General features: G+C 46.3%; 2 protein-coding genes, 3 long non-coding RNA genes and 1 pseudogene across 18 annotated transcripts; 3 read left to right on the plus strand and 3 right to left on the minus strand.

Moving 5' to 3' along the window:
* Positions 1-2,436: 2,436 nt before the first annotated feature.
* Mxi1 (MAX interactor 1, dimerization protein) lies at positions 2,437-62,200 on the plus strand. Of its 3 annotated transcripts, none has more exons than XM_006231604.1 (6): positions 2,437-3,115; positions 23,661-23,793; positions 39,193-39,222; positions 58,442-58,556; positions 59,233-59,404; positions 60,493-62,200. In XM_006231604.1, exons 1-6 carry the CDS (start codon positions 2,842-2,844, stop codon positions 60,654-60,656), a joined length of 888 nt encoding a protein of 295 aa, XP_006231666.1. In that variant the 5' UTR covers positions 2,437-2,841; the 3' UTR covers positions 60,657-62,200. The 3 variants fall into 3 exon arrangements, with proteins under 3 accessions (XP_006231666.1, NP_037292.2, XP_006231668.1); NM_013160.2 differs by lacking the exon at positions 2,437-3,115 and adding an exon at positions 21,805-21,924; XM_006231606.2 differs by lacking the exon at positions 2,437-3,115 and adding an exon at positions 22,584-22,727.
* Positions 6,175-21,555, minus strand: LOC108349710 (uncharacterized). Of its 2 annotated transcripts, XR_010061489.1 has the most exons (3): positions 18,021-21,555; positions 16,660-16,921; positions 6,175-14,063 (listed from the first exon to the last, which is right to left on the minus strand). It is a non-coding gene; the product is annotated as an uncharacterized LOC108349710 (long non-coding RNA). The 2 variants fall into 2 exon arrangements; XR_001836170.3 differs by having other exon boundaries at positions 16,660-21,555.
* A 5,996-nt stretch (positions 62,201-68,196) lies between the features above and the next one.
* Positions 68,197-79,267, minus strand: Smndc1 (survival motor neuron domain containing 1). Of its 7 annotated transcripts, XM_063282693.1 has the most exons (7): positions 77,997-78,057; positions 75,496-75,548; positions 74,817-75,006; positions 72,944-73,086; positions 72,249-72,410; positions 70,132-70,285; positions 68,542-69,431 (listed from the first exon to the last, which is right to left on the minus strand). In XM_063282693.1, exons 3-7 carry the CDS (start codon positions 74,817-74,819, stop codon positions 69,294-69,296), a joined length of 600 nt encoding a protein of 199 aa, XP_063138763.1. In that variant the 5' UTR covers positions 74,820-75,006; positions 75,496-75,548; positions 77,997-78,057; the 3' UTR covers positions 68,542-69,293. The 7 variants fall into 7 exon arrangements, 6 of the variants coding, with proteins under 6 accessions (NP_001030311.1, NP_001020571.1, XP_063138763.1 ...); NR_051995.1 differs by lacking the exons at positions 74,817-75,006; positions 75,496-75,548 and adding an exon at positions 79,077-79,267 and having other exon boundaries at positions 68,197-69,431; positions 72,249-72,427; positions 77,997-78,116; NM_001035234.2 differs by lacking the exons at positions 74,817-75,006; positions 75,496-75,548 and adding an exon at positions 79,077-79,267 and having other exon boundaries at positions 68,197-69,431; positions 77,997-78,116.
* Positions 79,268-103,623: 24,356 nt separating this feature from the next.
* Positions 103,624-107,665, minus strand: LOC103691375 (uncharacterized). 3 transcript variants are annotated; one of them, XR_005499738.2, is made up of 4 exons: positions 107,233-107,665; positions 106,157-106,361; positions 105,664-105,782; positions 103,624-103,753 (listed from the first exon to the last, which is right to left on the minus strand). It is a non-coding gene; the product is annotated as an uncharacterized LOC103691375 (long non-coding RNA). The 3 variants fall into 3 exon arrangements; XR_010061488.1 differs by having other exon boundaries at positions 106,157-106,243; positions 107,233-107,504; XR_590723.4 differs by lacking the exon at positions 106,157-106,361 and having other exon boundaries at positions 107,233-107,424.
* On the plus strand, positions 104,559-104,712 carry LOC120100378 (U2 spliceosomal RNA; annotated as a pseudogene).
* Positions 107,666-139,163: 31,498 nt separating the features above from the next.
* LOC102551352 (uncharacterized) lies at positions 139,164-141,410 on the plus strand. 3 transcript variants are annotated; one of them, XR_010063298.1, is made up of 3 exons: positions 139,788-139,975; positions 140,313-140,758; positions 140,979-141,410. It is a non-coding gene; the product is annotated as an uncharacterized LOC102551352 (long non-coding RNA). The 3 variants fall into 3 exon arrangements; XR_005499739.2 differs by having other exon boundaries at positions 139,834-140,408; positions 140,494-140,758; XR_351151.5 differs by having other exon boundaries at positions 139,164-140,758.
* Positions 141,411-142,511: the final 1,101 nt, after the last annotated feature.

Below are 142,511 nucleotides of genomic sequence, written 5' to 3' on the forward strand. Positions count from 1 at the left end.
GTACACACACATTTGTAATATAGACACATGCATGCTTGTGTGTGTGTGTGTGTGTGTGTGTGTGTGTGTGTGTGTGTGTGTGTGTGGTGATGGTGGTGGTGGTTTGTTTGTTTTTGGCTTTTTTTTTTTTGTTTTTTTTTTTGGTTCTTTTTTTCGGAGCTGGGGACCGAACCCAGAGCCTTGCGCTTCCTAGGTAAGCGCTCTACCACTGAGCTAAATCCCCAGCCCCTGTTTTTGGCTTTTAAAGACAGGGTTTGTCTGTGTAGCCCTAATTGCCCTGGAACTCGCTCTGTAGACCAGGCTGGCCTTAAACTCAGAGATCTGTTGCCTCTGCCACCAAGTGCTGGGACTAAAGTCATGTGCTGCCACTGCCACCTGGCAACACATGCATACTTGTGCCATGACACGCTTGTGGAGATGGGCTGTCGTGAGAGGTTTCTCTCTTCCAGGATGTGGATTCCAAGGGTTGAAGTTAGGTCATCAGGCCTTACCTGCTTGAACTATCTCACTGACCATAAATCTTTGTAAAAGATTTACTTCATTTTATGTATGTGTAGACTCGTACTTGGATGCATGTATGTATTTGCACCATACATGTGCGGGTGCCTGCAGAGACAGTGCTGCTCCCTTGGAACTGGAGCTTCGTGCAGTCCTGAGCTGTCTGATGTGGATGCCAGCCTGAACCCTAGTCCTCTGCAAGAACAGCAAGCGCTCTCAGCTGCTGGGCTATCTCTCCAGCTCCTGGCCTATATTTTTAATTCATTTATGAACTTTAAAAATGTATTTGGGTATTCTTCCTGCATGCATGTCTGTGCACCACATGTGCCTAGGGTCTGCAGAGGTCAGAAGGGGGTCTGATCCCCTGGAACTAATGTTATATAAGGTTGTGAACTACTATGTGGGTGCTGGGAATTGATGCTGGGTCTTGGGGAAGGGCAGCCAGTGTCCTTAACCTCTGAGCTACCTCTTCCCTATTTATTTATTTTTAAACGTGCACATGTGTTCCTGGGATGAACCTGGGGCTTTGTGCATGCTGGGCAAGCAGGTTGCTCTACCGCTGTGTTATATCCACAGCCTGGTTTATAACATTTTTCAGAGTACACAAATGCCTTCCTGAAGGCTCCATGTGGAGTTTGTATACACAGGCCCTGTAAATGTTAAGGAGCATTTTTGCAAAGAAAATATTCTTTGTTTAAAAAGTTTCCATTTTCAGTCTTTGTGTCACAAATGTATCTTTGTGACAAAAGGGTCTCTGGGCTGGTGAAGACATGACACAACTTTCAGGGGGCAGCACTCCTTATGTAAGTGACTCACCTAGAGAACAAGCCCAGGTCCCCTTACAAGGTGAAATTCTGGATGGATTCACTTTAGAGCTGTTTTCCAGCGAAGTGCAGAAAAGTGGTTCATTCTGACTTAGATTCAAGTTACATCAGCAAAGGGGACCTGGGTTCCAACTGAAAAAGATCTCAAGAAGGGGCTGCTGATGTACTCAGCAGGTACAAAGCTTTGATCTTCAGAAACAACAAAACAAAACAAAACAAAAATTCTTAATATGTCCCAAGATGGTCTAGGTGCAGTTTTGACTTAGTTCACCCAAGCATCTTATCAGAGGTTTTGGGGATGTGGAAATTTTGGCCAGGAAGTGTTAGAGGATTTGGATTTGTTCAGTCTACATGTAGTAGGCAGAGAACTCTAAGCCTTCTTTACCTGGCTTCAGAACACTTCTCAGCTACCCAGGTGTCTCCCACACTCTGGTCAGGCAGGCCTGGTGGCTCCCATGGGCAGCAGTGAAACTGTGTTTGAAGGAGTAGGGATAAAGGTCTGAGGTGTGGGGAGTATCCGGCTGGAAGGAGGGAAGAGGTTCCTAGGCTGCCACTTCTGTCTCAGGGCCACTCTGTCACTAAAAGGGGAGGCAGCTGTAGAGACACCCTGCTGTGAGCTTTGCACAGCTGGACTGTGTGAGTGTAGAGAGATGCTCACATCTCCTCCCTCTTCCTGGAAAATAACTTTGCATTTGAAGGGTTGCAAAGGAGTGGGTAAATCTGTAACGCAGACCGGGTAGCCTGGAGACTTCCTCTGCTTGTGTGAAGGTACACACAGGTGTGTGTGTGTGTGTGTGTGTGTGTGTGTGTGTGTGTGTGTTGGCGAGCGTGCGTGTTCGTGTGTTAAATGTTTGTGTTGGGAGGAGTTTCTAGTTACATGTGATGTTTCGATTCTTCCTGTCAGAATTGGGCTTTTATTGTTTGAGTTTGAAATAAGGTCTTAATATTTGGCTCTGGCTAGCCTTGAACTCGAGAGAATTTGGCTTTTATTTAAAAAAAAAAAAAAAAGCCTAGCAGCTATCATTCATTAGGGACCTACTGTGTGCCAGGCATTGTGCTGACTTATTGTAAAGAAAAATTGTTTTTATTCTGGCCCACCTAGAGACATCCGAGTATTTTTTTTTTCCATTCGTATTAAAGCACAGTGCTGTCTACGCAGTTAGGATTTGCGGAGAGGCGGGGAAGGGTGCTGGGATAGGCAGAGGGCGGGCCCTGCCTCCCTAGCCGCCACCATTTATTTTGACCGGTCAGATGGCGACAGGCTCGCACTAGGACCCAGGCGCCACAGCGCCTCCGTCTGTCCTGTAGGTTCATTCAATCTCCCATACACACAGATCCACACAGCGAGAGCGACACACACTCACACTCACAACCGCACGCAGCGAGGCTCGGCAAGTCAGGCCGGCTCCTTGCCCCGGCGCCTCCTCGGCTTCAGCAGGCCGGATCTCCCAGGGGACCCGCAGCTCGGCCGGCTGCACAGCCCAGGACCAGGAGCAGCTCGGCGGACCACCGTGCCTCCATGGGCAAACGCGGGCGGCCGCGCAAGGAGGCGCGCTGCGAGGGCGCGGGGCTGGTCCCCGTCGCGCCCCCGGCCATGCCCCCGGCCGCGGCCGCGCCCCAGCCCCCGGCGCAGCCCGAGGAGCCGGCGGGGGCCAAGCCCCGGTGCCCCTTCTCGGACATTTTCAACACCAGCGAGAACTCGATGGAGAAGCACATCAACACTTTTCTGCAGAACGTGCAGATTCTGCTCGAGGCAGCCAGCTACCTGGAGCAGATCGAGAAAGAAAACAAAAGTAAGTTTGGGGGCCCCGGCTGCTCGCCTGCGCCCAGCTCTTTCTTTCTCGCCCCCTTGTGCGACCCCTGTCGCCTGCTGGGCTCGCCGCCCCCACCCCCGCAACAAACACGCACACACACACACACACACACACACACACGCACCCTCAGCAGTAAAGCCGATGACACCGGAGAAAGGACACGCACACACGCACAAAGCTGCTAAAGATGTAACAAAGACAGCGAAGGGGAGAGGGAGCCTGTCGGTGCCTTGGTCTGTCGGTCTCCAACAGGCCCGGAGGACGGCCTGGCCGAGGAGTGGGGGAGTGTTGTTGTTTGCTGACAACTGGGCTGAGAGGCTGCGAGCTCGTCTCTCGCCTTTCTTCCCTTTTTACCCCCTTTTCTTTCCGGAGCCTTCTTCGTCAGACAAGTGTTTTGGTTTGGATTTTTTGTTTTTTTGTTTTTTGTTTTTTTTTTTGTTTTTTGTCGCTCGTTCCAGGGTTGGGTGGGGATTAGAAGCTGAAAGTTGGAAACCGTAAGCAGAGCTCAGGGTTTCCAGAAAGAAAACACAGACACACATTACAACAATAACAACCACCACCACCACCACCACGGAACAGCTCTCCATGCCGTGGACTCCGGCTCTTCCTGCCTACTTCATTTTTCCTCCCTTCTCACAGCGGGACTGGGCTCAGGCCATCGTGTCCACAGACACACTTCCCCTGTGCCTCCTTGGCTCTGGGATGCCACGGCCTCTGGTCTCCTCAAAGAAACAGGCCAGAGGAACCCGGCAGCGACAGCAGCACTCCCTGGACCTGCGGTCCTGCGCGCGCTGGGGTGGGGGCGACTTGGCGAGGGGGACGTGGCTAAAAGCAAACTTTAGGATTCCGCAGAAACAATAGTTGGGGAAGAAGGTGTGGGCTGTTGTGTGCGTTTTCTTTATTTTCTGAGACGCACAGGGCGAGCAAGGCAAACGCCTTACTGGGTTCCGTCCCCCCCCCCCAAACACCGCCTCCCCCCCCAGGTGGAGACCGATGCTAGGAACCCCACCCGGGCCTGGGCTTCCTCTCTGTATTTGTTTCATTTTTGTCCCTGCCCGTTGGAGCCCCCAGCTCTCGCCAGGCATTCGACTCAGTACCCTAACGGGGGCAAGCGTGTGCTGCGTCTCTAGCACCATCAGAATAATAGCTGTGAGAAGGAAGACCGGGCCCAGGGGGAGAAAGACTCACAGGGTAGAGGAAAACGAGATGTGTAATCTATCTGTCAGAACAAGTAGGAGATCAATGAGATTGCAACGTGTCAGATCTTGCAAGACCCCCCCCTACACACACACACACACACACACACACACACACACACACACACACACACACACACCAGCCCTCAAAACACAAAAACACCTTCAGCAAATACACCAATACACCCGGGCCTTTAGGGTTAAAGTAATAACCGAGTGTCGCCAGCGCAATTGTGGGGACAGGGTAAGACCAAAACAAGGATTTCTGTCGGGAGGTCTGTGGTGCGATCTTTTCTTTCTCTTGTCGCTCGCCTCTTTGCTCCGAGTGCCTGCCTGGCTTGCCAGAGGCACATCGCAGTCAGGCTGTGTAGCCGAGTCGCTGAGCGATTATTCACCCGGGTGTGTGTAGGGGGGGGGGGGTTGGGGGTGCATTCGTCTGGAGAATAGTTTCTGAAAAGCCCAGGCTAGTAGGGAGCTGGGTGAAGAGGTGGTTTTGTTTGGTGTGTTTGCTTTTGTTGCAGGGGGAGGGGCGCGATTTCTTTAGTCGTCCCCCTCCCGGATCCCCTGTCTCTGGAGTCTGTCCAGTGGCGCCGACTCCGACTCGGGGGTGGGGGGTGCACCCAAAGAGGGCACCTTGGCAATGTTCAGCGAACCTCATCCCCCACCCCCCGCAAAGAGGAATATTAAGGAGGTAGCCAGAGATTCCCCAGCCTCTCCTGTCCCCCCCCCCCCATTTCATACCCGCAGACAATCGGAGACCTACCCACCCCACCCCACCCCCGCGCCCTGGCCGCCTCCACCTCCTTGTTTACCCCGTGTCGGGGCTCCGGCGTGGCCACTAGTCACGTAAGCAGAGAGCCGGGCGCGCCCCGCTGGGCTGCCCCGCGCGGGGCGGGCCCGTAGTGGCCGAGCCAAGGCTCCAAAGGCCGGTGCAGTTGAGGGGTTTCCACTCGGACCCTCTCCCTGAGTGTTCGCTCTGCAAGGCGGCCGGCCGTGGAGAGGGGCTCGAGAGCCTCTGCACCCCAGTCAAAGTCAACTTCATGTGCGTAATCAGTCCCTCGGCCCGCAGCCCCCCTCCTCCGACCGGCTCCCCGCGGGAGTATTTTTAGCACTCTCGCGTCTTTTCGCCGCTGCTGTTTGGCTCGAAATGACGTGATGCCAACAGCCCCCAGATTTCCCCGAGAGCGTGGGGCGCTGCGCCGTGCCTGGCTCGGCTGCAGCGACTCGGCTCCAGGCCCTCGCTCCCTCCGCGACAGCTCACGCAGGCGAGGGTGACCCTCCCGCAAACTCGAGGAGACCACCCGTCGGACCCCCAGATTATCCACCTTTGCTAACAGAAGGGGCTCACTCTGGCCCCACTTTATTCGCCCCACGCTCCTCCTCCCCTGCGCGGACTGGGTCCCCCCCCCCCCGGTACGGCAAACGCAGGGCCCTACATCTGTCTCGCTTTATTGGGGGCGCTTCTCCGCGCAGCCGGCGCTCGCCGTTGTTTTCTGCTCGCTGCACACAATGCCCGCGCGTCACGGCGGTCCGCGTGTGCACAGCAATAACGCGAGTCGGGGGGCGGGTCGTGCGTGCGCCGGGCTCGGGCACTGCGGGTCGCTCCGCGCGCGCGGGGCTTGTTTTGCTCCAGAGCTCTGCTTTCCGAAACGCTTACATCATTCAGTTGTTGGGGGGGCGGGTAATGGTGGTGGTGTACATTTGGGCGTTCCGATAGCATTCCAGCATTTCGCTGCTCCTGGCTTTTTGGAAGAAGTAAAAACCCTCCTCAACTACGCTTTGTGGTTATTATGCTGGGGGTGGGTGTGCAAGGGTTTTTTTTTTTTGTTGTTGCTGTTGTTGTTTTTGTTGTGTGAGTCTTTTTTATTTTTATTTTTTTTTTTAGGTCACTACTGCAAAGGGTATGGCTGGCTGATTCAGGTGCACAACCTCCCCGCCTTCATTTCAGCGAGTTCCCCTGTAATCACTTGATCTCAGTTTCTCCGCCTCCTCCTCCTCCCCCTCCCAGTACTAGACACATGGTTTCCACATGGAGACAAACTTCTTTCCTCCGACTGGACTTGACCTAGCTGTATCGTCCAGCCAATCGGCAGCATCCGCCTCTCCTGACGTCACGCGTTGCTGAGGCCGGAGGCTGGGGGGCGGAGCCAGGAAATCTCTAGGCGCTGTAGTGCAGCCAGCTGGTCCAGTCTTTTCTTAAAGGGGCTCTCTTCTCTCAGACAAATGCCTGCCCTTTCGACTCCATTTCGGGTTCGCTGAGCTGTTCTCGAGATGCGCCGGTAGCGTCTGATCACGCGTTCAACGTTTGGTTTTCACTGTTTGCAAAGTACTCAACTTGGCGGGAGCTTGGCTTATTTTCCACTGTAGCCAGAACTTCTTTTTATTGCCTCTTTGAGGTTTCCGTACTGGGAGTGTTCACCAAGTTTTGGCCGCAGTGATGAATTCTTTCCATGAGATGGGGTGATGTTTCTTGAGAGAGGAGTTCAAATAGTTACTCAGTGTTGACCCTGCAACTGCATGCAAGGGAAGGAATATAGGTACAGACTCTTAAAATGTCACCTGGTATGAATCTATGAATCTCAAAAGCTTCCGGAAATATTTAACATGTAGGCAGTGGCCCTGTTATCACAGACTCAGAGATGACCTGTGGCATCAAGTGTCTCTGTAGTTAAGAGGGCACACTGCCCTTGGAGATCTCGATGCCCATGTTGGGCATCTCACAGCCACCTGTAACTCATCCTAACACTTCTGGTCTCCATGGGCCTTTCCACAGATGTACGGGAAACATGCACATATAAGTCCCAAAAACAAGTAAGCCCACCCCACCCCACCACCGCCCCCATAAGTGGTGGTAGCCTAGACCTGGAGGGGCAAGATGGCTTCCAGTGTTTGGGGCAGGTCTTTGGAGGTAGCATCAGACAGGGAAAGTAATTAGGTGGGAATAGAAGCCACAGTTTACTTTCTGGAGTAGACTGCCTGGGTTTGAGGTAGGGTGTGTTCCTAGGGGAACAGGTAGGCCCCAAAGAAGCAGCTTCTTCCTGTTGTAGGAAGCTGGTGGTGGAAGTTACTTCGGTGTGGTTGTTCTTTGGCCCCACCCTGCCTTCCTGACTTAATCTCCTCTGCCTGGCCATGAAACCTCAACTCCAGTCCAGCAGGTCCACCAGCTAGCAGGCTTCACAGTCATGACCCTGTGCTTGACTCAGTGGAGGACGCCCTCATTCTCCTACTCCCCAGGGTTTCTGTCTCCTACCCTTCCTTCACGAAGGAGGCTGATCCCTGCCTCCTCCTTGAAGCCGATTGGCTGTTTCAGCTCACTGGGTGCTAATTTCGAGTCAGATGAGTTGAGAGGGCGCGATGCGTGGCGGTCAGAAGGATCAGAGGTCCAGATTCCTACTGTTGTTTGGACACAAGTTACTCAGCCTCTCTGAGGCTGCATTGTGTGGACATAATGATAATGACCTCCCTTACATCATCACAGAGCGACTGAATCACCGGTTTTAAACATTTCAAGCCCCTGAAGCACAGCGCGTGCTCAGGGAATGGTGACTTATGGGGCTGGAGAGATGGCTTGGCAGTTACAGGTTGTGGTGCTTTTACAGAGCAGCCGAGTCCTGTCTCTGGCACACACAATGGTCAGGTCACAACTGCCTTGCCTCTGGCCCCTGGAGATGCAATACCTTCTTTGGCACCTCTATGCACTTGGTACATGCACACACACACACACACACACACACACACACACACACAAAACGCAGAGAGAGAGAGAGAGAGAGAGAGAGAGAGAGAGTCACATGTATACATAATTGTTTAAAAAGCTATTCCCTGAGCTCTCACAAGCTTCTACTTGTTTCCCAGGTGTTAGCTTTGTCTTTGCAGGGAAAATAACAACATCTTGTGTGTGTCTGTGTGTGTGTGTGTGTGTGTGTGTGTGTGTGTGTGTGTGGTATATACAGACATTCAGTGGTGTGTTAGGTGTGTGTGTGCACGCTTCTCTCATGTGTGCCCCGTGGAGGCCAGAGGTATCTTTTGAGATCGTCTCTTAATGAACCTGGAGCTTAGTCATTGGCTAGAATCATTGGCCAGTGAACTCCTGGGATTTACCTGTCTCTGCCCTGTCTCCCCCACCACCACCAGCTGAGTCTACTGCCAACAGCTGTGATCTGAAGAATGAAAAGTCCTTGCTTAGGAAGTAGGCACTGGAATGACCTGTGCTGAAACAGAAGGCATTGATGTTCTAACAGGTTACAGCTCTACACGGGAGGCATCTTCGGATGAACCCTCTGATCCATAATCAGCACCGGGGTCCGGTCGTCTATTCTGTGATCGCCGTTTCACCCCTGCAAACTCTGTGGGGTGAATCCCAGTGGGGTGGAGAGGTAGGGGGGTCATTTTTAAAAGAGATGTGTAAAGATCATTGCTAAGTCAGGCCCCCATTTTGTCCACGTTTTAAACTGAGTTTTTGGATTCGGTGCAGGTTTAAGACGTGGTAGATGCCGGGAGTAGGGGAGAATATGGCTTTCGGGACTCCAGAGTTTCCAGGTACAGGGTACCCTGTGAAGGGCGCCCAGGGGCTGAAGGCGGGAATTCAGGAAATTAAAGAGGTTGAATTGAGTTGTCACTATGGAGGTTCAGGGAAGGAGGCTCCATCAAGAAGCAGCAGGTACTCACACGCTATCCCATATCCAGCTATCCGCTATCCGCTAACGGCAACACTCCCACTGCTCCCCACCCAGGAATGGGTCTTCATTTGGAGATGGGTAAGCAAACGTCTAGAGGGGAAGCCGGGAAATAGAAGGTGCCAGCATATCAGGGCTGCGACTTCCAACCATATTTACATAATACCATCGCTGGCCACCACTTACTGAATCCTGACAGGGTTTAGCGTGAGGACCAGCCAGGAGTTATCTTCCCCCAGTCCAGAGCCACCCCGTAGCACGTGCAGTTTTATGACCTCTGTTTGGCAGTAGGGGTTGAGGAACTGAGGCGCAGGGATGCTGGGTAACTTCCCCAATGATCATGTGGCTAGTAGGTGGGAGAGCTGTTTGCCACCTGGGCCTCCAGCTCCAGAGCCCATATGGCTTCACCTTATACACGTGTACTCGTTTTATAGCCAAGGAATGAAGTCCAGGCGGGTTTGAAATGACTTGCTCGAGGTCACCCAGCAACGTGAAACAGAGCTGGTATTTGGAACACCTTGTTGAATTTCCAGTCTTCCTGTACAACCGTGTGTGGCAAAGTGGGACTTAAGTCAGAGTAGCCAACCAGAGAGGGTTGGTTCTCCCCACCCCCACCCCCCATTCCTAGTTATTCAACCATCCTGGCCTTAACTCAAGTTCAGGGCTCCCAGGAAACACTAACTACCCGCCCCCCTCCTGTTGCCTTATCCCTAGTCTGTCCTGTGGGCATATTAGAGGACTTAGGGCTGTTGCTATGGTACTGAGGCCAACAGCAGGTTCATCAAATGCTGAGTCTTTTGCCAAAAAAAAAAAAAAAAAAAAAAAAAAAAGAGCTGGGTCCTGCAGAAGGGAATTGGCCACCAAGATTAAGATTTACATCAGTCATTGTGGCTTGTACAGTTTTAGATCCCCCTGCCTACCCGCCCCACCCCCTATTCCTACCACCACTTTCTATAAATACAGTTGGATAAATATTGATTTAAACCGGGTTTCTGGAGGAGAAACACATGCTCGCCCTGGCTTGGTCTTCGCTTAGATACCACCAGCATGTCAGGCCTGGCACACCTAACCCCACACAGCCCTGGTTTCCAAGTGACCCGTTTTGGGGAGGTGAGTTGTGGTTTTGTGGCTTTTTTGGTTTCTTTTTCTTCAAGGAAGGGAAGGGAGGAAAGAAGCAAAGACAGACAACTGAGTAAGAAATGAGCCATTCCGCAGAACGAAGCAAGAGGTTTCCAGCCCACGGGAGGAACCCCATTCCTTCTTGCCCTCCACTTTCGGGTTTGGGTTTAAAGGAGGCAGGTGGTAAAGCAGCTCTGTGACCACAGGCTGCCCCCAGCAGCCACAGGGAGAGCATCTTCACCACAGAGCACTGAGGTAGAGGCCCAGAGAGCGACAGTGACTCGTCCACAGTGACAGAGCGGAGGCAGAACTTTCTGTGTTCTCATCTATGTGACAGGAGACTGGGTCACAGATAGAGCCCCAAACAGCTCTTGTGCAGGTCAGGTGCTCATAAACTCAGCAGTTCTCAGGCCTGGTTTACTGAGCCCAGGGCGTGTCCGGTTTTTGCCGAGGCCATTGCAACATTCTCAGTACTCTTTCAAAATGAAGCTAATTTGACTTTGCTGTACTAAGAAAAATATTTTCTCTCACACATGAGGGGTGGCGGGGAGGGAGACAGGAGCAGTCGACGCCGTCGGCCATTGGCAACCTAAGCAAGGACATTGAGTGGGGTTCTAGACTCAGTCTGGGGAAGGGAGAGAAGAGAAGAGAGGGAGGGAGACAGAGAGAGGAAGGAAAGACTAGGATGGGGAGCAGAAGGGGGCCTACTCTCTGGGTGTTTTCTAAACTTACAGCAGCCACTGTCTCTGACCCCATCGTCTCTGGGCGGCATGGTCAGAGGTCTTAAAGCCTTCAAAGGCTGACTTTGTTTCTCTGGGTCAGACCGATGGGCACCTGCCATTGTGATCCTGGGCTGGAGGCTCCATTTCTGCTTCCTCATCTGGGCAGGATGCCGGGCTGGGCCCCTCACTTGTGAAACATTTTGAAAGTACAGGTGACTCTTGCTTTAAGCAAGAAGCCTCCAGGAAACACATAAACAGGATCCTTTCAAAATACTTTAGACCAGAGAAATGCCTCTCGAAGGCTTTTGTGGCAACAAAAGTTTAGTAAGTCAGAGTTACATCGTGGATGAGGAGTTTCTCCCTAAATCAGTACTGACGTTAGCCATTTGTTTGTTAAACTGTTATTTTTGGAGTTTACCTTTACCGTAAGGTAGGCCCAGTGCTAGGTTCTAGCAGTTGTTACCTTCATGGAGTGTGTACTCACTTTCACTGTCAGGGTTAAAGATTTTAGTTACCCTTTAGGAAAAGGGTCTTATGTAGTCCAGGCTAGCCATGAAACTCTGTGGCTGAAGATGACATTGGACTTGTGATTCACCTTGTGCTGGGATTATAGGCATGTACCCCGTATCCGGTTATGGGGTGCTGGGGAATCAAACACAGCAGTCATGCATGGTAGACAAGTGCCCACCAACTGAGCTGAGCCACATCTCTCCTGAGGAATTCAGTTGTCCCGAACTGAGTCCTGACCAACAGTGGGGTGCAGGGTCTGACTTGAGATTTGTGTCTTTGGCTCTATTCCCCCTTTATGGAGAGAATAAAAACTCATCCTGAAGCTCCAAGAGGAGTCCCGGCCAGACACTGTGGTGCACACCTTTAATTCCAGCACTGGGGAGGCAGAGGCAGGCTGAGCTCTGAATTCTAGGCTAGCCTGATCTACAGAGTATGTTCCAGGACTATACAGAGAAACCCCTTTGTGTGAGTATGTGTGTGTGTGTTTGTGTGTGAATGTGTGAGTGTGTGTAGGTGCATGTGTGTATGTGTGTGCGTGTGTGTGTATGTGTATGTGTGTTTGTGTGTATGTGTATGTGTGTGAATGTGTGTGTGTGTGGGTGCATGTGTGTATGTGTGTGTGTTTGTGTGTATGTGTGTGTATGTGTCAGTGTGTGTGGGTGCATGTGTGCATGTGTGTGTATGTGTGTATGTGTGTGTGTGGGTGCATGTGTGTATGTGTGTTTGTGTGTATGTGTATGTGTGTGAATGTGTGTGTGTGTGTGGGTGCATGTGTGTATGTGTGTGTTTGTGTGTATGTGTGTGTGTATGTGTGAGTGTGTGTGGGGGCATGTGTGCATGTGTGTGTATGTGTGTATGTGTGTGTGGGTGCATGTGTGTATGTGTGTGTTTGTGTGTATTTGTGTGTTTGTGTGTGTGTGTGTGGGTGCATGTGTGTATGTGTGTGTGTTTGTGTGTATGTGTGTATGTGTGAGTGTGTGTGTTTGTGTGTATGTGTGTGTGTGGGTGCATGTGTGTATGTGTGTGTGTGTGGGTGCATGTGTGTATGTTTGTGAGTGGGTGAGTGTGTGTGTATGTGTGTGTATGTGTGCATGCGTGCCTGGGTTTCCTATGTACTCTCCCCTACCCTAGCCCACAACCGAACATTTAAAATGCTTTGTGTTTTTTGTTCAACCCCGGCTAACTTCAACAGATCTGGCGGGCCTTCTGCACTTGAGCGTCCTTTTTACAAGTCACACTACCCACCCACTGCCCACATAGCATGCCCTTGGCCACCCTGCTCCGATGTCCCCTGAGGAACTGAAGCACAGAAAATTAGAACGATAACCATGCTGTCCTGAGGGAGGACGTGATTAGGAGAATTCAAGCTTAAATCAGAAAGGAGAGATTTGGCCTATCTAGTTAGCTGAAATGTTTTACTTTGTATATTTATTGTTGCTACAAGGACACAAAAGTGAAGAAGGTTTGGAGCTCCAATAGGCAATCTATTGTATTAGAGTAGAGGGCAGGCCCGGGCTGTGTAACTTCTAGCCCGGGAACTGATGGACTCCTTGTTTTTATCTCTGAGGGACCAGAGCTACAGAATGGCCCCCCAGTTACCTCCTACAGCAGCCTGTCGGTCCCAGCCATGTCTCTTAGTCTCTTAAACTCTGACTGCCTCGCACGAAACTCTCCCTCATACTTTTTTTTTTTAACCAATCATGGAATTTAGCTTCATGCAACAAGAAATATCTAAAACGGCCAGGAGCCAAACTCTGCTTGGTACCCTGAGAGCGAAGCTCTCCAGTTCAGGTGCATGTTCTGGTTCAAGTGTTAGCCAAATAGAAACCAGTGGACAGTTCTCCCAGGCTGTCTCCTGGGAGTCTGATACCCAGCTCCCTCCCAAGAGACAAGTTCGGGCTCCTTCCTGTTCTCCTGGGGGGGTGCTAATACCCCCCCCCCTTTTACTGAGCATTTACTATGTGCTGCACAATGCTAAGCGCTCTGCATTAAGTCCTCACAAACATCCCATGGGCAGGTGCTGTAATTACCTCCATTTTTATAGCTACCCAGAGCTTCAGCTTAGCAAGGCTGGCTCACTTTCCCAAGGCCACATGCTAACAGCAATAGGGCCCCGTGGAACTTAAACCCACTGTTCTTCCTTAGGGGGTTGGGAGAGAAGCCTCAGGGAGCTCCAAGTTAACAAGAGGCAAGAAATGGAGTCTGGAGTGTTTGAGTTACAGGCTGAGGGCTCCAGGAAGATATCTCCCTAGAGGGACTTCCTTTTCTCCCCATTCATCCTAGGGTGGAGAGAAGCCACCAGAAGCTTCCAGGGTTTCCCCAGCATTGACACAAAAGCCATTCCCTGGAGGCTGATGGTCTGGGGTAGTTTTGCTTACTTGCTCGAGCCACCTTGCCAGCACCCTCTGAGAAACTCGCCCGACCAGTAGGGCACCTGTGGCACTACAGGCCGGCTGCGGAGGCTGTGGATCCACACCCTGTGAGGCTCCAGGACTTTCTGGGACGCCCCAGCTTGTAGGGCAACTGGGCTGGCTGGTACTCGGCGCCAAGGGCTTCCGAAGAGAAGGCAAAAGACAAAGGCAGTGTGGGTTTCCGAGATGGGCTTGCGGTCCCTCCCAGTTGTTGCAGTGATGGTGTGTGGCTCAGATGGTTCCTGTCAGACAGCACAGGGGCTGGCTGACCTCCTCTTGTCCTGAGTAGAGCTCTGGAAACATGGGCGATGTTAAATGTAACTGGGTTCATGTCAGTCACTTGTCTGAAGTCTCGTTTCCTGCCTCGTCTAGGACCAAACCCAAACTCCCTGCCATAACTTTCATCCATGCTTTCCAGAGTATAATGGTGTTCCGGGATGGGTACCCTTGGCTTCCCCTGTGTCTCAGCTGCTTGTGCTCCACCCCACATCTGCCAAGTGGGATCCGCTCCTTTGTCACTTAAGCCTTGATTTACAGCTTTTTACTTGTTTGTCGTTGGTCTGTGTGTCAGGAGATGAGGGCCCTGGGGACAGGGAGCGAACCTTTCTCATCAGCGTAAAGCGCTTGGCAAGAGGTCCAGGGCACATTTGCTGAGTGATGGGCTTTGGAACCAGCGTTTAACAAGAACGCAATTGTATACGCTGTGGTGGCTCGCAGCTATAGTCCCAGCACTGGGGAGGCTGAGGCAGGAGGATTTCTGATTTAAGGATAGAGTGAGATACACAGCAGCTTTTAGGATAGCCTTGGCTACGTGAGACCTTGTCTTGAGAAAAAGCCCCCCAAAATAAAACAAAACGAAAGCTGAGAGCTATTGGTTAGATGGTGGTGGAGGATGGTCTGGAATATTGCAGGATGGGAAAACCATTCCAACACATCCCAAAGCCGCCTAGAGGAACAGGCGAGACTATTGACCTAACCAATTTTTCCTGGTCAAACATGCTCTGTGTGTGTGTGTGTGTTGGGCCGTGGGGACGGGGGGGGGGGGGTGGCGGTTGTGAGGAATGGGGTGGTGATTTTGAATCTAGTTGCTGCTCCTGTGACCTCTTGAGCAAAGTTGTTACTCTTTCTGGGCTTCATCTGTGAAACAAGAATCTCAGAGACCGAGGGTTAGAGAGCTGGATGCAGAAGCAGTGCATCTGAATGAAAATGGTCCCCTAGGCTCCTAGGGAGTGGCACAATGTCATAGGATTAGGAGGCGTGGCCTTGTTGGAATGGGTGTGGTCTTGTCCGAGGAAGTGTATCACTGGGGCGGAACCATTGAGGCTTCAAATGTTCAAGCCAGGCCCAGTGTCTGTCTCTCTCTCTCTCTCTCTCTCTCTCTCTGTCTATCTTCCTGCTGCCTGCAGATCCAGATGTAGAACTCTAGGCTGTCCTCCCAGCACCATGTCGGCCTGTATGCCGCCATGCTTCCTGAAGTGACAATAAGGACCAACCCTTGGAACTGTAAGCCAGCCCCTAGCAAATGTTTTCCTTTACAAAGAGAGTTGCCATAATTACAGTGTCTCTTCACAGCAATGGAACACTGACTAAGGCACAGTTACTTGGTAGGTAAATGGGTTCGCTTCGTTCTAGCCCCCCCCCCCCAGGAGACTCCGAATGTTCTAGGGTCAAGGTTGGAGCTGAAAGTGAGGGGGAGGGGACAACATGCATATCTTCAGTCGAGTAAGAGCCTGTATTTTTATTGTAACTGCTGCACCCGAAGCAGAAGGGGCTAGGCATGGGGTCTGTGTCACCAGGAAAGAGTGGTGAGGTCAACAGAGGACAGGGTCAGGGCCACTCCGGGCCACTTGCTCAAAGGGGAAAGGAGGGTGGTGGGATCTGGGGCTATGGCAAGACTGTATGTCCCAGTCTTAGCAGTGGGGTTGGCCTCTGGTAGTTAAGTTAATTTGTTCTTGTTTAAGATGGGACCTTACTACATAGCCCTTTTTGACCCAGAACTGCTATATAGACCAGGCTGACTTCAAATTCACAGAGCTCTGCCTTCTGGAATTAATTCTGGAATTAAAGGTGTGTCCCAAGACGCTCAGCCCCTTATCTTTTTTTTAAATGTTATTTATTATTTTTAATGGCTTTAAAATCAAGTCACTCCTAATTGGGGTGGGGGTGGGGGTAGTCAGTAGGTAACTGCCAGGCTGTCGCCAGCAATCACAGCAAAGTCTGTAACTCTGGCACTGCATGAGTGGCTTGCAGGTAGAGGCAGGAGGATTACTGTCTTTGTTGGCCATTTAGCTTGGCTGGAAACCAGGAAGCTCCAGGTTCAGTGGGAGACCTTGTCTCAGGAAGATGCTTCAGAGAGTGGCAGGCAGGATACCCAAGGTCCTCCTCTGACCTCTGAATGGGCATGCATTCAGACACCAGTGTGCAGGGATACACACATGCACACCACATAAATAAGTTCATTTTTTTAAAAAAGGTTCTTTGCACTAGCAAAACGTGATAAACACAACCACCAAATAGCCAAATAAAAGCAAGAAGGAAGAAAATTAGCCGGGATGGTGGCGCATGCCCGCTGCCCCAGCCCTTGGGGAGGTGGAGGTGTAAGGAAGAGGACAGGCAAGGTCATCCTTGGCTGCATAGTGAGTTTGAGGCCAGCCTGGGCTACATTGGGCTCTGTCTTAAAACAAAACAAAAATTATAATTTATTTATCTATTTTTGTGGTGTCAGGGATGGAATCCAGGATCTTGAGGAAGGCAAGGAAAGTTTTATCACTGAGCCACACCCCAGCCTTTTCTAGTTGATTCCGGATCTTGAATATGGGTGGAAAACTCTAAACAAAAAAATATAAACGTGTAGGTTTGAGCAAGGCTTCTGAAAAAATAACGACTCACCGTTGAGCAGGTCTTATGCACAAGCGTGGTTGACATCATGAGATCTTCCAGCATCAATGACTGCAAAAACAAACTACGGGGGAGGGAGGGTTCTGTGGCACCAGCGTTGACTACGGAGGTTGAGAAAAGGCCTCAGGAGACATTCCAAGGAAGGCGGCTGTGTGGGGGCTGCATGAGACCTGGGGATTGGAGCTATTTTATTAGCGAGGGTCTGAGGCTTATGGTCATCAGCGCCAGAGAAGCGGCTGGTGGAGTAACCTTTCTGTGGGGAAAAAAATGAACCTTGAACAGCAAAAGCAGATTTGGGATGCCTTGGGACCCTTTAAGAATTTAACTTAATCGTAACATTTAAAGCATTGAGGTTGGGGCCCCACTGGTCTAAAAGATCAGAAAACTTAACTCGGCTTTAGAGTGAGTGTGCATGTGTAAGTGTGTGTGTGTGTGTGTGTGTGTGTGTGTGTGTCCATCCATTTTCCTTTCTTTTAAACATAAGTCATTCAGAAAAAGAAATTCTAGAGACAAGAAGGTAGCATACATCTCTAGGCCTAGGTTTCAATCCTTTCCCCACCAGTGTGCCAGCTGTGTGTGTGGCTTTTGGTACGTGGACATATTCCTCCGAGCCTGGATGTTCTGAACTGAAGAAGATGGGCACTTGGGCTGAGAAACGTCCACAACACAAACTATGAAACATTTTGGGGAAACATTCACTGGATGAAGCCACTCTAGCAAAACCCTTTCGAGTTCTTAGCACCCCACCAGCCCCATGGTGCCCCCCACCAAGTCTGGGTTCGAGGGGTGTTCTCCAGGGTGAGCAAGCCACTTAGGCGCACATTAACTGAATCCTGCAATGCAGACTTCCTGGATCCAAGTATATGCAAAACACACACAAACACACACACACACACACACACACACACACACACACACACACACACACACACAAAACCAAAAAACCAGCCAAACAAAAAAACAAAACAAAACCCCCAAAACAAAAAACAGAAGGAGGAAGGAGAGTTTAGTTCACCAGTATTATCACCGAAATAATCAGTAATAAGGGCCATTTAATATAATGTAGAAAGCCCTCAGAGGCAAGGGGAAGGAGGAATGGGAGGAGGAGCTGAGGGGTGGGCAGGAGGGGGGACTGGAATGTAAATTAAAAAAATATTTTTTTTTAAAAGCTCCTTTCTAAGCAAGAGATGGGTCAGGATGGAAGTCAAGTGCAGCTGTTTGAGCCTTTGCCAGTGGTCTGATCTCACTAGAAAAACTGGAGTTAAACACAAGAAACTTCCAGATTCAGCGATCTGGAATTACCCACCGCCTCCTCTGCCGCTACCCCCTCCCTGTCTCCCCAGCCTGGGCACCTGGGTCGCTTGGTGCGTTTCCATGTGGTTGGGAAGTCAGCCGGCAGCCCTGGCGACTGGAGCCCTGGGAGACGGCAGCCACCTCTCGGGTTTAGCATTACGTCATCCCTTTAGACCCAAATTTATCTCGACTGCACACAGCCCCGCTGCTCCCGAGCTGCCGCTGACTTGAGAGCTTACGCACAAAGTTAGACAAGGCTGACTCACTGGGCAGAGCCAAGATTTTCTGTGGCTCTTCACGTTTCTGAGCCCTGGAGGAAGAGGAAGGGAAGAGGCTGCTGTCTGCATGTGGGAGCCGGGTGAGGGTGGAAAAATGGGTAACTGTTAATACAGTTGATTGCTAAGACCTCGGAACTCACGCTCCCTTGTCCAAACCTTGATTATCTGAAAGCCTTAAAGATTAATGCTGAAAGCTGTGCCTGCACGGTAAGCACTTTGGAGATTTAGAACACCAACAACCCCCGGTGTCCCTAACAATGACGATGGACTTGTAACTGAACTCGACCTTGCCTCCTTTCTCCGTGTCACCTGTCTGCATGCAGAATGATATGCTAATCAGCCTCCATGTATGCGTACATCACTTGGAAATTTCCATCTGCTGAACTGAACTAGCGATTGGAGGGGCAGGAAGGACCCTATGAGTAGAGAGCTTGGCTTTCCTCTTCAGAGACAGACTGTCCTCATCCTCCCTCGATTGTGGTAGAGCTGCCGGACTTTCGCAGTTTTCGAATGGAGAGGGAGAGGGGGAGGGTTAGAGGAAGGGAAACAGAGAGACTGACTTTCCTTACTGAGAGGGTGGAACTGGAGACTTGGGAACCTCTCAGCTCTGTAGACATGAAACTCTTGCTTTCCTGTTTTCCCAACCACGTTTGTAGTGCAAATTGGCTTCATCTGAACTATTGCAAAGCCATGGCTGCCTCTGGGCTCCCCCTGGCTAATACAGAGCTTGGGGCGTGTGTGTGTGTGTGTGTGTGTGTGTGTGTGTTGCTCGTGGATTGCAGCCTGCTCAATTGCAAACGGAAAAGCCTGGAGATTTCTGTACATGTATCAGCTGTCACTTTCCTCATGTGCAGGTGGCCTTTTGGGGACTCTTGTGGGGTCAGCTGGGACACCTGTCCAGCCTTTTTTTCACTGACCTTCTATTTGGTTCTGTACTGTGATCAACAAAACCAAAGGCATTTTTTTTTTTTTTTTTGGTTCTTTTTTTTCGGAGCTGGGGACCGAACCCAGGGCCTTGCGCTTGCTAGGCAAGCGCTCTACCGCTGAGCTAAATCCCCAACCCCCCAAAGGCAGTTTCAATTCATGGGTATGCTCAGGTTCCTCATCATCTCCCCACTGTGGGCCACACGGGTTTTACCTGTCAGTGGATCCTTTAGACTATCAGGCGCTGTGAAAGTGACTTACATTCCCAGGGCCCTTGGAATTTGCAGCTGGATACTTTAAAGAATTCTGCCAGTGGTGGTGGAAGTGAACTTTTAGACTCATAATCTGCTTTTTCTTCCTTCCCAACCGGACAAGGTCTCACAATACAGCCCTGGTTGACCTGGAACTCACTAATTCAGTGTGTAGACCAGGCTGGTCTTGAACTCCCAAAGATCTGTCTGTCTGTCTGTCTCCTGTCTTCCAGTGTGCTGGAATTAAAGGCTTGCACCAACACACCTGACCTTATATAGGTTTGACGTTCAACTAACAGTTGTTCTGAGTGGACGATGTTAGTTTTTTTGTTTCTGTTTTCTGGGACAGGGCCTTTCTGTGTAATTCTGGCTGTCCTGGAGCTCACCATAGAGACCAAAACTCATAGGAAACTGCCTGTATGTGCCTCCTGAGTGCTGGGATTAAGGGTGTGGAGCCACCACACCTGGCAGAGTGACCAATAAAAGAGGGTGGGGGTGGGGAGCAGAATTTCCTCCCACCTCTATCCAGTAATGTCCTTGGCTGGGATGGGGGTGGTTGTTACCAATACACAATGGGAAAACCCGTATAGCCTAGCCAACTCCTGAAAAAAGCAGTCCCTCTTTCAAAGTCTAGAGAAGTCCTCCCCACCCCCACTGTGGCCTGTGAATACTTACTTCTCCTTTTGGGTCTCCCTGAATTTGATGAACATCCATTTCTTAAATGTTGTGCCGAGTGTGATATTTAAAAGGGCTGACAGAATTTTGCAGCCTGTGATCTCACTGGAGATACTGCTCACTTTGAATGTGGAAAAAAGAGAGACCAAGGAGAGGAGAGAGGCCCTTAACATGTAGAACAAACCCCAGGATGTTCGTGACAGGGTAAGCGATCCATCCAGAGATAGATTTTTTTTTCTTCTTCAGTAGCCAATAACATGACCACAGGAAGGGAACACTGTCTCCTCACCGAGAGGTCTGTCATTTTGATCGTCCACCAGCAGGTCAACATAACCAGAGTGAGACAGGTTATGGCTCTTTTCCACAGCTGGGGCTCCTAGAGCGGGCAGCCCTTCCCCCAGATAGTTCTCAGTCAGTGGTGGTTTTGAGTCCGAGGGGACCTGTGACAATATCTGGAGGTATTCTGGTTGTCGTGCCCCAGGCTGGTGGTGAGCTACTGGCTTCTAGTGGGTGGATAGGGCTGCTTCTGAGGAGTCAACAGTGCGCAGAACAGAACCCAGCTCCAAGAAGGAACTATCAGGTCCCAAGTATCAGTAATGCCAAAGTTAAGACATCCGTTAGAAGAGGGACGTGGAAAGAGGGTGGTGGTTGGGAGCAGCAAGTGGCTGCTTTTGAGTGTGCTCTCTGCTTGTTATTGTCTCTGATGTCAGTTACACTTCAAGAGAGGAGAGCACAGGAGGAGCAACCATCGCCAGTAGAAAGCACTGAGTGATGGGATTATTTCATTTAGACTTCACGATGAAGCTTACTAAATAGGTGTTTCCTGGGAACAAGGAAGGCCCATGCCTGTTTCTCTCAGTACCGTCTACATAGAGTCTGGTCCAGTGCCTGGCATGTGTCTCAACATCGTGAATACATGGAAGAAATAAATTCATCTTATATGAGAGGGAAAAAAAAGCTTGGGGTCCACTATGAATACAATACCAAATCTTTACGTCCTTTCCTTATATCATCAGAACAGGTTTTCTGTCTAAAAACACCAATGAGGCACGGAGGAAGAATACAGAGTGTCGAAACAGGGAAAGAAGGACCGAATGGACGTCCTCTCTGACTCTCATTAAATGATCTCATGTTTCTGAACTGCGACTTTTGTTCGTCAGAGTATCTGTGGTTCTGTCCTTATAAATAATGTTACTTTCCTCTTTTAGAGGGTGAGAGTACCCAGACACTGACGTTTCACAGGAAAGCAATAGATAGAGAACTCTAGGCCCAGAGCACCATCTAAGGAATGAGTCTCCTTGGGAGAAGACCCAAGTCTTTTCCTCAGAAGCAAAGTCATGTAAATTTTTAGTCTTGCCATTCTTGGAATCTGGAAAGGAAAGCCAAGGAAAGACTACATCTCCCAGAGGCCATCGCGGAGTGCTCCACGCGCAAGCGCATGGAGGCGGCCCCGTCCCTCGACACCCGACGTGTACTGGCTTGGGGGCGGGACTACATTTCCCATGGGGCAGCGGAAGGGGCGGGCAGGGGCGGGACCTTGTCGCTGCTCCGGTCCCTCCCCCGTGCTCGCGCGGAGAAGTAAACAAACCGCGCGCGGGCTGCAGGCGGCGCGGCGGGCGCGGCGGGCACGGCTAGGGCGGCGGAGAGCGCGCCGAGCCGGAGCCGAGCTGGCCCGCCCGCCCGCCGCACATGTCCAGGGTCGTCGTGGGACTGTAGCCGTCTGTGGCGCCTCCTGTCGGCCGGGGGCGGGAGCGCGGAGCCCATGGAGCGGGTGCGGATGATCAACGTGCAGCGCCTGCTGGAGGCCGCGGAGTTTTTGGAGCGCAGGGAGCGAGGTAACGGCTGGACGCCGTCGCTTCGACCACAGCCTCGGGCTCCGCGCGGGGAGTGCGGCGCGGCTGGCAAGGGGAGGTGCGCGCGTGTGTGTGGAAGTGCGTGCACCGGTGAGGGGGAGGCGCGCGCCCGCGCGCGGCAAGAGGAGCACGCGCGTGTGGGAAGAAATGTGCGTGCGTGTGAGGTGCACGAGCGTGGAAGTCCGCGCGCTGTTGGAGAGGTGGGTGCGCCGGGAGGGAGGTTTGCTCTGGAGTGCAGGTGAGTTCCGGAGTGGAGGCGTGCAAGAAGCTCGCGAGCGAGAGCAGGCGTGTGTGCACTTGTGCATGAGGTGTGAGTGGGAGCTTAGGCAAGGGAGAGGGGGCTTTAGGGGAGGACCGGTGGCTCTGGGCTGCAAGGGAAGGACTCTCCAGTCGCGCAGGGGCAGCTGCTGAACGGACCCGAGGAGAGGGCGGAAGACGCTGGACCAAGAGCTCTTGCAACTTGAGACCGCACTGGAGAGTGAAGGGGGTGGGAGCTGGGGAGGTGTGGGTGCAGGAGGCGGGGTCTGTACGAGCCCGGGGGCGGAGTGGAGTGGGGGTAATGCCGGCTGAAGAGCTGCGGGAGGGGCTCCCTGCTATTGTGAGCATGGGGTACAGTGAGATGGTGTTGCCTTGGAGGTGAAGATAGGTGGAGGAATAGGAAGACAGAGGAAGGAGTGTGAAGAGCCTAAATGCTGCTGTCAGGAGAGAGGAGGTCCTTACCGAGACGTTGTGGTCAAAAGAGCTGGGGCACGCAAAAACGTTGAGGCTACAAAGGCACTGAAGAGGTGACTGTAGTTAAACCAAGGGTTTCGGATTGTTTTGTTTTGTTGGTTGGCTGGTTTTTCGGGACAAGGTTTCACTGTGTAGCCTTGACTGTCCTGAAATTTTATCTGTAGACCAGGCTGGCTTCAAACTCAGAGATCGACTGCTTTTGCCTCTGGAGCGCTGGGATCAAAAGCAACAACCACTACCACCTGGCTGGGGGGATTTTTTTTTCTAAGGCGAGTGAATGGGTGGGTAGCTGGTATTAGAAATTAGGATTTTAAAAGAGAATTCTTGGTACTGGAGCGATGGCTCTGCTGATAAGAGCCCTTGATACTGATTTGGAGACCCAGGGTTGTTCCCAGTACCCATATTGAGCTTTTCTTTGCAGCCTGTAACTCCAGTTCCAGGGAGATCCATGTTTTTTTTTCTGGCTTCCCAGAAAACATGCATAAATATACATGCTTCTGAACAGCTATGCACATGTAAAAAAAAAATAAACCTAAAGAATTCTCGGAGGAGAGGGTTTTGGAGAGGAGTGAGAAATTTGGTTTGGAAGAGTTAACGATACATTCTCTTGGCAGTGGGCTGGGTATGTAATTTTTTTTTCCTTTGGGTAGGGGCTTGCCGCATAACCCAGGCTGGCCTTGGACTCGGCCTCCTGGGTGCTGGGGTTAAAGGGACGTACCAACCTTAGCTAAACAGTGGGATTTTATCTTCTAACCAGAGAGTAGGAACATTTTATCTTTTCTACTTAAAAAAAAAAAGTGTTACTACGAGGCCTTTGGATCTGTGGGTCTTTTTTTTTTTTTTTTTTTTTTTTTTCTTTTCTTTTTTTCGGAGCTGGGGACCAAACCAGGGCCTTGCGCTTGCTAGGCAAGCGCTCTACCACTGAGCTAAATCCCCAACCCAGTCTGTATTCTTCGTAAACTTTCTTTTCCCTTACTGTTTTTTAGAGTGTGAACATGGCTACGCTTCATCATTCCCCTCCATGCCGAGCCCCCGGCTACAGCACTCAAAGCCCCCACGGAGGTTGAGCCGGGCACAGAAACACAGCAGTGGGAGCAGCAACACCAGCACTGCCAACAGGTAGCAAGATGGCGGAGGGGGCGTGAGGGGACAGGCGTGGAGGGGCTCAGACTCCAGGCCTAATCCCATGGATCTGTTTTCTCTCTAACACCACCCTGGCTCTGTGTGCAAAAAGGGAATCTAATCCCACAGAGGCAACTGAAATTGTTCTTGCTGGTTAGTAGGGGGTCCCCATCACTAGAGGATGGTAAGTTGAGACTTGGTAGCTAGCCTGTGCCCATGCTAGCCACATGCTGAGAGTAATCTTGGATCAGCTTTCATTTTTCTCTCCAAGTTCAGGATAGTCCAAGAAGAATCTTTTAAAATTAGAAATAGCCCCGGCAAGATATAAAAGAGAATCAAGGGCTTTGTTAAAAAAATAAAAATATCGGGGCTGGGGATTTAGCTCAGTGGTAGAGCGCTTACCTAGGAAGCGCAGGGCCCTGGGTTCGGTCCCCAGCTCCGAAAAAAAAAAAGAACCAAAAAAAATAAATAAATAAATAAAAATATCTAGCTATGTTAATGGGACTGGCCCATTTGTTAAGGAGGAGGGGAAGGACCCTGTTGTATAACATTTGAATCTTACTCAATGGAAAGTGGTCGGTATGGAGGTTTTAGCAGAAATAAAGAAGACTCCTTCCGGGATGGACTTCTTTTCCAGAACGTGCTTGTTCAGAGGAGCTGAGACGTAACTGACTTCCGCTTTTGGTAGAGTCTGGCTGATTTTTCAGTATTTTGATTCAAGGATTTGTGTCAATATGCAGTTTTCAAGAAACCTTAAGAGAAGGGTATTTTCCATTGATAGGAGGAAGTTAAAGGAGACCGTTCTTTCTCATCCAGGGACCACTGTTTACAGACTAAAAAGAAGGACTCATTTGGCTGGGATTGGGCAGGCTGTGGGGAGCTCCAGCCGGGTGCCTTAGGTTTAGGCAGTTGAGAGCAGAGTGTGTCATCCAAGCTCTCCCTGCAAAAAAACTTAGGCTCCTGTAGATAACAATTGCAAGTCACATGTTCAGATCTTTCCACGGCTCATTTTCACGTCCCTGGGACAAACTGAATTCATTCTCCCGTCTTTATTCGTGCCTTTAGAGCTGCCTGCCTTCTCAAGATAGCTTGGTATTTTTTAAACTTAAATTCTTAAATTGTAAAAATAGCCTTTAGTCTAATATGCTATATTTATTTGTGGGTCTAGATGATGTGTATGTATTTAAATACATACATAAATATATACATATATACACAGACACACACACAGACACATACACATTGCACACATACATACACAGACACATACACACACAGAAACACATACACACACAGACATGCACACACGCACACACAGACGCATACACACACAAACATATACACACATACATGCACACAGACACGTGCACACACATGCATATACACACACAGACACACACAGACACACACATATAATGACATACATTTAAAAGCATGTTTGATGATTCTGGTTATTTTGTTAGGAATTAAGTGTGTTCAAGAACTTATCTTTTAACCCATATGTAGATTTGTGGTAGTTAATTTTCTATTCCTTTGACAAACACCAAGGCTGCTTAGGGAAGACAGAATATATTAAGAGCTTCCTTACCGTTTCAGAGGGTGAGTCTATGACTATCCTGGTGTCTGGTGGCTCCAGCATGGCACTGGAGCCGTAGCTAAGAGCTCACATCTAATCCACAAGCACAAGACAGAGAGAGAGAGATCTTAACTGAGATGGGGTGGGCTTTTGAAACCTTCAAGCCCAACCCCAGTGACACAACAAGGCCATGCCCCCTAATCCTTCCCAAACAGTGCTACCAGCGTGTGTGTGTGTGTGTGTGTGTGTGTGTGTGTGTGTGTGTGCGCGCGCGCGCGCGCACACACACAGACTTTTCTCATTCAAGCCACAATAAAATTTAAACAGTAAAAAAAAGTGTTTTGGTTGTTTTGTTTTGTTTTTATATGCGTGGACAGAGTGCCATTTAGGAAATGGTCTCAAGTGTTTGAATCCCAGTCTCCTAGAAGTCAGGTACATGACCTCAGTCCACTTCTCTCTGCCCCTTACTGTCATGTGTGAAATCAGGAGTTGTATTAGATACTCCCAAGATTCCTTCTTGCCCTGAGTGCCGAGTTGACAGCGTAAGGGCCTGGTGACCATAGGTGACTTCCTGTATAGCCTGTCAGTACACATGGCGTCTTACTAACGGCTTACAGTTAGCAGACATTGTAACTCCCTCGTGAGAAGGTTTTCCTCCCTTACCTTCTCTTTTCTTCCCCTTTTTTTCTTTTCTGGCTTGTTTTGTTTTGTTGTTTTTTTCCCCAGTGTTTGTTATTTATACTGGTTACGTAAGACAGATGGTGTACAGAAACTTCACTTACCTTATCATCTCAAAGGAGAGGTTACCAGCCATTCTGCCTGTGCTAGCTGAGTACCCCGCCACTGAGCCGTACCCAGCCTGACACTGACGTCCTAGGTTACCAATGCTGTGACACCACAGGTGAAGCAGTAGTTATCTTCCGATACTCTGGCATCTTGAAGATACAGTGGCTAACTTTCACAGTGATGGTCTCAGGTCTACTGTGATATCCCTGAAGCAGATGTTATTCTGTAAACTTACGTTGGGAGCTATTTGACTCATGACATATAAATCCCCTATTCTTTCCCCCCCCTAAATCTCAAAATAATATTTTTACAGAAGTACAAAGGGGAAAGAAATGAAAGATGCAATGTGGTATCATAAACACGCACCTTGAAAATGCTAGTGAGCTTGTCTGACAGTCGGGAGGTGGGTCCTGTAATGTATAATTATTCTTTAAATACAGGCTTGGTCTTACTGGAATCTTGGTCACAGCTCTTTGGCACACTTCTGAAAACTGAACTTGATGTTACTGCTCTTAGAGAAACTTGTTGCAGAAGACATCTGTCTCCTTGGGAGCCAGGAAGCTCAGAAGCTCAACATCGCTGTTTGGTTTCAACTGAAAAAAACTTCCAGGGCTAGATAGATGGCTCAGCGGTTAAGAGCACTGGCTGCTCTTCCAGAGGTCCTGAGTTCAATTCCCAGCATCCACATGACAGCTTACAACTGTCTGAAACTCCAGTTCCAGAGAATCCAACACTCTCACACAGGCATACATCCAGGCAAAACACCAGTGCGCATTAAGAAGAGAAGTCAAGAGCGATCATCTTTAAAACTAATAATGAGCCACTGATTGTGCCACACTAATTTATTCCTAGGTGTTTCTCAAATATGTCTTCTTATCTCTTGGCTCTCCTGAGTCGCCCAGGCTCAGCCTTCATCTGAACTGAACAAGTGTAGTGTGGTACCTTTCTCCCTCATGTACTTGCAGCTACGATCCTCATGAATTGCATGGGCTGGCTTTCTTTCCACGCCTCTAACATATCGTATTTCCTTCTACTCCAAGGCCTGTATGTACTCAGTTCTCCACTGGCAGTCACCTTCCTCCCTCCTTGCCAAATTATCCGTGTCTTCTAGCACTCCCCCTTCAGTGCTAACACCCTCGGAGAAGCCGTTCTTAATCTCCGACAGTACGTCAGGTCTCCGTGAGACAGGGTTACATTTTGTGTAAGCTGCCATCAGACTTGCTCTGAGGCCAGGCTGTCCTTGAACTCCTGACCTTCCTGCCATCTACCAAGTGTTGAGAATCCAGGCATGGGCCAATGTGATGGGCAGTAGATCTTTATATATCCCATGAATACATGTTCATCACGGTATAATATTCATTATACGTGCAGGAGTAGCAACATCCAATTGTTTCTAATATTTGTGGCACATTTGTTAGGCTAAAAATTCCATAAGGAAAAGGTTCAAGTGTCTTTTGCTTCCTTCTTTCTTCTCCCTTCTGTGTAAAGCAGAGTAGGTGATGCTCAAGAGTGGAGGATGGTCAGGCTCCGTGTTGACAGCCTTATAAGGAAACTGTATTTTGGTGTGTGTGTTGTGTGTGTTGTACCATAACACAGACAGGAGGAAAAACCAAGGCTAAAAGTACACCCTCTGCTTTGGCGAGTTCTTGTATGACGTTGTGTGGTCAGGCATGTTGAGAGTAATACATTGAGAAAGGTAAGCAGTGTGTAGCTTACGAAGATGACTCTTCCCACTTGAAACAGTGTGTTCTTCTAAACAAGTGTATGTAGTATGTATGTAGTGTATAGTATGTAGATTATAGAGTGTTAATATTAAACACTCACTGTCACCCCGTGTCACAGGAAAATGCTATCAAAAGAACTGTCAGTTTTGGCAAAAATCCTTGGTGTGAACCTGTGACAAATGGGCCGTTTGTTGCATTGTTAGGCTGAGCTGGAAAGAGGTCACTGACCAGGGCCCACTTGGACTTGTGTTGTTGTCGTGTGGATATTCAGGAATGCCGGAAAACCAGTGGAATCCCAGCTCCAACTGCTAACATTAAGAAATTAAAAAACAGCCCCAGATTCTCTCGTTTATAGGGCTTGCTTTGGTAATCTTTAAACACAAAGATTTTTTTTTTCATCCTACTATAGCTTTCTCTCCCTTCTGACTGTACTCAGAAGTTGGTAGTTTTTGAGAGAGAAGGAGCCTGACTTGTTATTCTCCCTTGGAGATAGGGTCTCATTAAATAGCCCTGGCTAACCTGGAACTCTGTAGATCACAGTGGCCTCCAGACCTTAGAGATGGCCTGCCTCTGCCTCCTGAGTGCTGGGGTTAAAGATGTGTGGCGTTATGCCCAGCGTGTTTAAAAGAAGATTTTTTTTCTTTTTTTTTTTTTTTTTTTTCGGAGCTGGGGACCGAACCCAGAGCCTTGCACTCGCTAGGCAAGCACTCTACTGCTGAGCTAAATCCCCAACCCCTAAAAGAAGATTTTTAAAAATGTGATATTTTTTAAAAGGCAGATGTTTTGCCCATATGTACACATGTGTACCATGTGTGTGCAGTGTCTACAGAGGCCAGATGAGGGTGTTGGGTACCCTGGAAGAACTGGAGCCAGCATGGGGCCAGCACTTATTAAAGGATCGTTACGGAGGATTTTTCTCAGTGGTAGTAACTTGTGTGTTTTGTTTCTAAGAATGTTCCTGATGTCTGGAGAATTGTGCGGAGACTTGCTTTTGTGAAATTCCTAGTTTTCAGATTTTAAAAATAGTTTCTGGGTCTGTGTGCCATAGAAACTCATCCAGTTTTAGGACACAAATGGCAGATTATTCGCAGGTAAATTCTTAGTGATGTCAACGCTCTTTTTCAGTATTTCGGTAGCAAATGGATCCTTTGAAATTTGTTTTGTGTGTCTCACAGTAGACAAGCTAGGGTTTCCATTCAGTGCTTCATTGAAGCCCAAGTTTGCTCTTAGGTTTCAAAGACTTAAAAGATTATTTCTTGTAGATCAGTAGACTATAACATCTCCCTATTTAAAGAGATAACTTTTTTTTTTTGGTCCAAATAGTAATCATACGACACAGAAGAGTACATATTAACAAGGTAATTCAAGGACTCATCTGAAGGAGTTCTCTGCTTTAAGTCGTATGTGGCCAAGAGACACTGTGAGTGATTTGCTTAAGACTGAGCTGTACCACAGGCAGTGATTAACTTTAATAATGTGGGGACAGGGCCTCTCCTAGACACTGAGTGCTGATCAGTAAAAGGCCGGTTCATAGATTCCCCAGTGTTATAGGCTGTTGCCTTTGCTCTTGCTGACCCTCCAAAACTTGATGGTTGGACCCTATTGCTGAAGATACCATAGACTTGAGACATAAGACCTGGAGAAATCAAGGCAATATTAACCTAAAAGCATCATGTCTACTGGTTAGCTCTCATAGAGATCTACAGGGTTAAATAAGCTCTACCAAGAGAGAAAAGTTAACAGTAGTCTTACTGAGCTGAGAGCCTTTCAAGCTACAAAAACGACTGGCCTAATACGATAGGTGCACATGTACAGTAGTGGCACGTGTGTTATGGATGTAACCAACCACTTATGCATTGGGTTCACAGCCCACTCCACAAAATTGAGCCCATGCCTGTTAACTGTGGCTGGGTAAGGCATAGACCCTGGGAGAGAACTTAGTACTAAGTCTGCTAACTGGACATCGTATTAAACAGCCTTCTTTCTCCAGTAGATGGCGATTAACACAGAGACCCACAACTGGTTTATATAGGAAGAATAAGAGACTGGAGTATTCAGTTCTAAATGGGACATCTGTATCAGATCCCTGAGTTTCAGTAACCATCTCAGAAAGGATGGGCAGAAAAAATGTAAAAGCCAGAGGTAGTAGACATCTGCGGTGGACATGTGAAACTTGTGTTGGGCTGCAACTACATGCGTAAGACCTGCACAGGATCAAGCTGGCCAGAATCTAAGAACAGTTGGGATCGAGGAAGGGATCAGAAGTTCCATTCCTCTCTGAGGAGCTATCAGCCCTGCTAGGGAAAGAAGTCCATTTTTCTCAGGGATTCTGGCTCTGAGAGGCCACACATTCTCTAGTAGATAGTCCCATACCCATGCCCAAACAGGTAGCTGTAAGTGGATTTGGAAGACACTAAATTTAAAAAAGAAGGAAGGTACATGAAGTTGTGAGGGGAAGTGAAGCAGTGAGGCTGGAGGACTGGGGATGGAGGTAGATTTGATCAGAGCACATTATAGGCAGGTATAAATATTAGAGCTTTTAAGGCCACATGTGTCCATCATGGGAACCTGGAAGAAGGGACTGTGATCTCAAGAAAACTTTCTTGCCTTGATTTCTTCTTAGAAATGAGGCAGCATTGTCTCCTTCCTTTTTGATACACTTCTTTATTTCTTCTGGTAGGGATAGTTTTCCAAATATTAATCTAATGAAAGAGATTCATTTGATAGCACATGGTTGACAAACTATATTTCCAGTTTCTGTTTAGGTTGTTACAGAACTAATGTAATTTAAGCATGTATTATAGAACCTCTCTCTCTTCTGCCTATCTTTTTTTGGTCCTGTGTTTTATGTTTCGATTTGCTGTTGTCCTGATTTGTTCTTGGTTGCTGTGATAAAGCACCATGACTGAAAGCATTGTGGAGAAGAAAGAGTTTAACAAGTTGTAGTCCGTGATGGGGGAAGTCAAGACAGGAGACGGGGGCAGGACTGAGGCAGAGACCATGGAGGAGCGCTGCTTACTGGCTTGCTCAGCTCACTTTCTCTACAACCCAGGATGACCTGCTCAATGTTGACACTACTTCCATATCAGTCATTGATCAAGAAAATCCCCATTGACTTGCCTACAGGCCAGTCCGATGGAGGCATTATCTCAGTGGAGGTTGCCTCTTTCCAGATGAACCCAGTCTGTCAAGTTGGCAAAAACAAAGTAACCAGTCAGCTAACCAGCCAACCAGCCAACCAACCAGCACATCTCTATTTAAAAATATTGACACATTTGCCCTCTTTGAATATGTAGATATATTTGTTTTTTTACATAGATACACAGTATTTCTGTTCTCATGAAACTTACTATCTAATGACAGAAATAAGCATGAGAATTTATTTCAAAATATGATGAACTTTGTAACAGGAAAAACAGAATCCAGTGAGGTATACATCAGGGCCTGATGATAAATCCCGAGGGAGGGCTTCATGGTTTGGAACCTATCATAACCTTACTCTCCCCCCCTGACCTCCCCAACCACCAAGCTGAGGACTGAACCCAGGGCCTTGCCTAGCAAGCGCTCTACCACTGAGCTAAATCCCCAACCTTGGCAGCCTTACTCTTAAATAAAAGTTTTCACACAAGGATATGTTGTGTGCTGCATTCCCTCCCCATCCCTGCCTACTTTCCTTCCCCATCAAGTTAGTACCCTCTGTTTGCCTAGACAGGTTCACGTCTACTCATACCATATATAATTTAATGCGTGTGTGTGTGTGTGTGTGTGTGTGTGTGTATTGACAGTGTATAACAGCTATACAAGGGAAGCCATAAGCCATACTGGTGTTTCTGAAACTGGCTTAGTTCCGTTAGTGTGATATCTGCAGTTATATCTGTTTTCCTATAAAATTTCCATCTTCCTTCATGGCCCAAGAAATTCTGTTGCTTGAACATTTTCTCACGTTTGCCTGTGACACCTTAAGCTACTGTAGGAGGCTCTGCTTTGCGCGTACTGTAGTTTATTAAGCCAGTTGTCTCGATGACATTCAGACAGTCAGAGGTGTGTTTTGTCATTCCAGGCAGAGCCGAATTCCGCTGTACCTTTGATATTTCATGTTTGTTATAAACATGAGAATTTAAAATTACGTGCCAGCGGAGGGTGCGTTCAAGTGGTCACAGAGGTGCGCGTCTGTATTACCAGCACTGGGAAGGCTGGGGCAGGGTGATTGTGAATTTTAGGCCAGCTTTGGCTACACAGTTAGACCCATAGCTCAGAAAGAAAAAGGAAAAAGAGGTAGGCTCTGCCTTATAAAAATAGCAATTATTACCATTTGCTTGTAATATGATAGCTGTGCATTTACAAAGTCTGTCACACATGTATCTCTCATTGTTTTGATTTCAGAGAATTGTATGAGGTGGATTCTTTTTCTTTTCTTTTTTTCTTTTTTTTTTTTTTTTTAAGTAATTGGACTTGTAGTTCGGGCATTCCTAGGTATAACTAGAGGATGAATTCAAGGCCTAAGATTTGTTTCTCTAGGATTAACAAAGACATTTTTAGTAATAATTTACCTGACAATTAAGACTTGGTGGCTCAAACTTGAGTCAGGTCAGCATTCTGCTTTTCTGTCCGAAGCCTGGATCATGTGGTCTGGGGCTGATGTCATGGTGCCGCCCACCAGTGCTGTTCTAAGCCTTTATAGTTTATTTTCTTGTTAACTAGTGAAACTAAGGTCTTGTCTTTGTTGAGTCAAAATTTGATAAAGCTGTGGATTATCTTGCATTGTGAGTTTAATTAAAGAACCAATCTAGTAAATCTTTGAAGGCCCTCTGATAAAAGAAATTTCAAGGTCATATGCAGTAAGTTTGCCGTGATATTAAGAAGAAAAGTGAGATTTTTGGGTGTTTGATTTCGACCCCCCACCATTGTCCTGCCAACACATAGAATTAAGAGATTTTCAGCCTTTCCAAAAACTGACCTATGTGTTCTCATCCACTGGATGTGGTAAGATTATAATGTTTGATCTTACTCTGGCCCAGGCTGTTCTAGAACTTGAAGTTGTCCTCCTGCCTCAGCCTCCCACATGCTGGGATGACAGGCATATGTCACCACACTGGCAGCAGTATTCTCTCTTTAACATGTTTCCCAACTAGTTGTCCTCTGAGCACAGTGTCTGTTTTGTGTTCGTTGCCGGGATGAAATACTTCGACAGAGTCAGCTTAGGAGAAGTGTTGGTTAGCCTGACTCACCGTCCAGTCAGTGCAGAGAGGCAGCCCAGCAGGGCCACAGGCAGGAAGCCAGGGATCACGTGGATGTGCACGGATGTTTACGTCTCCACTCTCCAGCAGTGCAAGAATCACCTTTTTAGGCAATGATGCCTTCCCTCATTCAGGGTGACTCTCCTGCCTCAGTTAGCACAATTTATAAAAGCCTTCCTATAGGCCAGCCTAATCCAGAGAGTTCCTCATTGAGACTCCTCCCTTCCCAGGTGACTCTGCTTTAAGTGAAGTTGACATTCGGAACCAACTTTTGCAGGGAGACTATATTCCTGAAGGTAAAGAAAAATGGTCGGCTCTCGTTTTCCTACAGAGTCATTGTCGATTGGGGATATTAACGTGAAAGCTCCAATCAAGTGTTCTTATCAATTCATTATCATAGTAATCCTGGGATTCTTTACAGAAACCAAGATTGACCTATGTAAAATAGAAATGTTTTATAATCTGTGGTACTTATCTAAAAATGTAAGTGAGTATGTGGCTAGTTTCCTTCTTACTGTATTACTGTTTTTTAATAGAAGGTCTCACTGTGTAGCCCTTGACTGACCTGGAACTCTCTATAAGGACCAAGCTGATCTGTAACTCAGACGTGCTTGCCTCTGCTTCCGGAGTGCTGCATTAAAGGTGTGCACCACCACAGCTGGCTATTCTTGTTTGTATGAGCATTTTCCCCACATGCATACGTGCGTATGTTTATATGCCCTTGGGTGACACAGAGGTATCTGATCCCCCTGGATAGCTCACAGAGGGCTGTGAGCTTTTATGTGGGTGCCGAGACCTGAACTCAGGTCCTCTGTAAGAGCTGCAAGTGCTCTTAACCACTGACCCGTCTCTCCAGACCCTGCAGTTCCTTTTCCTTCCCTTTTCTTTTTCTGTGATAGGTCTGGAAATGAGTCCTACCCTATTTCCTTCTATCCTAGGTCAGTGTGAGATGAGCTCAGTGATGGGAGAACTCTGTAATTTTAGAGTATTTATATTCCTAGTGTATATAGATACTCAGTAAATACTGAATGTTGTTGTGTACATGACGGAAAAATGTTGAGACTTTATTAAGAAGACTGCTGGAGAAACTTGGGCCTACTTGATCGCTTTATGTGAAAGAAATTTAGAAATGTTTTAAAAATCTTCATTTTAATTTTCACTTTATTTTTAGTTTCTAAAACTCATTGGGATAGTTTTCTTCTCTTTTTAAACATTTGAAATCTGAGGCAGAGACAGGAAGATTCTAGGGCTTTGCTGGCAAGCCAGTCTGGACAAATTCTAGTCACTGATAGACCTTGTCTATCAAGTATCTATCAGAAGTTGAAAAGCGATTGAGGAAGGTACCCTGTGTTGACCTCTGGCCTTCATGTGCACATATGCACAGACACACGCACACAGACAGACAGGCAGACAGACCACTCACAGTCTGAAACTCATGTTGCCAGGAATAGCTGGGTGTGTTACTTAACTCATTTCTGTGACCCAAGAAGAAGCCAATGTGAAGGAAGAGGAAATGATTTTGGTTCACAGTTTGGGGTACAGTTCTTCAAGGTGGAGAAACGGGGTATCAGGGGCCTGAGCAGTGAGGCATGTGTCTGCAGGTACAAAGCAGAGAGAGATGAGTAGCAGTGCTCTGCCGGTGAAGACCCCACCCTACGTACTGGGACCACATACACTTAGGATGGGCCACCCTGACTCAGTAGTGTCCTCCAGGTGATCCCTCATGGACAGGCCTGGGAATTTACCTCCAAGCAGTTCTACATTCTGCCATTTGACCATTACTAGAAACCACCACATGGAGTGACATGTTTGCTTTAACCTTTCAACAAAACATTTACCTACTGAATACCAGTGTGCCCCTCCCTTCCTGGCCACGTCCATATGCGTCAGACCTAGCTGGTGTGCAGTCCTTGCTCACTCACTTACAGACGAACAGTCCCGGCCTGTGATTCAAAGTCACTGAGAAGCTGGAAGCAGTCGGCATGTCCAGCAGCCAGCCCATCGGCGGTTAAGACAAGGATAATCACAGGGGGTGGCTGTAATTACTGTCTTGGTTGTAGGCTTGGATATTGTGGAGAAACATGAGGCCCTTCCCCTGCAAAAGTTTACACAATTCAAAATTTATCATCTTTAACGTCTTTTACTCCCTTCCATAAAATACTATATTAGATGTATATTCAGTGAAAACATAGACAAAAAAGTAAAACATTTAAAAAAGTAAAAGCTGGGAGTTGGGGATTTAGCTCAGTGGTAGAGCGCTTGCCTAGCAAGCACAAGGCCCTGGGTTCGGTCCCCACCTCCGAAGGAAAAAAAAAAAAGAAAAGAAAGTAAAAGCTGGGTGTGGTCCATAAAAATCAATAAAGGGTGATATAAATAAGTATACTTTGAAGTTTTGCTCCAGTGATTCCTAGCTTTCCTTGTCATCCCTTTTTGAATATAGACTTCAGAGACCCTCCCCTCTACCATTTTATATATATATATATATGTGTGTGTGTGTGTTCGATAACAATGTTTTATATATTATATTTCACATATGGATTACACTTTAAGTTTCGAGAGAGAAGACACTTCTGGCTTCATAGGTTATCCCTACTTCATTGCGTGAGCGCAGCATTCATCAGGTCCTTGAAGGTTTAGGACGCCAGTGAAGTAGGTGAAGATTGGCTGATTAGTTAACCATGATATGTCTTCCCCAGTCTGGTGACGGAGGCTTCTGTTTTCCTTTTTTGCCAGTGATCCTTCTGAATCAAATGTGGCCATTTTGTGCGGGTTTGATCCTCTCGTCAGTCCCTTAAGAGTCCCCCATGTGTTAGAGTTACATTATAATCAGAAAACACGGGGGTCTAGAACATCTGAGTGGAAACGTTGTAACTAATGTTTTGTGACACATGGGAAGGGCTTGGCTGTGCACACAGCTGTCAAAGGGTTGTTGGGGATCTCGTGTGAGTGCAGTCGGTTCATCCCTCGTTTACCGTTTGAACCACTGTATCTCTGTGTACACATCCAGGCATCTCTCTGTCTCATACTGCTGAACCTTGTCCCGTCTGCACAGTTGGCCAAATGACTAGGTGGCTTCGGTCGCTTGTCTTTCAGTTTCTCTTTTCCTTGTTAGGGTTATTTACCTCATCTCCAGGTGAATTTCACGGGTTACTGAATGCCTGTCAAATCGTCTTGTGCAGTATATTTAACAGTGTTTAGAGTAGGTTTTTTGGTTTGTTTTTTTTTTTTTTTTTACATTTTTTTCTTTTTGTATAATGAAGTTACTGGGGCTAGAGATGTGACTCGGTGGTTCAGTGTTGGCTGTTCTTCCAGAGCTCCAGGGTTCCAAGTTCTAGCAGCCAGGTGGCAGCGGGCGATGGCTCACAACTCTATAATTTCAGTTCCTGAGGATCCAATGCCCGTTCCCAGCCTCTGAGGGCACTAGGCACACAGGTGGTATCCAGACATACATGCAGGCAAAACACCAATACACATAAAATTAAAAAATAAATAAAAGCCTAGACAGGGTAGTGCAGCCTGTAACTAGCATTCCGGAGGCTGAGGCGGGTGCTCGGGGGTTTCAGGCCAGGCTGGGCTGCATAACGAGACCACGCCTCAAAACAGTTAGGACCTAATATCTCCTGACTGCCATGTGCCAGGTGCTTTTGCATTTTTCTCCCTCAAGTTCTCACTGTAACCTAGCAAGGCATGATGATATTTGACTTTTATAAATTGGAAAGCTGCGAACCAGGTTGAGTAATCTGTCCCAAAGCTTGACAGCAGCCGGTGTGAGTGTCAGAGTCAGTATAGAGCACAAGGCTTTGCTGTCTGACACTGGGTCTGCGTGACTTCTGTGCCTCACCAGTCCTTGGTGTTGCTCGGGGCCTCACAGCTCTCCTTGCTTCCCTGACCCTTCCAGTCGGCTCCAGACCTTACTGAAACCAAGCCTATTATGTAAGCCCCAAATCAAAGCCGCCTCTTCCCCAGACATTCTCAGTAGCCCCACTCAGAAGTAAAGCCCGTGATCTTTTCACTCCCGAGACAGTTTGCCTTTTCTATACAAACTTATTTTACCTTTCACTATAACGACTCCTGTACATGTGAACTTGCCAGCCAGACGCTCTTTCGCTCCTTGTAGTCTGAGTCTGTGTTGAACACAGAGAGCATTCAGTATTTGCTGACTTTAGTATACGTAAAAGCTAAACAAAGTAGGAGTAAACACCAGAAGAACAAGTTAGTGTGCTCGAGATCGTTGTGTTTCTTGTCATTTGGGAATCTTGTAAAACCCGTGATGGTGCAGCTAGACGTGTGTTGTGTGTTTCCTGTGTCAGTGAACAGGGTGGGAGTCTTAGCTTTTTTTTTTTTTTTTTTTTAATAAGACAAATAATAAGTGTGTTCAGGAGAGGCAGAAGGGACCTGCTGTTTTAATTTTGCTCACAGTGGTGGGTCCGATTATGCTCTTTTGGTCCTAGCTTTTTATAATAGGTTCGGTATAATGTTGGAATTCCGCTGCTGGTTATCGTTGAACATATTATCCTTTTGCATTTAATGGCGATCAGTGGTATTTCCAGATCGTTTAGAATAGGTTTATGGTAAACTAGCATCCACTTTTCTATAAACATCTTGCTGCCGATCATGCACCGTGGAATTTTACAGAGATCGTCTCTTACTCGCGATTTACCCGCTGTCAGCTTTGGTTTTAGAGAAAGGCGACGAAACCCAAACTCGCTTGTCAGGAGTGCACAGGCAATCTCACCGTTAATTTTGAAGGATTTTATTTTTTTTTAAGTTAAATTTCCAAAATGCTCCTTTTGGGGGTGCTACTGAGATTGCCTTTGCTGTGTAAACCCGTGACGTGAGTTCAGTTCCCGGAACGCACATAAAGATGGAGTGAGTCTCTGGTCTCCACGTGCACCGTAGCACGTGTGCTCACACATGGACACACGTGTAAATACTAACAGTGAATAAGTAATTAAATATGCTGTTGTCCTTTTGAACTTTTCTGCTTGAGCATTTCACGCAAACAAAAACAATCTGAACTTTTAATAAACAGACTGGCGGAGGTTTCATTGTAATTTATTCCACTTTAAGCTCTGGTGGCCGAGCTACAGGTTGCGTGGTTTATAGTTTGTTCTGCCTGGATTGTGCATACGTTTGCTGCTCATTTGGCTGAATTCTTAAGACTTCGTAAGACTCTTCTCCTTTTTTTTTCTTTTGAGGGAGAAGTGCTTTTATTAGGATAACTTTTTAAGATGAGTTTCTGTGGAACTTTGTGAGATTGCCAATAAAGCAAAGGCAGGCAGACAGACAGACAGACAGACAGACAGACAGACAGACAGACACTCAGCCCTCTGGCTGTTGAACTCAAGACAATAGGTAAATTCTCACAAGTTGTGGGGCTCATAAAAATCCTTCCTTGTTAAGGTTTGTGAATCTCACCTTAAACATTGATGGATTGGGGGATACAATTCCAGCAGTCTGTAATACAGCATTCTGAAATCACTCGGCATTGACAAAGATATGTAAAATGATATGGGTGGGGGGGTTGCGGCTCAGCTTCGAGTGCTTACCCAGCATGCACCAGTGGGTTCAGTCCCAGCAGCACATAAAATCAGACGTAGTGGTCACATCTGTCATCCCAGTCCTTGGGAGGTAGAGGCAGGAGAACCAGAAGTTTAAGGTCATTCTCAGCTACACAGTGAGTGTGAGGGCTCCTGGACTCTGTAGTAAACACATGGGTGCACACACGCTGTAGAATGATCAAAGTTTTAGTTCTAACACTAGGAACACACTGTCCTTACCATAGTCATGTTTTTAAATTCTGGATTATTGCAACAGTAGCACATTTGCTTCAGGGAACTAGTGTAACAATTCTGGTCTCGACAGTGAGCTCATTGTATTTTGCTGTTCGGTGTAAGTTTGTTAGCCCTTACAACAGTGATTAAAGTATAACTTTACTCAGATGAATGAATGTAGACATGTGTATGTTGTATTGTTAAATTCACTGTTGTGAATACTACTAAGGCTGGTATGCCTTTCTGTAACCTCATCAACAAACTTGGCTAATGCTTTTTCCTTCTTCTTCCTCTTTTAGATCTACACACAATGAGTTGGAAAAGAATCGGTGAGTCCATAATGACGTGTAGCTGTAATTTGTTTGAAAGCAAACTTACCATTCTGTGTGGGAAATTAAAGTGATTTGTAGTGAATATGCAGTTATTTTATTTCTAAGATACATAGCTTATCAGGATTGTGACACATTGTATTTTCTGGGGAAAAAAGGTTTAAGGAGTAAAACATCTACTGAGCTCATTTGAATTTGAGTTTATGGGGTGGCTTCCTTTCTGTCTTTAAGAATGGATTATCTATGATAATGGCTTAAAAACATGGATTTACTAAAAGGTTAGGTTTCTGGATTAGGTAATAAATGTCACAGACTTGAGTCATTGGATCTTTGCAGTTTGCCTACTCATTCATTCATTCATTCATTCATTCAGCGAATGCTTATCAATTATGAACTATAACATCTCATTACCAGATATACCAAGTAGTTTGCATAGAAAATAGGAGAATGTTTAAGGTCATGCGTGTCCCTAAGGAGCTCGAGTTTTGTGGGTGAGAACGTGTTGGCTATGGTAATGGAGAAGCAGCGGGCACTAAGATTGTTTTGGAAGCCCACAATTGTCCTTTGAAGAGAGTCTTGGAAGACTGCAGGACCGTGAGTGGGCACTGTATCCTTAGACAACAGCAGGAGGTCCAATATGCTATCACAGATCAGAGCATCCTCAAGGCCCAGCAATGCAATGGAATAAAACAGAATAAAATCCTAGAGCACAGAGTACCAGGCATGGCGTCCCACACGGAAAATTCCCACCTTTGGGGACCCGAGACATAAGAGGAGTTTGAGTTCAAGGTTAACCTGGACTACGTAATACGGTCAAGACCAACCTGGCCTATTGCGAAGCAGGGTCCTGTCTCAAGAGCAAGCGAGGTGAGAGCCATGACTCAGCAGCCAGCAGTGCCTGCTCTTCCCGATAGTCCAGGTCCAGCCCCCGGCATCCACATGGCAGTGCCCGTCACCAGTAACCCCAAGTTCAGGGGACCTGAAGCCTTCTGCCGACCTCCCAGGGAACCAGGTACACCCATGGTTGCGTATACACACATGCAGGCACAACGCTCCAACACGAAAATAAAATAAAACCAAAAGAAAATTAGAATATATCTTAGGAGGGCCACATGGGTTAAACACTGATAAAGGTGAATTTTATAATCACTTCATCTAGATGAATGTGGCTCTTGGTAGGTCTCCATTAGAAACCTGGCAAAAAAAGCTTTCGACACGGGTAAAGAGGCTGTTTAGTACTGTGGGTAAGAACTTTTAAAGTCTCCAAGGAAATTTCCTTTATTAATGCATCTTACCTCTGACTTAATCACACCATAAAGTGTGAAGGTGGCGACTAGCCCTCCTGTATTACTTCACTACACCCTGTGAGTTGTTTGATCCAGTGTCCCACTGTGACAGAGGTATAGCACTGCACAGGTCGCTCCTAGGACCCTCCTTAGGGCGTGTGCAGTCGTCTGCTGACAGTAACAGTGGTCAGGTCTTTCTTCTCAGATTACTTCCCCTGCTTTTCCATGCTGTCTGTCCGACTGTTTTATTCTTTCCCTCTGTTCTCCGAGTATCACTGAAAGGCGATACAGTAACCTTTCCAAGACACATTCTTCAAAAGGATTTCTGTCATTAGCAATAAAATCCTGCCTCAGCAGCCTGAGTAAGAGAGCCAGTGGGTAAAGAAAAGTCAGATTCGCTGGCCTGTACCCTCTCTGGAAAGGTTTCAGCTTGAGGTCTAGCAAGACTCAAGGAGATTTGTTTATTTCAAAGGGCGATGCCCAGCAGTAAGGCAGCCCAGTAGTGTCTGAAAGTTTATCCTCAGTGGTTACTCAGTGGCAAGTAACTTCCAAGTAGCAAGCTATTTCCAAGGCAAGTTCTTGTCAGCATTGTGGTCCACCTGGAGCTTGGGACTTTTAAGGTAAGTAGAATTTTGGCTTTGGTTCCCTTCATCTTTAGAACTTGACCTTAAATGAGGAAAGCTATTCAGTATCAAAGCAGCGGTTCAGTTTGTCTTGTCCTGAAAAGACATCCTTGGAGTAATTTGTAGTCTTGAAGTTTTGCCACCATATATATATACATATATATGTATATGTATATATATAAAACTATAAATATTACAGTTTTAAATTCATGTCAGAAGGAATGTTTTCTTTTAGTTTAGTCTAAAATCCTTACATAAAGCTCCTTGAGTTAGTGGGGTTTTCACTGAGGCAAATGCAGTTAAGTCACAGCAGGTGGTATACAATGCTGGTGAATAGTAGAGAAATTCCAGATGGTTCTCCTAAAGCCCTGAGATGGCTGAAGGCCTGGGTTCTGGCCTTGAAGAGACAATAGCTAACAAGTGAGGTTTGTTCTCCTAGATCTCAAAGCCTAACAGCGGAGACTCGGGGCCAGGGACACCCATAGCCCTTTGTCCAAATCTCCACTACCCAGACGCCTGCAGCTCACTGGCTAAGGACCTTTCAGTAGTTTCCGACACGTGTTTGGAGGTCTCTGGAGCTGGGTTCCTCCTAGCTGTGTTGACCACCAAAGTGATCGCCCAACCCAGAGGATTTGAGTTTTTGTAGGGAAGATCGGTAGAGGAGGGGCCCTACTAGCTGGTGATGGGTGCTTAAAACCCCTGTGCTTAGAAGGTGGGGGCAGAAGGATGAGGACCTGAAGGCCAGCCTGTACTAACAGCCATTCTGAGGCCAGCATTTGGTACACAAGACCAATCTGGATGAATGATGAAACATGACTGTAGAAGGCAGGAGACCAGTGTGGGTGCTTTAGAGGTGGCCCATGAAGAACGAGCCAGCGTTCAGGCGCTCTGGGGAGAGATGAGGAAAGTGTGCTTTAAAGAGGAATATTCCATCTGTTAGCTGCTCCTCTTCAGCCTTTGCATTTACAGAGCAGCAAGTACGATCTTCCCAGAGTGCACTTTAGATCATGGCATTTCCCTCCACACAGTCCTTCCCCTGCTTCCCAAGTAAGTTCACAGAACCCGCAAGGCCCCTCCGCTCTGTCCCCACCTCCTGTGGCCCAGCTCATAGGAGCCACCTCACCTCACAAGACGCCATGCTTGACCCCAGCCGAGGACTTTCACACTTGCTATCCCTTCTGTTACGAAGCCTTTTCTATAGTTCTTCATCCTTCTGTGGTTCTCAGTCCTCAGGCCATCTCCTCTATGTCATTGTGAGGCCCTGGGTTCAAACGTGTGCACACTGTCTGTCTACCTGGTCAGTTCATCAAATCCTATCTATTAATGAAAACTGAGGAATACATAGAAGACTCTCGAGATCTAAATAGGAGTAATAATTTCATAGAGAAAGATAGAAGATTTAACGAATTATCGAAACATAAACAAATTACGTGAGGAAAGTTTATAAGCGGTAACGTTTTAACGAGTCACCGTTTCTGGATGTCAGAGCTCTGTGTGTAGGGAACACACAAACAAGGTCCACCACAGCTGAGGCGCCAGTGTCCTGGGTGCAGATATGCTCTGTGTGATCTCGCTCGGTTTTCATTCTGTTGTTTGTGATTCTTTTAATGAAGAAAACCTGCATTAGAGTTAAAATCCCAGAAATAATTTTAACTTTTGTTTTAAATGCTTGTTTTTCATTTTTATCATCTTTAAGACAGGGTCTCACCACAGACCCCTAGCTGTCCTGGAACTCCCAGAGATTCAGTCACTTGTCTCTGCTGCCTCCTCCCTGCCGAGACGAAAGGCACCTTAGACTTTTGGATGTTTATCACAGATGCTTGGTCATGAAAATATGGTTTCTGTTTTTTTGTTTTTTCTGGCACTTATCATGTCCCCGTGGACACTGAAGTAAACGTGACTTTCCTCTCGGCACTGGCCTTCTTTATACGTGCTGCTAAATTAGAGTTTTATTCCCAGAGGCCGTGGATGCCGCCATTTCAACGAAGTGATTGTTTGGGTCCACTGCCTTCATCATCCGACTGTTTAGAATTCCTTGGTGGGAGAAGCGTTTCTTGCTTGTTTTTAGCTGCAGGTTCTGTGTACTTGTTATGCGCAACAAACATTCTGGGGGGAGAAAAGAACATTTGTTTTATTAGGAGGAAAAACAAAAGCTAGCAGAACTTTCGGTAATGCCTGGGCTAATAGTGTCTACCGCACAGTCCAAGTGGGTTTCTGTAGACTGTGTCATGTTTGCCTCACAAAGCACACTTTTATTTGTTGTGTATGTGTGAGGAAGGCACAAGACAGAAAAGGACACTTGTCATGTTGGCACTCCAGGTAATAAGGGAGTGAGAGGGAGGGGAAGATACCATGTTGCCTTTATTTTTGTTCAGAGTCCTTGTGGCAAGGAACTTAGCTGTGAACCTAAAGTCTCTCTCTCTGACTGTTTGCCCCTCCAAGCTGGTTAAGGACTGAACTACAGTAGAAGCCTAGGTTAGGTCTCCTAATCGCCAGCTAGAGTGCACCCAGGCACGTAGAAAATACGCGTTTCTCACAGAGCCTCCTCATTAGACACAGTGGCCTCTAAACTCTTGAAAGTGCCCTCTGTGTCAGCTGTGTGACTGTAGTCAGCACTACTTTGTATCTTTAGAGACTTTGTATCTTCTGGTCTGCACACACTGCACAAGAGCATGGGCTGCTGTCTCTGGCGCTCCTGGACTAACAAGTTCCCAGGGAATTAATAACTTTCTGTGGCAGGTTACATCTTTTGTTAGATCAAGAGAAAAAAGCTAGATGCTAAGTCAAATTTAGCTGTGCCTCCTCCTGCTCTTCTGTTCTTGCCCCTCCTCTTTGTGAATCCTGCCACTTTAAGATAGAAAATATTTTAGGAAGACACAAAGCGAGACATTTGCAACCCTGAAAACATCTTCCCCTTCCAAGGAAAATAGTTTTGTTCTCTACCCCTGCTTCAGAGAGAACAGCCTGTCCCCATAGTATATTCTAGGTAATGTGACCCACTTAGGAAGTATGTGGTTGACTGTGTTTCATAATGGGGACCTCCACTAACTCAGTGGATCGTGGGACAGATCCTCTAGAGTGGGATGGTTTTACAGATGCTACGGTTCATTTCTTTCAAATTTCAGTTGGTAGAGCTAACCATGTACTCAGTTATAATTCTACTTCTACTATAAATGCCGTAAAAACCAAGACCCCAAGGCTGGAGAGATGGCTCGGCAGATAAGAGCACTGACTACTCTTCCAGAGTTCAAATCCCAACAACCACATGGTGGCTCACAACCATCTGTAATGGGATCTGATGCCCTCTTCTGGTGTGTCTGAAGACAGTTACAGTGAACTTATGTATAATAAATAAATCTTTAAAAAAAACTCCAAAAACCCAAGACCCCTCTTTTTCGGCATGAAAAGGAAATGCACATACACACTTATTCACATTATTTTATTCTTTTATGTAGCACAGACTGTGCTTAAAGTCATTATTTAGCCTAACAACAGTTTGGCTCATTTAAAAATTAATAGATTAAATTGAAAAGATAGCTCAGGGGTTAAGATTCTGCACTGCTCGTCCAGAGGTCCTGAGTTCTGTTCCTCGCATGAAAATCAGGTGACTCATAATTGCCCATAACTCCAGTCTAGCGGGATCGATTGCTTCTGGTCTCTCTGGGCACCAGCACTCGTGTGCATGTATTGTTACGCAAGTACACACGCTTACAGGATTTTCTTTTTAAAAATGAATTGGCATTTACCTATCATTAATTTTTTTAAGTTGACCAGTATTTTTATAATTTATTTAATATTTTTTGTGCACTGGTATGAGGGTGTCAGATCCCCTAGAACTGGAGTTACAGACAGTTAGGCGCTGCCGTGTGGGTACTGGAAACCGAACCTGGACGGTGTGGAAGCATAGCCAGCGCTAAGCCATCTCCCCAACCCCTGATTTTTACATTTTTAATTGGATGTTGGAGAGGTGGCTCTGCAGGCGCCAAGCCTGACAATCCGAGTTTAGTCCCCAGGAGCCACATGGCGGAGAGAGAACTAGCTTCCCCCACATGACCGCCACATACATGGCACATGCTTGCCCCCCACACACATAGATGAGTGTAATATACATCCATTTTAATCTGGTCTTAGAATTTACCATAATAAAACAATAAGATTCCCTGTGTTTAAAAGCTGTCAGGAAGTGGGCGGCGAGCAGCTCAGCAGCTAAAGGTGCTTGCTGGACCGAAACTCAGGTCTTCATGGGTGCACAGCAAGAGCTGCTAACCCGAGCCATCTGTGCATGTGCGCACGCGTGCCAGTGAGCTTCAGGTAGCCGCCTGTCTGTGTCTGCCCACCTCTTTCTGCAAGGTTGGAGTCACGGGCATCTGCCACTGTGCCCAGCTCTTACTTGGGTTCTGGGGTCCGAATTCAGTGTCTTGTGTTTAAGCAGTAGGCATTAAAGCCATCTCCCAGCCACCCTGGTGGTTACAATGTTGTTGTTGCAACATGTGGGTGTGTGTGTCTGTGTGTGTCAGTGTGTGTGCACGCAATATAGAGAACAACTTTCAGGAGTGGGTTTCCTCCTTCCACCATGAATTCTAGAGTCAAATTAAGGTCATCAAGGGAATAAGGCAGAAAAAGAGAGGGGCACCTGTTACCTTCCCTGGCCTTCACATGTGTGCACACATGCACACACACACAGAGCAGCAGCCACACTTCATTTCACAACATCCGAGTGCAACAGAAGTGTGTTTAAACACTAGCTTTGAGAACAGAGGCACTCACCACTTCAGTTCTAAAAAGCTGTTTTACAGAGGACAGTCCTTCACTGGAGAGACTTTTGGAAATGGTATAAAGAAATGTGTTCTACTTCTGTCTAGATTTTTTAGTTTGGATTGGGAAATCCGAATTGTAAACATGCCCGGCCTTCATTTTGCAAAAGTGAAGCCTGCTATTCAGGGGTTTCTCAGTGCCCTTGACAGAGCTTGGAGTCTTTGAGCACAGAGAGGGTTGGATGTCACTACGGGTCCACAGTGGGTAGCAGTTAAACAGCAACTTCACTATTCCCAGTAAAATACAATCTGATCTCTGCTCCCCACTTCTGCCTTCACATTCAGAGGTAATATAAGTAGGAAATAGTAAAAATGTAGGTTTAACATTTTCCTCAGACTTCTTGGGTTTCTTTTGAAGTCCCTTTGAACACAATCTAGGATGTGTATGATAGGCAGTGGTCAGGTATCTTTGCTAGTGTGTCCTATATACCATTAACCCCAAGATGATGTTTCCTGATCTGAAGCCTTTGGTAGAAACAGGAGTCTATTTGAAGTGCCTTAGTCCCTGGCACTGACAGACGGCTCAAGGCAATTACAAACCGACCCCAACAAGCACTTACCAGGCACTGGTCTCTTCTAGTCATCAGAGAGAGACCAGAAGTCCTGGGTCCAGCTCTCAATGATAACCTAACTAGGTAGAAGACAAAGATATTATTACAAAGCCCCTCTAAAGAATATAATTACGTGCTGGGCTGTGTGTGTAGCAGACAGGAGTTACGGTAAATTGATCCGGGGTGGGTGGGGGACTATTGTGGATGAAAGCTGGTATAAACAGCCCAGTCACACATGTTTACTTCTGTGGTCTGCATGGCACTCCAGGGGTTTTCCAAAACCAGTCTTTTGTTTCAGCATTCTGGTTTGAGTTCAAGTCCAGTTTGCTACTTATTTTGTAAATTGTAAAAGAATACAGATTTTTTTCTTCACTAAAACTGTGACTAAAATTCATGGAAACTTTAAAGCCTAAAGGAGAAATTTCAGTTTTTGTTTTTTAAAGGACAGTCCTACCTAATTCAGTGTCTGTTAACTATAAAAGGCCTTATTGCCACAAGTAAAAGCAAATTTAAATCCATTTTTAAAAGGTTTATTTATTTTATGTATATGAATACACTATTGCTGTCTTCAGACTCACCAGAAGAGGGCATCAGATCCCCATTACAGATGGTTGTGAGCCACCATGTGGTTGCTGAGAATTGAACTCAGGACCTCTGGAAGAGCAGTAAATGCTCTTAACCTCTGAGCCATCTCTCCAGCCCTTAAATTCATTTTCAGACAATGTTTTGGGGCTTTAGAGAAGATAGACAGTGTGTATAATGTGTGGGTCATGGCCAGGTCAGCACCTCTCTGAGCTGTCCCACTACAGTCTTGGCTGTTTGGACTGTTGCTGAGAGGAGGATCTTAATGTCCACGTCTTTAAACTTTTGGTTCGTTTTAGTCTGGCACAGTTCACAATTATTCCTTTATAGAATGGCTTGTATTTTGCAAAGCTATAAAAAATGAGTCTCTTCCGATTTAGGTTTTTGGGGTTTTTTTTTTTTTTCAATTAGAAATGCCACCTTTGCAGGTCAAACATAGCCAGGTTTGGCTGGGCTGAGTGAATTGTGAAGGTAAGGACTCCTCTAAAGCAGCCGGAAGGAAGCTAACGCGCTCTGGAAAGCACTTGAAATGCATTGCTGTGTGTCACTGAGTCACATGGGTAGGGAACATGGCTTTCTTGGCTTACAGTGTTAAATTCTGATGTTTTAAAAGGAAAGCCAGATAAATAAATATTGAGTATTATCTCTCACCGTTTCAAAGGATCCTGCCTATATCTTTGAAGACAAGAGATGTTGGTGACCCCGAATACTGTTTCAGGAGTTTTGCTCCTACAGTATTTGAAAGGAAATATAAGCATTAGGCAAACATAATCACTAAGCCCTACTGGCTTCTTTAGTTGGAAGAGTCGTTTTATTCCTTGTTGTTTTGGTGTATGTGGGCCAGCCCTATTGTGTCCCATGGTAAACGGTGAGGATTTTGATTGGCTACCCTAACAAACGGAGCAACTGTTCGCCAACTTGCCTTTTCCTTTTTCTCAAATCCATAGAATTACATCAATTTTTCTATGTCATTCTCCAGAGCTCTTGATGTAATCAAAGTACACAATTATTATTTGTCAATTAAAAAGAAAATCTTCCTCATAAAGCAAACATCGTACAGAAAATTAACAGCATTGAGCTGAGAACGGAGTGCAAGCAGGAGCTGTCAGCATTCCCTCATTTCACCTTCCCTGAGGAGTCCTACTAAGATTCAGACAGATGCAAACAGAAGCAAACACAGCGTTGTGGCGGTGTGCTTTGAATCCCATACTGACTCAAATCTTTAGGTCATTGAACACCTTCCTCCTTTCAGAAAAAGTTTAAGTTCTTTGTTGTGTGTGTGTGTGTCTGTGTGTGTTTTCGACACAAGGTTTCTCTGTGCATTCTTGTCAAGCTGGTTTACCAAAGGAGTGTTCCAGACTGTTGCCAGGTGTTCTGCAATGCTAGGCTGCCCTCAAAAGAAACTCAGAAAGAACTTTTCATTTGGGCTCTTTGTGCACAGGGGACACGCACTGCAGGGACACAGGACAATGAAAGATAAAACTCACACAGTTAAGTAATTTAGAAACGAGACAGTATATCAAAACATCAGTTCCATGTCATTACCAAGACTGGCATATCTTACATTCTGTGAATTTGATTTTCCCAGAGGCTCTAAATGGAAGGTTAATGCTTTAAGTGTATGAAGCCAAACACATGGGCCAACAACATTCTGTGTTGTCCTTTGCCTGCCCCAAATTTCATCAGCCCGCTCTCCCCAGACAAAACCACAACATTTTGATTTGGGGAAAAATACAATAAAACGGATCTTTAAAAATGATCCCTAGTTAGCATGACTGAACTGGCCGGGGTCCAGCAGTGTGGAAGCACTTGCCATCTGCTGAGGGGCAGGTGTGGCTCCCACTGTTGGTCTGAGCTCTCCCTTCAGCTCGCTCTTTCTCAGTGCAGACGGAAGGTTCACATTTCCAGGATGCATTGATTCCTCCGCCTGCTTTTTTGATCATTTAATAAAACATGGGCCTCCTCCTACATTTATACACCCCTCAAAATGAGTGGTTACACCAACATATCTGGGAAGAGGGGCCGTTTTAAGTATACACGTTTCTGTTTTCATTTCCAGCTTCTAAGCAGTTAAATTATAAAGCAGTCTTCAAGGTTGTTTGTGCTGTGTAGGATCTCGGCTTTATTGGCATCAGTAACAGTTTCATTTCTCTGTCATCCCAATAGTAATCCGAAACAATGAAACACCTCCACCTGGCTCTAGATTGGAGCGGTGGGGGTGGGGGTGCGGGAGAGGTGGACACAAACTTGTGTGGAAGAGATTTGGTTCTTGTGTACATGTTGTGTATAAAAAGAAGACAGTGTATAATAAGCAGCAGCTTATCACTGTGTCTCCCATCTGACTTGCCAGCACGTAGGAAGTCTGTTTTGGTTTCAAAATGTACTTTACCCCATGGTTGCTGGCAGGGTACAATACTATTGACATCACTGTGTTTCAAATAGAAAATTAACAAGTAGCTACTGTTGTGATTGCAGATTGCTTTCCCAGTCCTTGTGAGAGAATGCTTTTTCCTTTGGACAGTAATACTTCTCAACCCCTTGGTACCATTAAATCAGCCAATGCGGGCTTGCCAGAAAAGGGATGAACACCAACAAAAAAAGGCTAAAGAATAGAAAACTGTTAATAAGGCAGAAATCTTTAATCTTTTTCCAAACTGATGTGAAAGATAATTAAAAAAAAATTCTCTCCCACCCAGGGCTAAGTTTTGACTGTAGTCCAGGCCCCGAGCTGATCTCCCCAGAGAGGAGTATCCTTTCCCGCCACCCAAATCCCTGGAGGGTTGCCAAAAGAAAATAAGCTATTTTGTATTTAGAACAAATTGCCACTGTTTTCTCCAGCAATGTAGCCCTATTTCCCAGACCTTGAAACCTGGAATACAGAAAGTTCTTGTGTGACTGGAGAAATATGCTGAATGAATGATGAAGCTAGTTTTTTGTTTTTGTTTAAAGGAAAGAAAAGGAAAAGAAAGCCAAAAACAACCCCAAAATCCTTATAAACAGATAAGAGGGGATGCGTGCATAGAAAGTAGACTTGGCTGGAAACCACGTGAGGGCCGCTTCTGTGGAGCCCTCTGGAGCTTCCTGGTTGGAGTTCCACTGAAGAGCATTTGCTTCTAGAACAAGATCTTAATGATTTTTTTTTTCCCAAGCGAGACAGGCTGTCTAAAGTGAAGCCTCGCAGGCATGGGGGTCACGTCTGTAAACTGAGCTGCTCCCTGATGGCAGAGAGGGTGAGTTTCAGGGCAGCATTGGCTGTTTTCCTTTAGAGATGAGTACAGAACATTAAAAAGAATAGAGTAACCATGTATGTGTTCTCCCCGCCTACCTTGTGAACCCTTGTAAAGATTAGATTATCTGGGCGTGACGACACACACCCACAGGCAGGTGGATCTCTGAGTTCGAGGCCAGCCTGGTTTGCATAGAGAATTCCAAGACAGCCAGTGCTATCGAACACAACATAACAAACAAAAGGCTGAAAAGGGGTCAGATTAAAGCTATCAGGTTTTATTATTGTTTTCTTCCTGCATCACCAAATACGAATTTCTAGGCTGTCCTCTTATGCCTGGGTTTCTGAATTATTTGTTTCCTGTTTTCTGCCTTCCTGCCGTTATAATGGCTACTGCTAGTTGGACTTAAACCTCTTTTAAACGTGTTTGTTTACGTCTTACCTGTTGAGTGCCTGGCGTGCACGAGTGTCTGTGCACCACATGTGTGCCTGGAGCCCGTGGAAAAGTGCTCTTCATGAGCCGTCTCTCCAGCCCTGGAACTTAAAATTTCAAAGTTAATGATTAATTTTCTACTTTCTAGAAGGTACAAAGTCAGAAACTTGAAATTGACCAAAAATAATGGACTTTAACAAATTTTAATTTCTAAATTTCATTTAACAATGCTGTGCTAGCCCATAATCATCATAAATACTTTGTTCAATGGTAAAGTTTTTAAAGTGTGTGTGTGTGTGTGTGTGTGTGTGTGTGTGTGTAAAGGAGGGAGAGGGAGAATGAATATGAATATATGAATGTGGGTGCCTATGGTAGTCAGAGGGGGACATTGGGTTCCCCTTGGAGCTGAGGTTACAGGCATCCATGAACTCCCCCATGTAGGTGCTGGTATCTGAACCCCTGGTCCTCTAATAGAGCAGTAAGCCCCCCCCCCCATTGCTGAGCACACCAGCCTGTCAGGAGAGCCATTCTTTTGTTTTCTTTCCAAGGCAGGGTTTCTCTGCCTCGACTGTCTGTCCTGACACTCACTCTAGACCAGGCTCACAGATCTGCCTGCCTCTGTCTCCTGAGTCCTGGGATTAAATGTGTGCACCACAGTGTGCGGCCATGAGTGCCATTCTTAAACCCTCCACTTTACTATTTAGTGAAAGAGACCGCAACCCTAATTAGGAGTTCAGCTGAAGCCTGTCAGTTTCTCATTTTCTGAGATCACACCATAATATATACTGCTGACTAGAATTGCAACAGATTCAGAATAATGCGGTGTCCAGGGTTCTGGCGTGCACAGATATTATCCTAGTATATGATTATACTGTTGAGAGACTCTCGAATTGATTATCAGATCAACTTTGGCAAGCCAGAGTGTTCCAGATGCATGTAAAAATAATTGTATTTCTTCTCCCTTCTATGTGCTCATTCTGTTGAATATTGGAAAAATTAAAATAATAAAGAGTACAAATTTAATCCCAACTAGAATATGATATGATTGGGGCTGGAAAGATGGCTTAGTGGTTAAGAGAACTTGCTGACCTTGCAGAGGACTGGTGTCTGATTTCCAGCGTTCTTGTGATCTACATGGTTTTTAACTCCAGACCCAGCGAATGCAGAGCCATCTTCTGGCCTCTGCGGGCGTTGCACACATAGTGGTGCACGTAAGGGCAGCATGCATAAGGGCAGCACACACACACAGGGTCTTCCTTTAAAAATACAACTATGTTGTATTTTTAAATAAATAGTATTAACAATCTGAAGGCATATGTAAGGAGGGTCGCATGAAGGACACAGTAGTGGGCTGAATTGGTAACAGTTGGCTAGGTGTGGTGGCACTCTTAAAACTGCAGTATTCAGGAGACGGTGGATCGAGAGGGGCCAGCCTGGTTTATATAGCAAGATTCCAAAGACAAAAGTGAGTGAAGTGCTCAGCATCCAGACCCTGGAGATAAGGGCGTTCTGTGGAATGGGCACAGGCAGAAGCAGTCTGGATGTGAATCATCTGTACGAGGGTGTGGATCATGGGATGTATGGCCGGGGAGGCGGGAAGCAGAGGGCAGAATTCCATCTTCAAAGGGGCAAAGATCACTCCAGGCAGCTTCACAGATCTTTCTAGAATGTAGCTCAGAGGTGTGACAGGGTGGGCAGCTGCTTACTGGGGGCCATTGTTTCTGACCCTCTGGCACTTGTTGTTCTTCCCACCTGAGAGTTGTAACATTGCAGCCTGCACAGAGTCTTTCTTGAAAAGAATACAAGTTTGTCACAATTAGTTGAGAACTCAGATGTCACTTCCTTTACATACAGATACACACTCACTCACACTCTCACACTCACACTGTCACACACTCTCTTACATGTTCACATGCTCTCACACTCACATATTCTCACTCACTCCCACATACACATTCACATATACACACGTACACACTCACACACTCACACAAACACTCACATACTCATGCACACACACACTCATATATACACACTCACTCATACACATATACACTCACACATACACACTCACACTCACACACACATTCTCTCACATATACTCACACACACACACTCACGCTCTCATACATATACACACTCATACACACACTCTCACACATATACACACTCACACTCACTCACATACACTCACACAGACTCTGTCACACATACACACTCTCACACATACACACTCACACTCACACACAAACACTCATTCTCTCACATATACTCACACATACACACACACTCACTCTCTCATACATATACACACTCATACACACTCATACACACATACTCTCACACATATACACACTCTCACTCTCACATACACTCACACAGACTCTGTCACACATACACTCACTTTCACACACTCACACTCTCACATATACACACTCCCACACACACTCTCACACATACACACTCTCACACACTCAGACACACACATACACACTCACATACACATAGACACCCTTTACCTTGTCTCTTTCTCATATCCTCTTGACCCTGCTCCCCTGCCCATTCTCGTCTATACTCCAAGTCTTGGGGATACATAATCTCAGCCATGAGTCAGAAAGGCCATCCTTAAGTCCAAAAACCCTACTTATCAGCTGGAACTGCTAGCAGTTTTCTGGAGGTCTTGAGATATTTAGTTTTCATTAATTAAACCTATTTTAATTGTATGTATGCGTGATTCCCCCTATGTGGGCATGTTCACGTAGATGCGGATACCCTGGAGTTCAAAGGTCAACATTAGGTCCCCGGAGCTCCTGTTACAGCGGTGGGGAGCAACGCAGCACGGTGCTAGAAATTGAACTCCGGTCCTCAGCAAGAGCATTTGCCCTCTAAGCCCCGAGGCATCTCTCCAGTGCCACAGCTTTTGTTTTATAAGCGCATTTTGTGTTATGTCTGTTTATTTGTATATAAAATATTTTTACAGATTAGTTTAAGGAAAATAATGACTTTTGAAAGACACCGTATCTAACCTCTCACTCTCTGAGACAAGTACCTCCAGGATGTACATTATCCTCCCCTCTGAACGTTAGATTTAGAGTGGTCTTTAAGGACTTCACAGTGGATATATTGGTGCCCTTAGTGTGTTGGGGGTAGGAGAACAGAAGAGTCATAAATTTGAGGCAAGCTTGGCTATATCGCAAGTCCCAGCGTACGTCGATGAGCCCTTTCCTGCCAGCACTGACATGTGTCAGGTGTGTGTGCCTGTGCCTACGACTTCACTACGACACTCATTCACGCTTCTGTGTGGTTACTTTACAACACTGACTGAGAAGACTGTGAAGTAAAAGTTGAAAGATATGAAGAGGGTCCCAGCCCCTCTGTGTTTATTTCTGTTGTCACCGAGCCCCATGGCTCCCAGAGTCAAGTCTCACAGTGGGAAAATTCCCCTTGCCAGGTTACTGCCGTGAGCTGCCGGGGAAGCACAGTTACCAGATACTAGTTGATAAGAGCAGCTTGTCTAGCTCCCTTGTTTGATAAACAGAACGAGGTGAACGGGATATGATCATATATGTTTTCATAAATAAAATTCATGAGCAGAAAGCCGTGTGCTTGATTTATCTGGATCCATTTCTAATGCCATGTTTTAAAGTAAGCAGACAGATTTTCGCCTATCTTTAGAGACTCTCAATACATTAAACTGCGTGGAAACTTGAGTGTATAGAATGTGTAGGGTAGCAGCTCACGGCTGTCATGTGCAGGAGCGCGGAGGGAGTGAGAACTGGCAGCTGGCCAGACTAGCTTGAAGAATGCGGCTCCTGGGAGAACTCCCAGCCTGTTGCGTAACAGCAGAGAGGAGAGGGCAAGCTTGTCCCTATCACTCCGCTTATTTTCCATTTTGATTTAGCTACTTGGCAAAGTCTTGGTGTCCCGGGGCGGGAGAATGAAGGGCCAGGCCTCCGAGGGCATCAGCCAGCACTGTTTGTGGGGCCAGGCGGGGCTGGACTTCTCATTGTTGGGCTGGGGGATCGGTTTCCAGAAGGACTTGAAAAGCACTGCCGTGGGAGCTTTGGTTTGGTTTCTACGCTTTTCTTTTTCTGAAAGGGAATTCTTCCCGCAACTGCATGTGCTCTTAGTTGATGCGTCTACCCTCCACAGCGCCCTGTTTTGTAGGAAGTGTCTTCCTTGCATGTTTTGTGATATCTGTTTGTCAGTGGAGCTCAGAGGGTTTCTTCAGGGAAAATGACCCCACCCGACCAACATAATGGCAGCACCACCTCCTCTTTCCCAGTTTGAAGATGTGGGCCATTTTGATAGGACTAGGAAGAGCTGTTGGCTAGGAATTGCTACTTGAAAGAGCTCATTTTAAGGTGGACTTGAAAGTGGCTTTGAGACTCAGAGTGCGTTTGTGTGTCTCCGTCCTTCAGCCTCATCTTAACAGGCGGGCGGGGTTTGCTTAGCGCTAGCCTCTTCCGCAGGATTTGTTTTCACGCTGACCTACCAGAGATGTTAACATATTATATTTGGAGCTAACCCAGTGTTACAGAGTATCCGTGTGTTAATAAAAGTTAAGTAACCGATAACCAGGAAGTTAACATTTAAAAAAAATTGCCAAGTCCAATTCCTTGACTTTAAAATGTGACGTGCGGGATCCTTATTCTGGGTATCAGTCCTTTGTAGAGACCTCGGAAAACGTCACTGTGTATTTGATCCTGTTTTCCTCAGTGAGTATGGATTTCAGATCAAACTAGACCTTTTGTGTCTCTTGTGGCCTGTGATTGGGCAACCCCCTAACAGGAGGTTTTTGAGCCACCGGTCACTAGAATGGAGGCAGGAAAAGACCAGATGGCAAAAGGCAGGCCAATCTGTGGTTACCAGCAGAGGCCTGGGGTGAAGGGGACAGAGGAGGTACAACAGCCACCCAGCTCTTCTAGGAAAGCAGGTGACTCGCCTCACACTGATAGTCAGGGTGCACCCGCCGCTCCTAGAAGGAAGTGGCATGTGCGTGCACGAGGAGTTTGGGACAGCACAGCCCTGTTGGTCAGCTGGCAGCTGCCACCAATCCTTTGCTGTGTTTCACTTTGAAACACAAAAACTGTAGGAAGTGATACTTAGCTTCCGCAGGGACACCTTAGTAAGTAAGGCGCCCTATTCACTGGTCATCATCCTTCATACAGAGACAGGCGTGTCCTCTGGGCGTGTGCTGCGCCTTGGAGTGTATTTATAATCACCCGCCTGAAGAAATGTTCACAGTGGCCGAGGAAAACCCCTTCCAGAATGTAATTTTGCCTTGCCTATCCATTTTGGGCATTAAACTTTTGACTTGGTTTATTAATAAATTTAAAAATTTATTAAGACCCTGAAACTGAACACGGTGCTTCCTTACAGAAGGGCACCTCAGCCTTTTCCTCCTGTGTGAGGGAAACCGAGGCATTGTTAACCTCACAGGTTTTGTTTCTGTGGGGTTTTGTTGCTTAGCTGTTTGCAGCCCTGGGCATTGAGCTAGGACCATGTGCATGGTCCGAGGTCATTTACCCTGGACTCCAGCCTGTAATCTCAAGTCAGATCCCCTTTTCCTCCTTTAATTACCCGGAAAGTCCTCGCTTCTTCAGAGACAGATTCAAGACCCTTAAATCTCTAAAGCCAAGTTTCACCTGCTTTTAAAGGTCTGCCACCTCCCCCTGCGGATGTCCCCACACCTGGATTGCTTGCTTGGTGTACGCCTAGTGGGACACTCGGGAATCGGGTTCCTTCAAAAATTTTAATTTTTAAAAATTTTTATTATTTATTTTTTGCTCTCCCCAACCAAAGAAATACCTAAAATAATTTGAGTACACAAAAGAGACATGGCAAATATATAACCGAATAATCTGAGAAAGAGGGAGAGCAAATAGTACCCTGTTTGCTATTTTCTCCTTTAAATTTTGACATGTGGGGAATCACACAGGACCTTGCTGGTTAAGCACTTACTACTGAGTTACATCCTCGGGTTTGTCATTTCGGTAAAGGTTTTAGCATGACAAAACAAAAACGTGACTTAGCCTAGTGAAAGACTGGTTTTAAAACCTAAAATGTTAAAAGATAATTTGCCGCATGGGCGAACTTTTGGAATTGAGTAATTCGAACAATATCGTCAGAGTGTTCCTCTGACATACTTCCTTAATTTTTCTGGTTGCTCTCTTTACTTCTGTAGAAGGCTGAATTCAGAGCAGAGCCTCTAATTTTTAAGAGAATGGCCGGCCTGTGTCTCACCCTTGAGCCATGTCTCCTGAGGAAAGTTGTTAGGCAGAAACCGAGGGGATCTAGTGTAGAAGATAAAGCCACCTCCCCCGTGTGTGTGGTCTGGGTGTTGATTCTGGTCTGCTTAGCAAGAGGGACCTGAGCAATGCAACTCCTCGGCTGAGAGAATTAGGTTTGGAGCGACCTTTAAATTGTTAAGTAGAGAGAAGTGCAGACGTCCCTTCATCCGCTTTAAGTATATGCAGTTGCAGCCTGGAGTCAAGTGTTAGACTTGAGAGGACAGGCTCAGAAAAGACTGGAAATTCTCTTCCGATCGTTCAATCACTGTGGCTGGGCCTGTGGATGCTGTAAGGCCCAGCCATCATCAGCCAAACCTCTGGCCTCGCTGCCCTTAATCACCCTTGCTTGTCAGTGACACAGCTGACCACTTGTCACCTTTCCTGCCCCTCTCTCAAACGCTACATTGGAGATTGTCACTTGACATCATTTGTTGTGTATTAAGACCCAGTGAGCTAATGAGACTATTCTAGTCCCGTTTGAGAGAAAGAGGGGGCCTTGCGTTACCCTGATACAGTTGAGACTGTTGTAGAAAGTTCAGTTACAGCCCCAAAGGAGTCCACATGCCGCACGCCACTGAACTGTTAATGCTTGGTAAAGCAGACTCAGACTGGAGACTACAATGTTTTAATGTCTCCGTTATACGCGTGGTCACAGCTGGAGAGCGCAAGTGCGCGAGGCTCTCTGGAAACATTTCTAGGAAAAAATGCCCTCTGGTTTTTCCAGAGAAGGGACTGTCAGAGAACTTAGGACTTTGAGTAATTCTGTCACCTGTTTTCCCTGTGCAGAACTTAGGCTAGGTCGTGAGAAGGGAAGAGAAAGGGAGAAAGTAACCAAGAGCAGTCTGCTCACAGCACAAGTGGAGGCCTTCGTGCCGTGCTGGATCAATGGAACTGTCGTTTTTAGAAGTACTGCGGTGTGTGAAGACCAGGAAGTGTTGAGGTCATTCTGCCTACTGCATAAACAGCATCCAAGCCTGTAGGATGGCTACAGTTACTGAACAGTGTGGGTGCATGTGTGTGCGCGTGTGTGCGCGCACGTGTAATTACAAGGTGGAAGGAGATAGGAACCTTGGTGTTTTCTATCTCCTCTGAGGTACAGTAACTGCACCCTCCTCCAGCCTGCGTTTTAGGCATTCGGCACCCCTTTCACTCTAACAGCACAGTGGGGAGCTTACGAAGGGGCCTAGAGAACAGATACACGATCTCTGACAGAGTTCCTGGGGGGATGACAAAGTGACTTGTGTCTGCAGGGCACAAAGCGGTGGAGCGGGAGGCCAGCACCGCTGTGTGCAGGTACTTTGAAGAGTTGGGAGTGAGATGGTTGTTGGCTAAGGGCTCAGAGTCGCTGTTGTTAGATCCTGTGTGTCTAGTGGATATCCAGGCTGTGCTGATGAGATGATTTCTTCCTCAGACGAGCTCACCTGCGCCTGTGTTTAGAACGCTTAAAAGTTCTGATCCCGCTGGGCCCAGACTGCACCAGGCACACAACACTTGGTTTGCTCAACAAAGCCAAAGCACACATCAAGGTGAGAATCTTCGCTCCCATCTTTGCAACGCTTCCTGTTTGTGTTGTGTCCAGCTCACTGGGCCGTCCTCTTTGCTAACTGCCCTCCCTGAAACCTTTGTAAAGTCTTGCCAGCCAATCCAATGGCGCAGCACAATGTGATAAATGAAAGTGTATTTTTGACGGCGTGGCCGTTTAGACCTGAGAATGCTAGGGAAATAAGTGACCTTTCTGATGCCCAGAAGGAAGGCAGTTGCGACCCCTTGTGGAGACACTGTCTTTTGGCTTTCTCTCTCAGTAATTTTCCATCAAATACCACACTGCAGGAGGTTTCTCTTTGTGGAGGTTACCTCACAGACGTTTATAGTTCATTTTGTTCAAGTAATGGAGCGCTCATACGCAAAAAAGACAACTGGTTTTATGCTAAATTTGGGGTTGGGGATTTAGCTCAGTGGTAGAGCGCTTGCCTAGCAAGCACAAGGCCCTGGGTTCAGTCCCCAGCTCCGAAAAAAAGAAAAAAAAAAAGTAAGTGCTTATCTGTGCTTATATATACAAGAGTACATACGTACCCACATATAAGTATGTATATGGGTATATACCCCCTTCATACTTTCTTTGCCAAAGAAAAATGCTAGGCAGAAGTTAGTTGTACTTTTTTAGACCGGACTACAGATGTAAATAAAATGTCTCCATTTCAGAAACTTGAAGAAGCCGAAAGGAAGAGCCAGCACCAGCTTGAGAACTTGGAACGAGAACAGAGATTTTTAAAGCGGCGACTGGAACAGCTGCAGGGTCCTCAGGAGATGGAGCGGATACGAATGGACAGCATTGGATCAACGATCTCCTCAGATCGCTCGGATTCAGAGCGAGGTAGGCAGCTCTGTTTCTAAGAAAATACCGGGTGTCTCTGAAAAGGGGTAGGGAGACTGCAGACACCGCGTCTGCTCTCGTTAACCAGGCTGTAGTGTTCTAGGTTCTGTTGCTTTGTGCGGGAGAGCAAAGCCAGTGCGGAGCACGAGTGGGCTCTGCCTGGCACACTCCTAGCTCCCAAATGTGGGCTTATGCCCCCTAAAATTCTCTGGCAGTGCCTTTGTGAACCACACTTTTTTCACATATTTATATACATATTTTCTATTTAGAAACAATTTTAAACTTACAGAAAAGTTTTGTTTAGAAAATGCCAAGTTATTAGGGGCTGGAGTGGAGCACTGACTTCTCTTCCAGAGGTCATGAGTTCAATTCTCAGCAAGCTCACAACCATCTGTGAGGGATCTGATGCCCTCTTCTGGTGTGAATGAAGACAGCTGCAGTGTCCTCACACACATAAAATAAACAGTAAATCTAAGAAAGGAAGGGAGGGAGGAAAAAAAGAAAATACGGAGTTCTTACCAGGCGAGAGACATGGTCTGAAGCTCCACTTGATGCCAGAGAATCTAAAGCAAACCCTTAAACCGCCTTTGCGGTTAACCTTCGTTACCGTTCGGAATTTGTAATGGATCGTAGAAACGCATCTGTGAGCTGTGACAGAGTGGGAGCACCAAACATTTGGATGCATAAACGTAAACTTTCTGTCTTTAACCTTATTTCTCCACAACCCAACCTCCTCTCGAAAGCAGCCCTGATTAATAAACAGCACTGGGAATTAGTTTTTGGTTTAATGTAAAACAGATGGTGTTAAACCACTTGGGTTGGGATTTAATATTAAGTACTAATTCCCAAATCGGCCCGGTGCTGTCAGTGGGAGGTCCAGACGGGCTGGCGTCGAAGGGTTTAGTAAACTTGCTCCCTAAATTAAGAGCCCCGGATTGCCCTCCGAGGAAGAGTCCCTGGATTGCCCTCCGAGGAAGAGTCCCTGGTCCCCGTAGGTCACTGATAGCTCCGCTGAGTGACCCTGACTCTTGCAAGTGCGCACACAGATTGTTGACGCTCCTTCCTTTCCTTTCCTCTTCCCTCGGCAGAGGAGATTGAAGTGGATGTGGAAAGCACAGAGTTCTCCCATGGAGAAGTGGACAACATCAGTACCACCAGCATCAGCGACATCGATGACCACAGCAGCCTGCAGAGTATTGGGAGTGACGAGGGCTACTCCAGTGCCAGTGTCAAACTCTCCTTCACGTCCTAGAACCCAGCATGACATAACAGTGCAGGGCGAAGTGCTCACTGGGCCAGTTCAATACCGTCTCTCAAATTGGGTTCATGACGCAGTCTCCTCTTTAAAACTAAAAACTATACTTGAACAAAAGGGTCAGAAGACCTGTATTTAAGCAAATACTTAAAAAGTGGGGTAGAGCCTCCCCGGTAGAACAAATACTCCTGTATTTGGAAAGAATACAGTTTCTAACAGCAGCAGAAATGTGTGTGGTTATCTTGAGTTGACGTGGTTGACTTAAGAGACAATGGAGACTCCATTCTCCTGTTGTAGTTTGCTCACTCCGTGTTGAGCAGACATTTAAGGATAGGGTTATGAACCCTTCCTGAGCTTCTTGGTCCTAGAAACAAAATCAAACTTAGAGTAAGGAGAAGACAGGATAATCAGGCATTAATCTTGGATAGCTAAAGAGCTATTAAAACTCAGCCTCTGTGTATCATGAAGCCTGTGGATGATCAATTCTTTTAAAAAATGAATTTTTAAAAAGCTCATATCGTGCTCTACAAAAGGAGAGACTCCCATGAAGCCTTTTGAACGAGATCATCATGCAGCTCAGCTTTCTGTTGGATTCCATGCTAAGCCAGCTAACCTTACCTGCATTGATAGCACTAGAGCAGGCAAGCACCCGCTCGCCACCCTTCGGCCACGTAGGGGCAGCCCATGCATGACAGCCTGAATCACAGGAGGAACAGCTCCGTGTGCGAGCCTCGGTGTCTGCGCGGATCTGAGGAGCTGTGCACGCAGTGTAGCAGGCCAAGGTCTGAGCCACCACAGCATTTTTATTTGAGATTTTGATAACTGTTTGTATGTGTTGAAAACCAAAATGACATCTTTTTAAAGCTTGTCCATAAGTAAACATAGATGTCTTTTATAGTGGAATAAAACACGTGGGGGAAATCATCTATTTTGATGCAGCATTTGATAATGATAAACACCTCACGCCTCACTCTTTTCAGTGCGCAGGACGGATGAGGTCTGGGCTGGGTAGACGAAGGCAATGCTGTTTTTGTTTTCTTTAGGACCATTCCCTTTTACCAGCTTTTAACCGTCTGATACCCGTGGTAGGCACACTATCCTAGTTAACATAGTTATGTTCCGCACTTGTCTCATTTAATGTAAAGATCTGCATTTTCTACAGGCAGTTTCCTCCCCACAATCCCACTGTGCAGGTGCTACTGTTGCTCTCACAAATACCTGCAGAAATGTTATCTTCTGGGTGAGACTTCCAGCCCGCACTCCGTGTCATGTGCTCCCTCCTTTCAAACTCGAAGGTTTCCCTCTGGGCCACTGCTTTGCTCCGGGAAGCCTTTCTGGATACCTTACCCCAAGCTGTTCGGACTTTGTATTCTTTAAATAATTTAACTACCCTTAATTACTTAAAAAAAAAAGCTTTATGATTTTCATAACTTATTGCCGATTTTAATGGGTTGTTAATTTCAGTCCTGTAGTTTTATTTTATGTTTAGATAGGGCTGGGCAAGGAGAAAGAAAATAAAAACAACCATATTCAGCAGTGCAGTCGAGTTGTGTGTTAATGTCAGAGCTTCCTTCTGGGAACAGCACGTCTCCGTACAGGAAACGCACCGTCTTGGTCACACATAAGGGCCCAGCACACTACCCAGTGCTCTTTGTGTGCCTGCAAAAAGTACTCCGTCCTTGCTTGGGCTGTCTGAGTGAAGTCCTTTGAAGTAGTTGTGAAACAGTGCATGCCTCCAGTTACTCTGGCTGTAACCTTCAGGTGCTGAGGAGAGAATGGAAAAACCCTCTGGTTTCCCTCAGTCACTCCCGGCCAGGTAAGATGTGCTCTGTGGCTTAGCTGTCTGAGCTTTCTCTGAAGTGTGTCTTTACCATGGAAAGGAAATGGAAGCCATTGTGTGGTTTCGTTATTCTCCCTTTTTAAGGGGTTGGGGAAGGTGCGGGGAGCTAGGGTTCAAGACAGGATTTCTCTCTAGCCCTAGCAGCCCTCAAACTCAATTTGTAGACCAGGCTGGCCTCGGACTCAAGAGATCCACTTGTCTCTGCCTCCTGAGTACTGGGATTAAAGGTGTGCACCACTACCGTCCAACTACAGCTTCTTCCTTTTCTCATGGTGTTAATTGACGTCATCTTGGCCCAGGACTGAAATTTGGAACATCATTCAGACAAACTCTATGCTGTCATTTTGTGTTTATACAGGATGATGGACTGCAAGCCTTCATTACAAACCTGCACATAACATTAACTAGATGTTCCAACACTACTCCTTCCCCAGTTTGCTCTTGGGGAAGGAGGACACACGGGTAGATTGTGTGGTTAAATATTAACTCTAAAAGACGGGTTGGCTTAAAGACTAGTTATGCAAGAAATAGAAATCAGATAAAAGATACCTGCTTGGCACCCTCTGTGGGTAAAATTTCTTGAGTGCCCTTACCTTCTAAATGTATTTTTGCCTTTATATCAGAAATTATAATAGCAGTATGAATTCAGCCACCATTCCTATTGTAAAATTTAACAATTATCTACCCTAGTTCAATACAACCTGACTAGTATTTTCCTGTGCTGACAACTGGTAACGGCTTTCAAGCATCACAAAGATGTCCTCTTGGGATTTCTTCAGCCACCGTAGGCAATGAAGCCCACCTGTTCCCACTGCCTTATTAAGGTATTCTATCTAATGCCTGTATTTTTGTTCTTTAAGATGGGCTGGCCTCAACGTTAGGGAAATGCCTGCCCCTACCTATGTTCTTGTATGAAGAGGTACAGGTTAATTCCCATACCTGTTTATATACCAAAGGAGCCTGACAAAGTCATTTTGATTCAGTCTCTGATCAGCAGAGGTAACGGCTGTAAAGGGAACTTTGTTATTTGTTTTGAACTACAAAAATTCTTAAAAGCTGAGAATTGAGGCAGAGCCCTTAACCTCAGGGCCATAAGGTTTCTTGGCTCATATATCCTGAGGAATGGTTCATCCTAAAATACTCAATTTTTCCCCTTGAAAGCCACTATCTTTCCCTTTTACCATTCCTATCTTAAAAAAACAAAAACAAACAAACAAACAAACAAAAAACCTCCCAAGATAAAACCAGACAAAATAAAACTTTCCATTTTACTCAGCCCCAACATGGGATAGAGCCTGGGGCAAATGACCTGTTTCTCCATTGAGCCCGTTTCCTACTACAGAGTTACTGATTTACTCAGTCTTGAAATGTAGAAAAGCTTAAATCAAGAAGAGGGGACTGTGTGCCCCTGCGTGCGGGTATGTGCATGTGTGTTTGTAAGCCAAACGTCTCTAGGCATCATTTTTTAGCTACCATCTATCCTTAAGACTGAGCCCCTCATTGGCCTGGAACTTAGCAAGTCGATCAGGCTCGTTAGCTAGCAAGCCCCAGGGATCCTCCAGTCTCCCCCTCCTTGGTGTTGGGATTTCAAACACACTTCACCCACACAGTATTGTTTACTTACGATGTCCTTGCATGTATGTCTGCATGTGTATGCCTGAGGCCAAAGGCCTTAGATTACGTGGAATCAGTTCCAGGCCACTTTGAACCACCATGAGGATGCTGGGACTTGAACTCCAGTCCTCCAGAAGAACATCCAATGTTCTTAACAGCTGAACCATCTTCTGTAACCTACTGGCTTGTTTTGTTTTTTCTTTTTTCTTTTTTTTAATATTCACTTGAGAAAGGGTCTCAGTGGCTGTCCTGGAATTTGCTATTGACTAGGGTGGCCCACAACTCAGAGATCCACCTGCCTCAGCTTCCCAGAGGCAGATTAAAGATATGTGCCACCCTGTCTGACTCCCTGGCTTTTAAACAAAACACAAAGAAACCAAAACATGAGGTTTAAAGCTGAACTTGGGACCCAGTACTTACAAGGGAAATAGTTTACCAAGTGAACCATCTTCCCAGCTAAACCCCCAGCCCTGAATCCCACTATTTTCTCCTATTTTCCTAATTTCAAACTATTTATTTGGGCTGTTTTACCAAAAAGTCCCATTTCTTAGATACGGGTTCATACACATAAAAACTTGGACTTGGATTTCCTTCAAATGATCCCCCTCAACCTCTAAATAGACGTGACTATGGACCTCACTTTGTCTTACTTAACTTTGGAAGATAAATTATCATTAATAGGTGGTAAGTGAGCACCTATTGTTTTGAAACCTAACCCAAGGCTGAGTATATTCTACAGTGATAACGACCACTAAATGTGCCTGGTTAATATTCAGTGATGTGTTCAACTACAGACCGGTCTTGGCCTATGCATCAGATCTGCCTGCCCTTCTTGCTTTTTTGTCTTGTGATGCTAGGGGTTGAAGCTAAAGCTGACCTAAGTGCCGTTAATGTTCTTCCCACCAATACACCAGTGCAGCTGTGCAGTTACAAGGATACCAGATGACTTGACTTGGTTGTTTACCCTTCTCAGCCATGACTTAACACTTTTACAAACATCGCCAACTGGACTGGTTAAAACGCTTGCCTAGCAAGTGCACATCCATGGGCTTTATCCCCAGCATCCTATAAGCTGGGCAGGACGATGCAGGCCTGTAATCAGCTCTTGAGAGGAGGTGGCAGGAAGACCAAGTCATTTCCATAATACAGTGAGCTTGAGACCAGCCTGGGCTACATGGTACCTTGCCTCAACAAAGACAGCAGCCAACAAACTTCACTTAAAAACTAAGTGAATTAAGAGCGCTTAGAAGTTACACTGCTTGAGGCAGTAACTGGGATATCGAAGTATTCACACCAGACACAAAAAATCATTGTTTAAAATGCAGCACAGGCGGGGTTGGGGATTTAGCTCAGTGGTAGAGCGCTTGCCTAGCAAGAGCAAGGCCCTAGCAAGGCCCTGGGTTCGGTCCCCAGCTCTGAAAAAAAAAAAAAGAAAGAAAATGCAGCACAGGCTATAGGTGTCTAAGACACAGTAAAAACAACTCTGAGGTTGTAAATGAAGTGTCAACTTACTTTGTAAGTTAGGTCACATGATCCTAACTGCTTTTGGAGGAACAAATGCCAGGCCAAACCAAAGGGATGTGGTATTCCTTCCTGCAGCCCCCTCACCCCATGACAGGGTTTCTGTGTAACCCTGGCTGTCTTGGACCTGGTCGGTAGACCAGGCTGACCTTGAACTTACAGAAGTCTGCCTGTCTCTGCCTCCCAAATACTGGCTGGGAGTGCACACTACCATGTCAGCCTTCCTGTTACTTCTGATAAAAAAAATAAAAAATAAAAAAAAAAAAACCTGAATATCATTTATAAAAGACTAGGCCAGCTGCAAATCTTGGTGTTCAACTCTAGATTTCCAGGATATGAGTCAAATATTTCCTCCCGGTCTGAATTCCTTCTCTTGAGTCAGAAATTCACTGAATTTAAAAAAATGTGATAAACACAGCTTGAAAGGGGCAGATCAATTTTACCAAGAAAGGGGAATTGAACCAGCAAATTGATAATCTTGACTTTGGGCCCTAAGCTGGAAAAGCAGCTTCTACAACAACCTCATGAGTTTAGTTAACCAGAGTTCATCTGGCTATCTATGTTCTAAGACTGACTTAGGAAACATTAATAAACTGAATATTCCAGAGACTCACACTGGGTTCATACAATTAACTGCTAAGACCCATACATCGTAGAAGCTACCAACGTTTACTGTGGGAACTACATGACCAAGGCTTAGGTTTGGTATTAGCTAATTTTAAGTTGTCAACCACTACAGACCTACTATTCTCAGAACTGAGGCACAGAAGAACCACTTTCATAGATACATAAGCTGAGAAGTCAACTGGAAAACCTCACAGAAGGTAAACTGAACATTGGCTAGACCAAATTTTATATGTCCCATCTATAGTATCAGTTTCAGAATCACTTCTGTCCAAGCCTGTGCGTACATGTGTGCATTTTAAAAATGACAGGAAAGGAACTCAGTAATTAGGTTTCTTGTTAAAACTATTGAATTCCCTGTTGGGCTTTCCCTCCCAACTGCAGTAAAAACTTAGTTTAATTTGCACCTCAAACCCTTAGATATAAAGAATGTTTATAAATTACTAAACACTGACCTGTTGAACCTCTGTAAAAGTTTTAAACAAATATAAAATCTTGTTAGTTTAAGCATACCTTTTCATTTTACTACTTGTTACTATCCGAGCTAGGCAAAAAGCCAAATCAAACTTTTTGAGTAAATTTTTAGCTGGTCTGGTTATAAATTACCAACCCTAACCTCCTGACACAGGTCCTGAGAAAGTCACCTGTCTGTCACCCAGCGAGTATGTCTAAGGAGAGCTAAGCTGAGCACTCACACCACACCAAGATGGCCGGAAGTCCTTTACCAGTACTTTAAAATCTGAGTTACAGCATAGTTCTCAGCTACATACCAGAATCACCTGAATGTTTAGCAGGCTCACCAAGGTCTAGGTAAGTCTGGGGTGAGACCCAGGCAGGAATTCTTTGGTTTCTGTTATAAATTTCACCAGTTCCCATGAGATGTTCAAGTGTCAAGATTAAAGCTCAGGGATTATGTGATGACATCCAGTAGCTATTATATACTGCTGTTTAAGGACACCAGATACTGTCTTTCCAGAGTAAATGGCAGACATCCCTTAAGTCACTCATATGTCAGATACTGTCCCTCTTAAAACACACTAGCTCAGTTCTTGAGAGGTTGCACACAGCTAACAAGTGTTGAGTCAGGAGGCAGTGAACAGCCTGGTTCTAGAGTCTTTGCTCCTCTAACCCTTTCAGTTTAGTCCAAAGAAACCAACAGCTTAACACTATGCTATCCCAAAGGGCCACACCTCTAGACCTGACACAAGACTGAAATACTGATTTTCAGAACAAATATAAGGTCACTTCCATTCCTTTACTAAGGCAAAGCCCTTAAGGAAAACACACAGAAAGAATGCCCATAGGCTATGGTAGAGTGGTCTCAGTCACCACAGAACTACTGATGTAAGCAAGCATCAACCAAAGTCCTGTTCTAGCATACCAAGGCCGTATCAATCATTAGGGGAGGGGCGGGGCACACAATCACACCACGTGACTTTGTTACTATGTTTTCATCTAAGCATCTCCTTACAACTGTTAAGTCCACTTTGACCTTTGCATTTAGGAGTTCTCGGGATTGAATACCCTCTACCCCACAAGTCTCTGGTAGCGGGGGTCTCACTGCTGTAAGCACCTTAGGCAAACACTTTACTCAGCAGCCAAGTGGCCCCTTTTCTATGCAACCCGTGCCTTTTTTTTTGTCCTACATATTCATGACGAAACCCTGAAGGAAAAAGTTCACCTCACCACTATCCATAAAATTTCAGTTTACCAAGACAAAATTTACAAAATAATGAAATTTACACATAATCTCATACATGCCCATTAATTAATCCTTTAAGACTCCATTTCTTATACCCAATGAAGGAATTCCTACAGATTTATGAACCATTTACCAGATTCAGCATTCTTTGCATGGAGTTCTGTGTACACGTCTAAGGCTTACTCCACCAGATGGCAGGAGCTGCAGATCGCACCCCTTTGTTAACACACTGGAGATTGTACAGACTTTATTTATTAAAGTTAAACATACAAAACTGAAATTAACACACACTCTAAAAAGTATCTTCTTCCAATTAACAGGAAGGCCTTTTCCCTACCTTTGTTTTGTTTAAACTCAACTTGGGATAGCTGTGGTGCTTCACTTATGCCAACAAATGCTGGCAACTTGATCTCGTTAATAAAAATTACAAACTCAGCTACATGAACATAATATACAGGGAAGTTATGGTCAGATTAATGCACAAGAAATACAGGAAAATGTAATCATGAAGACATTCAGTACTCTTGTTCATTAATTTAGCCTTGGATTTGTTTTTTTTTTTTTTTTTTTTGGTTTTGTTCTGTTTTTTACAAAAATAGTATCTACACTGTATACAGGGCTGTACATCAGCTTTGTCTTCCCATATAAACATTACACATCCCAAAACGGGTAGCACTACCACAAGTGAAGTCAACAAAGGAAAACACCAAATAAACAGAGAAGGGGAGCACATCCTAAACATGGTTTGTTTGGTTTTTTAATATAAAATTCAAACTCAATGACAAAAAATACAAGGTGAGTCAATTGTAGAGGTGACCTAATAGTCCCAGGAAACAATTCAAGGAAAAAAACCTCAAAATAAACTTTGCCATTTATAAATTAACCTATACTCGGGCTCGTCTGGACAGTGCCAGGTTGTAAAACGGAAGCCGCTCTCTTCAGCAGGCTGGCGTTTTGCCTTGATGTCCCTTCCACTGCACTGTTGGAATATATCAAGTGCAAAGCATCTGAAAATCCCAAGTTAGGACTTACAAACTGTCCACACAACATCAGTTAAGTGGCCTGACGTTCCTAAGTCATCTACGTGCCGACTTATGCAGCACTTAGCTAGAAAAGTTGCCTTGTTCAACATACTGAAGAAGCTGTGGTGAGTAGCAATGAAAAGTTACATGGTAGCAGTTATCAAATGTCTTCAAGTTTCATCCTACCAAAGCCAAACAATGACAACAACGGATCTCCCTTACTCATCTAACAAATAATTTACCTTTAGAAAAATATAAGGATAAAAAGGTAAATGTAAAGCCCTGCGGAGATGAAATCCAACAGTTTCTCACTACTGAGGCATCAAATGCCTGACATTGTATTTGGATGTATCTTGATACTGTGTCATGGGCTTGTCAGCAATTCCACAAGTTCCTACTCCGACTTTGCCCGTTACACTTTCTGGCGAAGCAAAAATACTCCTCTTTACCTGGGAACAAAATCAAAACCATTTCTGATCAGTTTCTGAAAACAAATTTCTGTAACATATAACCTAACAAAAATTTTTTTCTAACAAAATTTTAATAACATATACTCCATGTTTCATTGCTTACAAAATTATCTTGTAGAAAATACCACACTACATATTACCACCAATAGAAAGCTTACTTGTCATTTAAAGGGCGAGCTATCTATTTTGGTATGAAAGCAACTGTGGCTGTAAGGGATTTTATGGTGAGACCTGCTGTGGTACAAAGTGACAGGAGGAAGCACTACTCTTCAGCAACCACATCCACTGACCTGGCTGCCCTGACAGCAATGAAGAATTAAACTATGGGTGAGCGTCAGGTCATCTGTATATCTGAACTCTACAGTGATTTTCAAGGCAAAAAAAGCATATTAAGGACTTAAACACTCCTTTAAATAGAAACCCAGAATAGAAATATGTTAAAGAGCAGAGCTCAGTGTATTTCCTGAAAGGTCTGAAGGCACCAAACAGTCTTTCAATTCCTTACATAAGCCTGCTTTATTGCAAAAAGTGCCTAATGACTACTGACAAAGATTAATTATATATCAAGAATTGGTTAAAATAATGTCCTCTGGAAAATCTACACCTCCTTTTTCATTTTGAAGTTATTTTCATGGCAGCTGCATTTTCAGACCAACAAAGTGATGAGGGATGTACCAACCTGGCCTTTCTTGTTTTTCGAGTACGCCCTGTTGTTGAACTGCTGCCATTTCACCTTCTGGTCCTCTCGCTCCTGCTCAAGCTCTTTTATTCTCTGTGCTTTTTTCAAAGCTTTTTTCTTTTTATATTCACGCTGCTGGGCAATCATTTCTTTTCTGTGTGGAAAACACAGACGTAAATGTCAATTATTAAGATTTACAAGATGACTTCCTTGAAATGGTGCAAAAAAACAAAACTTACAAACTAACTAGTTTTATTAATGAGAGTACAACTTTTCATTAAAAATCAATGCCAAAGTCTAGGTGTAGTATATAGCATACTTATAGGTAGAAACAGGAGGATCAGAAGTTCAAAGGAGGCTTGCCAACCTGGAGGCCAGTCTAGTATACACTGGACCCCATCTTTAAGGAAGAAAAACAGGACTGAGGAGAGATAGCTCAGTCCAAGCTCATGAGCTAACCTGAGTTTAACCACGGGGCCCACAAGGTAGCAGGAGAATCAATTCCTTAGCTGTCCTGATGTCTACATGAATCTATACAATAAATCAATGTAAAATAAACAATGCCATTCACTGAATACTATTAAGACATGTTCTTTCAGAAAAAGGTAGAGTTCAGTGGTAGAACATTCTTGTTAAGCATGCCAAGACCATGACTCTGCCCAAATATGACAACAAAAACTTTGTATACATACACTGTAATGGCTGGCAAAACCTTTACCAATTTCTAAAAATAGTGCTGTAATGTATGTAACACCTGGAGAAACTGTATGAAGTGATTTAATGAATATAAACTGTTTCATCTACACTGGACGAAGAGAGCAACCAGGACCAGAGAAATGAATGGCCTACCCATATCCTCAAGGCCAACAGCAGAAACCTGAATTGTCAAAAGTAGGATTCTAAGTATAACCAGGGCCTAAGCTACCAATGATCTCTGCTTACTAACAGCAACCGATGAAATGGAAGGTTCTTAAAAGGAACAAATCCTGACTCCCTGCACCAAATAACCAACCTACAGCCTGAATGTGTGGGGTTGTTTTGTTTTTTAATACAGAAAGCAAGAGTGAAACAAGAAATTAGATTAAACAAGGTTTTAAAATGTGATTTTTAAATAAGGTGTTTAAATAAGTTATTTTAATAAGTGGTATTTTTCTAAATTCAAGTATATTTATGTACCAACTTACATTTTGGAAATTTTTCCAAAATCAGAAACACATTTATCAGCTCAGCCTTGAAAAAAATCACACAAGCACGCACGCACGCAAAGCACACAGACTCAGAACTTTGTCTCCTGTTATCTGTCTATCCACCTATGGTCCCAAATTTTTACCAAAAAACTGTTACTGCTAAAATCAGAAGTGCTTCTGTGCTCTTTAGAGGAGACACTTAGCAAACAGTACGAGAACTGTTACACATTTTACTTCACAGATGAGGCAGATGTTAAGTTTGTTCAACATCAATTAGAGAAGGGTCAGGCACAAATATGTCTCTAAAGCAATGTCACAATGCCTTCATTGTTTACTTTGCTACCTCTTGTTTCCACCATTACTTTAGATGTCATTTTCCTAAGGAAACTCTTCTGGTAATTACGGTCCCTCTTTTGTGGACCTAAGAATTTATATTTGCCAGGCAAGGCTCCACACCTAAGCTATATCCTTAACCCTAGAAGGCTTCCTCAATTATGTGTTCTTTTCTGAATATAGATTCAGCAGGAACAAGTTTCAAGATGGCCTTCACTGTTTAGTCTTAGGACCTGACTTATAAAAACACAGCAGATGCTCTTAATACTAGCATCCTCTTTACTGACTGCATCAGTAAAGTACAGTCTCCACCTTAGCTGGGCACACACGCTGATGCAGTTGTTCACAACAATGTTAAACAGTACTGAACTCTGCTCAGTGCAGCCAGCCTACGTGCATTACCTTTGCAGATTACTTCAAGGACCCAAACAGGGGAAACTCTAAGTTTCAAGTTAGTCAGCTGCTTTAGCCAGATATAGAGACCCTTGCTTATAACCGGAGTAGTACTCAAAAAACCAAGCTAAGAATGAGAAGTCTGAGCTGGCCTGTGCCTGTGCCACACAGCCAGTCTGCCAGTCTGGGGAAACAGTCACTTACTTTGACATGGGTTTGTTGCCGCTGTCCTCTTTTGCTTTCCTTCCTTCCTCTACAGGCTTGAGGTTCAACAATGGAGTCACTTCGGCATTGCCATAGACAGCGAAGGTGATCGCAGCGGTGCCGTTCTCTTCATCGATCTCCTCGATCTCCGCCTCATAACACCTGTAAAGATATCATGGCTGTAAGCAGGTGAGTAAAGATTTAGTACTCAGCCTACAAGACTTATACTGCAGTGACACAATTATCATGTCTCTAAAATAAACTTCTGCAATCAAATGGCCCTTTCAACAAAAATGAGAGGTTTAAAAGGCACCTGGTATTAAAAGTCCTAATTTAAATTTTAACAGAAAGGTCTTACACATCCCCTCACTGTACTAAATCTCTGAGAAAAGCCAATTCCTAAATGATTCATATCAATGCATGCACTTGAGTGCAATGAGAATACCAGTCATTCACTTTTTAATTTTGAGAAAACAATTCGCATCATTTTAGAAAACATTCTTTCATCTTTTTTTCTTTTAGGAGCCAACCACTCTTCTCCTCAAACTTACACTAAACCTAAAATTAAGCAGCTTAATGGCAACCACCCAAGAACCACACTACACAGATGATTAAAGTGCAGACTGAACAGAAGTGTCTTACCATTGCACCTTATTAACTCAGGTTATAGTTAGAGGGTGGTTCTCTACACTTACTGTCCATCTTCACTCCAGACGGCCATGCACTTGTCCCCTACTTTCCATGAATGAGTGGGCTGAGTAGAAGCAAAGCTGTCTGAACTTGTGAGAGTTTCCGAAGGCTGAGTTGACAGAAGGTCTTTGGTCAGTTCTATGACTTCCTAAAAAAGAGAACAGGAGCTGTACATTTGTACTTTAATACTACCAACTACATTCTTTGGTTTTTTTAATGATAGGTCTTATATCACAACACAGTTATGCTCGTTACACGTACAGTTCTTAGTCATATTGGGAATACTGTTTCTATGCCCATACAGAGGCTAAGGAACATTATAGACTAATAGTGAAGATAGGTATCTTCAACTTAACTGTAAATACTTCTTGGAAATAAAGTAGGCAAGTTTCAGCCACATCGGATTTCTAAAATGCCTTTTGTGACTGATAGATTTCTCTACAGATGAGAAATAAGACTAAATTTGATTCAAGGTCACTTTTACAACTACCATGTGTATTTCATGCAACTACAGTTTTATAGGCATTTCTTGGCAGAAACACTCAACTGTGTAGCCAATATACCTCTTCTACAAAGACTTCAAACACTGGAAACAGTCTCATTAATACGCAGAGTCCCTACTTACACATTTCTGCCAAAATAATCTATAGCATAAATAAACTGGTAATTTTTCACCCCATTTAAGGGAGAACATCAAGTTAGATTTAAAAATAGCCTAACCCTATTTATCAGGCACAGTAGCACAGCTTGGTTTTACAGAAAATAAAACTCACACAGGCAGATAATGCCCCTGTGTGGCAGTTATTTTCTAATTCAGGCTTCTGTGTCTTTGACTTAATAGTTTAGAACTTGACAAATAATATAGACAGGTGCTTAACTACTCATCTGCTATATTCTTGCACTAATGAAGATATACACTATCCACTATCTAATTTTTAAAGAACTTGCCTACTGGTTTACCACAATATTACATTTAAAACATCATATTCTATCTATGTTTGAGGACAAATAAAGCAAAATTAAATTCTTATTTAGTTTCCTTTGGGCACGCACTGAGATTTTGTAATGGTTCTTTGGCTCAGTAGCCAAGAAAAGTTAAATATTACCCCTCCTAAGGATTCTAAATCTTCCTGGCTACTTTTGAAAAACTAGTATTTGTACCTTTAAAAAAGAAAAAAGATTAAATACTTAAAGGGTCAGCTTTGTGAATCAAAACAGACCAAACTAGACTTGAGTTGAAAATTAAAACAAAAAAACAAAAAAACAAAAAACCCCCTCTGAGTTTGGCCAAGTAGTCACCTTTCCCCTGCTCTAAGTCACAGGAGGTGACACACAGCTTAGTTCTGCACAGTGAAGACCGAACCTCGGGTCCTGTGCAAACCAGAAAGTGCCCCAACACTGTTGAAACTGTAACCCTCAAATATTTTTTAATTAAACAATTGTAATTTAACCAATTCTGTTAACTACCTTCAGAGCCAGGGATATTAGCTGACAGGCCTGGCTCAGAGCCCACAGTCTTTATCACTATTTGCATCCCCTTCCAGGGATCATATATTTAAAGCACAAATATGCACTCTACTGTAAGAAGTCTCAGGTTGAGAACCTCTTATATGACAGAATATTTCCCCACCACATTCATAACATTCAAAGAGTCCTGAAAAGCTGTGCACAATCTTCCAAGCCCTGTGCCAAGATGGCCCTTTCTGTAAACAACAAAATCCAGAGCATTTTCTCCTGCTGTCCTATAACTCTGTCACCTTACATGTCCCTCCCAGTAATTTATGAAGAAACTTCTCAACTTTTGTCTTCACATGTGTATATGGAGCAAAGTATTAGAAAAACTATTTTATGGATGAGGGGGTTCTTGAAAGTACATACCATTAATTACTTTTCCTCCCCCAAGTCTGAGTTCTGAAACTGCTCCTTCACTGACAGATGGGCAGCAGTTACAGTTATCGGCAGTTCCAGGAAGCATCAGATGTTGTGATCTACATAGCAGCAGGTCAAAGGGGGTGCACTCAAGCACTCTGCTTACTGAAGGAAGGCGTTTCGGGGATGCAGAGAGCCACTGTAATATATGAGACAAGTGACTTGACCCCTGCCTCCTTTAGAACCAGTTTATTCAGCAATACAGCCTAATAAATTGACTTTTGTGATTACTATAGACTGCCCAGGGAACTAACAAACTGGCTAGCCTGATTTTACTATATCTACTTTCTTTTCTAAGTCGAAAAAAGTGCAATTGGGACTTCAAAAGACTAATGTGTTGCCTGAATTTATCATTCCATATGAAAGATGGAAACTTTATTGGAAAAATATACATAAGGTATTAGAAGCCATTATTGATACTGTCCCCCTGAAAAAAAAATGCAGAGGCCACAAGCTGAATAACCAATCTAATCAGACGGGATTTAAATAGTGGCACAAGGTATATCTATGTCCCCAAAGGAGTGAGCAGATGGGTGGAGGTGAGACCCACACGGAAACAGAAGTCACTCTCTAGTCTCAATGCAAACTAGGTCAGAAACATACATTCAAATACTTTCTGTAATTTTACCTTATCTTAAGAAATGATTTCCATCTTCCAATAGTTTTAAGTTCAAACCACACCTGGTAATCAAAACCAAACTTTTCATAATACAGTAAGAGGAAAAAAATAATGAAGACTGGTCAGATAAACTATTCTATACTGACACTACTTAAGGTATTCTTAGTACTTAAACTTGTAAACCTGTACCATCCAATATTTAATCAACTATAGCTATTTAAAACAAAAAAATTAAAAATTAGCCCCTCAATTATCCTAGCCCTATTTAATTATCCAGTGGCTACTTGTAGCAGTGGCTGTGGCACTGGATCATGTTCACCATCAGAAAAGCAAGCTCTACCACACACTGCTATTCTAACTAGCTATAGAAAGGAAGATACTTTTGTAAACAAATGACTTCAAAGTCATTAGTGCTTTGTTTGTTTGCTTTTTAATTGAAACTAGATCTTAGTGTCACCTTGGATGGCCTGGAACTCTATGTAGCCCAGGTTGGCCTCAAACACGGAGATTTGCCTACTACCTCTGCCTGATTTGCTTTTTGTGTTTTGTTTTGACTTTATTTTTCAGTGCTGGGAATTAAACCATAAGGCCTGTATATTCTAAGCGGTTGTATCTCCAGCCACCAGATCATTATTAACTGAGGCCTAGATAAGTCTTTTAGGTTAAAAACTGGGTCTAACCTAAGGGTTTCTGCCTGTCATACTTTCCATTATAGACTTCCTATCAAGATAGCTGACTCCATACTCCAAAGATAATTATTTACCCTAGAAACATTTAGAAAGACCTGGTAGTAATAGTGTTTGAAACTGGGCTCCCTCTACCATTTCTACAGAGACCTCTCCTTCCACTGCCCACGAAGTACAGACAAGTGTTGTTTCTTCAAAGAAAACAAAGGACTACTTTTAAGTCACAGAAGGTAGATGAGGCAGGTTAGTCTGTCACTTCACCTTCACGCACTCAGTACAGATGAGCAATCAAATGGGCAGGCAGCAAACACTGGGTTTCTGCTTACAGAACAGTCGATCTGGGAGTGGGAGAAATAGTTTCCTAAGTACCTCTAATGAATGGCACATGCACTCCATAGGCCTGGCTTCTAAACACTGAAGGGACAGTATTTTTCAAAGTAAAATTATCCTGCATTAAAACAAAACAAAACAAAGGAAAACACCACATATACTTTATTGTAAGTCTAAATGTCCAACTCATTTTAAATTATAGGTAAGATCTTTCAGAATCCCAAATGTATTAAAGTTACATTAGAAAGTGTGTGTGTGTGTGTGTGTGTGTGTGTGTGTGTGTGTGTTTGGGGTGGGGTTCTCTTTGAAACAGGGCCTTACTATACAGCCCTGGATGGTCTGGAACTCAAGAAGAGCTCTGCCTACCTTTGCTTCCGAGGGCTGGGATTAAAGGTGTACATTCACAGCTGGCAAAATAACATGAATGGTGTTAATAGTCATCAAAAGGATAAGGAGAGAAGACTCAGCGGTCATTAGCACTGACTGTTCTCCCAGATGTCCTGAGTTCAATTCCCAGCAACCATGTGGTGGCTCACAACCATCTGTAATGGAATCCCATACCCTCTTCTGATGTGTCTGAAGTCAGCAACAGTGTAACCACATACATGAAATAAATGAATAAATCTTTAATAAAAAGATAAGGAGTGACTGTTTAGAAGGGACACAGAATAAGCAAGAAATCATCAAACACCCTGAAAGTTTCTGAAGTATCAGGTTCAGAATTTTAAGAGCATCCTTATGATCAAAGTTTTCATATACAATATTTATAAATTATATATGGTACTTTTCTTAATCTGGTGTTCTGAGAAGCAACAGGTATTTAAAGTCCTGAACTCCCAACTCATGTCCTTAGATGTTTTGTTCTTTCTAAACGTTTCATGAAAAGTTAATCTCTTTTTCATACTACTTTAACAACTACAAAGCCTACTCTTAAATCCAAATACCTATATAACATTCTTATAGGCAGAATGTCATCTCTTAACACATGGCGTGTTCTTAATAAAAGGTATACCCCATTAGATTTGAAAAACAAGGCTGTATTTCATTTTCAGATAATTTAGTGTCATTAAAAAGAACCTTAGTCCGATTGTATATTAGTCCCTTAATAATGTTACCCTTTTGAACTAAGTTTCCTTGTCAAGTCTTTTAAAATAAAAGCATATTCCTTCCGTAACAAGGTTTCTTCTAATGAAATCCTATAAGCACACGCAAGATTTACAAAACCATGAGTGTTTCGGTGATTCTGACGTACACCAAATGAAGGAAATAATTTTAGAAGCCTCAGTATCTGTCTCTCTCTCACTCTCTCTCTCTCTCTCTCACTCACTCACACACACACACACACACACACACACACACACACACACACACACACAAAGTGGGAGCACCTTCCTTACAGATGCTTTGAGTGCCTATGAATTTTGAATGCGTAATTTGAAAAAGACAAATATTCTTTTCAAATAACATTAACTACAACTGTCCACCTATACTTACTTGCAAATCCTTCTTCAGTTTCAGCAGATCTTCATTTTCTCCATTTCCCGATAGAGCAGCTTCTACTTGCTGGAGTTGAGCTTTGTAGCTGGCCAACTGTTTTGCTAGATCCTCTGACATCTGAGGAAAATGAAGGCCCATTAAGGCGAGTCAAGTACCAAATTACAAAAATCTTTGTCTGACCCACCTAATTCAACCACTCTTGCTACAACACTGAGGTGGTTTTAGTCGTCACCATCATCTTTACTTTATTCCGCTTTAGCCAATCCACAGACTTCAAGGCAATAAATTCTGAAGACTGCAAACATGTCTGGTACATTCTATACAAAAAAAGATCCCCCAAAAATCATGCTAGTAAAAAAAAAAAAAAAAAGGAGAAAAAGAAAACTGCTTTTCCTTTAACTATTATGGGAAGGCAGTGTATGGCCGGACAATAAAGCCTGCAACACACTTCTTAAAAGTTGAGAAAGTCAAAATCAGGAAAACTAACACAGACAAAACGTCTTCAGTTAAGCACACAAACTCCTCTCTCTACAATCCCACTAAAGGTGTTCGTAGTTCCTCAGGAGGCAAACTCTTCACACAGAGGTCATCTTAGCAACCTGCCTTTTGCCAAACACAGCTCGGCGTCCTCGGGAACCGACAAGTCCCGTAAAGTGTACGCAGACTAAACATACGGGTCCTCCGAGGACCACCTCCGGAACATTCCGGCCCACCGGAAGCCTGGAATCCCGGCCGAGCCTTCCAGTCTGAGGGGTTAGACAAGCCAGCCCTCCTCCCAGTCAGACAGCACCCCAGAGCCCGCCATCATTCCGTCCATCATTTCGGACCAGGAAACCTCAGCTTCCATGGAAACCGCCGAGCCCCGCACCCTCACAGAGGACCTCGTCGGAACGGCGCGGGCGTCTCCCCCACCCGACAGGTTCCCCAGGACGGCCACGTTCGCCGCTTCGGCCACCCACTGGGGGTGCGAGAGCCGCTGGCTCCCCACACTGCCCGAGCCGGGCCCTGCTGAGGCCTCCGCCTCAACTCCAGCCCTGAGGCCCGACTAGGCCTGACCCTCCTTCAGAGGCTCGTTACCTTGGGTGGGACTGGGGATGGGACAGCGGGCAGGGGTCGGGGAAGCGAGCCGAGCGGCGGCAGGGACAGCTACAGCAGGGGAAATTTCCACCACGACGAGATTCGGTCGGAAAAGGAAAAAATCCGCCGGCGAGGGGGGAGGGGAGAAAAGCCGGGCTCAGGCAGGAAGAAAAGACAAGGCGAGCGAGATCCCGCGAGATGTACAAACTCTCGCGAAATGGCACCCCGATCACGTGACCCACGCCGTCCTCTTGAACAAACTGCGGCTTCGGAAGGGGGAGTGGGTGTGGTCTAACGGGCAGGAAGTGGCGTGTCTGCGCTGCGCCAGGAGCAGAAGGCAGGTTCGTCTTACGTCAGTTCCGCCTCGTAGTGGGAACAGCGGCTGGAGCTCTCTTGTGGGGTGTTCCCGATGAGAAGGAGATTTGCGAATGGGTTGGGAGAGATGGCGCGTTCCTTGTGTCTCACGGGGAGGCAGAGACAGGCAGATCTGAGACTGAGGCTGCATAGCGAGACCCTGAAGTCAAGAGAAGGAAAGTTTTGTTGTGTAGAAAATAAATATAGCCAATAAAGATAGATTGAGCCATAGAATGGGAACGGTGACCATTTCAGGTGCGTAGGCATCACCCATGGTAGCTAAAAGCCACGTGGTGAAAGAAAATAGAGAAAGGGAGGTTGTCAAGGTGTCCCAAGTATGAAGCATATCCCACAAAAGAAAAACAGTTACCACGAAAAGTTCGCGATCACTTACCCAGTGATCAGCCTAAGCATTCGTAATTGTAAAACGACCTTACTTTAGGTGAGACCTCTTGGCCAAGTAACGGTCAACAAGAAGTAACTTGTCATCTATGAGGATAATCAAGCCTTTCAGTTTAAACGAAATATAAGCGTAACACTGAATGGCCGTCAGGAAAGAACCACCTATCCAGAATGTGTGGTGTTCTTTTGACGTAAATACTCAAAAGGGTAACGTAATTTTAATGAGAAATGCCTACCTTCACCCTGGCCATTTGAAGACTTCTTTCCAATGCTGTTTGGAGTGGTTTAGAGGTACTCCCTGGACACCACTTGTAGTTTGAGCTCTCGCTTTGTGTTTGCAGTTTGGTTCCAGCTCCCAACAAATTACTCCAGCTCTCATGCCCTCGGCCTGCTGCCTCTGCCCTGCCATTAGAGACTCACTCCCGAACCACAAGCTAAAAATAAAAACGTTAAGCTGCTCTGGTCATGGTCTTTTATCACAGCAAGAATAGGAAATAATGCTATTAAAAGGAGTAAGGACTGTTTCGATGAGAAGAGAAAAAGGTGAACACGGTGGTGCCAGCTGAAGAGCAGCAGATCTTCCTTCTTTCAATGTCCTAATGTAGGTCTCCAGCAAGGTGTGGCCCAGCCTAAATGTGTGTACCACCACGTCTGGATCTGGGACTTGTCCTAAGATGACCTTGAACTCAGAGATCTCCTTGCCTTAGTCTCCTGGGATTCATGGCCACTATGTCTCAAGATCTCCATGCCAAGATCCAGGTCAGAAACTTGTCGCTCCCAGCCTCAAGATCTGGATCGCAGGTGAGCCCTCCAATTCAGGATTGTAGTTCATTCCAGATTTAGTTAAGTTGACAACCAGGAATAGCCATTGCAATCTTAATTTTTAAAAATAAGGCTATAAAAATTGTGGACAATCCACGCAGTAGAACAAACACCTTTAATCCCAGCACTCGGGAGGCAGAGGCAGTTAGATTTCTGTGAATTCACGACCAACCTAGTCTATAGTCTATAGAGTGAATTCTAGAATACTCAGGACACACAGAAACCCTGTCTCAAAAAACCAAAATAATAATGATAATTAAAAAATTGTGGACATGCCAGGCTGATGATATTGACACAGAGGTAATGTGCTTGCTGACAATTACACGGTCCTAGCACCAAAGCCAACACACATCCACACAGATATAGAAATTGGAACATAAACAATATTAGATGATGCTAGGATTTGATAATTATATGATGCTAAATTGCTAGTTTTATTAGGTGTAAAATGTATTAAAATGTATTTTATAGTTGCTTCAGGGAAAGGCCAGTGCTTAGGCATTTAGGGATACCTTCAAGTGGTGTGGTCAAAATACTATATGGCATAGCTGGGTGTGGTGGCACATGTCTATAATCCCAACACTTGGTGAAGTTATGAGGAGAAGGAAATCTAGGCCAGCCTCAGGTATGTGGTGAGTTCAAAGTTATCCTAGGCTACATGACACTCTCAACAAAAATTATGTAAAATGTCTATACAACTCATGTATAGGCAGATATATATATATACATGTATGAGTGTTCACATGAAATTTAAAAAGCAAACTGCTTACAAATAGTGAATTTAATGGAAAGCATTAATATATGTTATAGTAATGTAACATAACATAACAGTTAATGGACTAACCTCTAATTTCCTATATATTTGACAATTTTCAAAATGAAAATATGGGGATAGTATTCATAGCCTGGAAGAATAGATGGAATGGTTTTGTTTTGTATTTTTTAGATTTATTTATTTATAAGTACACTGTCTCTGTCTTCAGACACACCACAAGAGGGCATCAGACCCCATTACAGATGGTTGTGAGCCACCATGTGGTTGCTGGGATTTGAACTCAGGACCTCTGGAAGAGCAGGCAGTGCTCTTAACCACTGAGGCATCTCTCCAGCCCAGATGGAATGGTTTTATGCATATGTGTGTGCACACACGTGTGCATGCATGCATATGTGCATGGGTTGTGCCTTGTTCACGAGCCCCCAAAGACCACCAAGAAGCTGACTCCAGTGCAATCGCACTAGGGTCTCATTCAAGCTCAGGCTTGCTCACCACTGACCCTGACACAGCAGGACCGAAGGGTGAAGCAGCCTCCAGTCCTCAGTGCATCAAGGTTTTATAGGAAGTGTCAAGCAAGCAAGAGGGTTTCAGCCTGGCAGGCATCTCACTGAATGACTGCTGAAAGCCGAAAGGTAGGTGCCCTGCGACTGTGAACAATCACAGTCTGAAAGTACATCTGAAACAACCAGACTAATTTTGATTGGCTGTTGCTAGGAAGTAGTAAGGAATAACTCTGGGGTGTGAGCGAAGGACAAGCCGTGGGTTACTTGGGTGTAGCGTGGGTTCAGCTGCAGGTCAAGTTCTCAGGCTCTTTTTTCTTTTAAGATGGAGTGGACTTGGCCTCTCACGTTTGTGTGTGTGTGTGTGTGTGTGTGTGTGTGTGTGTGTGTGTCCCTGTCCATGTGCACGTGCGTTGGCCATGATAGAAGGAGACTGGAGGAACACTCTGGGGGATTGCTTGGTAAGTGCAGACAGAAAGTGAGAGATTACAGGTGAGTATGTGGTCCTCAGAAACCAAGGACAGAAAGGGTAGGTCAGATGGCAGGGAAGGCAGTGGACACTAGGAGCTCCAAGGACAGAAAGGGTGGGTCAGACGGCAGGGAAGGCAGTGGACACTAGGAGCTCCAAGGACAGAAAGGGTGGGTCAGACGGCAGGGAAGGCGTCAGTGGACACTAGGAGCTCCAAGGACAGAAAGGGTGGGTCAGACGGCAGGGAAGGCAGTGGACACTAGGAGCTCCAAGGACAGAAAGGGTGGGTCAGACGGCAGGGAAGGCAGTGGACACTAGGAGCTCCAAGGACAGAAAGGGTGGGTCAGACGGCAGGGAAGGCGTCAGTGGACACTAGGAGCTCCAAGGACAGAAAGGGTGGGTCAGATGGCAGGGAAGGCGTCAGTGGACACTAGGAGCTCCAAGGACAGAAAGGGTGGGTCAGACGGCAGGGAAGGCGTCAGTGGACACTAGGAGCTCCAAGGACAGAAAGGGTGGGTCAGACGGCAGGGAAGGCAGTGGACACTAGGAGCTCCAAGGACAGAAAGGGTGGGTCAGACGGCAGGGAAGGCGTCAGTGGACACTAGGAGCTCCAAGGACAGAAAGGGTGGGTCAGACGGCAGGGAAGGCGTCAGTGGACACTAGGAGCTCCTTGAAGGCTAGTAGAAAAATGTGAGTACTTGGTGGAGGGAGTTATTTAAGGTGGTCTCTGGCTGTTTTTAAATTTATTTTATATCTACAAGTGTTCTGCCTGCATATGTCTGTACACATGCATGCAGTGCTCACGGTTACCAAAAAAGGGCAGAGGACCTCCTACGACTGAATTACAGATGGTTGTAAGCCATCACGTACATGCTGGGAATCAAACCCCAGTACTCCAGAAGAGCTACGCAATCAGTGCTCCTAGGCTGAGCCATCTCTCCAACTCCTTAAAATGGTCTTTGGAAGTCGAGTCACTGGTGCTTAACCACTCAGCCTACAGTTGAGCACTGGCTAGTGTTCCAGAGGACCCAGGTTCAATTCCCATCAACCACATGGCAGCTCATAACTGCCTATGTCTCCACTTCCAGGGGATCTCATACTCTCACACTGAGATACATGCAAGTCAAACACTAATGCACACAAGACAAAAGAAAAGGAAAGGAAAGTGGGGTTACTGTGTTCCTCTGTGTCACAGCTCCCGAGAGTATCCTTTTACCTGGATGGACCAAGCCAGCTCAGTCAGTCAACAGGTTCTCCAGGTCAGGAGTGAGGATTAAAAAGAAAATAGACAATCAAACAACCTTGTAGCGTAACCCCAGCCAGTTCTGAGGCTGTGGTGGGTTTATTTTTTTCCTAGTCTGCTTTTTTACCATTTTAATTACATGCAGGTAATAAGGCCAGTCCTAGGATAAGGGAATAAGTGAGACAATAAACAGAGTCCGTGATTAATGTTTCTAAGCGCTTATCGAGATAGCCAAGATACCTGAGCCTACTTCCCTGGCTGAGCCCAAGGTCAAATTCCTGCCAAGGGCCCCAAAAGCTCTCCACACTCCAGAAATAGAGGGCACATTTGTGACCCAAATCTTAAGGCTGGAAGACACAAGCTTTCGATCCAGATCTTGAGGAATAGTGGCCTCAAAAAGCTTAGGCCCAGGCAAGGTGGTGCACACCTTTTAATCCCAGGAGACGAAGGCAAGCAGATTTCTGAGTTTAAGGCCAGCCGGGGACAGAGCACATTCTAGGTGAAGAAAAGCTTAGGTCCAGGTATGGTGGTGGTACATGCCTTTAATCCCAGCATTCAGGAGACAGAGCCATACAGATCTCTGAGTTCCAGTCTGTCTACCGAGCAAGTTCCAGGACAGCCAAGCTTAGACAGTGAAGGAGCTGGAAAACAGAAAGCTGTGATAATGTATTAGCAGTGGGGTCAGGTTCCAGTTCAGCAAGCAGAACTCTGCAGCTTCAGCCTTGTGGCTCTGTCTTCAGAATCAAGGGGCATAAAAGGGTCATAAAATGATGATTTGTGGGCGGATCAAAAGGGAACCTGTGGTTAATGATTGAATTGATATGCAATTCCTAAGGAAGTAGTTTATGCAAAATAAAAGACTGGACTTCAGTGTGCAAGAAAGAAAATCTCCAGAGAAAATCAGCTTGTATCCATCACCAGCTCCGAGTCATTTCTTCCACAGCTCCCAAACACCCCTTCCTCAGGGCCCTCTCCCTAGCTGAGGCTGGTCCCCGGTAGATATGGTTGGGGGGTCGGGTCACCACAAGAGGAACTGTATTAAAAGGTCACAACATTAGGAAGGTTGAGAACCACTGTACTAAACAACTTCTCAAGATAATAGCAAGACCATAGCAACTCCTGTTTTTACAAAAAACAGAATGAGCTTCAGAGTTTCACATGTTCAAGACCAGTAGCCCTTAATTTGATATGGCCATATTTAGCCATTTAACTGAAAACAATTGCTAGATACATTAATATTCAAAAATTCCACTAGGTGGCAGTCAGGATCCAGGCTGCATCTGATACCTGATTATTTATTTGTTTGTTTATTTATTTATTATCGTGATGGTGCCACGGGGAAGTTTGCAGGGAAGATGGAGGAAGAAAAAAATAAATAAGCACATTAACCCTGGCAAGTACTAATAAAGAGTAACTGACTAAATGAAGGATTACACACACCTGCACTCAGCCCTGACTGCAGTTTATTACAGATCATGTGTGTGTTGTGATCCTTCAACGCACTTCATGTATTCTTTCATTAAACCATTGTGGTGGTTTGAGTATGCCTAGCCCAGAGAGTGGCACTATTAGGAGATGTAGCCTTGTTTGGAGGTGTGTCCCTGTGGGTGTGGGCTTTAATACCCTCATCCTAGCTGCCTAGAAGGGAGTCTCCTCATAGCAATCTCCAGATGAAGAAGTAGAACTCTCAGCTCCACCTGCACCATACCTGCCTGGACGCTACCATGCTCCCACCTGGATACTGACTGAATCTGAACCTATAAGCCAGTCCCAACTAAATGTTTTTTTATAAGAGTTGTCTTGGTCATGGTGTCTGTTCACAGCAGTAAAACCCTAACTAAGATGACCATTAAACCTTCAGATCACCATATATGGTTCACAGCTTTGTGTTGTTAAAATATACACAGGACACATGGCTCACTTTGAGACCCTAATACATTTGATAGATATTTTCATAGCACCATTCTCATCCTCTGTAACTGCTACTCCTGAGAGGCTCTCTGTGGTCCTGATGGGCTCTTCACTTAGATGTCTGTTTCAGGTCCTCTGAAGTCAGGGATGACAGTTGCTCTGGGAGCCCTAGGCAATCCCATAGGAGGACCTCTAGCTCTAGGGTAGCCCTCACCCACTCCTAATCGGTTAACCAATTAATGGACTGCTTCTGTGAAGAGCCAGAGCTCCTGCTGCTAGGAAGCTCAAGCCGTTTACTCCAAAGGAAAATGTGGGCAGTAGACCGTAGTGAACGCCACAGGAGGCAAGACAGCCTCGGATGTAAGTTTTGTTGTAGAAGCTATTCACTTTACAAACTGAAAGCTTGGGCTGGAGGGATGGCCCAGCAGTTAAGCGTTATATTGGAGAGGACCTAAGTTCAGTTCCCCTGCACCCATGTTGGGCAGCTACCAAGCATCTGAACCTCCCTGATGCTCTCAATGGCCTACTCAACACCTACATTCATGGGCACGAACCCCCATTCATACGATTAAAGATACAAATCTTGGGCTGGAGAGATGGCTCAGCGGTTAAGAGCACTGACTGCTCTTCCAGAGGTCCTGAGTTGAATTCCCAGCAACCACATGGTGGCTCACAACCATCTATAATGGTATCTGATGCTCTCTTCTGCTGTGTCTGAAGACAGTGACAGTTACTCACAGACATGAAATAATCTTTAAAAAAAATACAAATCTTTTTCTAAAAAATAAGTTGTGAGAGACAGCCCCCTTTTGTCATGTTTTCCTTGGCTTCAAGCTGAAGGAGAATGCAACCCAGACAGGAAGGTGTGTGTGGTGTCAGTGGTCTTGGGTTCATAGGAAACCATGTTCATTTGCTGTCTTTTTGTCATGACTTGTAACGTGACCAGGGTCAAGTCACTTTACCTCTCTGTGTCACACATGATTAAGAATATGAAAATGAGGCTGGAAAGATGGCTCAGTGGTTAAGAGCACTGACTGCTCTTTCAAAGGTCCTGAGTTCAAATCCCAGCAACCACATGGTGGCTTACAACCATCTGTAATGAGATCTGATGCCCTCTTCTGGTGTGTCTGAACAGCTACAGTGTACTTATATATAATAAATAAATAAATCTAAAAAAAAAAGAATATGAAAATGTCTGTAAATGCACTAACCGCTTTTAGCCATCGAAAAGCCCAGAAGTGCGGTTGCACAGATAAGCAACAGTTGCAACAGCCATGGACTCTTGTTGCTGCTGCTGCTGCTGTTACTGATCTATTTTTTCTTCTGTGTATTGTTCTTAGCTATCTCTATTGTTACTTTAAATATTACACCATATGTAATAATATCTGAAGACATTATATGGTATAAAAATGGAGTAATTTTCTTAAATTAATAAATCCCGATGGCCAGTTTGCTACCTGCCTCAATGGTTTATGTTCCCGAATGAAAGGCACACACACACATATGCATAAAACCACACAGTAGCTGGGCTGCAGCCTAACCTCCACTGCCTCCCCATCCATACTTCCGAGCTCCTTCACATGGAGGCTACACCTCTCTGTCCTCCACTCTTCTCAGACATAGCATTTCTCCCCTCCTTCACACTCTCCCAGCATGGCAGATCTCCCTTCTCCTTCCTTCTCCTCCTCCTCCTCCCACCACCCCCGGGTCCCAAGCCCGGGAACACCCCTACCCCCTCTACCCCCATCTGACCTCTGTTGGCTGGTGGCAAGTTTATCAGAACCAAGTGGGGGCAGGTTTCCAGAAGCTACACAGACTTTTTCATGCAAACAGTTTTCTGGGGGGAACATAGCATTAGAATACAAGCAGCTACAATTAAGCATTACAAGTAATATATAATAAGATTTTAAGACAGTCTTATTATGTAGACCGAACCAGCCTTGAATTTTTGGTCCCCAGTCTCCCAAGTGCTAGGAGTACAGGTGTGGGCTACCACATATGACCACCCAGATCTCTATCTTACTATCAAAGATACACACTTTGCCATTCTCCATTACTAGAACACAGCATGCAGGTGGGGTCTTTAGTTCTAGCATAGATTCTTCTCTCTAGCAGAGATCACTTCAGCAGAGAGACAGTAGCTTCAACAGGCCTGTATTTCCTCAGTAATGTCTCCTTGCTACCCCTGAGACTTAAGTTTATAGAAAAGCTTTTTTGTCTTCCTTGATGGATCCAGTCCATGGACAATTACTCATCCCTCCCCCACCTCAGAAGCCACAGCAGGGCTAGCTTTTGTTCTTCCTTTCCTAGTAAATTCCAGTAAGACAGAGTTCCACACATGAAATCCTAGCTCATCCCTCCCCCACCTCCCACTGACCCCATCTGCTCCTAGGTGTAGGTATCTGATGTGGAACAGGAAGCTCAGAACTCGGGCTGTCTCTGACACATTTGCCCTTCCTTCTCCCTTACACAGAGAAGAGTGGTCACTATACAAAGAGTTTAGGTGTCTGCTCTTCCCCTCACACGAATCTAAAGTTGTGCAGAGTCACCCTAGAAAATCGTGAAAAGACATGAAAACACTGGTGTGCTTTGAATGTCCCCACCTAAACTTTAGTTGAACTTTAGTTCCTATTGGAAGTTGTAAGGAGTTGGGCCAGATGAACCTTAGCAGGTGATTAGGCTGTGAGGTTTCTACCCTCAGGAACTGATGAAGTCATGAATTATGGCTCCTCTTGGTCTCTAGAAGCCAGTCTGTCCCTCTGTGCTGGACAGTCCCTTCTCATTACGTGATGTCCTGTTTCACATCAGGATTCTGCAGAATCCCATCAACAAGAAGACCAGCACCTGACTCAGACCTTGAAATTGAACCTCCTTATCCTGCAGAATCATGAGTTTAATAAACCATCACCCTTCGTAAACTATCAAGACCATGTTAATGAGTTAAGTAGCAGAAAAAAATGGAGATAATGACTATATTGAACTCTTATTAACATGTACAACCGAAGATGTCAATCAAAAGTTCTTAAAGAGGGCAGATGGAATGGTTCAGCGCATACATATGCCTAACATGTTTAAGAAAAATAAAAGAACACAGCCATGGTGGCAACTGCCTTTAATCACAGCAATCAGTAGGCAGAGTCAGAGGCAAGCAGATCTCTGAGTTTGAGGCCAGCCTGGTCTATAAAGCAAGCTCTAGGACAGCCAAGGCTACACAAGCCCTATCTCAAGAAGACAAGGAGGAAAAGGAGGAGGAAGAGAGAAGAAAAAGGAGAAGGAGGAGGAGGAGAAGGAATATTTCACTAGAATCTGCATCATTATTTACCTAAAACATATGAATTCTAAATAAGGCCATTACCCTAGATTGTAGGAAATGGCACCCTCCAGCAGGCATGCCCTTGCCAGAGGTAATGCCTTCTGTACTACATTAGAAAACCATGTCTCTTTTCCAGGGCTGTGACTTGGAGAACAGAGGGTTCCTGTTGGTCTAGAGCTGGCCTAGGGCATAGACAGTACCAGCCATATGTAGCAGCCCTGACCCTGCAAGAAACAGAAAGCTGAGCCTCCTTCCATGCCTCTTCCTCTGAGATTATCACTTCCATTCTTGCCTCTCCCTAGTCTATTCTCACAGCTTCAGCCTGACTTCCCTCCTGCCCTTTCCTCCAGCCCCTGGCCACGTGTCTCTGTTGGCTGCTTGCGTCATATCCCACTGTGGTCTGTTTTTTTTTTCTGCAGCATCACCAAAATAAATGTCATACCTAAAGTCACCAAATCAGTAACAGTCCAAGGCCACTACAGTTTCCGCTTCAGCCAATCTTCTGAATATTTTACATCTTCCTTATGGGTTGTGGCTTTCATGACATTAATTTCCCCTAGACCTTTGGCTGTGTGGCTTCTGTCCATATTATAAGACCTTGTTCCTCCCTCACCAGGATATATTTTCTCTCTCTCTCTCTCTCTCTCTCTCTCTCTCTCTCTCTCTCTCTCTCTCCCCCTTCCACCCCACCCCGAATTCTCCTTTTTCTTTCTTTTTTTTTTCTTTTCTTTTTTTCAGAGCTGGGGACCGAACCCAGGGCCTTGTGCTTGCTAGGCAAGTGCTCTACCACTGAGCTAAATCCCCAACCCATTCTCCTTTTTCTTAGACAAGATCTCGCTATGTATCCATAACCTGGAACTTGCTATGTAGACCAGGGTGGCCTAGAAATTCACAGAGCTCTGCTCTGAGGGCCCTGACAGAAAAGGTGTGGGCCACCACACCCAGCAATTCGCCCTCTTAATTCAAGTAGCTTCAGTGGTCATTTAATTAGAAAAATATTTACTGAACACCTACTCTTTCCTCGGGCCTGGGGCACAGCATTGAAAAGGCCATGTCTCAGCGAGCTTACACTTTGGGAAGGGAGAAACTAAAAGCAGACCTGTAATTGACAGCAAACCAGTTCAATAGAAAAAAGTGAGAGTAAAGAGAGAGGTGGTGGAAAAGGAGACAATAGATTATATTCACTTCATAGCAAACAGTCAGGGAAGTATCATCCAAAAAAGGACTGAGAATGATGCCCGAGTAAGAATTATGAGCCAGGTGGGTGCTGGTGAAGGGCCAGCTGTGCAAGGCCAGCCAGCTGCAGAGCTGGGGGGAGGGGGAAGGGCTGGCTTCTGACATGTCAAGAAAGGCCTGTGTGTAAACGGAAATGTGGAGACACATGGGGAAGATGATTGACAGGCATACATAGGTAGGTATAGTCATAGATGGACAGACAGACAGAAAGATGCTTGAAGAAGAGCAGGTTTGCCGGAAGCGGGTAGTAGGAAAGAGACAATCAGAGGCCCAGCTCAATCCTGGCTTATTCTGTGTGTGGAACCTGAAAGAATAAAAAAATGCAGCTAAAAAGTCAGAAGTTTAAAAATGCAACCTCACCCCTAAGAAGCCCTAAATACCTCAAATTCCAGACCCTGCCCTCTACCTGTAAGTAAGTAAAAGGTCATATTTCTTGAGCCTGCTCTCCCAGGAACTAGATAAAAGGACTTAAGGTCCTTAGACATGCGATTCCAGACCTAGTAAAGATAACAGAAAGCTTCTTCCAGAAACTAGCTGACCATAAGGTTAGATTAAAATCTTAAGAGAACAACCTTGAGAAGTAGGAAGCTTCTAGGAACTATCGGACCATAAAGTTAAGCAATCTTAAGAGACAGGAAGCTTCTCCTTGTGATTTCCCAACGATACCATCCCTGCCCCCTTGGGTTGTGGCTTCTTCCTTTAAATACCCTTTCTCCCAGCCTCTGGGGGTCGAACTCCTGTGCCCCTGCATGGGATATGAGTCTCGACCCCAGTGCACTGGTTCCTATCAATAAACCTCATGTTTATTACAGCAAAGATGGTCTCACGTGAGTTCTTGGGGGGGTCACATCATCCCAAGACTTGAGTGAGGGTCTCCCCGCTCTGGGGGTCTTTCAAACCCACTAGAGGCCAATTAGAAATAGGAAGTATGCACTTGAATTTATTCAACAAATGTTTATTGAGAACCCAGAGTGGCATGCTTGTTAGCAGCAGAGTAGACCAAAATGGTTTAACTTTTCTCAGATGATACTGATGAACTAACTCTGTAGGAGAAAAATAATCTAAAGACATTAGAGAGTAAGCTGACAAGACACAGTGCGTTGACACTTGGGGTGAAAGGTCAAGCCAGGTCTGGAGCAAAAATGGCTGCTTTGGTCTGGACAAGCAAGCAGTTGAATGGTCACGTCAACAGCAGGAGACTGAGCTGAGCCAGAGCTTCAGAAACAGTGTGTGTGGGGGTGGTGTCCATGGTCCATGATGCACACACCAGGTATATCATAGGTTGTGGTAGAATCCGCCGTTGTAGCTCTCTTGTCACTTTGTGGGGCCCAGGTGAGAGAGTCACATCCTCTCCTTGGTCTGTTATGTTCATTAAGTTTCCTGACATGATTTCAGATGGTGATGGTGTGCCTCCGAATCAGTTCGTCTGGTGGCTCGCTTTCTCTTCCCAGGAATGAGCTTTCCAGAGTCCAGGAGGATGTAACAGAAACTACAGTCTCTGTCGTAGTCACTGTGGAGATTATGAAGATCACAGTCCTAAATCACTAGTCAGTCAGAGACGGAAAACTGCACCCAGACATATCCCAGCGAGAAGAAACCAATGGAGACTGACTTCAGATGATATACAAGTTGAAATTAGAATGACCTCAGAATGACCAAAGTGACTCAGCTCGAGAGCCTAAAGGAATTATATTCACGACTAAGGCTCAGCAGAAGATCAGAAACGTTTCTTTTTAAGTCACAGTAAGACAGTTTTTTTAATTAAGTTTAGTTTGATTTGATGTGCTTTGGTGTTCTGCCTGCATATATATCTGTGTGAAGATGTCAGATCTTGGAGTTACAGACGGTTGCGAGCTGCCATGTGGGCACTGGGAATAGAACTCGGACCCTCTGGAAGAGCTTTCAGTGCTCCTGACCACTGAGCCATTCCTCCAGCCAGGAAGAGGAGTGGGGAGAAGGAGGAGGAGGAGAAGTGAACGAAAATAAGATCTAAAGTGTTTTCTCACTCTTCTCGGCTCCGGCTCCGGGGACAGACCAATCCTCTTTGCATTTTTAAGTTGTTTTTAAGTTTGAGATTATAATTACAATACTTATACCTTCCCTCCCTCCAAACATCTGCAGATGTGTACCCCTGCCAGCTCTCCTTCAAGTTCCTGACCTTTTATCACGTTGCTTTGCATTGTATTGCACTTTCTGTTGAATAGTGTTCATGCCTATAATTTAGGTCCCCAGTCATTGCTTCTAATTTTACTACTTAAGTATCAGAAATAAGGAGATCAACTTGATGAAATTCCAAGAAGACTGAAGTTGACAAGTGGAAAAGTTGACGAATTATAAAGACTCATCAAGAGAGACTGGAGAGTTGTCTCAGTGGTTAAGAGCACTAACTGCTCTTCCACAGGTCCTGAGTTCAATTCCCCATTAACCACATGGTGGCTTACAACCATCTGTAAAGGGATCCCATGCCCTCTTCTGGTGTGTCTGAAGACAGCTGCAGTGTACTCATATAAATAAAAATAAATAAATTTAAAAAATTATATACTTATTTAATGAGTGCTTTATCTGCATATACACCTGCATGCCAGAAGAGGGCATCAGATCCCACTACAGAGGGTTGTGAGCAACCATGTGGTTGCTGTGAAATGAACTCAGGACCTCTGGAAGAGCAGCCAGTGCTCTTAACCACTGAGCCATCTCACCAGCCTAAGTAGCAAAATCTTAAACATGTGTTAGTTGCTATCCACAATGAAGAGAAGCTAATAGGTCTTTGAGCCTGTTTGTTTGTTTATAAACGATAAAACCTGAAAATTTTCCCAACTTGGAACAGAGTTAGACTCCAGAATCTTAGCAAATCTTAGGACAAACACACTGGAAACTCTACCTGGACACGTTTTGCTCAAACTATTGAAAGCAAAAAAAACCCAAAAAACAACAACAACAACAACAACAACAACAACAACAACAAAAAACCACAAAACAAAAAAAATCCCCGAAAAACAAAGTAGAAGACCTTCGATGCCAAAATGAGATCAGAGCTGGCACAGCGTGCAGGTAGGGCATTGCCTAGCTTCTGTAGGGTCCTAGATTCAATCCTCAGTGCTGTCAAGGGAAGAAAGGATTGTCCCCCCGCCCCCGCACCCCCCTGCCCCCGCCATGCCTCCCCTACCACCCCCACCCCCCGCACTGCCATTTTGTATTGTTTCTCAGCCTCCCACAGCCTCCTGTCAGGGGCGCCTGGAACACCTCTGGCCTCATCCTTCTGCTTTTCCTCAGTGGACCCCAGCACATGACTGAGCCCCTCCATCTTTCCTTTAACAGATGCTGTGAAATTCACCCCCTTATTATCTGTGCCTTGGGAGCCTCTTAATTTGCCCCCCGCTCTCTCTCGCCTCCTTCCACTGTAGAATGGTTATTGTAAGCTCCAATTCTGATCCTGTCACTTTTTAACCTTGTTCAGCTGAGGTCCCCTGCCCCCATCCCTGACACTGTTCCTCTCTCAGTCCACTGCACTGCTTTGGAATGGGCTGAAGTGGCGCCCTCTAGGGGTTTATTGATGTTGATCGGTTTGTTTTTGTTTTTATTCTCGTGTTTTCCATACTAATTTGTACTCAACCCTCAACCCTCAATTCAAGAATCGTGTCATTTTGGGAGCTATCCCTGACAGTGCCACTGGGAACTGGGTGTCCCCCCTGCTCCTTGGTGACACTGATACCCGTGCTGCTCACTCACTCATGCTGTGTCTGCTGTGGTGGTGCGGTGGTGTCCTCCCCACAGATGGTCCTTTAGGGTCAGGCCACATTTATCTGAGAACTTCCAAACATGGCAAAAGGAAGGTGATGGAGTTCGTTGGATGGACAGAACTGGAACTGACCGCCCGTAGGGAGCCTATCTGACTCTTAGGCACTAAGTTCTACCATAATCCTTCCCAGATAAAATTATCCAGGTGAGGAATCAGATGGGACTGACTCTGCAGACTGCTGAGAAGAGTCTTGCAGTGTACTTAGAAATCTGTTTTCTTTCTTTCTTCCTCACTGTCTTCCCAGATGACAGCTGGCTCTTTCAGAGGTTATGTCTTGACTCTTTTTTTTTTTTTTAAAGATTTATTCATTTATTATAAGTACACTGTAGCTGTCTTCAGACACACCAGAAGAGGGCATCGGATCTCTTTACAGATGGTTGTGAGCCACCATGTGGTTGCTGGGAATTGAACTCATGACCTCTGGAAGAGCAGTCGGGTGCTCTTAACCGCTGAGCCATCTCTCCAGCCCCCCCCCCTTTTTTTTAAAGATCTATTTATTATATATGAGCACAATGTGGCTGTCCTCGGACACACCAGAAGAGGGCATCAGAATCAGATCTCATTTACAGATAATTGTGAACTACCATGTGGGTGCTGGGATTTGAACTCAGGACCTCTGGAAGAGCAGTCAGTGCTCTTAACCACTGAGTTATCTCTCCAGCCCATGTCTTGGCTCTTACTTAAAAGATACACACATGGTTTGTTTGTTTGTTTGTTTGTTTGTTTGTTTCAAGAGCTAATTATCACCCTAGAACTCTCTGCAGTTTCCTTTTGACTGGCACAGAGTTCTTACTTCACAGATACAGGAACAAGGATCCTGAAACCTGGGAGAGGCACTGTTTTTCTAGAGCAGTGGTTCTCAGCCTTCCTCATGCTGAGACCCTTCAGTACAGTTCCTCAATGTTGCGGTTGTCCCCAACCATAAAATGACTTTCATTGCTACTTTATAACTGTGATTTTGCTACTGTTATGAATCGTAAAGTAAAATCTGTGTTTTCTGATAGTTTGAGGCAACTTCCGTGAAAGTCACGTGACCCTTCCCCAAGGGTTGTGACCCACAGGTTGAGAAACTCTAGAGTCCATCCCATGCCACACATGGTGCGTCTATTGCCAACTCTTCTCTCGTTTAGCTGCAGGAAGACCCCTTCATGGTTCACTAACCTGCAATTTGTTAGCAGCAGAAATAGCATCAACCAAGCTAAGCCAAAGAAGCAAGTCAGTTGCCAAGGACAGTGAGTAATGGTGGAGCTCAAAAAATCAATATCTGTTCACATATTTCTGTGAATGGGGTACATCCATCAAAGCGAGTGGATGACATTTGTCCCAGCCTGGCTCAGTGAGCCGGGACTGGATGAATCACTCTCTGTGTTATCGGCAAAGCTTGTCCCTGCCTGGTGTTGGCATGCTGGCTCACTGAAGGAATCTGAACTGATTGAGTCCTAGAATGGAATCCAATCGCCAGCCCATGTACCAACTTCCCGTACCCTTGTGCTGTTCCCACCGTCCTTCCAAATCACTTCTGTAGCCTGGTCTTTGACTCTTGATCTTCGTTGGCTTTGAGGAAGAGTAGCCATGCCGTCTTGTCTGAGAAGATGATTGGGTGGCGTGCAGGGATGACATCACAGGGTTTTTCCACTCTGTGGACGGGATTTTAGAAACACGAGTGTGTGAAAGCCCCGGTGTTGGCTTCTAAAATCCCCTTGTGCTCAAAGGGGAAGCTTTAGCGAACAGTTCGGCAAAGCATCAGGAATCTCAGAGAACGGCTGGTTCACTGGGCTCTGGAAATGAACCTCAGTTTCTCTAGTTGCTGGTTCAAGATGAGCAAACTTCCCTTTCCTACAGGCAAATATGCCAACGAGCCAGAGATCAGCTTGTCCTCTGACAAAGATGACACAAATGTGACAACTGTTCCGTCTCTTCCCTCCCCACTCATGCTGTGCCCTTCTGGCTGCACTGCTGCGCATGGCTGTCTTCTAAAGTCTTACTCATCTTCGGAGGCCCCGCTGTCTCTCTCCCAAGCTCCTTCCCCCATATTTGCCCAGTGGGGAGCTTTTCCTTTGAACAGATTCTGTGAGAATCTCTTCATTGACATTTCCTATAGATCTTGCAGGACCAGGCCAACTCTTACTCGCACACCCATTGGACGTGCCTTAGCCGACAGCTAGGTGTGCAGGGCTTGCTGGGCAGCCGAATCTGCAGCATGGCTCTTGTCCAGGGGATCATCACTCTGGAGAAACACTTGAACCACCCTGTTTGGACTACCCACTGGGAGGAGAGCCACTGCTTCAAACGAGCTAACCCACAGACATACCAAACAAAACGAACCTGGGTCCTAAACAGTGGGTGGAGCAAACACCTGAGCTGTCTGAATTCGGCTGTCTTTTTATGGGCAACAATGCCTAGTTGATTAAGATAGTCTATTACTTGTAGCCAAAGTATTCTTCTGGCTACCTTGTCCCTTGTCCCTTATTCATCTTATTTCATGTGTCACCTGACAATGTTCTGCTTAGAAAGACATTAATTAATTAATTAATTAATTAACTTATTTATTAAGTGAGTAAGCCATTGCTTGGTTAATATGCTGAAGACTGACGTTCTAGTGCCAAGGAAACAAAGTTTCTGTCCTAAGGGATTCTTCATTCTTGTAGGAATAAAGCTTCCCTTGGTGGTCAGATTAGCAGCGTCTTTAGATAAACAAGCTTCACGTTTCTACAGTTACAAGTAGGCTCCACCAGTATGAGAGGTTGGGCCACAGGCTCACTGTTCAGGAATTCACCTGACTCCCGGGATAACCTTCCGAAGTTACAGAAAGGAAATGACAGCTGAGATCTTGAAGAAAACATTGTCCCTGGGGTTTATGACTCAGAGGAAAAGCTACAGCGCTCCTGATCTGACATCTTAGCCCCCCGGACATAAGACACGGAGCTGTGGATCAGGGCCGGGGCCACAAAGTGAAGGAGTTAGGAAAACATTGTTTCTTTTTACATCCTTTTAGTTTAGTGTTTTGAGACAGAGCCCCTTAGAACAAGTTAGCCTTTAGCTTTATTGTGTAGCAATGACTGGTCTTGAACTCCCAATTATCGTGCCTCTGTTTCTTAAGTGCTAAGATTAATGGCTTAGGCTACTGATGGTCTACACGGCGTTGACTCCATGTGAAGTGATCAAGAGAGATAGGCCCAACTCATGCCCAGGTCTTCTGCCTGATGTAAAGTAGCCAACATGAGGATGCCTTCTACCTAAAGACCATCCAGTGCTCCCTTAAACTGAGTGACAATGTCCCTTAGAAAGAGTTTTGCCTGGGACTCTTACTAAGATCATTCTAACATTGATCGTGTGCCAGATCGATAGGATGGCCTCTCCTGTAGCATCTCCAGGGAATGGCAGCGTCCATCGCTGGGAGGAAGGGTCACAATAAAGTGAAGGCAGGTCTGGCCTGACAGAGAGCAGATTCTAAGGAGCATGCCAGGAAGGAGAGGTCAACAATGGTGCTAAGCGCTGGCCAGGGCCTCCAATCTGAGGAAGGTTCAAGAACTGTGAAACCTGGGCACTGGAGAAACCACAAGGAAGGCCTTTGACTTGGTCCTGATAGCTCTTGTCATAAAACTCGGCATCAGCTGACAGAAAGGAGCCTGATAAAGGTGACCTCTACAAGAGTAGGAGGTGTCTGATAAGGTGTGTGACAAACCACACAGATGTTGTTTTCCATCTTCTCAGAGTTGTTGAGGTCCAGCTCAACACCTTTACAGTGCTTTTTGCCACGAGGTGCAGGCCTGAGCACTGCTGAGAGAGCATGAAAGAGGGTCCCTTCCTCAAGGAATGTATATTTCAGCAGGAGCAGACTGTCATCAACAAGTCAGCCATAAAGGCACAGGGAAGATTTAAATCTGAAAATGAACTGTCAAGATTGAACAGGGCAGGTAAGAGGCCTAGAGAGATGGCTCAGTGGTTAAGAGCACTTGCTGCTTTTCTAAAGGATCTGGGTTCAATTCCCGGCACCCACATGTTGACTCACAACCACCTTTAACCATCCTGTAGTTCTAGGAGATCTGATGCCCTTTTCTGGCCTCTAGATGTGTAGGCATGGCACACAGAAATATATCCAGGCAAAGCAGTCATAAACATAGAATAGAGACAAATAAGGGTTTTTTTTTTGTTTGTTTGTTTTAAGATTAAACAGGAGACAACTATCAAAGCAGGGAGTTTTTTTTTCTGTGGAGGTGAGTATGAATTGTGTCCGTACCCATATTATGAGAAGAGACAGGTAGAGCCTGGTTCAAAGACTGGGGCAGAGCACCCCAACAGAAGGAAGACTCCAAAGTAGGAGCAAGAACAGCTTGAGTTAGGGACACAAAGAAGGTACTGTGGCCACAACACCGTGAATGAGGAGATAAGGAGGAAAAAAAACGAGCTAGTGGGATGCCCGGAGGTGGTGGCCTAGATCTTGTGAGTTTAGACTTCATTCTGAATTCGGGAGGCACTCACAGCGTGTTGCCAAGACCCGATTTACCTGATTTACCTTTGGGAACGGAGAGTCTGCCTAAAGGGTGATGGTCACATTGAAAGAAGGGGAGTGCGGAGTAGGAGAGAGCTTGGGAGAGAATATAAGGCAAGGTAGACCAGAGTTGGAGGAGCGGAAGTGGATGCAGAGAGAGTCAAGTGTTCCGGACACACTGGGGGGGGGGGGGGTCGAGAAAACAGGAGGTGCTATGGGTTAGCAGTGAGGTACGAGGAGAAGGATGACTCATTTTAGCCTCAGCAGCTGGACGAATGCTGGTATCATTTACAAAAGTGAGGAGTCCCTCTCTGGGGGAGGAAGGGATTCCTATTATCTGTCTCAGCTGTGTGAGACATTGGAGCAGAGATGACAAATGCTCGGCCGTAAGACAGGGCGAGCATGCCTGGCGATTAGGGCTGATGTTTAGTCTGGAAAAGCTTACTTGTAAGTCACAGACACAGATAGGGTGGGAGGGGACGAGATCACCCAGTTAAAGGACAAAGTGGATATAGTTACGAATGTTGTGGGATCGTGAAATGGAGAAAAAGGAGGAAAACGAAAAACAGGCCAATATGGTGTTACAGAGGCCTAGACACATCTCAAGAACGAGGTACTTGCTGCCTGTAGGAATGCTGCTCACTCACCTGTTGCCCAAGATGACAGACGACAAAGACCTAACCGTGAGTTTCGTAAGACACCCCTGATAGGGTACTGCTTGATGAAGGCCTGAGGATGGCAGCCATGTGCAAGAAAAGAGCAGAGGAAGGTACTCTGTGGGTCTCAGAAGACTTCCTGGTCAGGTGTTGGGGAGTCCTTAAACGCACTGATGGCCCCTGGCAGAGAGAAGCCATCGTTTTCCAAGAATTGGATATTATTTAGTTTTTATTTGTTTAGTTTTTTTTGAGACAGGGTTTCTCTGTGTAGCCCTGTGTAGCTGACCTAGAACTAGTAGCTCTGTAGACCAGGCTAGTCTCCAAGTCACAGAGATCCACTTGCCTTTGCCTCCTCAGTGCTGGGATTAGAAGACATGTGCCACCACCACCCGGCAGATCATTTTTTTTTTTTTTTTAGTTTAAATTTACAAACAAGACACATGTCTTAATCATGTCTTAAGTGATGTGGTTGTCTTTGAATTGAAATGAAATTTACAGAACACAGAATTAATCATTTACAAGTAAACAGTTGGTTCTGCCCATCACTGTCGAAGCTCAGCAGTCACAGTGTCCGTTTGCTTTAAAGCAGTTCAATCTTCCTGGAAGGAAGGCCTTCCTCCTTAGGTGGCATGGGGCTTTCTGTGAGGATACGCTTTTGTAGGACTTTATTTACTGACTCGCTATTTTGTATTGAGTGCTGGAGATTGAATTTATCTACATTGTAGACAAATGCTCTACCCCTGAGCTGTCCCCACTCCAACAAGCTTAGTGCCCCACCCACTCCAGCATGATCTTAGTGTCCACTTTAGTATTTCATGGAAAATAGTTTGCTTTTAATTTTCATTTTTTATTACACTTCAGTGTGTGTGTGCCCTTGTGCCATGATGCACAGTGGAGGTCAGAGGATAACTAGCAGGGGCTGGTTCTCTCTTTCTACTATGCGGGTCCTGGGGATCAAACTCAGGTTTCCAGGCTGGGTGGTGGGCTCTTTTTACCTGATGAACCATTTTGCTAGCCTAAAGTTCACAGGAACAAGTTAAACCAACCTGTGGTCCCGGGACAGTGGTTCCTGGGAGGAGCTCTCACAGAAGCAGGGAGCGGAACACCAGAGGCGGTGTGGGGTACTGCAGATGAGCTGTCCCTTGACTTGGCTGGAGATTATTGCCTGTGTTCGTGTAACTATGATTTCTTTGCCCACACACCTCTGATGTGTACACTTTTCTGTGTGCACGCTTCAGCTAAAAACAGAGAATTATTAAGGTACCAGAAGGCTCGAGCTTCACTTCCAGCAGTGAAGGTGCTGTTTGATCCTAGGCAAGTTACTTAACATGGCCAGCGCCTAATCCTTCCTCTTCTGTTCCACAGTGGTCTCTCCTATGTGTGCTGCTGAAGCCCAGCTGAGGCTTACCCAGACCTCGGCAGAATCAGAGTCCAGCCTCTTTCCTGATCCTTCTCTCAGGAACTGACATTTCTGTGGTCCCACTTGTCACCAAGGCAGCTGTGAAGTTAATGACAGGGAGGACAGGAAGGCTGGTGATAATTAGGTTCTTGGATGTTCAAGCATTGCTGTTATTCTGGGGGAAAATCAATTAGCTGAATAAGAAAGTGCGGTCCAGACAAACACTTGATTTCCTCCCAGCATAGCTCTGGCTGAATAGCTCAGGTCCAGAAGGTGAAAAGGGTTCCTGGTGTAACAGACCTAACAAAGTAGTCTTTCAGCTGCCTGGGAGAAGACAGGGGCTTGAGGGAGTTCCCTTTGTTGTTTTTGTTATTAGTTTTAATTTTGTATTGCACTTTAGCATGTATGTCCTTGTGCTGGGAGTGGGGATGTATCTCGGTGGTAGACTGCTTGCCTGGCAGGGTTGGAGCCCTGGTTTCCGTCTCCAGCATTTATAAATCAAGCAAGGGTGCACAATCCCACAAGGCCAGCCTTTGAAGGGGGGCAGAAGATGGAGATCATCCTTGACCAGATAAGGAGTTTAGGGGCAGCCTGGCCTACAGACCCTGGTTTTTGTTGTTGTTTTGTTTGTTCGTTTTGGTTTTTTTGTGTGTGGGGTTGTCGAAACAGGGCTTCTCTGTGTAGCCCTGGCTGTCCTGGAACTCAATCTGTAGATCACGCTGGCCTCAAACTCAGAGATCCACCTGCCTCTGCCTCCTGAGTGCTGGGATCAGTGACATGTACTGTGATCTCCCAGCTCAGGCCCTGTTTGAAAAACACGTTTTTCTCTCTGCCTCTTTCTGTCTCTTTCTGTCTCTGTCTCTCTGTCTCTCTCTCTCTCTCTGTGTGTGTGTGTGTGTGTGTGTGTGTGTGTGTGTGTGTGTGTGTGTATTAACCCACCCAGTATATGTGGAGGTCAGAGGTTTCACACTGGAAAGGCGTCTTCAATACCTTCTCCCTTTATTTTCTGATACAGGATCTCATTAAACCTGGAGATTGGCTGCTTTGGTTAGACTGGCTGGCCAGCTTCTCCCGGGACATGCCTGTCTCTGCCCTCCCGACTCCCAGCACTAGAGTTACAGAGCTCTCAGACCTTATGAGGAACCCGGGGATCCAAACTCAGGTCCTCCTGCTAATAGCAAACACTTTACCTACTAAACCAAACCCTGAGTTTCCTGGGGGTGGGAGAGGGTGGGTGTGCACAGGGCAAACATTTGTTATCTGTACTTTTTGTCATCTTGCTAACAGTGACTGCAAACTCTTTTCCTCCTTGTTGATAGTCACAAAATCGCTTTGTGGAAGCCGGAGCGTATCCATCTGTCAGGAGAACTGGCTCTGGAATGAAACCTTGATGGTTTATAGAGCCAAGCAAACAATGCAACATTTCGCTTTGCTTGATCGTCACTCGAACACCCGGATATAACCAAGGGATATATTGGCTGTCCATCCATGTTGTTGTGTGTGTGAATAACATAACAACATGGGAAATGTTCCACCCAGTGCCTAGAATATAACAGGAATTCGATAAATATTAGCTATTTCTAGTTGGGTGGGAGAGTAGTCTTTACAGCTATGAGAAGGGGGTAGGCCAGGTGAGGCAGCAGACTGTAGGTCTAACTTCGTCCCTTCAGGGGGCCTTTGAGACCTGCAGCTAAGGACTCATGACCCTTCTGGCTAACCAAGATTGCCAGGCAGCCTTTTAGCCTTCTCTGTGTGTCTGGGTTTCCATCCTTGCTCGGGCTCTCAGAATCATAAGTAACCTCAGTAAGGGAGTTGGGGGTTCTGGATCTGCCTGTGCTAATGGATGGCCACCACACCCCCTGCCACCACAGCTGGTGACAAGGCCTTCAGCATAATGGAAGGCATTTGGGGCTCTATTTTTCTCTGTAGGCAGAGAACATTACTCACCTAGTGCTGTGTGTCACAAGGAAAGAGAGCAGAAAACACAATAAACCACGAAGGATGAGTCAAATTTCAATAGGGGCGCAGCTCCAAGGCGGGAGGCGGGCTGTTTCTCCTGCATTCCTGAGATTCGGATTGCAAGGAGCCCTGAACTCCCTGCTCCCTTCTCCCCAGGAAGAACGCAAATGGAACTGCTCTCCATTGTGCTATTTCTAGGTTAGAGAAAGGGGGAAAGATTGCTCTGAGAGCCAGTTCCTTAAAGTCCTGGAGGCTGGATGGGGACCACCTTCCCACCCCCAGCTCTTTGTTCTTGTCTCTGTTCTTTTCTTTCCGTGGTTTCTCAGCTGGCTGAAGACCGAGTGGGGGAAACAGTCCTGTTCTCCTGCAGCTCAAAGCCTAGGGCCCTCTCAGTAAGCAAACGGATCTTAGTCCTTGTGGGGAGCCAGGTCCCCATCTCTAGGGTCTGAGGCCATGACTGGGCTCTGACCAGACTGAAAATCTCTCCTCTTTAGGTGGCATGAAGGTTTTCCCCAGAAGGTACCAAGAGACAATTTCATGAGGACTTAGAGTCTAATTTTACATGTTCAGATCCTTTCATTTTCAGTAAAAGGATTAGAAGAGACAAAGACAGATGGATTCTTGTGTTTTCCAGGGCAGACTGATCTACATAGCAAGGTACAATCCAGCCAGGGCTACAGAGTGAGACCCTGTCTCAACCACCACCACCACCACCACCACCACCACCACCACCACCACCACCACCACCAACCAACCAAAACAGAAAGATCTAACAGAGGCTGGGGTTAAGTTCAGTGTAGACAGATACTCTTTTTTTTTTTTTTTTTGATTTATTTATTTATTTTGTATATGAGTACACTGTAGCTGTCTTCAGACACACCAGAAGAGGGCATCAGATCCCATTACAGATGGTTGTGAGCCACCATGTGGTTGCTGGGATTTGAACTCAGGACCTCTGGAAGAGCAGTCGGTGCTCTTAACCACTGAGCCATCTCTCCAGCCCTAGACAGATACTCTTAAGTTCTTTCCAGATTAAGGTCTGAGACAGGCAACACGTGCCATCACTGATTAGCCAGTCTCTGGCTTCTGTGAGGCATATTTTGAGCATCTTGACAGGCCTCTGGGACAAACACCACAGAATATACACATTTTGACAGAATTGGCATACCCAAGGCCAGGGGTCCCCAAATTTGGCTGGACATGACAGGACAGGGAGCTTTGAATAGTAAGTTCTTTCTGTAAGGAATTTCTGGGTTCCTGGGTGTTGCATGGAAACCTCTGCTTTAGAACTCTCTCCAAGTGACTCTGATGACCACGGGCTCTGGAACCATGACATAGAGCAATGGTCTGAAAGAAAGAGATCACATGTCAGTGATTATTTACTGTGCCCTTGTTTGTTTTTGGGTTTTTTTTTTTTTTCTTTTTTGGAGCTGAGGACCGAATCCAGGGCCTTGTGCTTACTAGGCAAGCGCTCTACCACTGAGCTAAATCCCCAACCCCCCATTTATTTATTTTATAAGTGGTTGTTTAAGAGCCTGTCTCACAAAAACAAAACAAAGGTTGCTAAATTTATGGCCTAGAGACTCGTTGTTAAGTATGTGCTACTCTTGCAGAGGACCCAAGCTTAGCTCCCAAGAGCCTTTAACTCCAGCTCCAACAGATCTCTCTGATGCCTGATTCTAGCTTCTGTGGGCACCTGAACACAGATCACAAACACACGCACGCACGCACAGACAGACAGACAGGCAGACAGAGACTGAGACAGAGACACAGAGACAGAGAGCATTCATCTTTAAAAACTTGGAAACTGTATTACATTTACTTATTTACTTGTGTGTGTGTGTGGGGGGGGGGTGTGCAAGCCATGACTCACATGTGGAGATCAAAGAGCATGTGTGTGGGAGTTGCTTCCCTCCCTTCACCACGTGGATCCCAAGAACTGAACTCAGGCTTGGTGATAAGAGGCTTTATCCACTGAGTCATGATGATGGACCCTAAGTAGTTTTATTTTTAACTTAGAAGGGGCTGGCTTTGTGCAACAGTGAAGAAAGACGAGGATGGTAGCGGATGGGGGAGCAGCCTTGATGGCCTCTGCTTTGACCAATTAGTTAAAAAAAAAGAAGAGTCTCTCAACTAAGGAATGCCCAGTCCTATCGCTTCTCGGCCTTTTGGCTAAGATCAAGTGTAGGAATGCCCAGTCCTTTTTTTTTTTTTTTTTTTTTTTTTTTTTTTTTTTTTTGTCTTGTTTGTGAAATAGCAAACCAAACAAAAGAAACCAGCCTCTAGCAGCAACCCTTGGACTCCAGAAACGTGTGAGACCTACAGTGACTACTTTAACCCCTTGGTGTGTTTGCCACATATTTTTTTTACCACGGACACGCGTATATGCACGCTTTCCCACAGATCCACACAGGCCCTATCCTCTCATACACACACTCCACATTCAGTGACACACACACACTCACACTCAGACATTTAATATACACTCAAAACACAATCAATACACAGCCCCTCAATACACCCATCAGCACGTGTGCGTGCGCACGTGCACACACGCACCCACAGGCAAGCACACACACACTGTTAATACTTGACAGATAATATGCAATGGGCAGGTTCAACACATACACTCTACACATTCAGCATTTATGCAGATAGTCACATAGTCTCAGTATCTGTGATGTCTTTGACTCTATGGCTCAGCAATCTGAAAGGGTGACAACTTGCAAGGAGCCAGGAAGAAGCATCTGCCCACTGCAATGTTGGCTTCATGCCTCATCTGCCCAGTGACTAAGGAAGCAGACAGGACAAGCGAGCAACTCAACAAAAAGTTATCGTGTGCTATGGCTTTTAAAGGAGAAATGGGTCGTTCTGAGTTACCTCCCAAGAGCTAAACTGTTAAGTTTAGAGAATATTCCAGAAGCTGCCTGACCATTTGGACAAATTAGTTGACGTCAGGGATTATTATAAACCGAAAACGTCAATGAAGAATCCCATTAGCAAGTGGAATCGATAATCTTATATCTAAAATTAATTTGTTTTTGTATCCAAGCTCTGACATTAGCTGCATTCTTCAAAAAGGAAATAAGAAAGCCACAGAGCATTCTGGGTAATGGCATGTAAATGAGGAAGATCACGGTGTTCCGTGCTCCTGGCTGGCACGAGGTTCTGGACCGTCTCAAATGGCAAGAGATGCGCTCGGTAGAAAGCGTCCCTCCGTAGTCTGGCTCTGCTTCCTGAGAACTCCTTGTCCCTACCATGTTCCTCCTCACGGACGGCGGCTGCCAGCTCGCTTTCTTTTCTTTCGGCTCCATTTTCCGGTTCCAGGCCTGTGCGATAGATATTTTGATCCTCTCCCTTCTAGGCTCTAAAGCATCTGTTGAGTATGCAAATGTGTGTGAGGCACAGGTGCTTCCCTTCAAGAAAACCCAAGTCATTGGAAGACACTGATGATTTCCATGAAAATTTAGTACTTTCTGTCGCTTTTTAGTTTTTATATATTTTTTTATTTTAATATTGAGAAAGCCAGGCTGGTTTCGTGACAGGCTTCAAACTGGCAGTTAAGGAGACTATGCCTAAATCTCTGTTTCCAAGAACTGGGCAATTCCAGGAAAGTCCAGGCCTCAGAAGCTTCCTGCCACCTGTCCTGTCAGCAGCAGTTTCCAGACTTCAGCTACTTCCCAGGAAGTTTCCAGCCCCCACACCCCAGTAATTGAATGGACCCAACAGATTAACATAGAGGTCACCTACCCTGGAATTCCCCAGTGTGCTTTAAATCAGGCCTGCAAGCTCACTTGGTTGTCTGTCTTGGTAATGGAGAGACCCCAGCATGCTGGACTTTTGTAGAATAAAACACTCTTTGTGTTTACATACTATTTGAGTCAGGGTATCATTCTTCGGCAGACCGTGGACCCTTACAATATCTTATTACATGTTAGAGCATACCGGTTTGCATCTATGGAAATTAAAACAATAACCAACGAACTGGATCTGTTGCCTGATAGAGTTTGAGAAGCAATAAAATAGACGTTAAGAATTTAAAGATTCTGGGGGTTGGGGATTTAGCTCAGTGGTAGAGCGCTTGCCTAGCAAGTGCAAGGCCCTGGGTTCGGTCCCCAGCTCCGAAAAATGGAAAAGAAAAAAAAAATTTAAAGATTCTGTCTATGAAAAGACACAGAAAAGATGAGAAAAGGCTGTAAAAGTGATAGGTGAAGATTTGTGTGATGCATGTATTCTCCAGGGAGGAGGGGAAGGGAGGAGTAGGAAGGGGGGAGGGCGGCGGCGGGGAAGAAGGAGTGGGAGGAGAGGGGGAGGAAGAAAGGTGATTCCAACAAAAATGGATAAAACCCAGGAAGAGACACTGCACGAAGGAGTCCTAATGCCTAGTGGACCTCACTATATCCCAGAAGATCAATATTAAGGCTACAAGGGCTGGGGACACAGCCCTGTGGTGCGGTGATTGTGTCGAGCCGGTCCAGGCCTGGATTTAGTTCCAAACCAAACTATCCTCAATGGGAACATTGCGGGGGCGGGGGGGGGGGTAAAGACAGCATGAAGGTAGTGTCTTCAGAAGGAACTATTGAATAGGGATGGCGCACAGTGGGGTTCCTTCGTTAAACCCGGCCCCTTACTAAAGCTGAACTTCCCAGAATGCCTCAGTGATGCAGCGCGCAGGTTTCTGTAGCATCATTTGCTCCCTTCTCACTGGGTCTTAAGTATCCACCACATTCAGGCAGAAGAAAGTTTCCCAGCCTCCGGGTGCCCTTTGACTCCAATCTCCTGTTGTTAACCGGGTTTCCCACCCCCACCGCCTCTGAATTCCTTACTCCGTTCACGCGTGAAGCCCCTCCTCACGTTTCTTTCTTCGGAGCCCTGGCCTTGTGGTTTAGTTGGATAGGGAGAATGGCTTTCTATCTTCTTTCCCGAAACTTTGGTGCTTTTGTGCTTTGTCCGAGGCTTCTGTGGATCCATTGATTTTTCTGACCTACTCAGAATCGTTGCTATTTTTAAGTAGAAGTGGGATGTACCCAATGATAGCAATCGGAAACCATCTCCGCTGCTGAAAGTGACCTCCAGACCAGGCAGGCTTCCAGGATCTGACACAGCAATTGGAGGGACTTCACTCTGTATATGGGCGGTCTAGGGCTGAGCCTACTTTGGGCCAGCCTCAGACCATATTGTGCATTCCATACCGGTCTCCACCAGGTAACTCACATGGGTTCCCTGAGTGCAGGGTTGGTGGGAATCGCCTTTTTTTCCCCAGGGCTGTCCAGAGTGTGGGTCAGCATGTGGTGGTCTCCGGGCTTGCCCTGATCCCTAGAGAGATGATTATCAGTCCTTTCTGGGTAGGGGTACACCGTGACTCTAACCAATGGAAATAGGGAATAAGCCACAAGGTGACTGTGTTCTGTAAGGACTCAACATATGCCACATGGTTTCGCTCCACCCACCAAGCCTGATGCTCAGAACAGGACTGAGAGCTGGAGCTGAGGAGTTCTCTCAACAAGTTACTGCCTCTCGGCCCTTTCAGTGGCAGTTCCATACAGCTCCTGTCACCAAAGACTCAAGAACATTTCAGAATAGTCATGTGTGGTCTTTCTCTGGCCCTTGAACCCTACCAAGGCAATATATTAATCCCCACAGAGGATATAGCTGGTCAATCATTAAATATCCAACAATCTCTGGGGAAACACATCATACTGAAACAGAAAACATTCCCACAAGAGTCACAGGTCCAGGGACACTATAGCCTAGATAATTAATAATAACCTCTTAGGACCTTATCAAAATGGATCCATTCACCACAACCCCTAGAAAGTGATGGTAGTTGCCTATGGTACGTAAAACCACGCCAAGAAGCTTAGTAGGGTAGAGCGGGTTGAGACCGGGAGACTTGGTGGGTACACACCTGAGACTTAGGAAACTTCCCACTCCATGACAAATTCCTGGCCTGGAACATGTGCCACACCCCCCACATAAGGAAATGTGACCTAAGGTCACATTGGCCCAGGACAGAGATCTCCATGCTAATGAGGTACCTAGAGGCCCTGGAGGTTTGGCCAATAAGCTTCCCTTCCCATTCCTCCCTGCAAAAGGGATTTAATCTCTGGTCCACCCTGTGAAGTTGGCATGGTATGCATCCATTTTCCACAATGAATAGTCAATAAACACTTTAGAACCGGACTGTCTCTTTCATCAAGATCCGCCATGGGGAGCCATGGAGAAGGCATTAGACTATTGGCTACTGGCTGCAGCTTAATTCACTCCTAGAAGGCCTCACTGTGCTCCCAGCCACAACCGCCACCAAGCTAAGGACATCACCGCTGAGCTAAGCCAGAGCTCCCGTTCCCCCCAATCCCTCTGCCCCTGAATCTGCTCTCTAATAGGCAGACGCCAAGATGTCCAGGAGTTTGGGAGCGCCCGGTCCCCGCCCCATCGTGGACCTATGGACACCCAACAGTTCATTCCGACTTCTCTGTGTGGTTCTCCAGTGGCCACTGGGGGCCCAGAAGCTAACTTCGGCTTCCTCACATCTCAGACTGCACCTTCCCACCCCCAGAGCCGTCTCTCAGTGCTGCACAGGGTGAGTAGCAGGGCAGAACTCGGACCAGCAGTTGCCCAGAGAAGCCTTAGATGGTACTGAGGATCAGTGTTAGGCGTCAGGAGGAGGACTCATAGGATATCAGACAGACAGGACTCCGTGTGCCAACTGGCTAGTCAAATCCATGTGTGATTTCAAACTATCTTGTAGAGCAAGTCAAAACATGCTCCAGTCTCCAGACTTGACCTTCCTTCCTTTTTACTTTTCCTAAGGGAAAAAAAAAACAAAAAACTCATTTCTCCCAGGCTGGATGAGGGTGACTTTGAACTTCTTTCTGGTCATCTTGCATCTGTCTACCTAGGGCTGGCGTATGTATCACTGTGGTCCGTTCTATACGATTCCAGCTGGACAGAACCCAGGGCCTCACGCATGCTACTCCAACACTCCGACTCACCTACGTTTCCAGCCCGACAGACTTCTCAAGCTCTTTGCTCAGACTCATGAAGCGGCTGCCCCGTGCCTTGAACTTGGATTTTTTTGTCACCTCATAAGTCGTAAAGCCTGGGTTCAGTCCTCAGCTCCGGGTGGGTGGGTGGAGCTGTATCGCGGGGGGGGGGGGGGCTTGTCTCAGCCAGCTTCTTAGAAAAGGTAGTAAAATGGAATTCTGGGAATCGGGTCCTACCGGAAGCCCCACACTAGCAGTAAAGATGGACCAATAGAAGAAAGACAAACTTCCAGAAGGAAGTCGGTTTCCACAGACCTATCTCCTGGCTTCGGACTCATCTTTTCTGTGGGTTATATCCCTGCTATAGGCAAGAGGAAACAGATTAAAAATTTCTTCCCAGTTTTCACCCCCCCTCCCCCCCAGTTTCCACTTCTGTGTGTGTTTCCTCTTAGAGGAAGTGAGCACTCAGACCCATAGGTAAGCTTTACGGCAGAAGAAAATGTTATGGTAAAGAACGGATGGAGACAATGTCTGTCAGAGGAATTACCACAGGTCAGGAGTGGGCACACTATGGCCTGCTGGATAAACATGGCCTGCTTTCTGTTTTTGTCAATAAAGTTTTATTAGCACACAGCCTCCTTCATCATTTCCATACCGTCTGAGGCTACTTCCACACTCCAACAGGAGAGCTGAGTAGTCATGGTGGAAATTGAGACCGGTAAGAGCTGAAGTGCTTCACGTTTGACACTCTCCACCAGATGGCTCCACTGGGGTCCAAAGACTGAATGTCTTAAAATTGGGACTGACTTCATGTCAGGCAGTTCACAACTACCTCTAACTCCAGCTCCAGGAAAACTCAACATCTCTGTTCTCCACAGTCACACACAAATGCATATGTGCACATACCCGCACATACATACACATAATTAAAAAGAATAAAAACAGGTGCTGGAGAAATGTTTCAGTTGCTATGGGCACTTGGGATTCCTCTAGAGAACCCAAGATCGGACTGGGGAGATGGCTCAGCGGTTAAGAGCACTGACTGCTCTTCCAGGGGTCCTGAGTTCAATTCCCAGCAACCACATGGTGGCTCACAACCATCTGTAATGCTGATTCAATGTCCTCTTCTTGAGTGTCTGAAGACAGTGACAGTGCATTCATATACATGAAATAAATAAATAAATCTTTTTAAAAAAGGAGAAGCCAAGTTCACACTTACATGGCTCCTCCTAACTGCCTGTCTAGACTCCTTGAACACTGCACACACATGTAGTGCACACACTATATAGGTAAAACACTCATTCACATGTATGTATACATATATGTACACAATATTATATATGTATTATATATAATTTTTTTAAGTTGGGGGTCTTCCACAGGGAGAGCAGGGAAAGAGTAGAGGGATGTCTCCCACCAAGTACAAGTTGGGCAGACTGCCACTCACTGGGTAAGTAGACCTCTGAGCACAGCTGTCTTAGAACTCACTATGTAGACCAGGCTGGCCTCAAACTCACAGAGATCCATTTACTTCTGTCTCCCAAGTACTGGGATTAAGTGTGTGCTGTGACACCCTGCCACAAAAATAAATTTTATAAAAATAAAATAAAAATATTTTCCTTTCTTTCATTTTTTTTCTTTTTCTTCTTCCTCTTCCTCCCTCTCTCCCTCCCTCTCTCTCTCTCTCTCTCTCTCTCTCTCTCTCTCTCTCTGAAAACTAAAGAAAAGGAATCACAGTTCCTAGTTACAGTTAGTAAGGGACTCTTCAGAGTGACATTTAGTGTTCATAATAGCAGATTTGTACCATGCTTATGGTGTGCTAGCCAACATTTTAGATGCTTTACGCATAAGATTAGTTATTACTAAGTTCTCATGTTACTCATGAGGAAACTAGGGATAACAAGAGATCAAGTACTAGAGTTCACAGAACTAGTGTATAGTAGTCAGAGGCAGATTGCCTACTGGGTTGCGTAAGCACCCCCCCCCCGCCCCCGAACCCCCCCTCTAAGTCTCTCTCACCTTTAGGAATCCTAGGTATTCAGTGGTTCCCCCACCCCCAGCCCAAGGTATGGAGTCATGCTGGATGGAGCCCAGTGTGGAATGCTGTAACAAAGAACCAACTGTTTTTTTTTACTTACGAATTGCATTTTCGTCACAGCAAGCAACACATGCGTGTGTGACACCTGCCACTCACCTAGGAACACAACTATTTACAGGGTGCTGACTCTCTTTTGATGCACTGGCCTCTGGAGGAGGAGAGCAATGACAGAGCAAAACCTCTTCCGGAGCACAAAGTGCTCAAGCCACGGTGCAGTGATCTAAGTCAGAGTCACCATCTGAGTAAGGTGGGAGGGGATGTTGTGGGCCCCTATCACGACGCTCAGAGACTACTCAGCCAGGCCGTGAGGGACCGCTCAAGTCTGCCCAGGCTGTAGGACTCTGCTGAAAAGCCTCTTGCGATTAAGTAGAGAGACTGGGACAGAGACAAGGCACGCCCCACACCCATTAGCACCAATCAGCTACCTTCAACTTCCTGAATATCCTACCAGTACATTTCTCATCCTCCCGCGAAGGCGACTGGTGCCAGAAAATTAAAGACTTGGCGGCTGCAAAGAGGCAAAAGAATTTCGTGCTCTTCTTTTCACCTGAGGTGGGCGGGAGGAAGGAAGCGGAGCGTACTGAGGAGGAATCAGGCAGTATCTAAGAGCAGACACCTACCTACGGAACTGAACTCACTTGCCCCCTGCACTTGCTGTTTCCTGATGTTCATGGTCAGACTACGCCTGCTGCTGCTGGGGAAAGGAGAGAAGCTGACTGCTAAGGGCAGGCTGGTCCCCAGCTGTGGGTATCAGGGCTCCCCAACAACCCCAACCCCCGCAGGAGCCTCGGAGGAGAAAACGGGTTGTACCTCACTGTTTTCTTTGTTGGCATAAGTCTTTCACCCCACCTCTACCATCCCAACACTGAGAGAAATAAGAGGAAGGATGAAGAATTTGGTCAGGGTTCCTTCCTTGTGTGAGAGAGTTATACACAGCTGCAGCCGTGAAGTTGTGGGCGTCAGGTTTAAAAAAAAAAAGAATATATTCCACTTCAAACTAAATGGGGGGAAAATCATGTGAATACTAGACTGCTCTCTGCGAAGCGCCATTATTTGCAGGCAAACCCAGAAGGCAGAAGGACCTGTTCGAGTTCCTTAATCCTGCTTTGGTACCTGCAACCCTCTGGGGAAACCTATGCTTATAACCTTGACTGACAATCCCTCAACCCTTAGGGGGCAGGCTAGCTGGGATCGGAAGTGGGGACAAGGTGCCCTCACAGATCCAATAGGCTGTTAAAGAACGGCAGAAGACCTAGAACTCCAGAGAGTCCACTTTGGATGTGTGCCTTTGCTGGATGGAACCTCAGCTTTGAGGGACTGGACACCACTCACCATTCCTCCGTGACCTAGAAGTTGAAGCAAACACCCAGCTACATTCAGGCCTGTCTAAGATTTCAAAATGAAGGGGTTGGGGATTTAGCTCAGTGGTAGAGCGCTTGCCTAGAAGCGCAAGGCCCTGGGTTCAGTCCCCAGCTCCGAAAAAAAAGAAAAAAGAAAAAAAAAGATTTCAGAAATGAGGGACAGAGGGCATTTATTTCAGGAGCCAAAGTCCAAAGTCACATGTCTCAGCTTTAACTACCAAGTTGACACAGCCAAGAGTCACCCAAGAAGGCAGTCTCAGTTGAGAGATTGCCCAGATCAGATTGGCTGGTAGTCATCTCTATGGGGGGGAATGATCTCAATTGTTAATTGATAAAGAAGGACCCAGCCCACTGTGGGTGGCGTCATTCCCTGTGTAGGGAATAAGAAAGTTTAGTTAAGAATAAGCCAGCAAGGGGCTGGGGATTTAGCTCAGTGGTAGAGCGCTTGCCTAGGAAGCACAAGGCCCTGGGTTCGGTCCCCAGCTCCGAAAAAAAGAACAAAAAAAAAAAAAAAAAAAAAAAAAAAAAGAATAAGCCAGCAAGCAGCATTCCCCCATGGTTTCTGGTTCAAGCTCCTGGTTGAGTTCCTGCCTTGACTCCCTTCCATGGTGAACGCTGACCCGGAAGTGTAAGCCAAGCAGACCCTTCCCTCCTTGAAACTGCTTTTAGTCAGTGTTTTATCATAGCAACAGTTAGGAAACCGGAACACTACTCCATGCCGTTATTTATTTACATTAATGAGCGACTGCAGAGAGCCCCACATGTCAGGCACAGACACCAAGGATCCAGGCCCTGCTCACGCTGAGCCTCACATCTGATCGGGCACACAGATCTGAAACCGATATACACAAAACTGAAATCACTTTGCTGTGACAGAAGAGGGCCAGGTGCCAAGGGTGAGGTGCCAGAAGCTGAGCTGGTGGCTAAGAGGAAGTAGGCAAATCTGGGGGAAGGAGGGTGGTGGGTTTGAGGAGGGGAAGGAGTTTCCACGCACCTGCAGACTGCGCAGCGTGGGGGCGCTGAGGCTGCATCGACCTCGAGGCTGCCCCAGAGAGAAGGAGAGAGCACAGGACTCAGGTTGTACTCGTTCAGATAGATCTCTCCTGGGACTTCCCCAGGGCTACGTTTCTTTTTCTGCAGCGAGGCTCCTTACCTCCTCCCCCACACACTCTCGTTTCTTAATGTGTTTGTGCACACAGGGGCATTCCTGTTTCCTGTCTGTGCGTTTCCATGCCGTCGTCGCTGCCCTACGCACTGCACTGAGCAAAAATGCAGGTCTGAAGAAGAGAATGAGACACAAGAAAGACCTTCTGAGGGGATAGGGTCTAATTTAGGATATCCTTCCTCAGAGACCCCTCCTGGTGCTAAAGGCAGAGCAGCCCCCATGGAAAAGGGGAGGAACTGAGGTTCAAGCCCATTCTGATTATTCCATTCCAGCCTGCTAGGTCACCGTGAGCAAGTAACACGTGCACATGCACACACACACACACACACGCACGCACGCACGCACGCACGCACACATACATGTGTTGCTTCATATGTGGCACAAGAGGGATGTACTGCTTAAGACTTCATACCTGGGACCCGCAGGTGTGCTTTAGAGGGCTTAAGAACCCCTCCAAGTGTATATGAAACTTACAGAAAGGGGCTTGGGGTGTCATTCAATTCCCAGAAAGAGTTAGGGCGACATTCACAAGCCCACAATGTTCAGTTCTCCGATAATGGGGTCCCAGGTGCATTTACTGAAGATATATAAGCATTGGGACCTCAGACAGCACAGAAGGGTGGGGACCCTGGGGAAGGGAGGTCAGCTACAAACTGGAAGGCATCCTTCGTTTGTGGTAAGGTGACTCCCAGGTGACAGTGATTTGCTGCTTCCCTTCCCCCACCAATACATATTTGTTTTAACTTCATTTTGTTTCATAGTCTGGAATCCTTTTTTTTCCCCCCGGAGCTGGGGACCAAACCCAGGGCCTTGCGCTTCCTAGGCAAGCGCTCTACCGCTGAGCTAAATCCCCAGCCCCTCCTATCTTTTTCTCTTTTTCCTTTCATGTGGATTTCAGAGATGCAGGAGGAAATGACCTGAATGAGTGGTTGAGGCCGGTGGGACAATGGCTCCATACCGGGTACTGACACGGGAGTGGCTCCTGCCCTGACTCAAGCTGAGCCCACACCTTCACAGTAACAGCAAGCCGAGTCTCTCCTTCCGGCAGCCCAGCCAGCTGTGTTCTGCATGACTGAATAGGACACCTCTCACTTCCTCTGCAAACGGAACTTGGTGTTTGGATGACGCGAGACAGGTCGTTTGTGCAAAACAGCAAACCCCACCTTCGGTTTTCAACCCTGACCCAAGACCTAAAAAAAGGAAAGAAACAAAAGAAGAGCGGCATGTCATGGGGGCTGGGCTTGGGTACAGATCCTTCCAGAGTGCCTGTGCAGGGCTCCTTGGACCCATGAGGACCTTAAGTCTATGCCCTGTGTATGTGACTTAGAACGTTCTGGTTCTTTAGCCTTGAAGGGCAATGCCATACTGGTGAATTCTCCTTTTCCCGAGTGCCAGGATGCTGAAGCCACAGGCTCTGCTCTAGGGTAGGAGTACCACCTGCTGGCACCTTCTCTCAGCACAGGACAGATTGGCCAATGGTTTGTTCTCCCCGACTCTGGGAGTGACTAAGTCTTCCGTATTGGAGGAAGGCCTGGTATCCACAAGAGCCCTGGGCACCCAGCTCTCTAGCTTCTCAAGACACACTGGAAAGAGATTTTAGTTGGTGTCTTGTCCTAATGACAGTGTCAGCTATCAAAAACAATGACTTCATGAAATTTATAGGCAAATGGAATGAACTAGAAAATATATCCTGAGGGAGGTAACCCAATCACAGAAAAACACACTTGGTACGCACTCATTGATAAGTGGATATTAGCCAAAAAGCTCGATTTACCCAAGATGCAATCCACAGACCACAGGAAGCTCAAGAAGAAGGATGACCAAAATGCAGATGCTCCCACTCCTTCTTAAAAGGGGGAAAAATATTCATAGGAGAGAATATGGAAGCAAAGTTTAGAGCAGTGACTCAAGGAGTGGCCATTCAGAGCCTGCCCCACATGTGGCCATTTACACACATACACACACACACACACACACACACACACACACACACACACACACAGCCACCAAAACTAGATAAGATTGATGAAGCTAAAAAATGCATGCAGAAAGGGACTGGATATAGATCTCTCCTGAGAGACACATCCAGAGCATGTCCAATACAGAGGTGAATGCTAGCAGCAAACCACTGAACTGAGAACAGGACCGCCTTGGGGGGAATTAGAGGAAGGATTGAAAGAGCTGAAGGGGCTTGCAACCCCATAAGAACAACAATGCCAACCAACCAGAGCTTCCAGGGACTAAACCACTACCAAAAGACTATACATGGACTGATCTCGGGTTCCAACTGCATATGTAGCATAGGATAGCCTTGTTGGGGCACCAGTGGAAGGGGAAGCCCTTGGTCTTGCCAAGGTTGGACCCCCAGTGCAGGGAAATATGGGGGCGGGTATAAGGGGGTTGGATGGGGGAAATATCCATATGGGGGAGGGGATGGGGGCTTATGGACAGGAAACCGGGAAAGAGAATAGTATTTGAAATGTATGTAAAGAAATATATTTAATAAAAAGAAAGAAAAAGAAAAGAGATTTTTATCTCTGAGCTCGCCCCTTTACTTCCTGCACCCAGGCTCCATCTCGGGATTTCGAGGGGTAATGAACAAACCATACAGGAATGGTGATGCTCTTTTGCCGTTCTTAGCTGAACTAAACAAGGCAAATGTGACGGCGTTTGTAGGTTCAGCGAGACAGCATTTCTTCTGTCATCTGATTGAATGGCCTGGAGCTCAGTCCTCGGGGTTGATTTGTGATTTGAGTGTGATAAAGAATTTGAAGCCAGAGCTCTGGAGCCTTCATAGCTGGACTGTCTGAGCTCGGACACGCCTTGGACACTCTCTAGATCTCCGTTCCTGGTTAGGGGTTTAAGGCCCACCCTAGAGACATTTCGAGAGTGAGGTAGTCTTCTTAGTATGATGCACTTGCAGATCCTTTACGAGGATTCATAGTCTCACCCTTTTCGTGGCTACACCATCTCCGTGAACACCTTGGTCTCCTAGGCAGAAGCAAGCAGTGGGCGACGTCCTCCCTCCCTCTCTCTCTCCCGTGTAGGGCAGCCTGGGAAACTGTGCGTTTTTGCTCTGTGCATCTCACTTCCTCTTCCTGCTGCCTAAGACAATCCTTGTCATTTCTGTACCTGGCAACCATTCCCGTCCAAAATGGCCCTCCAGCTCCGCTTTGCCTGCCCCGCCCCCTCCCCGCCCCGCCCCGCTACTGTCTTCTTTACCTCTGCCCAACCTCCAGGACCTTCCAGGGTAGAGCTTCTGTCCATGTCCAGTTCTCCCTTTCCAAATATTTGGCTCAAAGGGGGTCAGCCTGGGTCTTACCTACAGCCCTGTTCCCCATCAATCATTAATGGCTTGTATTCAAAGCTTCACTCTCTGTAGGAATGAGTGTGTGTGTGTGTGTGTGTGTGTGTGTGTCTGTGTGAGTATATGTGCAAGTGTGTGTGGTGTGTATGTGTGTATATGTGTATGAGTGTGAATGTGTGTGTATAAGTGTATGTGAGTGTGTATATGTGTATGTGAGTGAATGTCTGTGAATGTGTGAATGTGTGTATATATGTGTGAGTGAATGTGTGTGAATGTGTGAATGTGTGTGTATGTGTATGTGTATGTGAGTGTGAATGTGTGTGTATAAGTGTATGTGAGTGTGTATATGTGTATGTGAGTGAATGTCTGTGAATGTGTGAATGTGTGTGTATATGTGTGAGTGAATGTGTGTGAATGTGTGAATGTGTGTGTATGTGTATGTGAGTGTGAATGTGTGTATAAGTGTATGTGAGTGTGTATATGTGTATGTGAGTGAATGTGTGTGAATGTGTGAATGTGTGTGTGAATGTGTGTGTATATGTGTATGTGAGTGTAAATGTGTGTGTGGTATGGATGTGTGTATGTATGAGTGTATGAATATGTGTGTGTGGTGTATATATGTGTATGTGTGTGTATATGGTGTGTGTGTGTGTGTGAATGTGTGTGTATGAGTGAGTGTGAGTGTGTGCTCATCTGTCAGCCAGAAAACGACTTGAGGGGTTGTAACTTGGGGTTTCATCAACCTTATTTAGAGATTTTTTTTTCTAACTGGCCTGGAGATTACTAGTTGGGCTGGGCTGACTGGACAGTGAGCCCCAGGGATTTGCCTGTCTCTGCCTCCCCAGCACTGGGATTAGAAGCATCCACCATAGCAGATTTTCATGTGTGTTCTGGGTTCAGACTCAGGTCCTCAGACTTGTGGACTCTTTTCTGACTGAGCAGTCTCTCAAGCCCAGTCCTTGGAATAGCTGTCACCAACCTCCTAGCAACCTCAGCACCAATGACTCCATTTTGTCCCACTGGTCACACGGCTCCATCTTGCAGCATCTGAGGACATCACTGAGGTTAGGCCGTGCAACGTGCAACCCTGTCCTAAATGGGTTGTCTCACGTAAGCTCACTTAACCCTTTCGAAATCCACACTGCGGCAGGCAGACGAGCCTCTTCACCTGCAAGAGACAATTCTCACTGCTGGAGCATGCTGGAGGCTACACGCAGTGACTGGTGTGTTCTGCACTGTCTTCCCTGTACACATGACAGTTCATTAACAGTTAGGAGAGTCTCAGCCTACCCTCTCCCGGTTGTCATCCACTGGCCCATGAGCACAGTCAAGCCACTGCTTCTCCTTACCCTTGGCTGTGACCTCAGGCAAGGTTGCCTAACAGGCCACAGGGATGACCTTTTGGAATGCCCTCCCAGCCTTCCTGAATGGTTTCCTTTACTTTGAAGTTTCTGCCAGGAAAGACCGTTGCAGCCCTTGCTGTCACCCGGGCTGGTTTTCCTCAGAGTGAGGCTGGCGCGGTTGGCTGTGCCTCAGGTGATGGCATCAAGATGGGTCCAGCGGACATGCCTCCAAGACTAAGCCAGGCTGAGAGTACGGTCTGTAGTTAGGACTAATAGAAAACAATTGTGAATAGCTAGCAGGCTTGCTACATACAGCACAGCCCACAGGTCAGGCTCTGAGCCAGCCCAGCCCATACAGGATCTAACTTAATCCAGGGAACCAATAGGAGGTTAACAATCCACATTAACAAACAAGGAGACAGAGGCTGCACACGGAGGGACTGGCCAGAGGCCACACAGTGGCAGATCCTCTGTGCCAGGCAACCGGGAGCCTTCTAAACACTGTGTTCCACTTCCTTATGGAATCGGGAGGAAGCTGATTCTGAGCCCACACGGCAGTTAGAGCAGCAGGTTTAGTTAGAAGAACGGCTGAGCGAGTTTGAGCAACGCTGCCCGCCCGAGATCAGTGGGGAGATTACCCTCCACCACGGCTCCAGGTGGAACAACAAGTGGGAGGGACCGGCTCACTCTGAAGCCCGCCCTTCCCACCATCCCGTTCCAACCCACTTTCCGCTCCCACTACCCACCCATCCTCTTCCACCTTGCCCCACCAGAGAGGAGAGAGCCGAGCACACTCTCAAGCTAGTTTTTCTCTGTATTGTTTAACGCTTAAAAAAGTTGAGCGATGGTCCCATTTTGTAGACAGAGACGTTGAGGCATAGTTAAGATGATGGCTTTGTTGGTAGAACTGGCCCTTGAGATGGAGCTGAAGGTGAACTAGAGGCTGGGCGGCCACACTGTGAAACAGGAATGAGTCCCTCAGAAGTTTTGGAAATAACTTCAGAACCTGGTGGGAAGGGAGGGGATAGCCTCTTTCAGGGCACACTGGTCCTCTGCTGGGTTAGCCCAGACCACACCTGCTCTCCTAACCAGCCAGAGTTCCTTGTCACTGCTAGGGAGAAGGATACTGTCCCTCTCATAAACAGATGTTTGTAGCATGAGATCGCCCACTGACCACTTGGTGAGACAGTGTAAGATACCAGAACGCACCTACAGAACAGGCTTCCAGACGCCACCAACCCACAGGCCTGGGAGTATGTGACATCTTGCAACCTTGGGTAGCACACCTGTCACCAGTGAAGGTATCTTGCAACTCATAGCGCAAGACAGAGCTTCCCACAGCCAAGGAGTCAAGATTACAGTCTGTGACCTCCCCTGGTCTTGCCTGGAGCCTCCCAGACCATAGGTGGCTCCTGCTGCCTCTTGGTGGACAGATACAGGCAGATTCCAGGGAGCTTGAAAAATGTCAAAAGACACATGGATGTGACACCAGGTGGTTGGAGTTAAACCCTAGAGCCCTCCTCTCATGAGTCACATGACCTGGGAAATAGCATGGCACCTTTTAGCCTCACTGTTGATATTTGTAGAAAGGGATCAATCATGCCTCTTTAGTACTTCTGGTGAACCCAGAGGATTTATATAGGTGTCCACCCTGCTGAGGGTTTGGTATGGATCGTCCGTCCCCACATGTGCATGAGCTGGGAGCCTGTTTGCCAGTGTGGCAGAGCGGAGGGAGTGATGGGAGCTCGGCTCAGGGATCCTTTGAAAATGATCAATGTCTGGGCACAGAAGTGAGTCAGGTAGAATTTCCCCTTCACTCCCACTCGAGTCATAACAACCCAAAAATATCCCATCAAAGGGCAGTTACCCTTGGGAGAGAAGTAGCCACTGTAAGCCCTAGAGCCTGTGAAGCAGGGGCTTGACACACACACACACACACACACACACACACACACACACACTTACATACATATGCACACATACATACACACACTTACATACATACACACACACTTACATACACACACATACATATACACACACTTACATACATACATACATACACACACTTACATACACACATATACATACACACACACTTACATACATACATACACACACATACACATACACACACACACACACACACACACACACACACACACACACACACACACCTTTTGTTTGATCTCACTCCAAATCTGGATGAGTTGAAGGACCACCTCTGGACCTCAGTTTTTCTCTCTATAAACTGGCTGTATTCTAAGACTCTGGGTGTCAGTGCCAGCCCCCTTACTTTGTACATGAAGAAAACGTACATTCAGAAACACACTGTTGGGGTTGGGGATTTAGCTCAGTGGTAGAGCACTTGCCTAGCAAGCACATGGTCCTGGGTTCGGTCCTCAGCTCTGGGAAAAAAAACAAAAACAAAAAACAAAACAAACAAAAAAAAAACAAAGAAAGAAACACATGGTAATGCTCACGGTCAAATACACAGACATTTGACAGATGTACTAACTACTAAACTCCAAGAGTTCTGATTTCAGAATCCAGCCCAGCATCCCTGGGCTCCACAGGTCAAAAACATTGCTTCCTTGTGCAGAGGGTAGGAGGAAAGATGGTCACTAGCATGTGCCCTTGAGTGAGCAGGCCTCTCTGTAAATAGCAGCCCATCATGGTGGGATTCTCCTAGTGAGGCTGCACCACCCAGGGGAACAGAAAGCTAATTGGCTCTTTCGAGATGGTGGAGAATATGAGGGTGACGAATTGCGTGCTAGTCAGTGGCAGGATGCTCTGACAGAGGGCTGCAAATGCCACTCCGGGGATGTGTTAATGAAGGGCTCTGCATGCACAACACGAGAGGCAATTATTCTGTTCTCCCTGGCACTGGCTTCTCCCGGTAGGAGAGCTGCCCACAAGGCTGGAAGGAGTTCAGCAGAAAGTTCACCAAGGAAGCCAGATGGAGAAAGAACGGAACTTGCTGTCTGGATCTGCCGTCCCCAAACCGACAGAGCAGAGCGCCTGTCTGTCCGCACTCTCCTTATCCCGGTGGACATGAGGAGGAGGCAACCTGCGGAGGAGGTGGCTTTAGCTGTGGTGCAGAGAGATCCAGGCTGCTTCCAAAGGGGTCTAGCGCTGGTATCCTTCATGGCTGAAGATGTCAGCAGGATAAGGTGCTGGGCCAGACGTGCTCCTAGCTTGTAAAGCCAGCATCTTGGGGATGGAGAAGAAAGATTACACGTTCAATGCTGGGCTGGGCGACACAGTAAGGAAAAAGAAAGAGGAAAGAAAAGAGAAGGGAAGGTAGATATGAGGCACTAATATTCATTTTGAAAGAAAAATGTGGCCACGCAGTTGAGTTAGGGGTGGTGGGGTGGGGTGTAGTTATCGGTTTGCAGATGTCTACATTGAGTTCCCTTTCTGGTGGTCCCAAACTCTTCATCAACCAGTTCCTGAAGTTCAAGGAAAGAGCTTCCTTCCTCTGCTTGGACAGGACCCAGGCCTGCTAATGGAACTGTGCAAACAAATTCTGTCCGCCCACCCAGATCAGATGAAGTCTGATAAAAAACAAATACCGTGCAAGGGGGACGTGGCTCAGTGGTTAGAGCGCTTGGTGTGTAAGCCTAGTGGATCCCCAGGTCTCATGTGAAAAGTCAGGCATGGCTGCCCATACATGTAATGCCAGCCTTGCTCCAGGGAGGTTAGGCTGGAGAGGTCGGTGGTGTGCTCTTGCAGATGACGAGCTTCCACTGACACTCAGGATGAGGTGGGGTCAGTCCTGGCTGCAGAACACTGCCACATACCTCATGTAAGGACTATCAGTGGATCTAGATGACTCAGGCTATGGCCGGGAAGCTGACTGGCTGGGCCCTGGCTAACCGGAGGGTAAGGACAGTGCCCCCAGCTGCCCAGGACCGTTCTCATGTCCCAGCAGCCCCTTGTCTCCACACAGTCGATGCTGACACACAGGCAGGAGACTCCAAGTTTATCTGTGTAAGAATCACCTAGGAAAACTGGAAAGCCTGCCAGGGGCAGCTTCTTAACCCCACTCTTTGAGGTTCTCATTTAGTGAGTTTGAGCAGGACTCTAGGCACAGTGTTTTGATCGGTCCTGGGAGACTCCCACATAGGTGGTTTCTAGACTTCACTGTGAGCGAGAATCCTGCTCTCATGGCTCAGTGTGCAGACTTCTGAAGTCAGAACAGACTCCAAACCCTAGCTCTGACATTCAACGGCTGTAGTCCCCCTAACCCTGTTTCCCCATCTGCAATATGAGGCCTTCACCATCCTCCTGCTATAAGGTTTAAATGAGATTCAGGCAAAGGCCTCCCAGGTTGCCTGGAATTCATCCAGCCTTTCATTGGTAATTACTGTTGCTAGAAACCGTTATCCCTAGCTAGCTCCTCCTAGCCCTTGCTTTTAGCCCTGGCTAACCCCTGCTTCCAGCCTCTTTTAGCCCCTCCCAGCCCCTGCTTCTAGCCCCTCCCATACACACAGGAACTCACCGGGCAATGAGAGGCACATGTGCTTTTGATTCAAAATTGCCTTCACACATGCTAGGCAAATGCTCTACCACTAAGTTACATCTTCAACTCACCCTCTCCCCTTTAAAGGTAACTCTTTCAAAACTGCTACCAGGAATTGAACCTGGGGCCTTAGGAACGTTGGTTAGCACTCTGATGCCAAGCCTCAAATTTGTGATCCTTCCTTCCTCACTGAGGCCTCTGACTCAGACCACTGAGGTTGATCTGATTTCCCCTTTGGAGGGCAAGGCATCTTTACTGCTCTATTTTTCTACCCCAAGTAGAAACCGAATCCCTTATTAGACCATTTCCACATGAGAAAAGATAAAACAGTGTCTCCTACCCAGCCCAGCCTGGGCGGAGCACTGGGAAAGTCTCTAACAGGCCCACGTCGTATTTAGCATTGAAAAGAAAACAGAAGTCTACGGATTCCTGGACCCGTCGTTTATCTGGGGATTTGATGGGACTGAGGGCTGGGCAGAGTTGGGCCTGCTTCAGGAGCCTCGTAAGAAGACAAGGCCTCCTCCTAGAGCGGCTTGCAGTCTAGCCCTTCCTAGTCTGGGTTCTCTGGGCCTGGGCTGTCCTGTTGCAAATAGAAGTCCTGGGCGGCAGATCTATCTGTGTCTGGGCTTCCGAGGCCATTGACTGAGCTCTTCTTAGCCCTCTCTGAGCTCTTAGTGTCTTGTCTGTGCGATGAGCTGCCTCTCTGGGTTCTGGTGGGGAGCAGCTCTAACACCTCGGTGGACTCAGCACTGTCCTTGTGAGTGGCAAGCGTACCACAGTGCCTGCCTCCTTTCTCTTGGGCTCCGGCTCAACGTTTCTTCAGCACAGCCTAATATATTTCTGTGTGAGGAAAAGCGAAGAGAGCGCCAACACTCGAGAGACATTCATGAAGAGCTTTGGTGTTCCAGCATTTTGTGTCACATGCAGAAAGGCCCTTGGCAGAGAACTCAGGGTTGCTCTTGAATGGCATTTGCTGCAGAAGAAGGTATGTCTTCTCTCCTACCTCTGGGTCTCAGGGAAGTGACCCAGAGCAGATCTCAGGAGAGTCCAGGGCTGTGTCATCACTGGCCGGGCCGGGCCGGGCTGACTCAGACCCATGGGGCAGGAGCAGTCCCCTGAGAAGCTAGTTGCCCTTTCAGAGAAAACCCCCTGTGGTTGTGAGGAGAGCTAAGTGGTACAAAGGGGAAATAGAAACTCATTTGACTTTTACCTAGAAACCCCTGATCTTCTGCCTGGTTGTTTATGACCCATTATCTCCCGAAACTTCTGTTCCTCTGCCTGAATGGTGACCGCCCATTTCTCCAGGCTGGGGGCACCTTGAATCTTCTGTCATCCTCTGTGTTCAGGTCTTACTGGGCACATAAAAACACACAGATGAAGTGGGTGGATGGATGATGATGAATGGATGGATGGACGAACGGACAGATGGATGTTCAAGTAAAGGAGTCTGCTGTCTCCCAGGAAGGAGCCAGTCGCAGAAACCTGCTGCAGTCAGTACAGCTGAGCGAAGTCTTAGGGTGTGACCACTACAGGCCCTCACCCCAGCACTTGAGAATCTGAGGGATTCTCAGGCACATGGTCAAGGGCAGCTTGGGTTACAACACAAATGTCAGTTTGTGTTACATACAACATGACCCCGTCCTAGCCCTCTCCTTTCCAAAGCCATGGATTTCAGAGCATAGGGACCACATTTTCCATAGCTGGAGGAATGTGGCCATTTCCTGCGCCCCACTCCACACAAGGCAAAGAGAGGCTGTGTGCGAGGGCCATGAGTCTGTCCAGCATGAGAGGCTGTCTGGAAGAAAGGAAGGGGTAAGAAGGAAAGAAACTAAGAAATAAAGAGAGAAAGAAGGTTCAAGACAATTAAATACAGATATCCAGAAAGAAACTTCTTTCCAATGATTTCTGCTAGACAGTGAACTTGAGGCCAACCCAGGCTACACAAGATCCTATCAGCCAAAAATGAATGGATGTCTTTCCCTTATTCCCGCTCTAGGTATGAATCCTAATTTTGCTACATGCCAGCCATGTTGCCTTATCAAGTTACTTAGCCTCTCTCTTTTCACATCTGTATCTAGAAGTTACAGGATGGCTAGACACCATGAAAGAACATGGTAGGGGAGTTGGGGATTTAGCTCAGTGGTAGAGCGCTTGCCTAGGAAGCGCAAGGCCCTGGGTTCGGTCCCCAGCTCCGAAAAAAAGAACCAAAAAAAAAAAAAAAAAAAAAAAAAGAACATGCTAGGATGCTTAGCACAGAGCCTTGAGCATGCATGTACACACACATACACACACACACTCACACACACACAGACACACAGACACAAACACACACACACACTCACACACACACAGACACACACACTCACACACAGCCACACAGACACAGACACACACACTCACACACAGACACATACACACAGACATAGACACACATACACACACAGACACACACACACTCACACACAGACACAAACACACATGCACACACACACATTCAGACACAGACACACACTCAGATACACACACACTCACACACAGACTCACACACAGACACACACACGCACACACATTCACTCACACACACTCACATACAGACACACACAGACACATACACACAGACAGACACACACTCACACACAGACACACACACTCACACATAGACACACACACACTCACACACACAGACACACAGACACTCACACATAGACACACAGACACTCACACATACTCACATACAGACACACACAGACATACACACACACAGACACACACACACTCACACACAGACACAGTCACATACACACACACACAAACACACACACACACACACACACACACACACACACACACACACACACACACTGAGTGGCAGCTGATGGCCCCTAAGGGAATGGTTAAAGGAAACAGGGAGCTTAGATCCCATTCACACAGCCAATTGTGAGTAGGGGCACCCCCACCCCCAACTTGGAGAGAGAAGAGGCGGTGCTGGTTGCTTAGTCGTTGCTTAGTGGTCCAGGGTCCAGTGAGGTGAGGAGCCTTTTGCATTGCTGTCTTCCCTCCTCTCTTCCTCCCACCCACCCTCCTTCCCTTCCTGATTTCTAGCCTTCCTCCCTTCCTCTCTTCCTTCCTTGTTTTTCATTGACAGGGTTTCTCAATATACCTCAGGGAGATCTTGACTCAAGACCTCACCTCTGCCTTAGCTTCCCAGATGCTGAGATCACCATGCCTGGCTACATCGGATCTTTCTGTGTTCAGAGCAGTGGTGAGGGTCCAAGTGGGTGAGGGACAAGAAAAGAAATGCCTATGTAAGTTGTAACGGTCTGCAGCCAGACCAGTCCAGACCTCAGTGGCTCCCACAGCTGACAGGAACAGAACTTTCTATTGACGTGGCTAAAGGAAACCTGGGAAGGGGAGAAGCGGCTCCAGGAATGCCCGACCATGCCTTTGGTTGCACCAGGCCCTACAGCAGGGCCTCAATCTTCCCTAGGAGAGTGTAAAGGGAAAGATAGAACCATACTGGAGTTCCAGGGACAGAGTCATTGTGCCAAGACTTGGGAACTATCCCAGGGCTCCTACCGCCAAGAGGCCCCTCTTCACCCCTACCTCCATAGCTACCTGCTAATTCACCATGAAGTCACCTTCCTTTTGGAAGGGGTCCCCAGAGCACATGATGCACCTCATGTTTAACCCCATCCCCTGATGGTGTTTGTTAGAGACAGCATGGAGAAACCAGGTTTAACATTTTATTTATTTATCTATAAGTGTATGTGTACAGGTACGTGCATGCTACTGCCAGCAAGTAGGAGTCAATTCTCTCCTTCCACCACTGCCCCCAGGAACCAAACTCAGGTCACCAGGCTTGGCAGTGAGAGCCCTTACCTTCTGAGTCACCTCACCTGCCCAGAGCCAGGGCCATATTTTTAAGTTTGCTATTTTGTGTCCATAGAAATGGGGCAGGAAGAGTCACTGGGGAGTTTGTTGAATGAGATGACCTCATTCAAGGAGGAGGTAAGAGACTTTCCAAGGAGGTAGGAGGGTTGGGGTTGCTGACTTGGTGTGGGAGGGTTCCTCTCTTCTACTGATAACCTGGACTTCTGTGTTCAAGCTCCCAGAGGGAGTGAGCATCTACTTGTGGGCTGTGAAAGATAGCCTCATTTCTGGTTGAGCCAAGGCTTGAAACCCCAGAAACCCTGAAAGAGACTGTAGGCGTTTCGCCTGTTCCAGGGCACCAGGCCCTGTCCCTAGCCGCAGTCCCCCACAGATTTGTGGCCATCAGTCATGTAAGGGCAACACCCAAAGCCCCTCCACTTGTACAGGACATGACCTGTGGTCACGTAGGCTCAGGACAGATCTCCATGCTAATGAGGTACCTAAAGGCCTGGAGGGTCTAGCCAATAAGCTTTCCTTCCCAGACATTCCTCCCTACAAAAGGTATTTAACCTCAGGCCCACCCTTAGAAGTGGGGTATGGTTTTACTCATCCACTTTCTGTCATGACAATAAATGTCTTTTTTTTTTTTTTTTTTTTTTTTGGTTCTTTTTTTTCGGAGCTGGAGACCGAACCCAGGGCCTTGCGCTTCCTAGGCAAGCGCTCTACCACTGAGTTAAATCCCCAGCCCCTGACAATAAATGTCTTAAAACCATGGACTGTCTCTTTTCATTGGTATCTGCTGTGGGGAGCAATGGGGAAGGCCTAGAAGGCCTCTCTGCACTCCCAACCTCCAGCTGTCAAGCTCTCCCCATGGGACCAGCTGGAGCTCTCCTCTTCTCCCCACTTGGCCTGGGCTAGATCCAGCCCGCAGGCTCCCACTCCATTCTCAGCACTTCCGTGACTCCCAGTGGCGCCTAGGTGTCCGAGAACCTGAGAACCAGACGGCCCCAGCCATGTCGCAGGCCCAGGACCCCTGAGCCAGCTCCAGCTGTCCGTTGCCTCAGACTGAGTTTCCCCACCCCTGGAGGAACAGTGTCCTGGGCTTCCCTATAGCCTGACACTTGCCCTGGTGACAGTGTGAGGTAAGTGCTGTCAACTTTCTGCATCCTACCTCTAATGTCATTTTTCACCAACATGCCAACAGTGTAGCTACTCCTCATACCATCATTAAGAGCACCCAATCACCCATCCGTGACAATTTTGTCAAGTTGACACAACGTAGAATAACCAGGGTAAAGAATCTCAATGTGGGATTGTCTACATTGGGTTGACCTATGGGCATGTCTATGGTGGGCTGTCTTCATTAAGTTAACTGATATGGGAAGACCCAGCCCACTATGGGAGGTATCATTCCCTAGGCAGGTGTCCTGAACTGCATAAGAGTGAAGAAATTGAGCTGAGTGCAAGCAACCAGCATGAAGGCATTTATTCTCTCTCTGCTATTGACTGTAGATATGGTATGACTAGTTATTTGAAGAACTTGCCTCAACTTCCTCCACAGTGATGGACCATAACCTGGAACTGAAAGCTGAAACAAACCCCTTTAGCTCTATGCTGTTTTTTGTCAAGATATTTTATCACAGCAACAGAAATGAAACTAGAACATATCCATCTATCCACACATATACCCATCTACCCACTCAGTCATTCATTCATTCATACACCTAGCCACTCATTCACTCACCCATCCATTCGAACATCTTCCTATCTATCCATTTCTCTGTCCATTCATCCATCCATCCATCCACCCACCCACCAATTTCTTCATCCATCCATTCATCTACTACTCCACCATCTACCCAGCTATTCACACATTCATCCATTCCTCTATCTACTTACCGATCCACCCATTTCTTCATCCATCCATCCATCCATCATCAACCCATCTATTTCTTCATGCATATCTATCCATTATCTATCCATCCTCCCACCCACTGACCTAACACTTCTGGAATTCACACTGTATTATTTCTCCTAAACTATGGTCCAGATTCCTAGAAAAACCTGTTCTGCCCTGGTCCAAGTCCACTGAAAAGGACCTTCTGTTGGCCATTTCAGAGTGGGTGACCTCAGTTGCTCAAAGTCCCAGGTGTACAAGTGAGTAGGTCCTCCTCCATACATGCTTTTATAGGCTAACTCTTATCTGAGACTCCTCCAGGGAGGCCCTGTAGCCAAGCATTGCTGTCAGAGCCTATCCTACCTGCCCAGCCTGCTCACCCATAGTATGGGCCAACAGCTTCATCCAGCCAGGCTAGCTAGGCCAGGCTAGAGGTGCGTGGGAAGGCGTGGACAGAGCAGCGAAGGGGTCCAAGGGTGCAGGTGGACCTCATCTCTGCGTCTAGCACCGATATCTACAAAACACCTTGTGCTCAGGCTTTGGGCAAGATCTAGAAATATGACCTGGAGAAACTCTGTTGTCTGATAGCATCATAGCTCAGCATCCCAGTGTCTGTCCAGGAAACTTGTCCTTCCTCTCTGGCAGCCTGGCCTTGACTAGCCAGCATCCCACAGTGTGATTCCCAGCCAGCTTCACCTCATGACAGCCATGCCATGGAACACAAGCCTCCACTCCATTCCCGCCCCTGGCGCCACCTCAAGGCCACTTCCCTCCTGACCTTCCTGCTCTAGGGAGCAGTCATTCCCACACAGCCCTTTCTCTCCCTTCCTCCCTGTCACTCTGTCCCTCCCACTCTCCGGAAGGGAAGCCAGGTCCCAACCATTGATTAATAGCCTGGCTTTCACTGATAATTCCTCACTGAGGGCCCACAGCTCCAAGTTTTGAGTAAACATAGCAATTTTCTTTAAATAAACATCCTCTTTACAAAGTAAAACCCCCAGACCAGCTGACCCAGAGGCCATTTTCACCTCTGTGTCCTGCTCCAAGGCATCTGCGTGGGAGGGAGGGAATAGCCTACCAATCAGGATCCTCCATGGGCCTTCTTTCTCTCAACACTCTGAGTGCCCTGTAATTCCTTTCCTGCCTACAGAAGTTCCACCCTCTAACCCCACCTAATACTTCTTCTCCTCAGTGCACAGGTCAATGTCTTCGCCAAGTGGTTTTACCTCAACCCCACCTCCCCCAGCAAAGGCAGATCGGACTGGCCCGTGTGCCTCCTTCTTGATCCACCATCCCTGTTGAGAAGCCACAATGTCTGGCTTCTGATCTTCAGTCTCCACGATTCCTGTAACTCTATGCCGTATTCAGACCCACTCTTCTTTTTTTTTTTTTTTCTTTTTTCTTTTTTTTTTCTGGAGCTGGGGACCTGAACCCAGAGCCTTGGGCTTGCTAGGCAAGCGCTCTACCACTGAGCTAAATCCCCAACCCCCAGACCCACTCTTCTACCTTGACTCCCGTACCTTGGGTCTGACAGCTCTCCCAATTCTGTGTCTCATCAGAGGTGGGGATGGAGGCCTGGGAGTCTACACACTACGTAGGAACCAATGCAGGCAGTGCAGGGATATGTGGAGGACCAGGACCACTGCAGCAGCTCCCAGGACTCAGCCACTGAGTCAGAATACTGAAGAACAGGTGGTCTCCGCCTTGACCCTGTGAGGGATGCTGGAGTGGTCCTTATGCTGAGTTCATCACATCAGATACTACAATGATTCGCAACGCTGGGCATTTTGAAATCAACACCCTCCCCCGCTCTCCTTTTACTCTTCCAGAGCACGAGTACTCTGAGAGTCCTGCTGGGTCTTTGGTTGGTCAAAGATGAAGGATGCTTTAGGGATTTGCAGAGCAGATAAACGTATTTACTAGGATGAACACAAACCTCAGGGGGTCAGGGGAAGGGGAACGGTTTTCCCAGCACTGCCGACTCTGAGACCAGAAAGTTCCCCTGGCAGGATATGGGAAGGTCCCCAGCAGTGGCTGCCAGGGTCCACTTCCTGCAGGGTGTGTGCTGTCAGTGAGACCCAAGGAGGAGTCACCCCCGCCAAATATCATCAGTGCTGGGTTCCTGGATTTGAGACGGTCCAGCTCCAGAGGCAGAAAAACAAACAAACAACGAAAACAAAAATACAAAAAACCAGACAGCGGCAGTGGCACCTCTGTGTACCTGGGCGGAGCCGGGAGGCTAAGCTCAATCTTGGTTCAGTGTACAGCCTCAGAGTCTCTCACCACCTTAAACAAGACTGGAAACCGGCTGACATTTCTAGTTTAGAGGCTCCGGGTTCCCAGCTGGGCGTAAGCTTTGCTGATACAAAACAAAACAAAACAAACGAAACAAAACAAAACCCTTCCTGAATGCAGGGTGTGGCAGTCCATGCTGGCCATCTTCAACTCAAGAAATAAAAGGAGGGTGTGCAAGGCCCTAGGTTCCATTTCCAGCATTGCAAGGAGAAGAGGGGGAGGACAAAAGAAAGAATAGTAATAAAACAGCCTGTTTTACAGAGAAATCCTGTCAAAACAAAAACAAAACAAAAACAGAACAAAAAAACAAAAACCAAAACAAAACAAAACAAAAAAAAACCAGACTGGGTGTGATCCATACCTGTGATCTCAGTATTTAGAAAGCTGAGGCGAGAGGATTATCACAAGTTCAAGGTCAGCCTGTGATACACAGTGAGCTTTGTGAGAGGCTGGCTATAGAGTGAGACTCTGTCTTTTAAAAACAAAAACAAAAACAAAAACCAAAACAAAATGCACACACGGAGAACTTGTGACAACGTTTCCCACCTTCATCTGCACCTTTCACACTGCCCTCTCCCCCACTCCATCCGAAGATTCCTGGTGACCCCCGGCAAGCAGGTTCAATTAGTTCCTTCTTTTTAAGAAATGTCTGCAGAGCCATGAAAGCCCAGGTGCTGTGTGCTGCTCCTATGTCAACATGACATAAGCTAGAGTCATCTTGGAAGAGGAAATCTCAGCTAAGAAAATGTCTCCACTAGATTGCCTGTGTCACTGTGGGTAGTGCCACCTTGCCACCTCTGGGCTGGTGGTCTTGGGAGGTATAAAGAAAGCAGGCTGAGCAAGGCATGGGGAGCAAGCCAGTAAGCAGCACCCTCCATGGCCTCTGCATCAGCTCCTGCCATGAGTTCTCGCCCTGGCTTCCCTGTGATTAGGACTTGTAAGATAAATAAGTCCTTTCCTTTCCATGTTGCTTTTAGTCGTGAGTTATCATAGCAGTAGAAACCCTCACTAAGAGACCTCTGCCCCCACCACTCTGCTTGTTACTTTACCTTGGCACTGTTACTTGTATCTTTTTTCTTTGCACTAAGAAACAATTCATACTAGATAACATTTGCTCCTTTTAGTCGAAGCTCACTGTGTTTAGCATACACAGCTCAGTGGTTTTAGCATACTCAAAAGAACTGCATAGCTATTACCACTCTCCGAGTAGTAATAAACCCCCTAAATAAACCCAAGACCATTAGCGGTCACTCCTTTCTCCTTCACCCACAGACACTAGCGAGCCACCAGTAAGTTTTTCGAGGACTTTCTTATTCTGGGCATTTATATAAATGGAACAGTGCAAAGTGTGGTCTTTTGAGTCTGGGTTGTAGCCCTTAGCATAGTGTGTGTGTGTGTGTGTGTGTGTGTGTGTGTGTGTGTGTGTGTGTGTGTGTTATAGAACATGGGTGAGAGACAGAGAGACATCATAGGGAGAAACAAGGACAACCTTAAAGCCACCATCCTATAAAATCTGCACCAGCAGGGATGACCCCTTCCCCCCATCACTCTGTGTACATAGATGGATCCTATCTCTCATCCTTCCCCACCCAGATCCTCTAGCTCCCTCAACTCAAGACCACGTGAAACCAGGGAAGAATTGTGTATAGCTGCTTGGGATTATGGGCTGGGTACTGAGGTGAGGATCCAGTGACCCTCTCCACTCCCTCTTTTAACACAGCTGTGAGGATCTTTGGCAAGGAGGCCCAACTCCTGAGATGGTGGCAGTTGGGCTCAAAGGCTGGTCCCCTATAGCTGCCTTTCTGGGTACCACTCACTGCCGCCCAGTGCCTGGCTTACAGGCAGGGCTCTCAGCTTCTTGTAGGTGCTGGGAATACAAATTCAGGTTACAGAGTCAGGAATACAAATTATGGTTTTGTAGCCAGCACTTTGCCCACAAAGCTACCCCCTAGCCCGTTAAAACGAAGCATCTAAGTCAGCAGTTCTCAACCGTCCTAACCCTTTAATATACTTCTTCATGCTGGGGTGACCCCCAACCATAAAATTACTTTGGTTGCTATATCATAACTGTAATTTTGCTTCTGTTATGAACAGTGATGTAAATATCTATGTTTTACAATAGTCTTAGTCGACCCCTATGAGGTCTTTTGTTCCCTGTGGGGTCATGACCCACAGGTTGAGAACATTGATTTAAATAAAATATTAAAGGACAAATAATCCCATGGTTTTAAAAAAAACTATTGATTTTACAGTTCTTCTGTTTGTTTCTTCTCAGCATATGTTTAAATAAATTAGAAATATAATAAAAAGTCCGGTGCAGGGGTTGGGGATTTAGCTCAGTGGTAGAGCGCTTGCCTAGGAAGCGCAAGGCCCTGGGTTCGGTCCCCAGCTCCGAAAAAAAAAAGAACCAAAAAAAAAAAAAAAAAAAAAAAGTCCGGTGCAGTGCAGTTTACATGTATTTTGTGTATAAACTGACTAGCGATTCTAAAGGATTGCGCCTCATTTTTTTCTGCTGGAAAGAACAGCGTTGCATTCTCTATGTAAACTCTTGGACTTTGTCTCTTTTCAGAACCCTGGCTCCTTCGTAACTTTCGTTTCCTATTTGCTAAACTTTCATTTAAAAAAAGTAACTATTGAACACAGCTGCGTGTTTATGACTGCCAGCTGTGTGAGACTTCCAGTGTCCCACCTTCCTCAACACTTGTCAGGATCTGTCCCTTCCCCTAACCCGGTTGGCGGGTGCAAGGTGGCATCTTGCTGTGGTTTGGATTTGCATTTCCCTGGGGAGTAAGCTCTGCCTCTTTTTGCATACAGACCTCACATATACACTTACACCTTGGGGGGGGGGGGGTTGAATTGCAGTCACTTCTAAGTTCAGGGGTTTCCTGTTTCGTTTGTTTTTGCTTTTGTTCAGTTTTCTGCACACATGCCCTACCGTCACTGTTCTGTGATCCGTCTCTATATGTCTGAGTTCCCTGTTACGCTTTGGTCAAACGTGGGCTGAGCCTGTGTCTTATTCAAACCCATGCCCTCCTCTTGGGCCCAGTGCATCTACAGTGGTGCCTGGCAAATTTGTGGATTGGACATTCAGCCTTGGACACACACAGGCCTGGACACAAAAGTCTGGACACACAGACTTTTGACATTGTCCTTATGTTTTTCTCCAGGGTCTTTCTAAAGGTCCATGTTTCCAACTTACCTTTCTGTGTAGGCCTGTGGCAGGTTTAAGGGGACTTTGGTGTGAAGTGGGGTCTGAGCTCAACAGTCTGTGTTCTGGAATATTCTGGCATGGTACCCTCCCTCCAGCTCTCAGACTCCCCTCTCTTCTTTGGTGTGGCTTTGGGAGGTAGAAATGGTTGTTTTCCAGCCAAGGCGAATACAGCTCAAGAAGGATTGGTGCCAAAAATATTGATGTCCTTGAGGTATATGACCACCACCACACAGCATACCAATGGCTGCGAGGTGACCCAGAAGACAGAGCCAGACCCTGCCCTTCCTCCATTTTGTTGGCCTCCATGACCTTTAAAATATTCTTTTGTGTGTGGGGAGGGTGGTAATGGGGGGAGGATGGGGAGGGGAACAGCCATACAGGAGGGGAGGGGGGGTTAGGGGGATGTTGGCCTGGAAACCGGGAAAGGGAATAACAATTGTAATGTAAATAAGAAATACCCAATTTATTAAAGATGGAGAAAAATAAAAAATAAAAAATATTCTATTGTGTTCATACCGGGAAATGGAACTGCTGGACCATGCAATAATTCTATTTCTCCCTTTTCCTTTCCTTTCCTTCCTTCATTTCTTTAAAGACTGTATTCTACAGAGTTTGTTTCCCACCCACAGTGCCCAGGGCGTCCTACAACACTAGTTATGGTTCATGCATGGTGACGACTGCTCTGGTAGGTGTGAAGTAGTATCTATTTGCGTGTTTGATTTGCATTTCTCCTGTGACTCCTGCATTGAGTCATGACTATTGACCATTTTTTATGACTTACAGAGAAAAACAAGTGTTTCCTTAATTGAATTGCCTTCTTTTGGTTTCTGTTACTGCTGGTGGTGGTGGCTTGTAGAACTTCTTTGTATATCCCGGATATCGGTCCTTTGCCAGGTACGCAAATTGCAAAATTTTTCTCCCATTCTATGGGTGGTCTTTTTACTCTATGGATCACCTTTTACTGTGCAAAGCTGACATTTTGGTGAAATACAGTGTGTCTGATGGAATGACTTAGGATATTTAAAATAAAGCGCAAGGAAGGAAAGCCGGTGAAAGAAAAATACCAACAGAAATGAATTCTGTGTTTGTCCTTGAGCTGATGACATCCTTTGTTCTGGGGAAGCCCCGGCTGAGAGCGGTGGGTGAGAACTAGAGCCCACATACACTGTTTCGAGCCCCAGTAAGAAGCCTACACATTCTTGGGCCCAGGAGTGGGCTTGTGTGGGTGGGGAGGGGTTGCACTGTGGCTCTGGGGTTTCCCTGAGCTCTGTAAAGGGTGTGTGGCGAGCGGGTTCAAAGGCAGGAAGTTCACTGTTGGGAAAGCAGAGAGTACCTCTCTCTGCCTCTTTCTCTGTAGGTCAGATGTCAGCCTCCCGGAACCAAGTCTAAAGGGCGGCTGCCTGTCTGCCCTTTGCTCTCTGTAAATCTTTCGCCACCTTTATTTTGTTTCGTGAGTTTTTTTTAATTCTAAAAATAATTATGCCTATATCTAACCGAATGAAGCATAAAAGGAAAACATTAACAGTGATTATTCATTAAACAAGATTGTGTCAGCAACCAGGCTTCATGAACCCCTAGAGAACCCCAGCCACCCACAACCCTCCTCATCCACACCCGGCAAGGACCCTGATCCCTTAGGGAGGGACTAGTTCTGGTACAGCGGGGCTCGGTTCAGATTTGTCTGATTTCAAAGGCCATTTACTCCAGCCTCTTTTCTAGTACCACTCACCTTAGCACTTACAGTTTTTTCTTAAGCTTTTGAAATTATGATTATGTATTTTCAAACTCTGTTTACAAATGCAAAGTCAGCTGACTGTCTTAGGAATACTAAGATATGCTGTCTATTGCATTCATTTTTCTCATAAATTGATGTTGTGGGTGCTATTACCACAGTTTTAACTGGGGTCATCATCTCAGGCTGATGTGCTTGCCCCAATCCCTGCCTGCTGGATACCGTGAACGGTCATCCCCCACATCCCCTGACTTGTCTCAAGAGGACAGCTCAACAAGGTTTGGGGATTTCACTGCTTTCCGGTCACCAATAATAAAACGGCAAAGGTTCTGTCCACAGCAGCCCCCCCCCTTTTCCTGATACCTTCTAAAGGGGAATGACAAACAGCTTCCCTGGAGAGCGTGAGGAAGGGACCCACTGCTGTGCCACACGCATCACCACCTTCTTCTCCAGACACGGTTCTGGTGGCATCTTGAACGGCAGCGTCTGCTCTCTTGACTCTCTCTGTACACAGACTTCTGTCATACACACCGTTATTTGTCCCAGAGCAGTGTGTAGGGACAGTTTTGGTTGTCCAGCTGGTATCAAGCTGGTAGAGACCAAGGATACTGCGAAGCATCCTTCAAGGCCCAGGCGGTCCCCATAAATCCCGGTGTTGAGTCAGAGTGAACCCAACAATTCTGCGTTCCTTAGCCAGCTCCCCGTGGCTTTCATTCTTTGAGCTAAATGTTCTCATACTACATGGCACTGTGAGAGACACGCCATGGGAATCTTAGATAGGACAAGAGACATGGTCCTGGACAGAGAAATCCACGGGGCAGCATACACAAGAGCAAGGTGCACAGTGGAGAGAAGAGGTAACACTGACCTATGCTTGTCCCCATATTCAACCCCAGACAGAGGGGAAGGAAGGAAGGAGGCTAAGATTCATGGCCCTCAAGACATCTTGCACCTCCTGTGACCTTTTAAGGATTATAAACAAGGTTCCATTGTGTCACTGATGGTAAAGGTTCCAGTGAACCAGCCTGTGTGTTTGCCACAGGGGAGACTTACTTGTCATGCTGCCCCCTGAGATGTCTGGGTGAGATTAAAGGGTCCTTTATGTTGTGCCTCTTTGGTGACCAGAGAGGCAGTGGAGGTCTTTCCCCTCCAGGCAATAAACTAAAACCCCTTGAGATTGATTGCTGGTCAGGAGACACATTTTAATGGACTAGCTTTATTGACCATTCAGAGGAGACTGGGGTTATCATGGAGAGTGTGAGGAAACACATCCTTGCTGGTGGAGGAGGCATTTATTGCTGTCCTGTGGGCTATACTACTCAGACCCTTCCACCCCTGTGGCTATTTGGTGCATACGTGCTGCAGGACAGTGACCCTGCCCTCAACATCAGCAGCTTGCCTTCCCACAGGCTGGATGCCCTATGGGCCGGGCTTCTCTGCAGCAGGGACAAAATAAGAAAAAAATAAGGGACACACTCTACATGTGGGAGCAAATCAGAGAGCAGTCCCCCATTCCGCAAGTTCCACCGGTTATCAGAACATAGAGACCCTTGAAGTCCGACAGACCGAGGGAGAGCCGCCTGGCTCAGATCTGCAACCAGCTGCTAGGTGCTGACTTTCCTGCCAGTCATGTATGGGTCCTAAGTCTCGCTTGCTCTTAGACAGTTTTTCCAGTGGCTTCTATCTTGACTCTGCTGGACAAACTGAGCTATTGCTCTCTCTCTTCCGTGACACCCATTGCAGTTAGCTTTTTCCAGCATTCTGGCTATGCTGTCTCAGAGAGCTCACCGTGTGCTCTGAGGCTCAAATCTCCTAAACACACCCACCCTGTGGCCCAGCACCTAGGAGACAGAGTCTCCCTGCATTTTACTAATTGCTGTTTCTTGAGAGGTGAGCAGTCTATGCCAGGGCTCTGGGAGAGAGCTGCTAAGGTGGCAGTTTTAGCACAGGAGTTTTCTGGGTATCTGTGAGCCTGGCAGAATTTCCTGTCGTCTCTTTTAAGCCAGGGAGAGAGATAGTAGCATCCTCTCTCCCTAAGATCTGTTTCATTGTGCTTTGCACAAAAGCAAACAATAAATGTTGCTATTAATTTAGGAGCCACTGGAAAGCAAGCTTGAGTCTATCTACAGGGTGTTGAGAGAAAATTTATTTCCTCACAGCTTCCCTCATTGGAACTTGAGAGAGGAACAAAGGCATTTATCGCTTCGCCCAGAGCCACAGCAGTGGTGATGGTCAGGCAGCCCTGTTTGCAAGGCTGGCTCTGTGAATTGAGGCGTGTGGCTGGAATCCTCACCAGGCTCAATAGTGTTTCTTGTCCTGGCGTTGACCACCCCTCCCAGGGGAGACTTTCTCCTTTTCTCAGCAGGTGTCTGTCCCTGGCTGAGGATGAGGATGTGGGGTGTGGTGGGAATGGAACATTGGAAGGTCTGAGGCAAGCTGTCACCCACTCACACCAGCAGTTTGTCATTCAAACGTTGCTCATTCCAAGAACAGAAGCAGATCTAGAAGTCAGATGCAGGCAGCCAAACGTCTCTTCGCCTGGCTTGTTGCCATGGTGGCTTCCTGGTCCAGTGTATAAACTCTTCCACTTCCCGAGACTGAGAAGACATAGAGCCCTGGCTCATCTGTAGGCAGCACAAGCCCTCCAAAAGGGAGCTCCCTCGTTCCCTCTCTCGTCCTGGCACCTTCTCCCTTCTTCACTTCTCCCAGGCTTGACAGAGGCCCTGAAGCACGTGAGGCCATTATTCAAACATTCCCCAGATTTATTATGACAAGAGTACTGAGAAGTTCTCAGAGGCTCTGAGGTGATGGCCTCATATGGGGAGATTCATTTGTGCTAAAAGCTGCTGTCTGGGATTAGAGGGCAGAAATGCCACTAGAGATTCTTATTCATTCTCTCTCTCTCTCTCTCTCTCTCTCTCTGCCTCGGTGGTGCCGAGCAGCTTCAGTTTCTTCAGCTCTAAGACAACCGCCATGGAAGGAGAAGCTCACAGGGTCAAACAGGCTCCCCCAGGGTGAGCTGGGATGATGATGAACTGGGAATTAACCAAAGGACAATCAGAGTCCTGGTACACGAAATCCTGCCCTCAGGCAGATAGTAAGGGAGACAAGGGCCCAACTCTGGAGGGACTCAATTTTCCCACCAGCTTATTGGGTACACACTTGACAGCCCATTACCTCATTACTGGGGACGCTTCCTCCTTCTCTTGGTGATAACATTTCCCATCCACAGCCCCCATAACTGACACAGTCACATGACTGCACACAGAGCAGTCCCACGGGAAGCAGAGTTCTGCACTCAAACCATCCACAGTGCACTCACATAGGGAATTCACAGGCGCGAGGGTAACGCTTGCTCTCTCTTCCCCACAGACAGCCTATGGTTCTCTCAGCTCTCAGGGATTATACCATGGAGCTCAGTCCCTCACAGACACACAGAGGAGAGCCCTGTGCACACAGCTCTGTTCACCTTCAGGCCGGCATCCTCCCAGTCCCTCCCTCCCAGGACGCCAGGTCCAATCCTTGTGTGAGGAGATACTCTGACCGTCCCTGGCAGCTACACTGCCTGCCCACCACCTCTGCTGGTGGGGTGTAGGCTCCAAAGCTTCACAGACCCAGAACCTCTGTAGTCTTGATAAACCCCAGACACAGGTTACTCTCTAGGGAACTCATTTGGGCTGCAGCTGTATTCATGGAACACACATCGTATCAGCAGCTCATGCCTCCCTGGAGCTGAACTGACAGATCTGTATGGTGGGGCTGTGGCTGTTCCTTAACAGGTAGGTACCCTGGAGCCCTGGCCACTGTGCTCAGACTCGGGTCACTGCTCCTCTTCTCAGCAGTCTTTCAGCCTGGAAGAGTTTGGCCTTGAGTTAATGGGTCCAGTGCTCTCAGCCCAAAGCCTGAGGGGTGGGAAGAAAAACCAAGCCAGTTGGAGCCTGGGTTCCAGAAAACACGTCCCCATAACTGATCTGAAGAAGGGAAGTGCAAGCCAGTCCACCGCCCTGGAAGTCTGTCCACTGCCGGTTGCCCCACCTCAAGGCTCCAGTGTGGTTTTTGAAGGTTTAGCTTATCATGCTTGGCCTGACATCCCTCCCCTCTCCCTGCCTCATTCAGGCGCTCGCCACATAAGACCCGTTCTTCAGGTCTTTCAAGGATTGAGAAGCCAACGGTCAGTCTGTGACGGGGAGGACAAAGCTGGAAGCTCAGAAGGTGGGAGCAGGAAGAGCTTTCTCTTGTCTGCTGCAGCATAAGTGCAGTTATGTGATTCCCTCCTCTCAGTGACGGCTTTTCCTAGGTTTGCTGTAGTGGTAACCAACATGGCTCCCGGCTCCGGGCTTCCATCCAAAGCTAAGAAAGGGTATGCTGTAAGCCGACACCTTTGGTCCTAAGCTCTGAAAATGACCTCCAGAGCCACCTGTGGGGCCAACTTTAGAGCTGACCAGTCCCAATGCTGTGTCTGGAGCTAGAGTAGGTGAGGGGCACAGCTCTCCCAGAGTTAATACGATCATTCTCACCAAAGGACTGGATGGACCCAGAACAGCCAGAACAAGGCCCCAGAAGTAAGTACTCTTTGAATTTTAATAAGTGCACAAACCTCTTGGGGCTCTTGTTAAAATGCATATTCTAGTTTAATAGTTCTGGGACAGGGACCAAGAGCCAGCAAATTTTTAACCTTTTTTTTTTTTTTCATTGATTTGTTGGAGGTGGGGCATGGTGTAAGCATGTGTGTGGGTCAGAGGGCAGTCTTCCTCATCATCAGTTCTGTCTTCTACCTCACAGGTTCTGAGGGCATGAGACCTCTTCCCATGGAGCCATCTCGCCAGCACAAAGAATCTGACTGTTTACACGACTCCGTGCTGGCACTCGTGGGGGTCAAGGAGCTCCCCCAGCCTTTGGAGTTCAGAGCTGAGGTGGAACACAGTGTTGTTGGAAGAAGGCTAAAAGACTGATGATCTCTGGCTTTGTAATCCTAACCGTACTTGGGGCTAGAAGCTAATGGTTTCTGTAATCTTAACACTCTCTTGCTTATTCTGTGGCTGAAAACCACCCGCTTTTTTTCTCTTCATATTTGTGCTTTAATAAGCGCTGGGGGAAACTTTGTGCTTAAATGAGTGCAGAAACTCAACTTGTTATTACTAATCCTATGCTTTAATAAGCACTGAGAAATGAGCTCTTCATTACTGTCCTGTGCTTAAATAAGTGCTGAAAACTTAACTTGTTGACTCTTTTATTATTTGTGCTTAAATAACCAGTAATTTCTGGCAAATTAGCATATGTCGTTTAGCCACGGGGAATTAAGTAAAAGGGTTTATTGCTAGAGCCCCTTTCTCTGGCGAGTCAGTTCTGGCCAGGTGAGAGGCTTGGAGCTTGTTAGCGCTTTTCTGAACCAGAGAGAAAAAAAAAAAAAAAAAAAAAAAAGGGAAAGAAGTCACTCACACAGACAATATGCACACCACCGGGAGAAGCAGAAAACAGCTACAACACTTCTTTTTATTGCTTTCAAACTTTTTATAGCTTTTAGACAAAGAAGTTCCTATGTAAGAAAAAAAATTACCTCATAGATAAAATGTTACATAAAAGGAGAGTAACAGAAGGATACCAACAACAACTTCAAAGCAGTGTTTCATTCTGTAAGCTCATTATAAGTTCAAAGCAACAGTTTCACATGGCCTTGCCTTATCATAATACACACCTGTGGTTTCGTCTTTGGTTCTAACTTAGAATGAACGTTTTTCCTTGATCACAAATGTGTCCCAAAACCATTTGTCTTTTTAATGCGGTCATGAAAATTCATTGTATTTCTTATTATGCAGCCTTTACTTACTATTATAAGTAGTGGGCACATTCTATACTTAATTCTAATTTTATTATATCTTTTTTTGGCAAAACAACTAAAACCATCTCTTAAAGCTTTCTTCCTAAAATTATTCGAAACAGATCAGTAATTCTATAAAATCATTAATCCATCTAAACAGCATTAATTCATGAAAGTTCACCTTTATGTTGATCTACAGGGAATCTGCTCAGTAGGGTGGGCTGATGCCCAGGGATTAGTATATTAATCTAACAATGACAGGAAAGGCATATCAGCTACAAGAAGCAGTCCTGAGATGCAGTCTCTCGGGACCTTGCCTCTCAGAGTTCATCCATCATAAGCCGCGCAAAGACAGTGGGCCGCCTTCAGGAAAGTCACCTGACAGCCTTAGCCTTCCCTAGATGACTCCTGACAGGCACTGCCCTCTTAGGAACCACATTCAGGGTATCAAGGTAATACCTCTAGCTAATTCCTCTTCACAAATATCCTTAATGCTT

Source organism: Rattus norvegicus, chromosome 1, assembly GCF_036323735.1.
Source record: "Rattus norvegicus strain BN/NHsdMcwi chromosome 1, GRCr8, whole genome shotgun sequence".
NCBI classification, from domain to species: Eukaryota; Metazoa; Chordata; class Mammalia; order Rodentia; family Muridae; genus Rattus; species Rattus norvegicus.

Excerpts from the sequence above, each read along its gene's own strand:
- Mxi1 (XM_006231604.1), top strand. The coding sequence starts at position 2,842 with ATGGGCAAACGCGGGCGGCCGCGCAAGGAGGCGCGCTGCGAGGGCGCG. Across the intron at positions 39,223-58,441 it reads AATGAGTTGGAAAAGAATCG|ACGAGCTCACCTGCGCCTGT; the intron begins GTGAGTCCATAA and ends TTTCTTCCTCAG. Across the intron at positions 58,557-59,232 it reads AAGCCAAAGCACACATCAAG|AAACTTGAAGAAGCCGAAAG; the intron begins GTGAGAATCTTC and ends TCTCCATTTCAG.
- Smndc1 (NM_001035234.2), bottom strand. The coding sequence starts at position 78,116 with ATGTCAGAGGATCTAGCAAAACAGTTGGCCAGCTACAAAGCTCAACTC. Across the intron at positions 73,087-77,996 it reads AACTGAAGAAGGATTTGCAA|GAAGTCATAGAACTGACCAA; the intron begins GTAAGTATAGGT and ends TCTCTTTTTTAG. Across the intron at positions 70,286-72,248 it reads GGCAACAAACCCATGTCAAA|AAAAGAAATGATTGCCCAGC; the intron begins GTAAGTGACTGT and ends TTTTCCACACAG.